The sequence below is a fragment of the Pararge aegeria genome, chromosome Z (assembly GCF_905163445.1).
Source record: "Pararge aegeria chromosome Z, ilParAegt1.1, whole genome shotgun sequence".
NCBI classification, from domain to species: domain Eukaryota; kingdom Metazoa; phylum Arthropoda; class Insecta; order Lepidoptera; family Nymphalidae; genus Pararge; species Pararge aegeria.
The window spans coordinates 17615180-17759358 of NC_053208.1; the positions used below are offsets into that span (position 1 = coordinate 17615180).

At 36.4% G+C, this 144179-nt stretch overlaps 2 protein-coding genes across 4 annotated transcripts; both read right to left on the reverse strand.

Moving 5' to 3' along the window:
• Positions 1–1667: 1667 nt before the first annotated feature.
• On the reverse strand, positions 1668–32797 carry LOC120636216 (protein scabrous). Its single transcript, XM_039907589.1, has 6 exons — positions 32572–32797; positions 16545–16710; positions 14735–14902; positions 3198–3650; positions 2892–3092; positions 1668–2627 (listed from the first exon to the last, which is right to left on the reverse strand). The coding sequence occupies exons 1-6, from the start codon at positions 32736–32738 to the stop codon at positions 1890–1892; spliced, it is 1893 nt and encodes a 630-aa protein (XP_039763523.1). The 5' UTR covers positions 32739–32797; the 3' UTR covers positions 1668–1889.
• A 28693-nt stretch (positions 32798–61490) lies between these two features.
• On the reverse strand, positions 61491–95479 carry LOC120636168 (intraflagellar transport protein 122 homolog). 3 transcript variants are annotated; one of them, XM_039907506.1, is made up of 24 exons: positions 95096–95479; positions 94243–94473; positions 92798–93008; positions 92114–92261; positions 91595–91749; positions 89339–89536; positions 88266–88403; positions 88008–88136; positions 86677–86841; positions 86009–86149; positions 85463–85560; positions 84012–84165; positions 82816–82974; positions 79539–79699; positions 78608–78736; positions 77885–78030; positions 77219–77369; positions 76366–76554; positions 75488–75596; positions 75225–75390; positions 72047–72225; positions 70607–70759; positions 69910–70090; positions 61491–62001 (listed from the first exon to the last, which is right to left on the reverse strand). In XM_039907506.1, the coding sequence occupies exons 1-24, from the start codon at positions 95155–95157 to the stop codon at positions 61991–61993; spliced, it is 3564 nt and encodes a 1187-aa protein (XP_039763440.1). In that variant the 5' UTR covers positions 95158–95479; the 3' UTR covers positions 61491–61990. The 3 variants fall into 3 exon arrangements, with proteins under 3 accessions (XP_039763440.1, XP_039763441.1, XP_039763439.1); XM_039907507.1 differs by having other exon boundaries at positions 69928–70090; positions 77207–77369; XM_039907505.1 differs by having other exon boundaries at positions 77207–77369.
• Between the last annotated feature and the right edge of the window lie 48700 nt (positions 95480–144179).

Sequence of the window (144179 nt, forward strand, 5' to 3'; positions counted from 1 at the left end):
CGCACATATCTTAGAATAGAAGTTAAATTGAAGACGGAATCCTACCCACTGGGCTATCGCCGCATTTGTATCTTCTATTCGTATGCTAAAGGTTAACCAAGAAAATTTTTATTAAATTTTTTGTTAAGTCCAAGCATTGATGTTCACATATTTATGTGTCAACACTTTATGTATTCAGTATTGTTAATCTTTAAGTTTGCTGCTGAAGATATCTGCCCTCTATCTCCATTCATATTCGTCAGATCTACGCGAAATTTGGGCAAAACTTAATTGGTTTTATAACTTATCCAGAACAAATATAATTATTTAAATCGGTTAAAATTTCACCTAACAAAGGTACTTAGCTGAATTTCGGTTATCAAAAGTATTCTATATCCTACCTCGTAGTAGTAACTGAATGATCGTGCGGTTTCATTTGAATTCATTCAGTAGTTTTTAGCGCGACGCGCAGCCATGATACAGACAGACAAAAAGAAAGACCAAAATGAAAAAAATTACAGTTTTGGCTCGAGTATCGATTTTTGGAGCCCAAAAATCTTTTTTCATTATCTATTATTTATTCACCCGTAAGTATGACTGTATAACATAGTAACCTTGGAATACTTACGACTCCCTATTTACAAATTTTCTCTTGGATTGCACTCCTTTATTCTTCTTCCTTTGTTGTACAAGGAGATGATCCTTTCCAAATTATATTTTACTTCAGACACTGAGTGAGACTCTAAGTAAGTAATATTAACTATATTATTATAATAATTTAAATGCGTTACACTCGAACCTTGCAATTTGACATCTATAAGCCCACTATTAGCACTTAAAACCTCAACGACATCAACTTGAAAAGCCAGGCGTTTTATAAAGCTCACCTTATCTACGAAGTCTTTATTGGAAATCAATTTACTTTTTCCGTTGGCATACAGTTGGTTTACGATCCAGATGTATTGCACTGCTAAAGAGAATATAATAAAAGACCGATTTTTATTTTGATACTTTTATTTGGTAATTCCATTACTAATATCTACCCTATGAGTACAATCGTCCAACGTGATCATCTACTTCTACGTAATAATTTATATATGTTTGAATAAGAAATTGAATCTAGTCCTTAATGTAGTAAATTGAATTCTCGAAAAAAAAGCTGGTTAATAAAAAAAATGGATTGCTAACCAAACGTTACTACTACAAATTATGTAAACATAAATACAGGATAACTTAATATGACATGTTTGGCAACTAAATATTATAAAACGTATAGAATAGTATCGCACTGTTTTCCTAAATAAATGAGAAAGTACCTTAGACAAGTGAAATTACTTATTATTATAATATCGAAACTTATATAAATAGTAGGCATAACATTAATAATTAAAAATTATCTCACTATGAAATTATATGTACATAATGTTCAAACGCTTTTAAAGAAAGCACAATATAATAATTATCAACTAAAGTAAAAAATAAATAAGAAACTTAATATCACTTCCTAATAATATTGGGAAATTATTATAACATACAGGTGGTGATTTCATTAAAAAACCGCAGACTTGAATAAATGCAATCTGCTCAACGTTCAACGTATAATAATCTAATAAATAAATGAAAACGAAGAGGCTAATAAATTCGTTACATAATAGTGTGGTTAATGGAAATTTTAACACAAGTTGTACCAAGCATAAAAAATAACTATGAAAACATTAGCAGACCGACAAGATGATAATATTTGAATTAAACAATCTACTTATCCATCTGAACCGTTAAATATAAGTACCTACGAATCAATTTCTACTAGGTTATCTTTGGTATGATTATTGATTAAGTTTATAAGCACAAAGTGCGATTATATTATATTTTAAAAGAGAGAATGAATAAACGTATTCCTCAGCGTGTGTTTAAACGCATCCAGGGCGGCGGTGCAAGCGCATGACGCTTGAAGCCACGGCAATCCATTCATTCCTGGCTGAATCGAACCAAGTCAGACCAAGGGTATACTTTCCATTAATGTTCACATGCTGGCAATGAGAGAACCACCAACCACCTTCGTAGTTTCCAGCGCAGTGGGTGTTCGAAATATCACGGTCATGATCGATAGCTGAAAATTGCATGTGGTTTTGGTATTCAAAAGCATCACTTGAATTTCCGTAATATCCGCTCACTTCTAAGACATATCCTGTATCGGCGCTGCCTACGAAGAAATGATCATACTCGGCGAACCAAACGCTTCCATAAATGTCAGTCATATCGATCCTCATAGATGAGCAGTTGTCAGCAGTCAGTTCATGCATTGTTTCCAAACCAAGCCAAAATTCTGAAGAAGCCTTGCCAAAACCGTGAACGTATTCGGAAAATTTCCTGTTAAATTCAACGGAACCATTGAAACGGCGTTGAAGAAGAGTGCTGCCATCAGAGCACCAAGTCTCCACTGGTGATTTTCCTGGGTGAATAAGAAAAGTTCCTGCTGCACCGGAGATGTTCGAGCAATCCTTGGGTAGCTTATTCACAAGATTTTCATATTCCCTTTCTACAGGCTGCAGTGTCTTAACTTCACCCATGAGCTCTGGCAATCTCATTTCGACAGTCCCCATTTCCACAGCGCCATTGTTTGCCAAGTTGGACATGTTAACCTCACTCTGTAACAATAAAAGTATTTAGTATTTTATTGAAGCTAAATTTCCCTACAAGTGTAATATAGACTTTTATTGTTCTCATACCAGTGTATAGGTATGATGTGTGCATTCAATTTAAATTTAGGAGGAAAAAAATTAAAGCTTTTTTTACATTTTATTTTGAGTTTTTTCTAAAAGATAACTCACCAATCCGCATATTTCTATTAGTTTGGTATGCTGTACGAAGTGCGTCATTTACTTAAATTAACTTTCAATGTCATAAGTTACCTTGAGTATGTGGTTGTTGAACCAAGAGTATTGTTTCTTAGACCTGGTTACAAGTTCGTTGACGGTTTCATTGAGCTCTTTAATTGCGAGGCGGTCCATTGCAGCGCGGTCGATAGTATTGCTTACGCTCACGGCAATAGCCTTGACCGATTGTCGCAAATTTTCTTGATCTTCCTTCAAGTAAGATGATTGAGCATTGAGCTGCAAAATATTAAATTCGTTAGTTGGTTTACAATTACATTTAAATTTATAACATACACCTAACCTATAATTGGCTAATTGGTGTTATAATATGTGATTATTTACCTGTGCAACACTGACATCTAATTTGGAGATTTCCTTTCTGAATTCGGGTATAGTTTTATCGGCCTTGTTTTCAATACTTTCAATATCTTCGCGCAGTTCTAGCACAGAGGAGTGTACCTTTTCGAAATCGGATAATTTTTGTGAAGTGTTATGGAGTTCATTCCGCAGAGCTTTAGTTTCCAATTCAATCATCTCTACTTTTGTCGAAATAAGGTTCCAGTTGGGTTCTTCAAGCCGGTCGAGTCGCCTTTGTGCGTCAAGTATTTGCGCCTGCAAATTTTGTTGATACTCGTCTAGTTGTTCTTGGGTGCGGGCCAGGCGGGAGATCTGAGTATACATCATTTTGTTATGACGTATCTTATGATAATGCTTCAACTTCAGACTTCCCTCTTGTATTTCATGTGTTTCAACATCGTTGTAACTGTTCATATTTTCCATTTTGCTGGTCTTCAACTGTAACAAAAGTATTACTATTAATCTATGTGAATAAAAAAGAGCTATCAAATGCAAGGAAACAGTTTTCACGTTCTACTCGTAGTATCTATAGTAATGATCGTAATCTTTAATAACCTTCCTTACTATTTTTACGTCAAGTTAATCCTCACGAGTTCTTATCGTTTTAAAATCAGTAGTAGCGGTACGGCTTTAGAAAATCAAATAGCAAGAACAAGCTAAAGTAACTGGCATAGCTTAAAAAGTCGCGTGTGGATGGGGCGGGGAGGTCAATATGCATTGGAACGGTTACCCTACAATAGACCACTGATATTATAGATACAGAAGCTATATGGCAAACGAACCGCAAGGCCCAGTGGGCAGAACTCAGCAGATGCTCTTTTACAATATGACAAAAAAATATTACACTTACTAAGCGAAACAAACTGCTTCTAAGAGATCTTATCTTCAACTTTCTCCAAATGCATAGTGAAATCAACCTATGTCACGTCTTTTAACAAAAACGTTACGAAATAGCTACCAATATAAGTGAAATAACTAGTATATCTATACTTTATAAAGTTTATTATTAAAAAAAGTCATAGATCGCACTGAGCCTCACGTCGCGTCGGGATCGTATCCGTTCGTATTGTTCCAAATTAATCAAAATAAAAGTGTTTTCTTTCAATTTTACTCAGTACCACGGAAGCAGGACCAGTTTGTACGCCGCACCGGTACACCGCAGCCAATATCTGCTACGCGGCAGATGCAAGCTATTTTTATTAAAATTATAAATGTATGAATGAAAACCATTAAGTACAACCATACAATTTGACATTAATTGCCACAGTGAAACTGCAACTAAATAAAATGATGTGTTTACTGCAAATAGATCTATAAGGGTGTATACTCGGGAATGGACAAATATTAAGCTACTTTAAAAGGGGGACCCCCTCTTTAAGTCCTTATGTGTACAAATAAATTAGCGTGAACCCATATTTTGAAGTGGGTTTTAAAGTTTAAAACGAATGGTCTATCAACCCAGTCAACGTTCTCACGAGAAACCCGTTCGTTGCGTACATGAAAATGTTCAAGTATAAGCAAACGTTTATGATCACGTTACGACTTGAAGTAAACGCGGGTGCAAACGTTCGGCTAGTTACGTTTGACGTCCTTTGATTTAAGACACGATACAATTATTATTTGAAGCTTAAATTTAAATTGAGTGCTTAATAAAATCGTTTCATCAAAATTGTTGCGAATAAGCTTGGTAAATAATTCAGTTAAATAATTAAAAAATACCTACATCAAATTGCTTTAATTATTCGTTGTGGAATGATGTAAGCTACTAAAGAGATTATTTATAAAAGCAGTTTACTATTTACTCGCAATGGAATGTGGCTTATTTGAGAAATTTTTAATAACAGCATTATGCAATTGCAACAAGCTCCCACAATTCATAAAGACATGGAATCTCATTTTTAGGGTTGAGTAACAAAAGGGCAAAACGGAGCTCCATTAATGTTATTTTTTTATAGTGGGTCAGTAATAGTCCATCCGCTTAGACATTGATAGTTATTGTTAGTTATATTAGTAGTTAGAGATCCTGAGTTTGATGCCCGGGTTGAGGCAAACATTGATAAGCACTAGGATGTTCAAATAAGGAATTGTCAGTACCAGTTTATAGTTATGAACTTTTGGGTTATCCACGAAGGTCTGTGCAACGGTGATGCCGTGGCGGCATGTGCCAATTATTTTAATTCGAGTGTGATTATTATCGTTAAAGCCCGATTAAAGATCAGTGATCTGTATGAGAGAATTGTGGTACAGAAGTCTGAAATAATAGAACATTCATAAAGGCAAAGGCTTCCTAAAATATACAAGAATAAAATATATCTTCATCTTTATGGACCCATTACCTATTAGGACTAGAAAATAAATTAACATACGTAAAGGGAAATAATATAACTTAGTACCTACGCATAATAAAATAAACAAAACTTTACATCATTGGTTTGTAGATGAAGTACAAAATTAGGATGTCATGTCATAAGTGAACTTTATACGAATATGATCGTCAGCACGTCTGCACGTCTACGTGAACTAAATTAAATCGCCATTATGTATTGTAGTAAGTACCTCGACAGTACCTTTTATTCCCCCGATTCCAATTACCTACTGCTTTGTACCTCTATTTGGTGACTAAATTGATTTAATAGCATCTGAGCCCCGATGCAAAGTAGAGTTCTTATTAATATACTATTATATACAACTGCCATATTAGTATCAATACATTCGTAGGACGTATCTATATAAGCACTTTAATTACACTACACTACAAGTGGCCCATAGGCCGTATAACTAAAAGTTATATAGCTGGTGATACACTGATAATAATAAACAAAAAGTCGATATAAACAATCGACTTACTAGAAACAGGCATAAATTAGTCATATCTGCATATCGTCTGAGAAAAGTACAGAAATCCTTTGTGGGGATAAGTATATGCTTTTATAACATGATACCGAAGTTAATGTTAGCTGTTAACTAAGTTTAAACAATACCAATCGTGGTTACTACAAATTTGATCAATTCCTTAACGACAAGGCTGCTTGGCAGCAGGCCACTCCGCTCTCATCTCTCACAAAACAGAAAAATTCTAAAGAATGTAAAACTATAAAATGATGTTGGAAAAGAGCAATCTGATGAGTTTTTTGCCGGCTTTTCTCAGTGGAATCGGCCTTCCGAACCGCTGGACTCACTACAAACAGACTGACTTGACGTTTCAAAAGTGCTTATAAACAAGGCCTACTTGAAATAAATGAAATTTGAATTTTTTTTTTATGTTTTCTCTCTACCTGATAGCATCAGCAGGCCGCTGTCCTAGTTGGCCAAGTGCGGATTGGTAGTTTACACCCGCCAGTAAGAACATTATAATCTCTTAGTAAATATTATTTAAATGCTTATATTAAAAACGCATATTACTATAAAATGTTAGAGATCCGTTGCCGGGGATCGAACTCGGTTCCCCCTAAAGGGAAGCAGAGTGCTTACCCACTGGCTATCACCGCATTTTTATTTACAACTTTTATTAAAAAGGGGCTAAGTATAAGTATATTAGAATGGAGGTACGTATAAGTTTATTTACAAACCACTTTTGTTCAATTAGATAAAGTATGCGTTATTTAAAATAGAGTTGTTTCAAGTCCGTTTATTGCTTGGTACTCGCATTTTTAAATTACTTTTACTCGGCAGAATAACTCGGTTTTCACTGTCGGCGAGTATGGAATTAATAACATCTAATGAAAAAGGGTATTGTGCAGGACACAAAGCGAATCGAGCATTCCTACTTCATTAAGGTACACAAATGCTTGTTTCATTTTATTCATATTACATTCCAGATATAATTAGTGAATATAATACTCGTATTATAATCACTTATTAATCAGTAAATTACTAAATTCCTATACAACAAGAGACTTAATTATTACTACTACAACTCAATTATTCTCAAGCAAAATCAATTAACTACAGCTGTTATAGACAGTATCACAAGTAATCTATTTAGTAAAGGCATGTTCATCATCATCGTATTAACTGATGGATAATTAATGTCAATAGCTATGTCTATCTATCAAGCTAGGCACAGCTTTGTCCGGCTACCAAGCTAGACAAAGCGATTTTAACACGCACCAATATGGTGTCCACGCAATAATGGCTTGCAATTTCAACAACTTGGGACCCCAATTCCGACATCGTTAATCGAGTAAGCGCTGTGGTCTTGAGAGAGGTGAGAGAGTGAAGTGAGAGGTCTCCGATCCAATCCTCGATCAGACAGTAATTTTCTTCCTTTACTTAAAAAATACCCGCAAATCTTGATTTTTCTTCCCTAAATCTGGACCGTATTCTTGATAATCATTTATTGAGCATCTTCAAAATATGATAAAGCTTTCTGAATCAGCGTTAGGTAACCGTCAGAACTACAAACTCGATTAAAACAAAATAACTGCTACTTTCGCTTCAAAGGTAGTCAGTACGAGCAAAGTACACAAAATTGAGACCAAGTTATTAATAATATAGAAGTAGTAAGCTGTTGGAAACAGTAAAATAATCTTGTTGACTATAATTTAAATCTCTTGATACACGTCAAAACGACTGGAGTATGCAAAATGTATGAACCAACTATAGGAAATTATACAACTAGACATTTCTGAGCCTCAGGTGAAAAGGGGACTTAGAGAAGTCATTCATTTAGATGAATAATTTAATGTAGGATGCGATAGTGATTTATAAGCCGTGGCAAAGTGCGCTTTTGGGGGTAGGTAAATTTAAACGGAAATTCAATACTATTCAGAACGAGTAGGGATTTAAGTTGCTAACTTCGCTCAGTGAAAAGGTCTAAATTTCCCACAATATGGAATATATATATTGCAACAATATTTCACTTGCAAGAGTTTGGAATAAGACTAAGCCGTGTACCTACTATAACTTTTCATTGAAAATGGACGATAGAAAGCAAGCAAGCAGGCGACTTAGTGAGTACCGCCGGTAATGAACATCTACAGCATAAAATAATTGCCAACGTTTGGCCGGCTTATAATTTACAATGTAACCAATTGCGTTCTTATATACAAGGTTTTATTTGCACCTTTAAGATTATTGAATACACCATTGTCCTTTTCAACAATACTCGTAATTGAATTTATACTTAGTTAGATTTCTAAAACATTTTTAATTTTTGCTTTTCTAATGACAGTTTGAAAATTATGAAATAATAAAATTAATTCAACAATTATAACTATACAGAAAAAGAATAAAAGTTACAACACCTATGATCTCAATATTTAAGTCCCAGAATATTCTATCATTACTAAATATGACATTAACTTATATCCCTGGGACAATTCTTGAATCAAAAAAGTTAATCACGTCAGTGCCGGGTATCAACTTTCATGCAAATTGTTTCGTACGGTGTGAGGTCCCAGGTTTTTGTCGGCTGAAAGCCTCTGTTGAACAATATAGTGCACCAAACGGGTTGTTGGAGGCTTCCCAAAAATTATTTCTCACGGTCGTTTCTTGTAAAATTTGGGTATGATTTGGTTATTTTAAGATTTTATTTGCTACTAGCGTACCCAGCCCGCTTCGCCGGGCTAGATTTTGCTTTATTTTATTTAAACAATAAATTTAAATCATTAAATTTTTAATTTAAGTCTCATAATATATTAAATCATTTATTTCTCTCCGTATTCATTCTCTTCTATTCTCTTCTCGAGCGGGTGAAGATCATTATCTACACCCATGTACACCCAACAATAGAATATCATCATAGTGAATAAAAGCTGTATTTGACAGTATGACAGGTCAAAAATAGGAATGCCCCGATCGTCACCAAACTTTACAGGATTACTCGCCAAGTCAATCCGGATATTCCCTTAAAGTTTCATTGAAATCGGTCCAGCCGTTTCGGAGCCTATACGGAACATACCCACACACTAGATAGGTTTGTTTAAGAGTGAACCTAAACTGAACAGTCATGGTGACAGTGTAAGACATATTTAGAAAACGTCTTCTTGGCACAAGGATCGTCAATACTTATATTCTGGTAATAACGCTTTTTATTAGCTAGACATATAATAAACAAAGTATAAACAGACTTTCGAATTTATATTGGCGCGATGGTGAATCTTTTAACTGGTAAAAAACATTTTAATCAGTGTGATGAACTGAATTTCATATTATTACGTCGGATATATTAACATGAGTTATTCAATATTAATTATGATAACTTTTATAAAACTGAATTTCAGTTGTTATTAACAAACCTCAAGAATGGAATACATGAAATATTAAATTACTGACATGAAACCGTGTATGGTAAAGGCTTTATAAAATAAAGTGAGGACTTTGACTTCATATATTATGTTTTAAACGAAAATATAAATACTTTGTTTTATTAAAAACTCTCGCATTAAATTTACTGCGAGAGTGTCAAACAAAACAATGATAATAAAATTCGAGATTACAAGTTACGTGACAGCTTTTTACCGCGAGATTAACATTACTTTTAATTTTCAGAACTTACCATATGTATATAGTAAAATACTACCACCGTGCTGGTGAAATCACATACATTACATAGGATTATTACCGAAAGGCATAATGCCTAAAACTTTACTTAGAAGAATACCAGTGTACGCTCCTGATTTTATACAAACAATTAATAACGTTTTGTACAACTGAAATGTAATAAGAAACTAATTAAATCAATTTCAAGGATACTTAGTTTGAAGCATCGTTAAGTTTCCGATGGTGGATCAAATAACAAATTTTGTTCCGATGCACTTTGTTCGACTGTTATTCCGAGAGAATATTTCTTCCGCATTTCTGAACCCCTAGTGTAACTTTTCAAGTTAATTAACTTTGGACTTGAAGAGGTAGAATAGAAGTGGTGAAATCCTGGCATCCAGTCCACCATATAAAATGACAGTTTTACCCAAACGAGGATGTAACGTTAGTTGTGAATTGTCATACTTTGGCATTTGGACCTTATAAAACTACTAAAGAATTTCCGATTTGGATGATACGTTAGATATCATGACTACTTTCATTAATGCAACTGATCTGTGGTAGGTTTACTCCTGTGGAGTTGTCAGTCTGTATTAAACGCAACAAGCCTATTAAAAACTCCGAGTCATTCATCGGGCGATTGATAGCGCTTCATTCGGAGTGTCCCTGCGTGAACAAATCAGAAATGAGAAGATCCGTTGAAGAACTAAAGTTACAGACAAAGCTTAGTGAGGTAGGAAGGACACATAAGCGTAGTACGTAGAACCACAGGACTTTGGGGTCTCAATGTGCCGGAGTGTCCGTACAGCCCAGCGTTGTTAAGCGATCCCAATCTACAAGTCATAATTTCCCGAATTGATCTCTAAACATTGGAGTCTATATCTTGTCACCTTTACTGACGTATTTATTTACATTGGGTAAAATAAAAATGCTCTGAATTCTCTGCAATGCTAAAAATACTCTGGAGTGATTATGTCACGTTAGGAATGTAATAGAGAAACAGGGCCTTTTGGTACAAAAATCACGTCACAAATTAAAATTCATACGCAGTTCCAGCTAGGATATCAATGGTGAAATGAAAAAATTGAGGTATTGACAAAACATCTCATGACAAAAAATTCGTACCAAATCAGCGCCGGAATGTACGCGTCCCGCCCCGTTTGTCGGCGGCTTGCTTCCCACAGCGCCATTGTATTGCGCTCAATGGAATTTCCGCGGTGCATCGCAGGTGGACGCTATTCAGATTTGGCGACAGTTTTTTGCCATGCCCAGAAAATATACAATTACATGTACCGTTTCGCGGTATTCGTTTTGTGGTGTTATACAATGTTTACGTTTAGTTAAAGGAGTTCTTAGGTACTTTCTACCCGTTGCCAAGCATTTATCATTTATTGACTTTTGTTATAGGTTGACTTCACGTATTTTAATCATTATTAATCTTAGGTATTTTCTTTCATGTAAGGCATGATATATATCTGCTTAGTTTTTATTTAAATAAAAATGTATGTTAATCTCAATTAATATATCTAACCGTAATGCTGGTTTTTTTCAATTTGCGAATTCAGTTATTTCGGGCAAACACTTCAACTTCAATTAATCAAATAATTGTTTTTTTGGTTGTGTGTCAGTTATCCTAGATAGTTTATACCTATCTTATGGCTGTAAGGTATTATTATTTATAACGAAGAAATAAATCATTAATTTATATATTCCTACGTAATAAATAGCAACAAGACCGACACGACGTGATGGTTAATTATTGCTATAATGGTATTCCCTCACAATCATATTGACCGGTAAAAAGTCGCAGGCGCAACGGTTAGCGACGGTTATAATCACTGAGCGTGAAGGAAGAAGGGCGGCGACTGTTATTAGAATTTGTATAATATGTTGAGCTTACAAGTTCCTGTTCCAGGTACCCCTGTCTATGTCTGTTACAACAAAACATATCAGCCTAAAAGGAGCGCCAGAAAAGTATATCTTTTCCCTACCTATAAACTTCGTATTAAGAAAGCGTAATTTCACAGAATATTTCTGTGATAAAATCAACCACTACAGGCCACGGTTCTCCCACAATGAGAAGGGCGTAGGCCATAGTCCACTAGGCTAGACAAGGGCGGCTTGGTGGACTCCACACGACTTTGTTATAGAGAACATTTAGGCATGCCGGTTTCTTCACGATGTTTTCCTTCACCGTTGAAGCAAGTGATATTTTAATTGCTAAAAATGCACATTACTTAAAAAACTTAGTGGTGCTGGCTGAGATTCAAACTCGGCCCTCCGAAAGAAAAGCCGAAGTCCTAACCTAAGTAGACTATCACCAGTGGCGTGCACAGGGTCTTCGGCCAGGGTATGCATAAAGCACATATATAGCATAAAATAGATATATTCCCCTCCAATACGAGCTATACAAAATAATTTGGGGATGCAGTGCTTTTGTGCATGTATGAAACGCACGCCACTGACTATCACTGCTTTTGTGGTATAATAATTCATCATAATAAGATAATGACAACTGTTTTGGCACTCCGCATCGCTGCTGAACATCAGATACTGAAATCTGTTTGTGTCACACTGATACTGTGTACACTTCATGTATCTTATGTTCACAATCACAAATTTATGGTACATAAATAATAAATAAATAAATAAATAAATACTGATATTCATAGAACTAATATATAGGTAGTTAGTAGGTACGTAATTAAATAATTTATTTCCATTTATATTATACGGAATAAAAACTAATTTACGTCACAATTTACATAATATGAGGCCTTGACACTACGCCATCGATGAATATCCATTAAATATTGAACGATGCGCGTTCCTGTTATGCGATCCGATCTATAGTAAAAATACAATATTCTACCCTAAACCCCTTTATACTGCGGAATATTTTTTATATGGCCGCATTTTAGTTAGGTCGTTTTATTGCATATCAAAGACTTACCAAGACAGTAACTTGGTAGTGCTGCTATGCTATATTATATTTTTATTGTTAAATCACAAATGAAATGTTATGTATCAAGCGATTTTTTGAAATATATATTTATATTTTTTTGTTTCTTATTTATCCATTGGTATAGGTAATATTTATAATGTTTAATTCTAAACAAAATAACGATTATTTAGAGAAAGAGCATCGTTTTTCTCGATGAGTTGATAAGGCAAAAGTATTCTTTTAAGTTTGTTGAGATGTTCGGCTAAGTGATTTTTTATTGGATGCAATAGTTTCTTCGTCAGTCAGCCGGCCTGGTAGAGCCTTAAATCTTATGGATTAAGGAACATAGATTGAAATACAAGAATAACTTAAAAGTAAGTTAGGACTAATAAATTGATTTAAATGTTAGAATAAATATACTATACTAGCTGTTGCCCGCGACTTCGTCTGCGTTTGATTTTGTTTTTTGATGTGGCATTAAATTTAGTTGTAGATCAAAGAAAAAAATTAAAGTATGTAGTATCGCTAAGCCTTAAATGAGGGGTTTCCTGCTGTCCGCTTAGGATTTCTGTCCACTATCTCCAACCACAGTTTGGGCAAAATTAAACACATATTATAACTCTATAGCACAAAAATAATTATTTAAATCGGTTATAATTTGTCGGAGTTATGGTGTAAAATCGCCAAATACTCCTCCTCTCTTCCAAAGGAACCGAGCTTAATGTCGGGATAAAAAGTTTCCTATATTACTTCTAACACTTCCAAGAATATGTGTACAAAGTTTCATGAGGCTCGGTTTAGTAGTTTTTGCGTGAAAGCGTAACAAACAAACTTACAGTGACATTTATAATATTAGTAGGGAAGTAGGGATTACATAATCAAATACTAATAATATTATGTAAAATCAATCGTTTACCCACGTCTATTCCTCGTTAGAACACTCTCGAGAACAATATGAGTCGCTAGTTAGCGTTTCGTATCTTAATCCTTGTTTCCTTACATAGCGAAGTTTTAGTTAGAAGCAAACCACTTGTTAGTGAAATAACTAAGTCTGTTGGGTCTGCCCGTCGCTTTCATTCACACACGGATTATTCCCAGTGCGGTCGGCGGCTTACTAATCCGACAGATTGGATTTTGCCTGTGAATGGCTAACAAAAAGACAAGCGCAGTGTCCTCTTTGATCTTTTCAGCGACCATGGGTGAGTGGCGACGCCCCGATATGAAACTATAGCGCGCCGAAAACCTTTGTCCGTTACAATGTAAACCGTCCGTTAACATTGAAAATTACGCTTGAAAATGATGCTAACGAGACGTTAGTGTTTGACGTGACTGTTTAAGTTGTCTGGCTACAACCCACATCGACTCCGACTGCTTGAGCTGCGGAAACCGTTACTTTTCCCGGAATAAAATGTATCCTAAGTCCATCTCGAGGATATAAGGTATCTCCATGCATATAAACCATAATGTATATAAACCAGATTTCATGAACGCGATCGTCTATACTATATCCAGCAGTCGGTTTTCTACAGTTACTTGAAAAATATCTTAGGCGATACAAAGTTGCTAAAGCAACCGATCGAAGTAATCGATCGCTCATGTGCGTATTTAGACACAAACGTAACTAGGCTCTTGACATCGCAGTATTTGCATACATGCAATGTGGTAAGACACAATGTAAAATTAATAATATATTCTTCCGGTAGTGTGGCCCCATAGTCCTTCGATGTATGCCACCTTTAGACATTAGCACATATCACAAAATATAATACACTAGCTGTTGCCCGCGACTTCGTCTGCGTTTGATTTTGTTTTTAAAGTATTCAGTATCGGTAAGCTTTAAATGAGTATAGTAGTATATATATATAACATGTGACTGTTAATTATAGACAAATAATTTGCAATAAAATAAAATTGTGACTATAATTAAAGATCTAAGCTATCCTATCTCTTAAGTTGGACCAGACCGCTCACGGTGAGCCAATTTAATTTTAAATCGGTTAAGTAGTTTAGGAGTCCATCGCGGACAAACATCGTGACAGGAGATTTATATATATTAAGATATGAATGCACTAAAATAATATGACTTTAAACTAACCTCCTTTGATAATTTTCCTAAATCGGTACGCATCTGTGCCGAAGCGCCCCTTAATTCTTGCTCCTCGTACTTAAGACGTCCAACCTCGCTGTCGAGCTTGTCCACTCTGGCTTCTTGGGTATGGGCCAGGTGTGCCAAGTCATGGGTTTCAGCCAAGGCCTGTTTCAGCTGCAACAAATATCTTAGTTAGAAACTTTGGTAGCTATGATCATTATTAACCCACTACAGGGTACGGGTATCCTCTCACAATCAGTAGTAATGAACTCAGATCCCCGAAATTCTTATCAAAAAAGTTGGGTGTAATTTTTAAAAATAACTTTTTCTCAAACTTTCTCTAAAACAACTGTTTGCTAAGGTGTCTAGCTGAATTGCCGCAATTGACAACCTTTGGGCTAGGTAGTCCCCGATACGAGGATCACAGCCCTTTACCGCTTTCTTAAGTTACTTTAAATACTACTTTTAATGAAAAATGGAAGATATAATTTACTTTGTTTTTAATTAATATGATTGTTATAAGTGCAACTTTTGTTCCACTCATACGACCCGAATGACTCAGTATTTCAAAGAAGGGTTCGCAGAGTTTAAAAAATGCAAAATTTTACGACAAGAGAATAAAATAATTCCTTAATTAAAAATATACGATTGAAAAGTTTTCAGTTAATTAAAGAACTGAATACAAAGCGCCGTAACAAATGAAACATAGTTGCTATGAAATGATTGCGAGTTATTGAGGCTTCAAATATGGAACGATGTTACATATTTTGATTGTTTCAAGTTTCGAGTCAAAACTTTCTTTTTCACTTTTCAAAGTCGTACTTTAAGGCTAGTACTATCTCGGATTGTGCCATGCCCTTGTAGAACAATCAATACTATTATTAAGACTCTTTTGACATCCAAATTGTTATATTGAAAAAATACAATGAAATTCGTTAAAGTTGCACTCGCGACGTTTTCAATTTTGTAGAGCAAATTAACTGTAAGTTATCCTTACTAGGTCCACCATATTATAATATATTCGCCTTCTGGCTCCACGCGAGGGCATATTTCCGAAAGAATTTCGTTCACTTCGTTGGAGTTCCCGCCTTTTAACCCCACTGGCACAATGGTGAGCGCTATAGCCTTTACAAATGAGAGCTCCAACTTATAAAACCGATGCCTTTCGAAGGCACGGTTGCAATACTCTAGTTTAAGATATTACTAAAATTAAAAAACCGGCTAAGTGCGAGCTGGGTAACATGGAGCACTATATTGTATTTACATTATTAAGATCGAGTAGAAAATACCATTGAAACGTTCCTTGTACTTCCTTTATTTTTTTAACTTAGCTAAGTACTACCTCTACCAGGGTTTCAAACCATACTAAGCCAGCGTAGTCACTGCGCTCGCGCCCTTAACCTAGATAATTAAAATATATAGGTTCTGGTCAGTTAGTCAAATAGGCGCAAAAAATAAAATTTATTATTTAAGTAACAAAACCATAATAAATAATAAAATTTAACAAAGGATTAAGAAAAACTAAGCCACCCCAACCATGGGATGGTTGAGCTTGAAGATCTCCACGCAATTTTTTCGAAGTGTGGCGACAAACCGTAACTCTGATGCACAAATACTATCAAAAAATTTTTTTTCTTGACTTATTTGAAGTACTGAAGGAGTAGCTCGCGGCGCACTTCTGTACCCACTGCGACGCCCAAGTTCGAAAGTCCTGACCTATACGGTTCATGAGATACATCGTGTTGAAATACATCCATTTCGTACATCCATTGACAACCTTCGGATGCATAGCCTAAAAATGAAGAAAGAAACGTACCTCATTCCGCATGGTGTGCAATTGCCGAGTAAGTTGGGAATTGTTGATGCTTCGACTCAGTTCGCGCACTTCGACGCGCACCTCCTTCATAGTGCTTTTAGCCCACTCCAGAGTAGCTTTCTCGTTGTGATCGTGGTTATCGGAGCAACTGGAACCAGCGTTTTTCCTGTAAAGACAATGGCTATTAGAACTTCTTCATAGATAGATACGCTAACTTAAACACAAAATCGATAAAAACACATATCTGTTCCGAGTTCTTAATTGTTTTGATATATTTTATTTCTCTCTTTAATTTTCACAATTTGGTACATTGTTCCTTTTTTATATTTTTGTTCATTGGGTTTGTTTCGTTTTGAGTGCCTTCTATCGGCTGCACTAAATAGAACCGATGCAGTTCATTGGTTACTTACTGCATCACCGCGCCTTAAGTAGTAAATTGGACCAATCACTGGATATGGTCGATATTCAGACGCTCCTGTGAAACATCTTTTTTGGTTGTATCCCTCGTGTTCTCAAATCTCACAGTCTTATGTTGATAAGTGACAAGACAATACACACAAACGTCCCGAAGTTATGGTACCAGAGAACCAAAGCTTTTATGTTTTACATATTGACCGGGAATCGTAATCCCCCAAGGGAGCTAGCTTTTATTTTGTGCCTGCTCGGGTTGTAGGCTTTTAGCTGCATCAAAATGCATATGAAGGATAGCTGAGCTATTTATAATAAAAATTAAGCTATAGTTGCTAGTACTTTGTCTTTGTACATACTACTTTATGGGGTTATACAAGGAGAAACAATTGAAAATTGTATAGTTTTAAGTGGTTCATTTGAATATCTAATTATTTATTTTTAAATTGAACGTTGCTCTATACCGTTTCCGTAGCTAATATGCTTCATCTAAAAAGTTTGTCTGGATTGATAAGGCCATTTATATTTATTTACCTCTTGTTTTGTTTAATTTGATATTTTCTCTGTAAGTGCAATAAAGACTTTCTCTCTATCTAATTTCCTGTGTTCGACGTAGCTACACAGGAAGTTCTGCCTTGCTAAGGCAACAAGTTGTTAAAACTCATACAACAAGGATTTCTTGAAAACAGCAAGAATAGCGGTATTATTACGTTCTCTGGCAAGCTTTTATTTACCTTCCTTTATCCGGTTCGGATTTTGTAATCTGTTTTTCAAACACTTTACTAGATACCTATTTTATCTCTGTACCAATGCAATAATATGATACCACGAATCACGGTGGTCCGATAATACACAATCGGGGGCCATAGAAACTCTATGCATATTTAAATTCAAATTTATTCTTCATATAGGCACTTATGGAGCGTTAATACATAGGTATATGTTTATATAATTGTGAGTGATGGTAATAACTACGTTTGACAGTTTAATCTTAAAGTTACGAAGGTTCTTAAGGGTCTCTCTCTGCGCTCTGGTATAAAAAGAACCCACAACAAACTTAGCCGGGTATTTTTTTGATATCACCGTCTCACAGTTGATTAATATTTTGCTCTGTAGTTGGAGCAAATCATTCTCAACATTTCTTATCGTTTAAGTAATCCTTAATATTAGAATTGGATTTTTCTATTTATACATTCGAAATTTTTTTATTAGTAGATGATGAATCTAGTTTACTTACATTGCATTTTACAGTCGAGGCGGTATTGGGCATATGAGTTCATTTATCATAACTGAGAAGGTAAAAATATTTGTTTATTTATGGAAATGCCTACTTTTTTTAGCCGCAGAAAACCTCTTTGTTCTTTATAAAAAATAATCTATAGTATCCGGCTAAAATAAAAGTGGTTCATCTTCATTACTTACTCATTAATTTCTACCATACTTGCAGTTAGGTACAAACTAACCATAATCGAGTCGTCGTAAATAAAGCACAAGTACGGCAAGTTTTAAATAAAACACGCGTGTCTAATATCTTGGATTATGAGCTTTATTTAGATGAAATAAGTTTGGGCGTTACGAACAAGTGTGATGGAAAACATAACAGACAATTTCCCTTGATCAAGCTCATAAACATCAAGCTGATACAAATCATACACTCAAAACAACTCTAACCCTAGGTTAATCCTAAAACAAATAATTTGCTATATTCTTTAGAAGCGTTTTTATAAACATTTCAGTAAAGCTTAACGTGTGTAACTTTTCTGTTTAACATAATTGGTGTAGCAAGGTATTTTTTGCGATGCTTTTAAGGTAATCCGCTTTAAAGTACCAAAGAAACATGCACAATGATTTAATACCTTTATCTTTATAAATTGGTTTTATTGATTTGTTTGTTTCTGATAGAATTATATTGTTAAAAAGAGATAAATACTTTGAACAAGTTTATTGTGTGTTTAATTCGAAATAGGTTTCGCTAAATGATAATGCAACTAGCTCACACAATCGTCCAAGGATTCTATAACTTTCGTAACAGTTGCTAATCCGCGAATTGTGGACAATCATAACCATGCGAAATGTGCGATGAGTATACAATTAGCTCAACGCTGTGAAATTATGCAGATTGTATAAAAATGACCCGTCAACGTCGAAGAAATTATTATACGATTACATAATACGATTTTCTATAACGTCCGTCTTTATATCAGTCAACGGACGCTAACCGCTGGGCATATGTCTTTTATAAGGATTTCTAAATTCTCATCCTCTTTAAGATACATTTGATGTAGTGTATCCCCCTAGTGGGGGGGGTCTACTAATGCTACGTTTTCTTTCGCGGGTTCGGATTGTAACGTCCGAGGTGCTGGAACGTGTAATTGTACGTCCATTGTAATTTCAGGCCGCAATTTTCAGATCGGAAGTAAGTATTTCGGAACATTAAAGCAATGAAAATTGTCAATTGCATTGCTCAACTCGGAAAAGCTGGAATGAATTATGATGGGTATGTAGGGTTTGACATAATTAATAGATAGAGTAATTTCGGTATATGTTTATTTCGTCGTTGGGACTAATGACTAATTAGTATAGTGGCAAGGTCAGGTGCTGCTGGTATATCAATCAAATATTTTGTATTAAAATAAAAGTTATATTAACAATAATTATCATTATCTGATATTAAGTTACGCTAAGTTAGGAGTATCGCTTTCTGTGTCCAAGGCCGTGGGTTCGATTTCCATAACTGAAAAAAATTTTTGTGTGATGAACTTGAATATTTTTCAGTGTCTGGGTGTATATCTCTATGTTGTAAGTATTTATGTATATTATTTATAAAAATATTCACCAGTCATCTTAGTACCCATAACACAAGCTACGCTTACTTTGGGGCTAGATGGCGATGTGTGTATTGTCGTAGTATATTTATTTATTTATCTCTACGTGATCAAATCAGTTATGTACATAGCTCAGCAGGTCGCGAATCTGAAGTGGCGCGTGGCTTGAAGAACCGATGGACGTTTGGGTCCCTAGGTGCTTGAATGGTGACCTCACTTGCCATCGCAATGTTGGTAAACCTCGACGACGTATATAGATGGTTGAAATCAGGCGTGTCCAGAGTTGGACCCAAGCGGCACACGACCATGGTATTTCGGACTCCCTACAAAAAACTATATACCGTAGAGGACGTCAATCGGTTGATATGATGATTATTGTGATTGTGAAGTTAATACCTTTTAGACAAGCCAGGTTATACGGTTAAGTGGATTTTGGAACTGTCTTCAAAATATCTGTGTCAGTGAACGTCCACCGGTTGATGATAAACTTCCGGAATTTAGATGTTGACCTAAATAGTGTTATTATAAAAAACACCTACCACACGAGTTAATCATGTTAAACCTTAGTCACTACCTCCCTGACTATAAATTGAATCACCGAGCGAAAACGATGCAATGCCACGCCAGAGCGCGCTGACCGTATCTCCCCTGCATCCCTACCACTTCCCCTAGGAAGTTCAGGGGAGATACGGTAATTACCCATTAAAGTGTATAATTAAGTGCCATACCCTCTTTTTAGACCATGTTTATGTATATGGAAAATCATTTGTAAACGACTCACTTTAGTGACTTTTGTAATTAGAAAACCATTCATGTGTACGCACAAAAGGGGACGAAGGAAGTTCATAAATGTCTTATATTGTCATAGGATGGGGGCAAAAAGAACAAGAATGTTTTAAACTTTAATTCAACTGTTGTTAGACAAAACCACGACCAAAAGCCGAGTCAAAAGGGGTCATAAGCTTTAGCCTATGTTCTGTCTTCAAATGCAGATGTATTGAGAGCTTAGACGGACCAAGATACTCCAATGCCATTGGTTGTTCTTTGACGTTTATTATCCTACGAAAATAATAACCGGGCCCGATTGTTTTACTTGCTTTCCGTGGTATATAGTTGACAGCACAAGTATCGTAACTTCAGGCGGGTACTTTATTATATTTAACAAAAAAATCTTTTCTAAAAGAATTCGATAGGTACATTAAATGGCCAAATAATGATGATATTATATAAAGTGACCTGGTAGGTGGGCAGTGAACCTAAAAACCAAATATTATCTATATATTTCTTTATATCTATAATAATTAACTCAAAAAAAATTAATAGTTCTGCAAATATTACGGAAATTTCTGCCTCATAGTAACAAAGTTTTCAAACTTTTGAGGCAGGTACGCGGATAATATATACCTACTCAGGGGAATATAAGTGCTATTAATTACAATGTTTTCATAGCATTCCTCGGATGGAAATGTTTAACATAACCGCGTTGCTTTCATTTCTACATTCGAAACATCAGGTTTAACATTCGATAAATATCATTCTCATCTTATTTTCATATCGCGCCAAAAGTATTATTAGGTATAGGACTTGCAGGGGTTTTTCTAATAAAAAATGGATTTCGGGGAGTCTTGAGACATTTATTATCTATTTTTAGTAGCCGTAGTATCGTTATTATCTATTTATATATTATTATTCATAATAGTATGTCTTTTATTAATATTTTATCGTATATAGTCAGTTCTTAATAACCACCCTTAATCTATTGTGATAAAAGTCAAAGATGTAGTTAGTATGTTATGTGCAGTGAGTGTGAGTACACACAATTCTTTTTTTTGAATTTTCATATCGTTTAAGAGGTAACAAAAGGTCTAAGAAATGTGTGGGTACGTTATTAGTAGACAAAGATTACAATTCCTTGGTAAGGAAGAAACAGTTCATATTGCAGTCTTTGTGATAACATTGCAAGTGCATCTCCTTTGATCCATCCACCCTATCAATTCTACAAACTTGGCTATACACCAAGTTAACAAGGTTTCGGTATCGATGATATTATTAGACTAGCAAGGGCTGCGAGCTACGTTGATCTGAATCGAAACTGAAACACAATTGTCTCAAATTTATTAGACAGAGAAGCGTGGATGGGTTCATTTAGTTGATAATATTATTTGAGTTAATGTTCGCGTCTATGCCCACTTAAATTAATGTCATTTCTTTAAGCGTAAGGTACTTCGCGAAAGTCAATAAATCGATCCTTATAATGATAAATAAGTATTTAGCTAACATTACTATTTGTGCGTTAGCCTTTTCAACCATATCTAAGTTTGTCGAAAGTTTGTGATAAGAGACCGTCGAATTAATCGCTTGCCATATGTTGTCATAAAAACGCACCACCTGTCCCTTCGGTTGGACGTTAGAATTTTTTAACTCCTTCGTGGTCCAGATACGTGCTTATGTAAGCTGAACTGTTACTTGACTAGTTTCAAAATTACAAACAATCCGTTTCTTAGACATTTTACATAAACTAAACAATACTAGAGGAAAATATGAAAAAATACGATATTGAAGCCACAAGTGTTGACGGACATGGGTATTAATTAAATATCACCTAGGATAACACCTATAGTAATTAGTAAGAGACACTTTGAATATAAAACGACAGCCCTGTTTTAAACAAAAAATGTTAATTGTAACAGAGGGTGCGGATAAAATTGCTGATTAAGCCATATCAGTTATTTGTCGGGAAAAACGCATATTTTGTAACCATAGTTATTATAAAGAAGCGGTGATAGCGCAGTGGGTAGGACTTCGACTTCACTTTCGAAGTTCGAGTTCGAATTCCAGCACGCAACCTTTTTTAAGTTATGTGCGTTTCAAACAATTAACATAACACTCGCTACCATTACCGACGACCAGAAAAATCCTTGTAATAACTGTTGCCCGCGACTTCGTACGCGTTTTTTTTGTTTTTAGACCATCCCGTAGGAACAGTTTATTTGAGAGATGTGTGGCATTCAATCTAGGTGTAGTTCTAAATAATTACAAAAGATATTTTTAAATTGTGTATTCTTGTGATAATTCTGGAGTGGTTTTTAAATTGTCTTTTTCATCTATGTGTATCTCTATAAAGAACTGTTTTGTTTAGGTGTATTAGTAAATTTTTTGAACTCGCGATAACTCCTAAATTAATATTTTTTCCGATTGGATCGAATTAAAAAGTATTTAACTACTACATAAATACCCTTTATGATAAAAGTATTTATTTGAACAAGAATTTTTACTGGGATTCTAATGTACTCGTAACTCACTTTCGTTTTCTACCGGTGTTTTAATAAAATTTTAGAACATAACTACTTGTATCATAACTATGATAGTTAGATATATAGCCCTGAGGACTTTTTTGTAGTTAATATAATTATGAGCAAATTTTATTTTTCTCGGCGCACACCAGCTAATGAATTTTATAGGCAAAATTTTGCTACTTTGGGTACGTTATTGCAATTTACTACAGGATGTCAATTTTTTTTTAAATATATTGTAGTGGACTTTTTAATGTTACATTGTGATAGCTTTCTTTTGCTTAAGAAATTGTTAAAATCTGTTCAGTACTTTCGAAGCCCAGAAAAATAAAAAGAATTCTATAGATTTCTATGCATTTCTTAATAAGTAATTTTTGCTTTGATGTCATTATTGGCCACCCCCACGTTTGTGAAGGTAGCTAGGTACTTCCGGATGTGGGCTGGCGGCACATTATTTCCGCTTGGAATATAAATAAACAGAAACTGCCAGATGTTCACCCCCATCATAATGTTTAAAAAAGTACCCCTATGTAAATAGATTTTCGGAGTTCCTTAAACGAAAAATAAAATAGTGGAACTGCCCAGCCCGGTTTTACGAATATTGTAGAAATAGGGTGTCGTAAAATAAAAATTTACCGCGTTAGAGTGCAGGTCTTTTAGAAAACGACGATTTATCGATTATCTTTATATACCAGTACAAGTGTTCTTATCTTGATAAATATTGCCCATTAAAATTATCATATCAGCGATGTATGGCCAAAATTAAATACCAAACTAGGGATAATATGCCAAGCTGATTCGGGGAGTTTAACTGTTACTTGGAGTTATTCGCGGAACGTTTTTAAAACGCGCTGTTGACGTGCGTTTTTTGAACGTGGTCGACGCGACAGCGCTTTTTATCTCGATGCACACGCGCGTTTTCATCGCCTCTGTATCACATCCTACACACGCGCGCCTGTATTGATTCAAACGCGTGTTTGAATATGTACTGGTGGTAAAGTTATCATAATGAAAATATTTAATTTTTATTTTTATTGAATAAAATTTAAATAATTAACAATCAGTTTTCAGAAAAACACCATTGTTAAATAAATAATAATAATAATAATCCACCTCATTATTGTCTAGGTAGGAAACCTACTGGAGACAATCACACTATTCCAATGCGGGCAAAACTTTTAGGTTGTGATAGTATTTTTTTTTATTACCTACCTATGTTAGACTATATATAGTCCGAAACCGAAATTTACGAAATTTGGCAAGACAAAGAATGCTGTTTATTGTATTATTTTTAATAAACCGGACAAATCAGTAACAGCTAGTTTAAAATAATTAACTGTATGCAACTAAAACAGTGAAGCATCTTTGTTAAATGGACGGGAATTAAATATCAATAAATCATTATAGTCTTATAAAGCAAGTTTTCATTATGACAGCTTCAAAAGAAAATTTATAAGAATAGAAAAAGTTCTACCGTGGACCTAACATTACTTCTACTTACAAATTACTAGAAAATCCAATTTCATATTGCTGAAGGCGAGGTTAAAAAAGTATTATATTACTAACAACTTTCATGTAACAATCTGTAGGTTTATTGCTTGTTAAAGATTGGTTGTTGCATCGTTAGCTTTATTGCAAGTAGGTACTCTATTTACCATTTATGATTTACGCTGAATCTGAAACGTTGTTTAATTATTTTAGTAAGCAAAAGTAATTAATAAGCATTCATCTTCTTAGCATTACAAATAATTAATATATGAGCTATACTATAAACTCTTCATATGAATAATTTTATTGCAGCTATTGTTCCTAATTAATATTTTTTTTTGTTGTTGTTCTGTTTTAGATCGCCTCAGGGTAAAAAGGAATTCTTAAGTTAACTAGTGTAAAACGTGAAAAACTGTTTATAAACATAATGACTAATTACATGATATATTATACCGTTACCCGTATAATGTACTAAAGTATGTAATATCTAATTTTAGTATCGGTGAGGATATTCTTTAGTGTTATTTATCTTATTTAACTTACAAAAAAATGATAATATTTTCCTATTCTTCTTTATCCAATTAGGCCTTGACTTGGGTTCTTCTTACTTAAAGACAGACTTTTTGTTTAGGCTTTGACCTAATTTTAAGATCCATCACCATTTCCTTCTTGGGAATATTTTTGTTGCTTTCAAAAACTTTTCCAAATGATTTAACAGATAAATATTTTTTTCTGTAAAAGCAATATCTGTGGACCATGTCTAAATTGGCCCGAGAGATGCGGGCCCGAAAACACCCGTGTTATTTTGTACTCATAACTGAATAAAAAGGTGTAAGTTAGTAATTTTTTGTTCGCAAAACGCAGAGTCTAGTGGAGAGTGGAGCACTTATTTCTTTTGACATTCAAATTAAAAAAATATTTTGAAACAATGAACTCAAATGTCAGAAGATTGTATAAAGAAGAAGAAGAAAAGAGCTTTTGTTACGTTTTGCATCACAATTGAAATGTTATAAAGCATCAAGAACTTGTTCGGTAAAAGCAATATACAGGCAAATCTATAACAATATTTTCTTATTTAATATAGGTACCAACGAGTACCAATACTGTAGGCAGGTGTTAAGGTGTGTCAGATAAAAATAAGTAACGAATATGCCTATTCTATACCTACGTATTAAAGCTCTAGACGCAAAGTAAGTGCTAAAGCTTAAGGTACGTGTTTGGGTAGGTATTTATTTATGCAAAATTTTTCGTAATCCTTAACTTAAGTAGGAAGATTATGGTATTGTTATTTAACTATAATTCTGGTATAATTTTGGGTATAAAGCCATGATACCGGAAAGGTAATTTGAAAAATAAATGATTGACAAATATTCAAATTTATTTTTCTTAATATTTTTCATGGTACCATTGGTATTTTTGGTTTTTTAATAAATTATAGCACTTTAATAAATTATAGCAATTTGAGCACTTTCTCTTTCAGCATCAATCGAATAAGTATGTTCCTAACTGTTTGCAGTTCGATGTTCTAAACCATTAGGTACTACGATTGCGTTTTTTGTCCAAACTGTACGGATTCGGCAGAAAACCCATTTCATGATAAGTGAAAAACCTACGCTTTTAAACACAGTAATATAAATATGCAAATAAAACTCTCTTCAAAGTGCCGTCCTGTGTCCGTCAACCCGGGGCGTAGATGTTAAGCCACATGTGCATGTGATTATACCGGCAACCACGCCCTTCAGGCCGGAATACAGCATGGCTCTTTGGCGGCAATAACAACATGGCGGTAGTACTTCCCCGCACGAGCTTTGTCACAAACAGAAGATGAAGAAAAAGTCTTTATTGCACATACAAATATAAAACCAGGTTACCAAAAAAACTGCTTCTACTGCTACAAAAATATCGAGAACAGAGTAACATCATAACTTCTTAATAGATAGTATGTGAAGTTTATTTACTCAAGTGTATGCCCATGATTGCATTTTTGTCGTCACAAGCCATGCTGTATATCTACGTTAATCCTCAAAGGTAGCCCCTTAATAAGACATAAAACGCTGGTGCCGGTTTATCTCCTAGTAGAAAAATAAACCTGACAAAAATCGATCAACAAAACACAAGACAACAGCTGGCATCAATGCATTCCAAGCATGCAACCTATTTTGTATTCATTTCATTTTTGCAATTTAGCAAAACTCGCTAAACCAGCCGCGCAGGGCCTTGATCTTATGCGGGGGATTAAAAGTGGACGATGCGCTTGTATCTCAGTCGAACATTAATGTATGCACGCGCACTGATCATTACTTGCACATCGTCTTAAGCCAGTTCTTAAGTCGCCGCATTCACCGGAGCAGGTGTTTAAAAATGCCGACGCCACATGGTTTATGATCAAGTTTCGACCAATTTAACCGCTATATGTCTCTGGTTTTACTATCGGCTATACTTATTCATTTTGATATTTTAATTTGATAATCGCGTATCGCTTAGCTGGATACAAATATTGACAAGTTGCAGGGTTTTTTAGTAGACAAGAGTACATAATTTGATTTGTACCGTTAACGCTTTATCATGCGTTCTTACTGCAAACTTAGAATAAAACCTCTTAAAAAATTAATATTCAAGAAAGAAATACCATTCCCGCCTATCTTTTAGTTTTTATTATAATTAAGACTTAAAATTAATGAACTGAACAAAGAGTCTTATTTTAAGTGCACAGAAGTTGGTACTATTTAATATAAGTATTACAGACTTCTTCAATTAAATATTTGCGAGGTAGGTATTTAAACTAGATTTCCTCGTATTACAAAGGAAAGACCGAGAATAAAATGTTAATTACTACGTTCAGCATCCTTCGGATCTGGTTACCAATTTACTCACTGATTTGGGACAATGCAATTTCATATTTTACTACAAAAAATAATTGTTTTGCGGCATGCCAGATTGTTCGAATAAAATAAGAGTAGAGACTTTTTAGAAAATAAGTAGGTGTTCGCAGATATATAATATGCATTCGCAGTGATATTATATGTAGTGTAAAAGCAAAGATTAATTACGTATTTAATTACTTTTGTATTTCACTAGCACGTATGAACTGCAAACTCAACTGGTGGTAAGCGAAGATGCAGTCTTTGCAGGGAGGATGGTAATCAGCCACGGCCGAAAATTCCCACCAGACCGGACCAGGTTAGGGAAAAGGAAAGAGATCTTGAAAGGTCATAAATTGTCCCCGCCGGGGTTTGAACCTTCGACTTCTATTTATAAGACCACAACACTCACCATTGCGCCAGAAAGGTCTTCAATTTAGTCAATCAAAATAATATCAGATTCTTTAAAAAGATATATTAAGAAATAAATTTAATAACGATGAAACAAATTGTAACCGATGAAAAAGATACCAGATAATCTTAACTCCCTCGTTAAAATTTGGAAGATCGGGATTATGAACGAATAATGAATATGATGTACCTATCTGAACTGGGTGTTAGCTAGGTACCTACATAAAGCGATTATTTTAATGCTGGTTAAACATTGTCTTCCGTAACGATTATAATATACCTAAGTATACCATAAACCAATATGTATAATGTCATTTATATTGATAGGTATACTGTTAATAATTGTATTATATTATTTAGATAACGTTTTCAATAAAATTCTTCTATAACTGAGTCGATCAGATGACCTGGTTAGCTGTAAGAGACCCTCGTTGTTGATCTTCGAAAACCACTTATCCTTCAACTTTTGCATTATGACACGTTTGCGTGGTTTTTATAAGGCTTTTTTCTAGCAAATTCAAGTGTTGAAAGAACTGCAGATTAGTATTTATTTAAAACGCACAAAAGCAAGAAAGCAGAATGAAGCAGAAGCTATTTTCTTGGTTCTGTTCCCCAAAATTGTAAATTGAAATCCTTCTAATTCGATATGTCCTTTGTTGGTATTTTTTATCTGTCTAATTTTTAGTCGAGATATTCTTTTCTCAAAATCATCATGCCATGTCAAAAATCACATAGTAGGTACATAGTACGGTGTTTATAAGTAACAAAATCAAGACATCAAATTAACCCAAATTCGATGGGGTTTAATTTTTTGGTAACAATGGTCACCTCCCAGCTTCGTAATAATAAGATCAGCTCCATCACCTCCATTTTCTGGTGGGTACGATTATTATATGTGAACTTTTAACTCAATCTGTAACTAGGTCATGAGTCAATCAATCAATCAAAAATACTTTATTGCCCACAAGAAATAAATAAAAGAGAACAAAGGTACAAGTCATTTAAGGACTGTCAGACATGAGGACATTTTTTAAATTCTACTACAAGTTATCCCGTGACTGCAATCCCACAGTGGGACTTTTTTTTTTTTTCAAAAAACTAAATACTTTAGGAGATCTGTCCCTCTAAACTGACCAACGATTACCTCCACATTAAGAGGACTCAAAAAAAAAGATGAAAGAATGAAAGAGTAATCTAGACGTATAATTTATAAAAAATTTCACGCCAACAATAGTTGTATCGGTTTTATGAGAAAACCAGGGAAATACCAAACGTCGAGATCTTTTATTTGTAAAATCGGTCTGAGCTATAGCTGTCATATTCGCAGTCGGGGGTAGACAGGCTCAGCACGGCTACATTTTTTCAGCAAGCGAACTTCGAAATTCACTGGCAATAGCGGACGGACGGCCCGACCGCCCCTCTTCATTCGCCAACTCGTACGATGCCGCCACGATATCGTTATAGTATCGCAGCGAGCTCATTGCGACCTTGTTCGTGAATTGCCTCGCTGCAGACATGATTGGTAAGAAGCCGAATAAACCGATACCAGCCCTTTACAGAGCGGGTATCCTATCAGATTGGGAAGGCTTAAGGTCGTAGTCCACCGCGCTGGCCAAGTGCGGATAAGTAGACTTCACAAGTTCACGCCTTTGAAAACGTTGAGGAGAACTCTAAAGCGTGCAGGATTCCTCACAATGTTTTTACTTCGCCGTTAAATCAAGTGATAGATATTTCTAATTGCTTTAATTAAAAACCTACATAAATCCTTAAAGTGATATGTGAATGCCGGGTATGAATGATAATTTCAGTTCATTATCCAAATTCAAATTCCATCGCGTGAAAGCTTGCTGAACTGAACATTCTGAATGTGATAATTCTTGCTTGCAACACGGCCGCCATCCAGGGTTGATTTGTCTGTCTGTCTGTTTGTCTGTCTGTCTGTTTGTATGTATGTCTGTCTGTCTGTCTGTCTTTCTGTCTGTCTGTCTGTCTGTCTGTCTCTGATCGGGACAACGATCGAATGCATGCGTACCATCCTGGAATAGCGCATAGGCTTCTTTTTATCCCGGAAATGAAAACAGCTCCTACAGTATAGCATCGCTATTTTTTCTACATTTGTCTCTCAAAATGCGCGCAATGGAGATTGAAGATTGACGTGGTTTTTTTAGATAGGCATAGTTGAATACTTATAAGCTTTTGAGTTTTTTGGTTGAACGCGCTAATCTCAGAAAATGCTGTTTCGATTTCGATATTTTTTTTGGACTGGTAGTATCAATTAAGGCTAACATCACGCTACGACCAATGGTCATTATTGATCATTAATGAGAAATGTTGCAAAAACTGTAAAAAAACTATCCTTTTTGAGAGATTCCGATGCGTGGGATGCGTGAACGGTAAATGTTACGCCAAACGACGGAAATATGTAGTAAGTATATCGGATCTGTTTCTTTAAAGTTCTATAAAACAGTCCGCGACATGTTGTCTTGAAGACTATTTTTTGAATTTGACTCGCTCGCTTTGGTCCGCTAGTTTAAAATAAATTTCTATTAGATGACAATTTTTTTTTATATATATATAGATAAGTGCTTGACTGCAATCACACCTGATGGTAAGTGATGATGCAGCCTAAGATGAAGCGCGCTTGCCTAGAAGATGCCTATTCACTCTTTAGTTGAAGGTACCCAGATTATAGGTATCGGGAAAGACGGAAGATGGGAGGGCAAAATCCCACTTTCAGGCCTTAGTGTACTACAGCGCAAGACCACTCTGCTCAGCTTGATGATATGACAAAGGATATGATGGCTCAAAGACTTTACGATAACCGAAAAAGACGCGCTGCTAAGCGATTTAGCGTCTTATGTCGCTTAGAAACTGGGTATGGGTTTAATTTAACTAGCATACGCCGAACATGCTAGTTTGTTACCATCTTAGACTGCAGGGTGGATTAGAGCAAAAGACTTATTTATCGTGTAAAAGTATCATCTATGCGAAGTAGACATTCGACTAGTTTTCGATCAAATATTACAGGAACGAGGTAGCAAACCGCTTCATACGCATTAATCACTGTATTGTTGCAAATAAGCCCCGTAGCAGACCCATCCGATGTATAGCGATGGGAGAATAATTACGGTGGGTGGGTGATCTAAAACTAAAAATTCGTGAGCACATTCTCTGAAATATCTTCTCCGAATAATCGACATACAGGCGACCTTTACCATGTTCCAAACTTTGACGTGAAGTCTTAACATCGAAGTTCGAGTTCACATTAACTTCCAACCACGAGAGCAACCGCTCTCGCTACGACAACTAACAAACTTAAGTAGGTTTAAAGTTAAACCGGTGTTCACATACAAATCGGCAAATTGTATACATTTTGAAAACAGTATTCAATTGCCAGCCTGAAGCGTATTATGGTTTAATCTGTAAACAGCTGATTGAAATTGGCTTTGGGTTCATGGGTTTCAGAGAAACATGTGCAGGAAAGAGATTTTGAGTACTGGTACGATGCCGCGTGAAAAACGGCAAGAAGTATGTGTTTAATTTATCTGCCTTACCCACAAACAGCCTGCTACCATCATACACTGCATCATTTCTTACTAATAGGTGAGTTTGCATTCGAGAGGTAACTTGTAGAGAACAAAAAATTAAATGGAATTTATTGCGCAAATCTATCTTAATTTTCGACCATCCTGACAATAATTGTTCAATTTGTTCAATTATCCCGCGAAACAGACAATGTAGTTTTTCAACACCGAGCTTTTCTAACAAGGAATTCGCAGTGCCAGACTCACCAGCATGAAACTAGAAAATTTACATAGGCTCCCCCCATACTTGAAGAGTACTTTAAGCGTCAGACCCGGTAATTATTATTAAAAATTAATTAATAAGGATAATAATTGTGTAAGTCCGCCAACCCTAATTAAAGTAGCGTGGTGGGTCTGAGCTTGAGCTCGAAACTCATCTATATCCTTTAAGTGAGGCTTTTTTCACAATTAACTTAATTTAAAAGCCACCAGTTTAACGACAGTAGGTACAATCAGCAAAGCTTTTGTTTTGAAAGTAGGAAAATACTACCTTAACTAAGTATATGTCTGTGAAATTTGAATTTTAGTTCCAACCGTTTTGAATCTTTGAATGAGCCGTCGCAAAGTTTAAGATAATGATAGAACTTCACCAGCTGAAGTAAGTGTCTTCCAAATGAATGCGAATAGTAAAATTAATTGATCCTTCATAAACTAAAATTGCGCACTATAATTTTGTAGAAAAAATAACGTCCGTATTTCTTACAACCATAAAGAACTGATATAAACTTTCTAAAATTACTGACAACTTCTAAATTATATCTTATATATCAAATTAAAATCACCACTTTGATGATCTTCAGCAACAATTAAATTTTTCATTATCGCTAAAAATATCAGGTCAACTAAAAGTCGTTACAATTTATTGCAATGCAAATTTTAATCAAAGGCGCGCTAAAATAAAGTTTCAATGTTTCCGAAACCATCCATGTCTTTTTTTGTTTGCATCAGGTTTCATAGAAAAATTTAACTATAAAAACAACCTATTTTGTTATCCAGGTTAATCCGACATTTACATAAATAAAAAAAACTTTTCTTAATATGTGACCTATTATTTGATTCGCTGCAGCGTGTCAAAAAGGTCGCAAAAAGTACGCGAAGCATTTATTAAAAAAATATTTAAGTCGTTGAACCATTTTTTTTTAAATCTACAAACTTACTTGAGCTCTTCTATTTCTTTCTTCAATCGCGATGTATCTGCCAAATGCATTTTTTTCAGGGAGTCGACTTCTTCGGCCAAAGTTTTCAACTCATGCCTAATCGACGTTTCTCGCGCATTAGCAGTCCATATAAAAATAAAAAGAGCACAAATTCGCACGCACTTCATTTTCGCGGCAGTAAGAACTCCTACTTGTTAGCAATAATGAGAGTTCGCGAGAGCGTCTGTATCGCTCGACGGTCCGGACAGGAATGAGCTACGGACTGGCCAAACGCTTATTATACAGAATGCAGGCTGCGTTAAAAGCGCAGATGCGTTCAACAGTTGCTCCGAAGCCTCAGCCCCGAAGCCCCCGGTGAACGCTTGTGCACTAGTCCGATCCGCTCCGATAGGTACACACTGAAATAGCCGTAGTTCTAGACAACCGTGTTCTTTCGAATTCGGGTAAGACGAAGTGACATCCGGATGCAGTCCAATTTTCCTCCATCAGTCGATATATTTTCAAATTCAGCTCACGTTTGTACACAAATGCTCTAATCTAGTTCAATCTACTCCGTTCCGGAAAAGGAATAAATCCTGAAATTTTCCATCCAATTAAAAATCATTTTCGCACGTCGGTGTATCATTTGCCAGCACAATTTTAAATTCAGGATATTGTGTTTCTCGCCCTGGCGTTTCTCGCCCAAGAGATTCTAATTTGGAACTTCGTGTAAATAAGCTCGGTCTTTCTTATTGCCTCTTTACTGGGACTAATTATTTACCGTAAACTGAACAAAATCGTATAAAATATAAAGTTTGATATAGCATATATAGACAGCGTAATTATTTAGATCCCAAATCTAAAACAGTAAGCTGATTTTATTTTAATCACCGAGAATTCTTATGATAACTTTGTATATCTATAATATCAGACAGCTGATTTCATGACTAACCGAATATTTTAATGAAAACTTTGTACAGTTATACTTTAAGACATATTGATCCCAGAATAAAGTTGTGATTTTGTTACACAACTTTAGCATTAAGCGATGCTATGTCTGTGCCTGCTGTCCCAACATCACCTCTCGCTTTATCAAATCCATCAATACTTACACCCTTTCAAACTAGCTGTTTATTAATGTGACAATAATAGATGCAGTATTTGAACACAGTTAATAAACAAACAGATACATTTTCGCAACCATCATATTAGTATGGGAAAATATAAGCAGGGCTGTGTATCCGTTTCCTCCATGCGAGTCAGGGAATTGTCCCGAACTCGCTAAGTCACTATTGATTGACTTATTGTTTTAATAAAAATAATGTGTATGTAATCGCGATAAGATAATTCATTTTATTACGTGTGACGATTCTGGACGGTTTTACCTATTATTTCAAAGCATGTTTAGTTTTTTAAACATTACAAACATTCTTGTTTTTCCTTAGACCAATTAAGATAGAGCTTCATTCGATTTAGCAATTCAGTGGTTATTTATAATTTATTCTATTACAGTAACGCTCAATTTAAGACGGAAAAGGATGATACAGTTTAAGATGGAAGCGCGTTAACCATTGAACGCCATTTCTATTGTACACACCAATATGTATATTGAGCTGGATAAGAAAAGTTAACTAAACTCGGAATGTAGATAACATAAACCGCAGCAAGCAAAGCAATCAGTCTCAGCCATTGTCACTAGCATCTTATATTAAAAATAAAAAAAAAAACCCCGACTCTTAATATAGTGTACATAATCCTACTAGTCAAGCCGTTTGCTTTGATACCCATCTTGAGGAAGATGCGAAAATATATAAGTTTTTCGCCACGTTGGATTTGAAATTTTACATGTGTTTAGTATTTTACTAGTCCAGCCCTTTCATTAAATACTAATATTTTGTGAGTTGAGAAAAAATATGTAGACCACCATTTTGTGGCAGCAGCCACTTAGGATCGATTTTCATCAAACATAACTAAGAACAATCCCGACTAATCCACCTTTCAACAAAAAACAGACGCATAAATACACACACACTCACACACACACACACAGTGACACACATACAGACACGTATATTAATAACACCCCGCCGTTTATGTGTCGGGGGTTAAAAAATGGATGGCTTAGGAAACGTAGTTCGTATCCTAAGCCCTGTACTCTAAGCTATACCAATATTATAAACTTTTTTATGCCTGCTAATTAGCCCGCATTATTGCGGTTTCCTAAAATCCCACTGGATCCATTTGTTTTTTCGGACTAAAAACTTTTATTAAGTTTTGAATCCCACGGGAACGGTTTTAGGTTACTTTTCCTTAATGCTGTGGTTACAAACAAACTGATCCACTTTCGCATTCATAATATTAGTGTTGTTAAAGTAACTTATTTGTTATTACGTTAGGCTCAACCACTACATCGATCGTGATGGAATTATCACCATATATCTAGTTTTATAAATTTAAAATGCATATAATAATAATTGATAATAATAATTGTAATATGGACCTTTGAAAAAGTAGATCGAAACTGCAACGTTTCCTACTAGATGACGCTACAGTAGCTATAAGACTGATGTGAAAGGCATATACTAATTTCGTCATCGACGGTAGGAGAGTCGTAGCTTAACTGGAGAAAGCGCTCAGGCCGCGATTGCCAGAGAGTCGCAGGTTCAAATTGTGAAGGTCCCGAAAATATTTATATGCATTTTAAATTTATAAAATTGATAATTCCACCAAGTGTAGGTAAAAACACTAATAAAAATTATATCTAGTTATCTAGTAACCTGAAGATGGACACAGAATAGGTACTTTATTACTGTAAAAGCAACCGGGAATCGTTTCTGCGAGTTTAAAAGCAGCCTTTGTTATCTATGCACGGTGAACTTTTACATAGAAAAAGCCTGCCTCCTTGAGACGCGGACCTTGAATACCATTTATTCCGGAAAAATACAGTTCCTATAGGGATTTAAAAAAAAATCGTAAAGTCGCAAGCAACAGCTAGTCCAATAAAAATGTGACTTAAGCTGAGCAGTAGAACTTATCTGAACGCATATTTATCTTTGCATAATTAATTTTTTTTTTTTTTTTTTTTTTATTCTTATTGATTAAAGGGCTTTTATTTTACAAAAATATGTCAGCCCTATCCTAGCTTGATCATTACGGGCACATTCGATCAACAAATGGTGTACATCTTCCACTACCCCACATACATCACAATTTGGAGAATCCGATTTCCGCATTAAAAATGAAAATTTATTGGATGGAACGTGCCCAGAACGCAACCTATGCGCTATCTTGATCATAGACCTATTTAACTTACCAACTTCGAACCAAGGCTTTCGAGGAGGCTGACTCTGTATGGTTCGATACCGAATTCCCTTTTCTTTAGAACGTCTATCAAAATATTCTTTCCACATATCATAAATTTTACTTTTATATTTCACGGTTACCTCTGCGTAGTTTGGCATTACAAAAACCTCACTTCCCTCCAAACATGCAGTTTTTGCTAACAGGTCAGCCTTCTCGTTTCCTCTTAAACCTATATGCGATGGTATCCATTGCAGTCTCAGTTCGACAAAACTTTCCAAAACGTTATCAATCCTTGCCAAAATGGCATACGCTACCGGAACACCTCTGAGCCCAGAGGCGCACCGAGCTAAATGCTGCAAGGCACTTTTACTGTCAGTAAATATCACAACCTTTTTGTATCTCGATGCTTGCATAATTAATAATACGCTGAGTAGGTTTAACTGCATATGTCTGAGGTTTCAAAGGACTCAAAAAGGAGAAGGTACATTGCGTAAAATTATGCGCGCTGCTTTAAACTAAAATAAACAACAGTCTTTGAAGTCAGATATTTATTTTTACTTAAAGTATAAACATACTATTCTGGATTTTTCACTATCAAGAATTACTAGAGTTTATTCCCTAGTCGAGTTAAAATTTGTTAGTTTTTGAATTTACCGTGTCCCGTGTCGGTATGCTTCAAAGAGCAGGTTTAGTCTTTGTACCCGGTTATAATCACAAACACGTGACAATAATAATAAATAAAGCCACCCAATGCGCATAAAATAACGTAATGGGCCAATAAACTCTTAATCTGTGTCTCCTACGATAGGATCCTTTTCCCAGATGTAGGACATTGACTCCGTTATTATCAGTATTTTCGAAAAATGTCGAAAAATATATTCCACCATTGCGACTTTATTTGTACTAGTGACAAACTTACTTTTGTAGCTGCTTTTTGCCGACCTCTTGGTCCGGGGAATTACCGCTATGCTTATATCTGCCGCCAAGAACCATTGCATTGTTCCGGTCTGAGGGTCGTTGCTGCCGGCGTAATTCCAGGTACATGAGGCTTAACTTCGTAGAATGTCCTTGCATGCCGTGCGTACAGCTCTGTTTATAGGCAACGGTTTTCTACTCACCTATTAAGTGGCCAACCGGCTTAGTCCGCTAAGTTTTGTTTAAAGAAAGATTTAGACTTCCAATCCCTGTTTTACCACTTTAGTGATATCATTAGCTCATCTTGAATAAGCAAAAAAAAAACGGTGACAGCCTCGTGGCTAGGTGGGGTAGGACTTTGGCTTAAACTTCGAGGGGCAGAGTTCGAATCCCAGCACGTACCTCTAGCTTTTCTGAATAATGTGCGCTTGAAGCCATTAAAATATCACTTGCTTTATCGGTGAAGGAAAACCATCGAGAGAAAACCTACATGCCTGAGAGCTCTCCATGTTGTTTTCAAAGCCTTTGTAGTCCACCAACGCACTGGGCAAAACCTTCTCATTGTTGGAGGAGACCAGTGCCAGTAAAGTGTTAATATGATTAAGAGCAGATTTAACAGTTAAAATGGAATTAAGAATCTTCTTTTTATACTGTAACAAGTTTGCATAAGTTCATTAGCTAACTGTTGTTTTGGTATGTTGGAGCTGAGAGCCTGTAAATGTACTGAATTTATGCTTATTATGTGCACGGTTCGGAGCTCGGAACTGAAACAATATACGATCGTTATTTACCACTGTTAAGTATGGACACAAAAATAAACTATAAGCTATAATTATTGCATTAATACTGTCGTATGTCTTCCCATTAGTAGACCGAAGGTTATCTGTCCATTCATTTTTACTAGGTAGGCCAAACCTACCATAGTAATACCATAGTAATGGTAATGCGGTGTAGATAGTGCTTCTAGATACTGCCTTATCTTTCCCCGGGCTTTTGATTGGGAAAATTTCAGTATTTGTTTTCTTCTATTTTGATGTTTTTTTTACATCTTCAATAATATTGAATATACAGACAAAATTAAATCACTTTGTTGTCACAATCACGCAAAGTTGAAATAATACGTAGGTCATTCTAAATTATTGCGAAAGCGTATTTTTTAACCGATTACGATTTATTATTCATTGTTCTAAGGTTACGAGCTTGCATAACTTAATAAGCTAACTGATATGTGAGTAATTATAGCTTACGGTCCAGCTTCACCAGAGCTGCATTTATGCTGATGACGCGCGCTGTTAAGAGCTTGGAAACGAGTCAGTATACAATCTTTATTTAAGCTCCTTAAAAATGGAGTCAAAATTTTACTTTTCACTATTATGTAATATATTATACTTAGCGTCATACACATATCAATTCATCTATCATTTAACCGAAGGTTGTCTGTCCCTTTATTCTTACTACGCGTGCTATATTAATCTGGTGTAGATAGAGTTGCCAGATACTACCTTATCTCTTCCTGGACATTTTATTGGTTCGATTCCAGTACTTATTTTATTTTTTTATTTTTAATTATTTTTAACCGTTTTCGCTTAGTAATCAAAAATACTGAGATAAAAACGTTTTAAATAGTGAATCTTGTTTTTTAAATGCTTGCATAAATTAATTAACTAACTGCCATGTGAGTAACGTTAGAGCTTACAGGCAAACTTCAGCAGAGTTGCAAGTGTACTGAATTTATGCTGATTATGTGCAATGTTCAGAGCTCTGAACTGGAACGATATAAGATCTTCATATAAGGTCATCTTTCATATTGAATTTTTCACTATAAATAATTAAATTATCTCTTTGCGATATGGTATCATCGTCATCATCATCAACATCATCATATAAACCCATTAGCGGCCCACTATAAGGCACGGCTCTTCTGATACAATGAGAAGGGTTTGGACCTAAGTTAACCACGCTGACCAGTGCGAATTGGTGGACTCCACTCGCCTTTGAGCACATTATGGAGAACTCTCAGAAAAACAGGTTTCCTCACGATGTTTCCTTCACGGTTAAAGCAAGAGATTATTGAATTGCTTATAACTCCCATAACTTAGAAAAGTTACAGGTGTGCTGGGATTCGAACTCGGCCCCCCGAAAGTATAGTCGAATTCCTAACCGCTAGGTCGCTTCACCACTTATGGGAGCATACCTATATCTTTTCATCTATCCTTAGATCGAAAATTGTCTGCCCCTGCGTTTAATAAGCATGCTATGCCAATGTTCTTAGTTACGAAAAAGTTGCCAGATATTGGCTCATCAATTATATGTTGGTTACGTTCTTCTTGTTTTGGTCTGTTAAAAAAAACAATTCCTAGACGTTAGGCCTAGCCAAACGTCTAGGAATTGTCTGAAATGACAAATTGCAGTAGTGTTTATTTGTATTTTTTTAACAGACCAAAACAAGAAGAACGTAACCAACATAAAAATTATATGTTGTATATTTTTAAGTTTGTTACTGCAGAACTTGATCATTTACTAACTGATTTAAAAAAAATACTTTATAATCAAACTTCGAAAAAGGAATTTATAAGTTGGAACAACAAATTATTAAAGTTTAATTTCTTTCGTACGTATAGAGGCGTACTCCTACTTACTATATTATCATTGGAATTACACGGCATGCAATATGATACAGCGTTCAAGAGAAGCCTTTAAAGACGGAGGCATGTTAACAGCAATTGTTATTTGCATTTTTTCTACTTTGCAAAAAAACAGAGTGCTGGTGCACACCATATTGTTGTAACCAACTTTTAAAAGGTTTAAGGTTCTCATGCGTTTTGTTATACGTGCGTGTAAGCATACCGTTTCTCTGCCGTTTTTTGACCGATTGCGTGATCTTTGTTGACACTCCCGATTTAGTGACATAAGGATATCGTTAGCGTTTGTTGAGGTATTTTTAAGATACATACCTATTTAAATAATTTTTGCAAAAGTCGGAAAACATGCCAAACTTAGCAATTTCATAAAAATTGTTTCAGATGATGAAGATACGTGGCATTGAGGATATGTTTTTATTAAGAAATCCGTAGTGTCTTCATTATGACTATTACGACTTCCTTGGGAAAATATTGTAGTGATTTCCCATTGCCTTCTTCACCAACCGTTAGGGAGAGTGGCGACGGATTGTAAAGCGAGTCGCAACATCCAAAGGACGACCACGGCCAGTCTGTCAAGACTGTAACAACTAAGAAGAAGTATCTCCACAAAGTGATCGCGGTGGGCCTCATTAGAAAGCTATCCTAGGCTGAAATTTGTGCTAGGAATACCGATGACGCGATTTATTAAGGAATTAAGAGATTCGTAGATTCGTACCCTGTTATTGACATCTCAGTTTTGAAGCTAAAGTGTCGTGCTAATCGTGCATTGGAATGGGCACATCGCTGAGCAGACCAATGTGCCCAAGGAGCAACTGCTTCTTACCGGAAAACGCAGCGTTGGTACACCCTTTACCAATTAGAGATACAGGGAGTCGCTGGTCACCCGAGAAACAGGACCGTGGCCTATGATTTCTACAAAAGAACTAAAGTCATCAGTTGACAACTGCAAAGTTTTCGTGTATCCTTATCCAGCAGACACGCATGTTTTCGATGCCAAAGCAAGAAGCTAATAGTTGAAGGTGTCTTTTAAGGTATTCATCTTAATATTTCATGACCCACAGTAAACATTCTGCCAAGAATTTTATTGCCGTTATGGAATTTTAACATGCTGGAAACAAAACATATCGTTCGCTTGCAATCTGGCTTGCGAAGGCGCTTGAGATATGTAGAGCGGCGACAGGTACCCACTTTTAAGAAACAATATCTACTTAAGATATTTTGGGGAAATCTATACTCAAAAGAGGGTAAGGTAATATAATACATCATCATGTTTTATTTCATTATCTCCAAACATTAATTTTATCGAGGCATCGATGTTAGTTGTCGAGACATTTATAAAATAATCTTTGTTTGAGTAATTTTAATGGAGAAATATACCCATAAAACGCTTATACAAATACGCATACATGTACATATAGAATATAATATTCGATTTATTAATACATACGTATTAATTAAACGAATATTATATTCTATATGTAGTATTTCCGAAAATCGATAGGCATCCTTTATGCTGTGCTAGTTTTATAAGTATTTATTAATATTTAATCAATTTTATTAACCTTAACATAAAATATGTTGCGTTAGTTTTTTTTTACTAAAGTTTTGAACCTCAAAAACCTTCCTTTATTATATTACGTCAGTGGTTAGAAAGCTTTAATGTATTATATTCGAAAGAAGCTCCACATCTTGTCGTCAGCTTACTTTGTAAAATTGGTTTCACGAAAAGGACGTTTTCTAATGTATAGTTTATGTACTTCAAAGGTCCATTCTAAATTTTTGTGAGAGACTTTAAAATTGAAAGAGAAATTTCGAATATTATAAAACCTTCATCTAAATGTACAAACGGTTCACCAATTGTCGCATTTGATATTTATCTTTGTTTCGAAATAGTCACGGCTTATTAAGATTATAAAATGAGTAACAAGAATAACAAAATCATAAAAAATGGATTTATGATGACATGCTATTTATTACTTTCCTATGGGCAAAAGCCTTTGCTCTCATTGGAGAGCGAGATATGAGCTCACCGATCATCCGCGATGAAAGATAAAAGTATGGCACGTGGATAAATAAAACTGGCACATGATCATCCAGACCCCCCATGTCGTCCCATAATAACTAAAAAATTTTCGAACGCCAGAAGCAACGAGTTCACACGACCAGATTTCCTTAAATGGCATAAAAATAGGCTCTAGATAATTACTAGATCCTATTATCATCATCATCTCCTTCACCTCATCATTCAATACATCATAGCATATTCAACTTCATCTCCCTACTCCAGGCATTCATATCTCCGCTAAACGGCATAGTGGATTAACTATGTATCACTCTTTCCTCTAAGTACAGGAAGAAGTCTTTATGGTACCATTATCTCTTATTGAAATAATGGTAGTTGCGAGCCCCAACACACGCAGCGCTACGGTGGACTCCTACCCGAGCTCGGACAAGAAACAACTCGATTGTGAGTTTGGGTATCAGACCTCTAGGCAGGGCGAGGCTCACTACGGGGATTAGTATGCCACAGGCCTAAAACCCAGCCTAACATAAAACAACAGATCAGAATCATATTATGTTTACCACGTTAAAGAATCATATATGCCACCCATAGCCTGTAACCGCAAAGGTACATACATCATGGCGATACGAGTTTTTAACAAGCTGCCAGATAATATAAAATATCTCCCTATCTTCAAATTCAAAACAGTTTTAAAAATTGGTTGATTGCTAAAGCTAACTCTTTAAATGAATTTTTTGATGACAGTTGATGTGGTCACCGCGATGAGATTCAAAAGGAAGAAAAATAAAATAATAATCTGTTTAGTTTTAATTTATTTGCCTCTAATGATTTTTTCTTTTTTTTGATTGTTTCACTTTTGTTCAATTATTGATCGATAATTGTACGCCCGGCTGTGGGCATATTGTAAAGTATTCTGTTGAAAAGTATTCAAAACAGTACGTTATGGAATCAAATTAGGTTCACCACGTTTAGCATCAATGTGTTTCAGTGCTCTTACTTAACAATTAGAGTATTAGTATCGCTCCGTTGTATTATTTCAAATAACACTCCGTTCACAACACTACGTAAAGAGAAAAACGATTTATTCTTAAATCGTAATTTCCATATTCCACTTCTTTCAAAGTTCAAATTATCAGTTGTACTTATTTAGCTCTCTAATGTTTGCCTCCACAATGCCTTTACACATCATCTGCACTACATTTCATATGGACACAATACTAGCACTCCGGCTTCGAAGTGCTGAGCGTCCGATCGTATAGTAGTCGCAGGGCGAAACGGCAAGGCCTACAGCATATATGAAAAATTAAACTTTTAAAATGTATTTATTTTATAATGTCATGTTTTAAAACATAATTATTGAGCCAGGTTTGATCAGATTTAGTTCAGAAATAAAATTATGAGGTCCGATTTTCTCTCGATATTATTTAGCGTTACTTATCGTGAAGGAAGGTCAAACAAACACACTTAGCATTTATAAAATAACTCTGGGTCGTCAGGCCAACCACCAACCAGACAGTCTGACCCACCCATTTAGATGTGCATTCAATCTTACTTAGCTCCGATTTCTCCCAAACTTCCCTACACTGCAATTCACTGACCTTTAACGTTAATGTATGTGATGAAAGTCTCAGATAGCATTGACATTCGTAAAAGCAAACTTCAGAACATCAGAAGGACACTCTCGTAATGACTTTAACTTTCTTCTTCGTCTTCTTTTGATTGATGGCTTTTCGTAGTGGCAAAACAGCACAATGTACTTTGCCAGTGTCAAGTAGCTTGGAAAAGGCACGAATTAGAGTGATCAGTAATGAAAATAAATGTCTATTTCATAACTTCAGTATCATGCTTGTTACAGAATATATAGATGGCAGCATTTCTTTTGCCTACTTTCGAGATGCTAGAGTATCTCAAGTTCAATTTTTCAGTGAGTAACCTTGACTTTCACTCGTAATCGCATGTAAAACTCTATAACGTCAAAAAAATATTAAGATGACATCAGCGCATTTTTAAGAGACATTTTCTTTCATGTCCCATATTTTCGAGTTGCTAGAGTTGCTCAAGTTTAGTTTGAAATTCAAAATTAAAAAAAAAAATTCAATATTCAAAATTCATTTATTTCAAGCCCAGTTTAGTTATCAGTTTTGCAGCCTTGGGTTTCACTCGTAATCGCATGTCTAACTCTATACCGTCAATGAAAAGTGGGTCTAATGTCACTTGTGCCAGAGTAATAAATCCCGATCTGATTTTTAATTTACGTTCTGCCAAACGCCCTAGCTGCAGAATTGTAAGCCAATTTGAGCTTTACAGCAATTTAAATAAGATTAATTTTACTCCAATTTCCAAGCAATTCGATACTCGAAAACGAGTGCACGATTGCGAGCTATCAAATCTTATTTTATATATATATTACTATAAAATTTGATAGCTTTAGGTTCGTAAACTTACTTTTTTTTATTGGTAGATAATATATATTATAGCGGTGAAAGCTCAGTGGTTAAGATATCGGCTTCAACCTGCATGCCTAAGAGTTCTTTATAATGTACCTGTACCTAACTGGGCCAGCGTGGTGGACTACTACCACTACTACTACCCTTCTCACTGTGGGGGAAGTCCCGTCCCCTGTAATGGGTTGATATGATAGTGATGATAATGAATATGGGTACATTATTACATAACTGGTCTAGTGGTTAGAATGTTATTGATAACCGAAAAAAAAACTAAAAATAATAAACAAGGTACAAGAAACCGTTACTATCCTTTACTATTTTTTCGGCAAAATTTTTTTTGATGTCATCGTATACCGTTTAAACGGAATACCATTTTTCTATCTCGTAAATCGTGACTGACTCAAGCTGTAGTAAAATACCGCGCCCAGTTCCATTTTGTCCATTTTCGCTAACATGGCAAAGCAAACAGCAATCAAACAACTTCATTTTTTTTAATATAACATTTTTTTTCCTATGTTACCTAACAGACGATCCAGCTTTGCCAGTCAGTATTTACTTTATTGACATTCAAAGAGCTTGTGCCAAATTTTCGCTTTATTGTGTGATGCCGCTCGTATGTCGGCCTTTGTAATTAACTGGACCAAAAACTTGCTTGTCTCAAGAGTAAAATTTTTCGAAACCAGTGTGCAATGTCGTACGAACATTACGTACTTCATTATTATCAACTTATTACCAGCCCACTGCAGAACACGGGTCTCCTCTCACAAGGAGAGTTATTTAAGCCGTCATCCAAGGTGAGTGGCATGACTTCTCACTTCTTTGGAAAAAAGATTTGGAAAACTTTATGCTAACCTCAAGCTTGCAGGTTTTATCACGCTCGCTTATTTTACCGTGAATGCAAGTGATATGTTATTAAAAGCAAATAATTCCGAAAAGTTAAGATCCGGGATTGACCTTTGGTTTCATGTCTGGGGCGGTCTCCACCACAAAGTCCTAACCACTAAACATTAGTTTATCGCCGTTCCCTCGATTTGACTATTTACTTACTTCTTCTTCGTGGTTTTCTTAATTACTGAACGTCATGTCCAGCATCAAGTTCCCGCGTAGCGTTCTTTATTACAGCCTTCCATCCTGTTCTATCCTCGGCCTTTATGATAGCTACTGTAATAGGGAGGCCTGTGAGAGACTACCTGGTCAGACCAGCGACAAGGTGATACCTCTTACCTGCCAATATTAGCTTATGCAGGTTACGGGCAAGCGTCGGGCCATGTAACCAAAGTAGCTAAGAATATTCTTGTAGCACAATGTGGTGAGCCTGGTGTTGATACGTAGCTGCTCCAGGATTTTTATATATATTTGTGCTCTTAGCAGTCCATGGTATACGTAGCATCCTTCTCCAACACCACATTTTAAAGGCATCTATTTTTTTCCTTTCAGCCTCTCGAACCGTCCTTGCCTCAGAATCGTAGAGACCTTACTTTTCCTATTTTAAACCAATTAGGTGCCGGAAAAACTTTAACCCTTAGAGCAGTGCCTTAAAGGTTAAAAAACCCTCTTTAGTAAGTACATCTCTAAGGTGATCTAAAAATATTTACTTAAAATTCCTAATTACTACGTTCAAGCGTTTGGACTGCAGGTGGTCTGTCCGTCATTTCAGACAAAGCCTTTATATATAGTAATAGATAAGATTAAATATGGATTTCGGTAAAGCGCTGCAGTAACTAACCGAGTATTTTTAACGTGTTTTTTAGGCAGCCCGTCCGTTAAAACGTTAAAAATGACGGCACCTGTTCAAAATATTATTTCACAGATTTTTTTAACGTCGCGTGAACAAAGGGGTGTGAGCGTTCAGACAGCAGACTGAGAGAAATTCAATTTCAATGTAGTTACGTACATTTCACAGCCTAGACGTGCGCTGGAAAAACTTTTACATGTATTATAAAAACCATGGTAGTTAAAACTGAATTATATTGGCGTTGTGTTCACTCTGGACGTAATAATCTCTCCTGATATAAATATAGTGTTCACACGCATCTTTGCAACTCATGATTCCTTGACAGTTGCGATTGCAAAATTGTACTTGATTTCTGGAGTGCATGTCACTTGAACCTATTAGGTATGCTTTGTTGGCCAAGCGAAGCGAGGTCTCCAGGTTTCCTAAGAGGAATTCGCAGTTTGTCCGTCCATCAGTGCCCAATTACTTCAGAATCCCACACAACCTCGCGTAAAAAAGCGTGCGGTTTTTGGTTTTTACTGACGCTTAAAAATATTTAATAGGTACTAGCTGATGCCCGTGGTCAACGTCCGCTTTTATTACGGTTTAAACAGATCCCGTGGGAACCGTTCGTTTTCCAGGGATAAAACGTAGCTAATGTTACTTTCTGTGCGTTCAAATAACTCTATGACTAAAGTTAAGCTGATAGGTTGCATAACTAACAACAAACAAACACACTTTCGCATTTTTAATATTAGGAAGAATGGTAAGGGTAATTTATAATATAATGTAAGTACTTAATTTATATCACTTGATATTGGTTTTCTCCTAAGTTAATCATTAACAGATTGGATTTTTTATTACAACAGTTCAGTTGAAAGACTAGTGGTTAGAACTTCGGTTTCCTTTCGAGGGGATTGATTCCGATTTGCGACACGCACCTTTGACTTTTTGGAGTTATGTGCGTTTATGTAATTTCTTTAACGGTGTAGGAAGTCATTGTGCGGGAACTGGCATGCCTGAAAGTTGCACCAAAAGCATGTTTAATCTACTAACTAGCGTAGTGGACTGAAGGCTAACGGCTTTCTCATTATGACAGAAGACCCATGCCCCGTAGTGGGCCGGGAATGAATTTAAAATGATGAGACTCCTTAATCGTGAGGGAAAACTTATATCTACTATCTAGTATATTAATCAAAGGGATTATAATAACTTCAAACACACGTGTAGTAATATAGAGATCCGTCACTTACGGTTTAAAATATTATTTAACGGTATCTGATGTTTCAAATGGCAAAAGGAAATCGGTAGTGACTCCTAACAGAAAGACAAAATGCCTTAGAGATCTTAGCTTGACCGGAGTATCAGACTCAACGCCTCGTGATCCTTAGCTAAGCATGGTTAACCATTACACGAAGCAGTAAATATATTATTTTTTTCTGATTTATAAACGCAGTACTAGTGTAAGTGTACATAATATAACTATATAAGAACATCACAAATCCAAGCCCGAAGCAGATGTTGCGTACGCCAGGTGAATCCGGCGTACGTATATCAGATCGCTAACTATCTCTAATGATTGTATAGGTACGATGTGAAGTACTTACACATATGGACTGATTTCTTAACCCCAGCACGCCGAAGGGTAAGGTATTTTACGAAATGGTATATAAAAGAGTTTTTATAAAATAACTGTTTCTGTTTATATTTACGCGTGGAAACTTTAGTACATATTATTAAAAAAGCACCTACATCCATTTACTGAACATGGATCATCAAAAATCTAACAAGGATTTGTCATTATTCTTTTTTTTCCTACCCTTATTTAAATTAAAACAAAAACGCTATGAAATTAGTATATTAAATTTGAGCGCTCTGGTGAGAAAAATAAACTAAGCGTTTACAAATTATCGCGATTAGTTTTCTATAATTAATAATTCTAACCAATTTTCAACTACATAACTTCATAAATATATATAACTAAGGACATTCATTAAAACTTTCATCCTCTATTTTATACCTTTACAATATTATTATTTCAATTTTAACAATTGAAATATAAATAGGATATCAACAAAACACATACAATACTAATTATAATAGCGTAGCGTTTGTAGGTACTTCGCGGAGGGTCTTACTGATTAAAATAAATAGATAATTAAGTGTGCTCAAACATTACAATAACTTAGCACTTATTCGCGTATATATGCCAAAGCCAAAGCTACCCTGGCGCTTTCCTTCTTTTGAGCATTTACTTCAAGCAAACAACATCATTATTATTTATTTACATCATTTACCATCAGGTGTGATTGCAGTCAAGCACTTGTCTATTTATTTAAAAAAAAAAAAAAAAAAAAACAACATTTGGTTTACGTACCTACCTAGTCATAGAACAACCAGTAAAAGTTTATACCACAGCATTGTGTTATGAACTTACATAACTTACAATACATAAAAGTGTACAGCGCCGTTTTTACCTGGAAACCCAGTCCATAATACATAATTTAATGTATTCCACGTACATACCTACCTACTTATCGTTACTGAAAAAAAAAGTCCGCGATGCTATTTATGTCCACTTAGGTATTAATAAAGTCACAATAACCGCTTTTTATTCCAATCATTGCATTAAAACACGGGTACGATCGATGATGATGGCACTCATATCATGATATTAATCCACATCCAACTAAACAGTTTCAAGATTCAAGATTGATTGTATACATGACGAGTTCTTCTTTACATTTTATCCGATCGAACGAATCCGTCTTGTTGGTCTTCCTTTTATATAACAGCTCCTCATTCATGCCGTCCATTCTCTTTACCTCCACCATTCCATCACTATAACCAAACGAATGCTGAGTGGCTTATGAAATTTGCTCGTGCATTAGATGCAAATAACCAACCCTAAAATCAATATTTCAAAAATACTTACAAATGGATTACTTCATTAAAGTTTTTGTTGGAAGACATGATAGTCTTGAAAACATCTAACAAACTTTTCTCCCAAAACAAATATGAAGTTGTTTTTTATTTGACGGCCGAGTGGCGCAGTGGGCAGCGACCCTGCTTTCTGAGTCCAAGGCCGTGGCTGGAAAATGTTTGGAAATGTCTGGAGAGTGTCTGTGTGTTTATCTGTATATAATAAGTATATGTATATTATTCATAAACATATTTAACGGTCATCTTAGTACCCATAACACAAGCTACGCTTACTTTGGGGCTAGATGGCGATGTGTGCATTGTCGTAGTATATTTATTTATTTATACCACTAAAAGTTATCCCTTGTCTACAATCACACCTCATGGTAAGTCTAAGATGGTAACGGGCTAACCTGTTAGAGCTATGGCTGTAATCAACGCGATATAGTACCGGAACGCTAAATCGCTTAGCGGCACGTCTTTAACAGTAGGGTAACCCCCGGCTAAATACTCCACCAGACCAGACAATACCAATAAAATGTAAAAAATATTAATTTCCGAATTGCCCCTGTCGGGGATCGATAAATTCACAGCGCTCACCTCAGCGCCAGGGAGGCCTTCGAAAGTTGGCTCTAAAAATACGGATTTTCTTAATTTTCTCACCTGAAATACAAATCTTAAATCAATTATTTATTTGTGTTGTATCCTAGAGCTGGCAAAATAATTAGTTAGGCCATTTAAAGGGGCAATACTGTTAATGTGTAAAATAGGCACTGTTCCTCGCTGCGGTGCAGTGGTTCCAAAGACGTTTTAGATTTTTTTTTGTTTTATTTTGGTAGGTACTTAGGTTATTTTAGGTTACTTTTATTTATAAAAATAATAAATAATAAAAAAGACAAATACTCTATTATTAATTCAATAAAGGCTATTTATTAATTTATGCGCTTTGCAGTCCTTGCGATGATAACAATATTCGATATATTAATTTGATTTGATTTAGCGCTATACTCGTTAATCGTGTTCAAATAGCGTTCGTAACAAGTGCACAGAATTTACGAACCTATTGCTTTAGCATTAAAAGCCACAGGTATGAGCGGAGTAAGAACGATTATGGCACGGATTACTCTAGAAGATGTGGCGTAAAACACCTTTGAGAAATCATTTTTAATTTTGATAGTGGTGCAGCTGCCCGTAAATTCAAAGACTAGTGCGTGCCGCGTGCCCCGATACATTTAGGCCAAAACACATTGTTATTAGGGACAGCTGCAAAGCACACTCCTATTAAAAAGCGGGCAAAGCGCGAAATAGTCTCTTACAGCAATCATTCCGTACCTTGGAAGGAGTCGACCATTTAAGTTATGTTTATTGGGTTAGATATGTGAAAGCACACACAAGTTGGTGACGTCAAAACAGATCATCGATTCTGAGCAAGAGGAAATGTGTAAAAGTGGTGAATGGAGACTTAGCTGCTAAAAGTCAATGGAAGAAGACATGTTGTGCCGATACCGCACATAGTATGAGACGACAGGATGAGAAAAATTACTACCTAAAAAATAAATAAAAAGTCCAAAAATCAATAAAAATCCCTTATATTTGGAACTGCTTTACTGCGTTTGCTAGATTTCTACACAATTTTGCTACTAAGAACAATGGTTTTTGATTTTTAAAGGATTAAATAATATATTGACCTTTAAATTAACATCGCAACATTTTATAATAATTCCTGTAATCATATTTGTATTTAGGTTTTGAATACCAATAGGTGAGTGAGTCTTGCGGAATATGAAGTGCGGAACCCTAAAACTGAGCACAAATGCTTCTACCTGAGGGAGGTAGGTACTACAGTTTTTTGGTTTCCTTGGGGCACGGTCGGGTCGCTCAAAGATGACAATCTATACTTACCAAGTTCGTTTGTAGGTTATATTATAAAATTAATTGAATGAAATGCCGAAGTTATTTTAGGTCCATGGTCATGGTCTGATCCTAAGAACAATGTTATATATTGGCCTTAGGTCTGATCGGAGAACGTGAAATCAAAGTTGAGGTAAGAATTTATAGTAAGTATTTGCAGGGCGAAGTGTCAAATTTACGATCAAAATTAACGCCCAGGTGCCTCGTCCAAACATAGCCTACCTACAGATGTAAATAAAATAAAAGATAGAAATTATTTTCTTTCCAACCGTCAAGCGTCACTTTACGTGTTCCCTAACGCACCGCCAAATCGGTGTCGTAATATACATTATATAATAGGTACTTATATTATACTTTTTACAGTTATAATTTTTGAGAAACAACAGTCCTGCTTCTGTGACTTGATACCTACATAGACTTTTCCTAACGCAAAAACTCAATACAAAAAAGAAAAAATTGTCATCTAAGAGTTTGTGAAACGTTTCTTTCACTAGGCTTCCGATTTAGTCCGATTTAGATTTTTTATTTAGTTAGATTTAGATTTCCGAATCCATATAAATTTAATATTTTGGAAATTGTTTCATAGAATTCTCATAATTCAGTGGAGTGTACCTAACTAGACGGTTTGAACAACGAAAAGCATAAGTCTGACCCCGCTTAGATACGGCTCTGGCTGATATAAACACCATTCCTGTAGGAAATAATTGATGTAAAGTAGTCCTGGGTTCGAATCCCCGGTTGGTTGGTAGGGGTAAAGTGAAGTATTCGTAGGGCACCTAGTTTTATCAATCCGAAAAAAAATATATATCAACTAAAATTTTGATGACCAAAAAGAGCTGACTATTTTTCACCGGCTTCTTTTCAGCATCTGCCTTATGAACCATATTTAATTATTTGATAAAGAAAAATAGTAAGACAGGCTCCGCGCGGTCCCCAAAAAAAAATCTTTTGATTAAAAATTCAAAATTCGTTTATTTCAATATAAGCACTTTTGAAACGCTGTATGTTTGTAGTGACTCTACCTTCTGATTATTAAACTAAACCGTCGCTTTAATGTTTTCGACAAAAATTAATTAACAACAATGTATTTTTCAAATATCATGGAAGGAAGGCTTGATTTCATGTAATTACAGTGCAACAGGTTTTGCACCCATTAGCCTCAGCTGTGTGGACATCGCTTAATGCTTATCGCAATGTAGAAATTCCTTATACAATAAGGATGCAATTAAATTGATGGTCGGTAATATCCTGCTGGCGTATGTGTAGCCGCTTGACTCCTATAATATACAATTTCAAACCGAAAATGGCTTCTTAACACGCGGGTTGCCAGCAGTTGATTTGGAGTCGAAGCGACGTGTTCCCGCCGCGCCGTAGCTGTAGGCGCGGGCGCATATGCCAGCCACCATCTGTCCTATCTCGTGCACTTTACAAAGTAGCGCACGCGTCATGATTATCCTTCACAGGATGTTTGACTGTTTACCTTCTAGTTTTACGCGTAATTGTGACCAGCAGGCCGATTCTGTATCTCAGTTGACAATGAATTTAACTAGCTACTGTGCAAAGTTACCATCAAATAACAGCATCAATTATCTTTCCGACATTATAATAATTATTTACCTACCTACTGATTCGCGATATAATGCAAAATTGTTTGTTGTTTACATTTGGATGTTATTGCTTAACACACTATATTGCGTATCAAAAGTGCAAAACTGCCGGAATTTGCACCACTCCCGTAGGTAATAGCTGTAATTCGATAAATATACATTTAGGTATATTCACAATTTAGGTTGCTAAATCGGTTGGCGGTATAAAGATACGGTACAACTTTGACGCCATAAGACCCTTGTAAGTTACTTGAACACTCTAAAAGGTTTAAAGGTTTTGATCAAACGTTTGAGGAACTAAACGTGTTAGGTACTACCGAATTAAGTTGAGAGTTTTCTACAGCCAATCCGCTTACACCAACTTAGGTTTTCAGAAAAGTTCTGAAGAAAATCACTTAAAAATAGCGTTTTAAGTATTACATTTAGTATATTCTGAGACACGAATTAACTAAATACACACAAGATAAAATAAGTATAAGATTTACTTATTACTATACTAACATACTAATCTCTTTCCTAAGCTGGTGCTAAAGAATGGCCTTATAACTACTATGAGTATTAAATTTTAAGTTGCGCTTATACCGTAGAGATCAAAATTACTTTATTATTAATAACCTAGTCTGTAATGAATAAAAAATATAATTATGTACCCAGGTAAGTTAGGTATAAGCACGGATGGAATTCGGGGCCCATGTTGCTGGAATTGTGACCTCGCACCGGTAAGCGTTGGTAGACCCCCTACGGGGTGAACAGATGACATCAAACGAGTCGCAGGGAGCCGCTGGACGCAAGCGGCATATGTCCACAGTATTTGTAAAAGTTTACCACAGCGCGCTTTTGTCAGAGGTCTAATTTTTTTCTAACCTAACCTACCTAAAATCGGCTATAGTTTTTCGTATATTTTGTGCTAATATGCAAACAATCTTTTTGTTATTTTCAGTACACTTTACATTAATAGGGAATAAATCTATTAATATTATTTGTTTTTTTTTCTAAACCTGCTTTACACTAAAAAGTAATATAAATTGTTTACGTAAAAAGGCAAGTTAGTAACACTGGTGTACGTAAACGTGATTGAAGCTATAACTATACATGATATACTTTTTGATAAGACGATTTCTATATCAACTTACGGCGGCTAGTTTATCGATCGACAACAACCTGTATATCGATATCGGCCGAGATCGCGGCGACACCTGCGCATCGCTCGCACCTGTCCCGCCTCTGATTCGCCAAAAACGAACAGTCCGACTCATCACCTGCCGCATCGATAATCTTGCTCGTCGAATATCGACTATCGATATTCCATAATATAGCTACCTATCCCAACTATCGATTGACCTCGAAATCTTATATATCTCGTGTCACGGTGTTTGTTCTGGTTAAACTCTTCCGAGATACTTTACGACCTATTCTTATACCTACCAGAAATATTTTTTTTATTTTTATTAAATAGACCTTTTTTGTATTTCCTTTTTGATATGGCATCGAAAACACCTGTAAGCCGACATTAGATCCGAGAGGTGGTGTCTACCAGGTACACTAATCTTTACGTTAAAAAACATCGGTTTAAGTACCTTTCCCTTCATATTACGGAATAAGAGAACCTAGGTAATATGTTACTTGTTCCTATATACCTAGTACGGATAACTATATCTCTAGAACTAAGTCGAAGGCAGGACTATAATTTACGGGTAAATTTGGTAGGTTAAAATATTATTTATTTTTTTATTGGTTCGTGATTGTACAATTTTTAAGGAACCGAATTTATTTTATAGCATTCAATTAATCAAATATGAAAGTAGAAGTAAAGTTGTATCCGCAATTGAAAATGAAATTTGAAAAAAAAATTACAATTTATTTTAAACTACCCCCCATCCCGGTTAAGCACGGGTGCAATTTTGATACTTAATAAACTGCACAATGTCTTTAAATACAACGTTTAAACCTTTTTTTGAAAGGCACGCGCCGCCGACCCTCCGCTGTTACCGCCTCAATGTCCCTGCATTTGAAATCAAATGTAATATCTTCGAAAATATTCACTTAAATTACATGCTATAAAGAGTCACATTAATCTATAAAAAAATTACATTGTACATTAAATTACATAATTGCTGAGATTGCTTCAAATAGTTTTGTAAAAATGCCATTATTTTTCGTAAAAAGTCATTTACTTTTTACGAAAAATGGTCAATGTGAGCCCTTAGAGTTTTAGTTTTAGGTTGCCAATACTTTAGTACGTTATTTTGATCCATCTCGTAGGGTTCAGCGTTTGGAACGTAAGGGCATAAAAATGTGTTTCTTTACGATATCACATTAGAAACCTCTAAAATTATTCTATGGTCATGTTATCATATTTTTAAATACTATATTATGCATGTATTATACATATAAACCTTATTGTTGAACCATTCTATCTATTATAAAAATCGCATCAAAATCTATTCTAAATAGTATAATATCTTAGCATACTTTTAAAGAGACGGACCAGAAGCCGGAAGCGACTTGATTTTATTCTAAGTATGTGGTGAGGTGATGTAGGTGACCTACTAGTGATAGTACTAGTGATAGTGATACGAAAGGTTCTAGGTACTTACCATCTATCTTCGCAGTCTAAATAAATATTATTAATAACTCTTGGTTGACGACCTCCCTGGCGGCTGGCACAGTGGTGAGTTCTGTGATTTTAAGTGGGAGGTCTCTGATTCGATAACCGTTGGGGAAAAATTGGGCATTAAATGTATGCCCAATTTTTCTGGGAATTTTCTCCTGCCTGGGCGGGTGACCGTGGCCATACCACCTTATCAAAGATGTGCCTTTAATAAAACTGCCATACCTCTTACAGGTTAAGCTGCTACAATTTTTAAGTGCATCAACACTTTCCACCAGGTGAGATTGCAATCAATCAAGGGCTAGCATGTAGTGTAATACTAATAAAATACTAGTTATTATACATGCCCACCGGTCCACAAATGCGCACTGGGCCGGCGTGGTGGACTACGGTCTATACCCTTCACATTGTGGGAGGAGACCTGTAGTGGCCCGGTTATTGGTTTATATGATAATGATGGTGATACCTACATACTTATTTATTGATTTCTGTCAGCGATTAGTAAATTAGTACCCAAACATAATATACAACGTGTAACCGAATTAGAAAATACCGTTGATGGGTGCATAGGTATATTTCATAAGGAATCACGCTGTAAAAATATTAAATCAGAGGAAGCATTTTCATTAATCTGTGCAACCTGGTTGTCATAACCCTATTGAAGATATAAGATTGATACGCGCATAGTACCTAGGCTAATAAAGTGACTTGATTAATTTGATTTCAATCTTGCATGTGCAGTTTCTGATTTATTTCGTTAAAAACCATGGCAGTGGTTTACTTAAAAAACTATTAGCGTTTCAGTTTGACGGATAAGTCTCAGAGACAGTAAATAATATATGTACCTCTAAGGTCAGTGAAGTAATATTTCGGTTTTATTTACACGTTATCTACCCGTACCTAATCACTCTTTTAAGAATTAATTATAAATTCTATGCATAAGTTAATCTACATACTAAAAGAAAGAAAGGAAAATGTAAAGCCACACGGATAAAGGTGATTTGAATAATATTATTGTTATTTTAACAAGCCAAGTAAAACAATATATCCGTCGCAACTAAACCGAACTCACAATACAATTTGTGTGCGGGCAGGAAAATTTGATGACACAAACTACATTTTGCGCATAGTTCTATTGCGTTCCTACAATGTCAAAGAGTGATCCTATCTTACTTAGGTATCTACATTGTAACTGCGATGCCCTGGGAAATAGCGAATGTCCTGAATAGCTAATGCCACAAAGCGCGAGTTCGAAATTACTTGTGTGTCCTAATATTGACACGAGCTATACCTAAAACCTGTAGTCAAGCGTGGTGGGTATGAAACCCTTTGCCCTAAGAGAGAGAAAGAGAGAGAGAGATAAGGCCTATGCCAAGTGGGGTTAGAAGACTGATGATTATAAAGATGTTCATTAATGCTTAGAAGTATCTGGAAATTCTTTAGCACTAGGTAGGTTAGATTTTTGAGTAATAACTGATCAATGACAATTTATATACCTACGCTTTATACTTCATCTCAGAAAGGCTTGAAAAATTAAATTTGAATTGATTTACAGCAATAATTGACGGGCCAAGAATATGGCCCATTTGATGGTAAATGGAAACTAATCGCTTATAAACACGGTAACACTTCGAAGAGAATGCTAAGGGCACGTTTTGTAACGTGCAATGCAACCCTGTGTCCATCAGCTGAGGCGTAAATATACTACGACAATACTTACATCGCCATCTAGCGCCAAAGTAAGCATAGCTTGTGCAGTGTGCTATGGGTACTACGATGACTGATGAATATTTTCATGAATGATATACATACCTACTTATAATATTCAGATAAATACCAAGTCACTGAAAAACATTCGTGTTCATAACACAAACAATTTTCTAGTTGTGGGAATCGTGCCAACCACTGCCCACTGAGCCCATCGGTCATCAAACACTTCTCCGGACAAGCTCAGTTATAAAAAGCTGTAGGTACTGCTACAAATGCATTGCATTCGCATCCATTAATATGTGTAAAGAGTTATGTGCATTTCAAGAAATTAAATATTACTTTCTTTAACGTTGGCGGAAGACATCGTGAGGTAACCACCGAGTTCCCCGTAATGTCGTCAAAGGCGTGTGAATCTAGCAATCCGCACTTGGCCAGCTTGGTGTACTATGGCCCAAACTTCTTATTCGAACAGATCTGTGCTCTACTGGTACTACTGGTTCCCGGTAATGGGTTGATGAATGACGATGATGATGAGGTACAAAGTAATACATCCGGCAATTATTTGGATAGTAACTGATAGTGTTACGGGTGCTCCGGGTACTGGCCTCTGGCCTTTCCTACTTGCCCGGGACACTTTATTTGCGCAGTATTTTTCTTTTAGTCATAATTATTATAGTGGCAAGAGCCAAATGTGGAATTAGGCACCAGCTTCCATCTACGGTGTTTTCATTATGTTCCTAAGGGATATTTTAAGAGTGGATCAACTTAGTTTTTCCTAATAGGTACTTAGATAAATAAATAAATTTATTACGACGATACACACAACGCCATCTAGCTACAAAGTAAGCGTAGCTTGTGTCATGGGGACTAAGATATATGATGAATATTCATACATTATTATAATATACAGATAAACATCTACAGTAACTATCTACATAGCATTTACTTTGAACATCTAAATAGTTCTATCATCTAAACAGTTCATAGGCCGCACCGGTGGTTATCACTGCATCAGGCTCCCTGTTTGCGATATTTAAAAAAAGGGGTCTGTGGCCTGCCATCTTGGATACTATACATTGGGATACTATATACTTAGGTCAAATATTACGGTTAATTTTTTCATTGCCTGTGCCTTCGGGTCATGGATACCTGTGTGCAAATATGTGGAAGATATCAGTTAAACGGCCCAGGTGGATTACATTACGTTATCAGTAGCCTATGACAGTCCACCACTGGGTTATAAGCGTTTCCCAACGGGACGGTTTGGCCATTATCCCCACGCAGGGCAGACAGGTTGGTGATCGCTGCCCGCTCTCCATCATGTTCCCTTACCCGTCTTGTACGACACCCTCGGGTAGAAGTGGGATGGTGACAAAGTGCTATTTGATCTGCTGTCACCACACAACATAATTATTCCGCAAAATGGTATGATTTGATATATATTTTTTCGAGCCATTTTTTGTAAAATAATATGTAAAAAAGCTTTCGTTTTAGCGAATAAACTGTAACTGATAGCGTGAGTCAGGAAAATCTATTTTTATAAAAAAAAAAATCGAGTCCTACCCAAGCAAACATGTAGGAACATTTTTTGAATAGTTATCTACCCTCTACCTATTTTGAGTCAAAGTCTGTATTTAATGCAACAGGTACCTACTAGAAGTTCCCTCAAGCGGCTAACATGTAACCCTATCGAAGTCTAGGGGTGGATTTTGGTAGGGTTGCACCTCAGTGTAACGTAGTTCAGTCATCAGTCAAAAGAGGGCATCATATTGAAAACGGTTTCAGAAAAAGTTGCGCCTAATAAACACTTATGTAAAGGGGAAATTACGTTTAATATTGTTATGGGTGTATCCCGGAATACACTAGAGAAATACATCACCAAAATGTTCCATGTCTGAATTATATATGAACAACATTAGACGTTTGTGAGGACGTATAGATGTACCGATGTATGAATGTATCGAATGTTTGTTACTCTTACGTGCAACAACAGCAACTGAACGGATTTGACTGAGATTTGGAATTGAGGAATGTGTACATCCATGGGTACCTCTGCGCCACAGGGAGGCGCAAAGTTTATGTCGGAATCTTACTGACTAAAACCCTATGTTGTTCCTACTCACCGCCTGACGACGGAACCACAGGAACGCTTTCGCACACATCCGCGACTCCGCCAGCGGTAATCCGCCGAAGCGAACCCACCTATGGCACTACGTGCTCGTGTTTACGTAAGAGGCGTGCCGGAACAATTGCACGCCAACCAACGCGAGGACCCTAGTGTAGAAAATCGACAACCTGGTTTTCATTACCCACAGGTCCTTAAAAGCACTGGGAGAAACAGGATGAACGCGCTGGAAGAACACCCTGAACCTACGTCTTACTTTATTAAGGGCTTTTTAATTTCGATTTTCTCCTTTTTCCCCGAAATCCCCTTTTTTCCTTTATCTAGATTATTTTTATGTTTTATCTGTAACTATTCTTTCAAGGGTTTCTGTACCAGTTATTGTTGCGTTTTGATGTCTTAGTATAAATAATAGGTATTTAGTAAATCAGTCGACCAGAAACTTCCATTGCCATTTGAACATCAGAAATGAAAACATCAGTTATGGAGGCAAATGTACCGGAAGTTGGGAACTTGCATGCTACGTAACTTTTCCGCACTTGTTTTTTAAAAACTTACTTCATGAAAACCGAAGCTGCAGTCATATTGTACCTACTATCATATTGTGACTCATTCGGCCATTTTGATCCATCTGCGATTAGGTGCACACGCTGTAAAATTGAAAATATTTAAAAAAAAAAACCAAGTATTGATTAATATTATGAACGTCACTGCTAAGGAGCTTTATCTAATCTATATGTAATGGCTTTTCAAATTAAGTTATTATCCGCATTAACTGCGTTCAAAAAAATTCGACTCCTTAACAGTTCTGAAAAGTTAACTTTTCCTTGGGAGCACCCAGATTTTTAATGGAATTAATTAAGTATGTAACTGCATATGGTGATAAACAAAAAAACCCCCGGCTAAGTTTATTGTGGGCTTCTTCTTAGACCAGGACGGAACCCTCGTAGCTTTAGTTTTAAGTTTACGAATGTGGTTATCGCCATCATCTTACTACCGTGTAATTCTTAGGAACGCATCAAAAGTGCTACCTACGGGCCTACTTGAATAAAGATATTTTTGACTTTGACTTTTTAATTTGATGCTTTCCTTCACTTTCCTTGTGCTGTTTTGGCACTACGAAAAGCCATAAATCAAAAGAAGAAGAAGAAAGATATTTTTGACTTTGACGTAAATAGAGAACCGAAACTCGACTCGAAATGTCAGTTTTGTGTGGAGAGTCGACGGAAAATCGTTTACATAACTAGTATTAAATGTAATAATTTTCAGAAAATATAACAAATGCAGCGGTCACATTATGAACCCATCTACTAGTAAGTATTTTTATCTGTATTTTGTTTGATTTAATTTAGCCAGAAAGCGAGCCCAAGAACTCCCATATTTAATCAAATTTGCAAATGCGTCCTTAAAATTCAGAAAAGACTTTACTTTATTACTACATAGATTATTTATTAATGGCTTCAATATTTTCAACCTCATTTAGCATCATTTAGCGGTACCGTAAAAACTTCATTGTAATACGGGAATCATTTTCAAAACATGATACCTACCTCTGACTTAAGCCTTTCAAAACTTTGATCTGTAGCCTAAAATGCACGAAGAAAGTGCCTAGAGTGTTGTGGATTTTCGCCTGGGTGTATATTGTGCTTTCAAGGAAGATTATGCTAAGTAGAATTAGTTTGGACGGCTGCTGTCTATCATTCAAAGTCAAAGTCAAAACTTCTCTATGCAAATAAACCAAGAGAATACCCACCGCTTAATCCGTAGGTACTACGAATTGTATATGTGAAGATGAGGTTAAATATATGTTCGTTTATTTAAAACTATACCTACGAGGATTTCGAAAACACCCTCGTCTAACAACAAGCCCTAGTTATCATCTCACAATATCACTTTGACAATTCAGATTTATTTAGTTTTTTAGAGCTAGCAGTGCTTATTCTATTAGGCCTACTTTAATTATCCCAATATTAACTGCCTCGTTCATTGATTTAATGTTTCTATCGGCCGTTGGTCTAGTGGTTAGCATATTTAACTTCGGATCACAAGCTAAGAGATTCAAATCCCGGAATTGGGCTAAGAATTATATAAGTTATTGTGTAGGTATTTTCTATTAAAAGAATTTAGATACCAGCCTCGAGTTAGGGAATTGGCGGTTTCAACCCCCATGCCTCGGACAGCACGTATAGTCGTAACCGGTTATTATCACTTACATGTGGTAAGCCCACCAATCCGCATTGGAGCAACATGGTGGATCTATGCTTTAAAACCGTCTCACCTTTAAGAGGCGTTAGGAAATTGGAGGTATCAACCCCTGTGCCTCGGACAGCACGTATAATCGTCAGTCCCGGTTATTTTAACTTACATGTGTTAAGCCCACCAACCCGCATTGGAGCAGCATGGTGGGTCTATGCTCTAAAACCGTCTCACCTATTGGAAGCTACGCCTTTGCCCAGCAGTAAGACGTTTATTAGGCTGATGAGGCCTAACAAGCACTTTTGAAAGTTCAAGCCCTTCTCTTAGTAATGATTCTACCACCGCTTCTAAGGCAGATTCTACAGAGTAGAAGCCGGCATACTTCAGCATTTTTACAATTTCATCTATTGTCTTGCTAGAGATGAAAACGGAGCGTTGTGCTTCTTAGGAACCTTGTTAACCTTGTTGCTTAGACCCTCCACTCTGCTCCAATAGTAGCGTGGAGGGCCCGAAACCCCTTTTTCCTATGAGAGAAATGACCTGAGCCTAGTAAGATGTTTCTGGGCTGATGGTTACGATGATGACTACGAGTTAACACAGTGAAGGCGGACGCACGGTATACCTGGAATCAGATCTTGTTTGTTAATACGGATGTATCAAATTCATAATTAAAATACATTCACCTCATTAAGTAAGTTGTCAGCGGATTTACCACACCAACTCGAAGCCAATAATTGCGCAGGTGTAAATTCGGAGTGGGGGGGATGAAATGAATACACAAATATACGAGTTTCCGTGTCACTTTTATTTTAAATTTAATTATAGGACGGTGGTTTTATCACAAAATGTAACTAACATCGGTTATACAAAATATACATCTACACAAAAATCTATGTTGAAAAACAATAAAAACGAAGATGAAAGATGAACCTGTTAAAAATAACTGCATCTTATTAAACATATAAAATCAATCGAATGATAGCAAAACAAATCTAAACACACTTTATATTTGTATCTATCTGTTTGCACAACCGACCGATTTTAATGAGAATTTCACAGACAGGTTGAGAAGAGGTGATCTGTATTCTACGCTACGTCAACAATGATCGAGAAAAATAATGAACCTGATCGACATTTGTTACGTAGGAGGAGACTTCGAACCCAATGTTCTAGGTAGGGCCTAGAACATATGCAGCTGCCTAAAATCTAAGCAATTCATGTCTCGGACAGCGAGAGTCCTATGCAGAGTCTGAATAGGACTTTTTTATTCCCATTTCCTAAGGAATGAATTATTGTAGACCGCATCGTTGGTATTAATTACAATATACCTAAAACAAGAGATGAAATCAACAAATTATTGTTATTTTAAAAAGGTGATTAAAAAACAGTTAATAAAGTAACTTATACTCTAACAAGCTGATTTTTTAACCGCCAAATTTAAAGTAGTATTAATTTCGTTCACTATCAATCAATTACCTAAAGGTTTTTTGGCGATTGAAATATCGGCCTTTTAAATACTTAAAAAACACTAGAATAATTATTGACATTTTAAAATTGACAACACAAGTTGGAATTAATCCGTATCGTGTAACATTTTTGACAGGTTACCAACCGGTTACCAAAACGAAGCGACTTAACAGCGGCGTTTGTAGCAACCATAATAAAAGTTAGCAATTCCATTATTTTATACAGGTACTCATTTTATTAATAGGTACTTTCGTGTAAGTAAACAATACATATTGTTTGAAAGTTATAAGAAACAGGTAACAGGTATATAGACAATCTGGTTTTCGGCCTTACCGCCCGGGCGATAGCTGCCTCTAGTGCCGTCTTAATGTCATCCGCAACATATCTTGCAGAATTAGTCAGCATCATTAAAACTAGTGTTTTAATGGTGCTAAATAATATACACATTATTTAATGCTATGAAACATTACACACGGTGTACCATCTACATAATATACGTAATCTACTTAAATAATTAGTACGTTATTATTAGTTAAATTTAAATCTGTGCAAAAGTTGTCACACAAAGAATTTTCTTAATTTTATTCAAAAATATGACAGACTGACTGAAAATGCCGTATTCTTAATACTTTATTTAATTAAGACAGTTAATTACATAAATAGGAATGGACGGATTATTATTAACTAAGTTGTAATAATCTTTATTTGATACGGGATTTCTATAAGGCGACAAATACCTAGATATAGACGAGTAGGTACCTAATTATAAACTAAATTATGACAATATGTAATTAATAAATCTAATTAAGGACGGACACTTATGTTTTAAAGCTCCTTACAGTATAATTGACCTTTGATCTAAGATGGGAAGTCTTTTTTGTCTTAAAAGTAATTCAAATTATTTTCTAACGATAACTAAAGTAACGGCACGCATAGGTAGCCGGAATGAAATTAGACTGTTTCTTTTTTTTATTACTGACTAACTATATGCTCTCACTAATTTCATATTAATTTCAGCCCAGCCATCATAATTCACAACCCACCGCTACTTTAGTACCTACTGCCGTATTGCCGACCTTTTTTTTCGGAAACCGATAACTGAAAGACAAAAAACGTGTAAGATACTTAGGTAGAGCTCCTTTTGCAGAGGAAGAACAAATACGAAATACAGTTTAGCAAAAGGTCAAAAAGTCTGTTGGCGTATCTTATGTATTATACTCTCACCCATGCCACACCTGAATATCCTGAATATGATGATGAATTAAATCTGAATATGATGTCGCGTGGGGTAAAGCATGTTGGCGTGTTATGTGGATAACGATAATTATTCTATAATCACGAGGTAATCTCCCAACCAAATATTATTTGCTACAACTTAATATATATTAACTTAAAAAAAATTAAATTATCTATTACAGTTGTAAGGCATAATTACGTTGTATGTCCAAAAGTGACACGTTAAAACACGGCTAATTGCCCACCCCGCGCTCAGTCTTGCACATTCAGCGTAAATATACGTGCGTATTTTTTTACGTTAAAAAACACGTATCGTCACACACAGGTATATGTTACCTGTGTTTGATGTACATAATTTTACTTGGGCCGTTGAAAAAATGGGTTCCTTACAGTAATTAAATAGACGATGTTACTTTGAAGAGGCAATCATCATTATTATCAACGCAGGCCGACTTTAGGGGTCGGCTCCCCGCGGTTCGGTCGGTCGAGCACTTTAACCAAATGACTATATTTCTGATCTTCATTCCAAGATACGGAACCCTCGGTGGTTGAACCGGATTCGCACATGCCCAATCTCACTTTATTAAAATCGTATTGATACTTAAACAACCTTCGAAAAACCATACTTTTTGTTCTTAAGTAGGAGTTGAGGTATAGGTACAAACACAATGCACTTTGGTGTAATTTATTTAAATTACCTTAATAAATGTTGCCGGATTGTATATTTTGTGGGTAAGAGACATCGCAGCTGTCGCTGTATTGGCCAACCAAAAGCATACGGGACCATCTGTCGAAAATTCGACATCTTGTGAACATGCTTGTTATAAAAACCCTACGTTTTGGTGAGTCCGTAGTTGCAAAACGTCACTTAGCCCTTACGCAAATGATTTAATCTTACAACGTCGTTGATTTAATAACATAACGAAGTTTTTATACCACACAAAAAACATGTTATACATATACAAATAGATAATATATATAATTATTCCTGCATGTCTGAGAGTTCTCCATAATGTCTCAAGGGCGTGTTAAGTCCACCACTTCTCACTAAGCCAGCGTGTTGGACTACCGTTACGAAGAGACCCGTAACCCGTAGTGGGCCGCTAATGGGATATGAATAATAGTTATCAGCCAGAACTGTTTAAAACAATATCGTTCAACCCATTTCGTAATTCGGGTGATTAGAAGAAAATTTGTTTTACGCAAAGTAAAATGTGAGATACACATCGTGATTTTAATTACGAAGTGTACTGACACTGCATTTAACAACAAATGGATTTAATATCCTATGGCCGATAGGATATTATATATCCCGGTAAAATAAAAGCCTCTAGTTGTATTTTTAAAAATTCGAACGCGTCGGGGGTTAACTGCTAGTTAAATATTTAAAAAAAAAATTGTTTGTTGAATGCAATTTTTTTTATTCCATTACAACTCAGTGTTGATAATGAGGTCACCTGATGATAATGAAGTCTATGATGATAGCGGGCTAACCTATTAGGAGTATGGCAGTTATATTAAACCTATATCTCTAAAAGTTTCTACGCGGCATCGTATCACCACCGGAACGCAAAATTGCTTGGCGACACGGCTTCGTCGGTAGGCTGGTAACTAGCTACGGCCGAAGCCTCCCGCGAGACTATAAATTCGGAAATTGGCCCCACCTTGTAAGACCACACCGCCCAACACACAGTCAAAGTTGCATTGAAAAACGGTGTTAACCAACTTAATGGCCCTTGCACACCTTACGGGATTAATTATAAACATACCCCTAACAGTTTAGCCACCAGAGATTGCAGTCAAAGGCTAACTTGTAGTGGAATAAAAAGAACTCTCCCGTTTTTAAAATTAGTATAACCAATATCAAATAGCAAGACCGCAATGAATATTCAATATGAAGCAATATATTATATTGCAAAGCCCGAGTTGCCTGTTAAACAGTTCATAATGTACAGGAATAATAATTGACTACGAAAAAGGCTCACAAAATGCAGGACTCGTTTTATTCACCTTGAATTTGAAATTGATGTACAATATAACAAAAATAATTAATTTGTATGACGTGTCCAATTACATTAACATACAGAACTTGTCCCTGACCTAGTTTTTAATAATACTAGTGTCTGCCCGCGGCTTTCTAGCTATCATCGGCTGATTATCATATTTTTTTTATAATTCCCGTGAGTTTAAGAAATTTCATGGAGCTTCGTTGTTACAGTTACAAATTGTTAGTGGTTACAGGTATACAAAAAATAATCTCTGAAAATGTTTCATAAATGTAAATTGACATACACCCTGTTGGAAATATACATGCTTCATGGGATTTTCCTAAAAACAAAACACTAAAAAATGCTTGGCTAAAATGGCTTTTCTCAAATTTATTTCAAATAAAATAGATATTTTATTAATGATTATTTATAATAAGACTACAAATCTATAACTAACTATCTATATTTGGAAAAAACGTCTCTTTGCTAAAGTTTTTTTTTATATGATGTAGATATTTTATTGCTTTTTAAAACTATAAAACTACAGTTTTTAATCGACGTAACTTAATAAATATATAACGTTAATTAAACCTTCCAATCCTCTTAATATTTCGAAGGGGTTAGTTGAAAGAAATCGAATCGTATCGTATTAAAGGGGTTGAACATTTTTATGGAGCCTGGCTTACGTCACGCTATGAGATTTATGTAAATTTTTACTAACGATGAGCAAGGGGCAACCTTAATAAGAAACGCCTTTTTTCTATAGATTCGAATTAGGCGATCACTAGGTTTAATGAAAACTGGCATTAGTTTTGTTCTCTAACATTCTTTAAATGGTCCCCCTTTTACTAAGCCTCCGCTGTCCGTCTGTCCGTCTATCTGAAAGCGGGCTGCATTTCATGAACTATAGAGAATTGAATTTTCCACAGTATTTCTGTCACCCCTATAACAACAAATAATAATTCGGGTTGAAAACTATCAGAGTCCCATGTTTTTGAAGTTAGGTCGTTAAAATCTGCATATAAAATATCTCTGAAAACTTTTCCTATAGTGAACTTTTGTTTCGAATAGGGAATAAAATTTTGTATGGCAAAATTTTATGCACCTATTCCAAATTGTACGCGGACGTAGTAGTGTGATACTATAACTTGAGGATTACTATGATGTTTTAATATCCCCAACAAGTTAGTGATTACAATAATCACTTTACTCTTTAAATACTAATTAGTTAGAGTAGGAAGACTCCTAAAATTATTTCATACAACTGAAAAATATTTCATGCAACTGGTTACGAGATAGAAACTGTAGGCGTACTCAACGATCTCAAAATACTATTTAGGGTTCGTTAGGCACACTACATAATTAATTGTTATCTTTATATATATATTTCTTGTGTGCGTGTGTATGTCACTGAACTCCTCCTAAACGGCCAGACCGATTTGAATGAATTTTTCGGTATGCGTTTGGGTGGCACCCTGGATGGTTTAGATTTACAAATCAGCCCGACAGATGGCGCTGGGGTCCGCTAGTATTATTATAAAATTATAGACATGGTGATACTTAATATGACTATTCATTATGTCATAGTGTGAATGATAATGATAAAGACAATTTCAACCATATTTTTATTTACTGTTTTTTTTTGTATAGAGATACATAGGAACATGATATGGAGCCATGATTGCTGACTAAGCATAACGCGAGTAAAATTATCTGTCTGTTACAGATTTTTAAAAATAATCTTGCAGATAAATCTGTCTGTCAATATATTAAAATAAACTTTCTCCTGTTAAATTTGTGTTTCGCCGGTTGCGCTCGGCTCAGATCGGCGGCAGTAAAGGCTCGATATTTTGTACTATTTGTTTATTGTGATTTCTCGTCTTAGCACATAAAAATATTCGATATAAATAACAAATAGTGCGCATCTTAAGGCATTCTCCATAAAACGTAGTAAGTTTGCCGGAACACTTTATAAATACTTCCAACATTATTCCTATAACTTTATATTAATAGCTATATATATGTTTTTTAACGGAAAATATGTGTTATCAATGATACAATCAGTTTAGACTAACCAAGCCCTAAACTAAACACGAAATCCCTGACCGCAGAGAATATTAATTAACACTTGGACGCGGTAATACAGCAGGTGTTACACTCCGGAAATTAATATTTAACAGTGTGGTGATCCCATTAATTCCACATCGCCTACTCAGCCGTGGAAACACATTATGTCAATAATCACATTGCTAAACTATTATTGCCCTGTTGCGCTTCAAGGTCTGTTGAACACTATGGAAATTATATTGAAGCGGAGTAAATGGTCAATTAGCTTCTACCAGTGTTTCACAAGTACTTTTGGCTTATTCGTGAGCTTTTATATAATCTGCTTTTTACCTTTACAATAACTGTTTAGGTGGAAAAATTGAAATTATTTGCACACTTTTGCTATTTTAAATTTCGATGATGCCCCTGCAATAATATACTTTAAATGCATACTTCACTACCGCTACAGAATAACGCTTTTACTTTGCAAATGTTATCCAAATTAGATAAAATTAAAAGTCTTGGACCAATGTCTGGGGAGTATATAGTAGAATATATGCATATATCTATTGAAACGCAGGGCACGAGTCTCGACCAGTTATGTAAAGATCAGTAGTTACTGAGCCCCTACTTTTTGTGGAGAAAATCTCATTGATACAATTAATTGAGAGTCATTAATTGTATTTATCAGATTTATTATGGTTGGATGAAGTCTGGGTACAAAATCTACTAGAGTATAGGTATATTTTATATCTACCGCGTATGAGCCAACCTTAAAATCGCGGACTGTTTCTTAGATATTTTAAAGAAGAACAATTCCGCCATACTTACTACATAATTCCGTTCCGTTTTGGCGTAACGTTTACCGTTCACCCATCGCACGCATCGGAATCTCTCAAAAAGGATATTTTTGCAGTTTTTGCAACATTTCTCATTCATGATCGCAGTGCAGTCGTTGCTATTAGTCATAGCGCGATGTTCTATACCTTTAAGACACATCCTGACTTTCGAAAGTAGCCCTTTATTTTTACTACTTACCTGTAGTTTTTGACACTGTCGGGGGTATCTATCCTGCATCTTCTGAAACGATTCTCCGATTCGTAATCGCATGCCATTTTGGCTATCTTACCAGGTTACAAATGAGTGAATGAAATGATTATGATTGAATAAATTATGTTAATCTATATTGACTAAATTTCTCTATATAGGAGATCGTTGATGAAATGTGATTTATGAAATTTAAGCTTAATAAGCTATACTATGCGAAAAGCAGAAGAATTGGTATGGGTGAATGTATATTTTCTTCAATCTTTATTTACCACACCAATTAGATCTTCGTCAAAGTTACGCACGTTTCGCTCGGACATCGGGGCGTTCTTAGGAGATATTAACTTTATAATAAATAATTATAAATTACACCGTACATATTCTAATGCTTTTCCCGGTGTATAGCAAATTAAGCTTAATTTTCATAATATATTACGGAATTCCGCAAAGTAACGCCTGCTTCTATCCAGTATGTAATGTTATTAATTGGTACAAAAATACTATACGGTCCTTCAGGAGTTCGAAGCCGATATAAGCCAACATAGATTATTTCTGAATACTTGTAGATGGGCATGTTAAACATATTATAAAAAAACGTCTAGTAGAAATAATATCATTCAAAAGATTACGACATTCAATACCTATATTGTATCATCTCCTTAACCATTCGTCCAAATTATACCTATGCAGTAAAAGAGAAAAGTCTTTTGTTTTGAATACTTGAGACGATAAGTTTACTTATTTGGATAAGAATTCATAATTTTATATGACCTAACGTTTTTAATTATTTTTTATTATAAAAAACTACTTTGTGTTACTTAAATATAATAGTTGTAGTAGCTGTCGCAGACTTTATTCTAGGCACCAACAAGCTCTACAACTTTTCTATAAAACTCAAGTATATTTATCTCTCATCGTTAAGGCAGCGTTCGTAGGAAACGTTTTCGTTCGTCCGTTTTTTCTCAGACTTAATTTGCAAATCAACGTTTTGTAAAACGTAATATATAGCCTATGGCACTCACAAATATTGTGGCATTACATCGGTGAAAGTATTTTCAAAATCAGTTCAGATTACCTCCGACAGTGTCACTAACTCACAAACTTTACCTCTTCTTAATTAGTATAGAAGTATAGATGGTTAAGGTTATATTCACAGAGTAAAAAAGGTCATACAAAAGTCGTTTAGACAAAGCCTTTTCTGTCTAGACAGTATGAAGGTCATAGTAGAAAGGGTCCTACTCTATAGACCGTAGCGACGCGAGATTAGGATTACTGCATCTCTTCTTTACACGATGCGTATGTCAAAATCTCACCCTGGATACACCTATGACGCGAACTTTATCGTAAATCAAGGAAACCGTTTCTCTAATTTAGTTCAAGTAGCGAGGGTAAAACATTATTTGGCGATCTCAGTAGATCGACAGAGAACATTGTTTTTGAAAATTTACGTACTAGATAAAGGCCATGTACTTTGTGTTTCGCTTGGACTCCGAGGTGTAGATGACCCGGATCCGTTGACGATGGAATTCTCTCTGCTACCGTCATCCTTTTTCAAATCTTCGGGCTGATGTCTACAAAATGGGCACTGGCGCTTTGTAATTAAATGTATCTCATAGTCTTCTAGGTAGAACAGCTGAAACAATTAACGTAATATAAAACTCTGCCCTGATTCAATTAGTTACATGGCAGTTAAGAATTTGCACACGAAATGCATGCAAAAATGTAAAGTTTCTATCTTAAACTAAGGTAAACTTTCATACCTATTCATACAACTGCGCTGTAAATATTTACTATACAATTATGCCATTTGACTGTGATGTAATTAAAATGCAAAAGATAATTTATTTTTAATAGGTTTTTTTCAAATTAAGACGTATCCGGACCCAAAATTTCTTCTTATATATTATAACCCAGAATGTAACTTAAATAACTTTTTCAGTTATTTAAGAATCGCGAATGCGTACGGGATACAATTAAGTTTATGTCAAAAATTGACATAGAGATGGCTATGCAAAAATCACATCTTACTGTTGCTCTGCTGCAGCCAAAAAGAAGAACCGAAACAAACACGCTTTCACATTTTTTTATATCAATCAATAGGTAGATAATTGTGTATTAATAAGGATTGTAGTAAGTAAAATAAACTTACGTTCTGACAGACAGGACAGGTTGTAATGGGCAATTCAGGCATCATGTTTCGGTAGAATAATGGCGGGAACGGTGTCCTTCGAACCGTCACTACAGATGCGGGACTCAACCTCAGCAGTGCCAAGCGGCTGCATTCTACAACACCTTCGTCCTCCTAACAAAATAAAAATTATTTATTAAATAATTTCATCTTTTTTTTATTATTCCCCTGCACTAGCCCTTGACTAAAATATCAACTGGTAAGTGATGATGAGACTAAGATTGTAGCGGGCAAACCTGTTAGGGGTAGCTAGGGTTAGTAATATTAAACTCTTACTCTAAATCGGTTTCTACGCTTTAGCGGTCTTGGATTAGTTAATCAGAAGGTTGTGCTGAAATATTTTGTCCGTGGAGAGTGTTGAAAGCGTTGAGAGCGTTGAGCGCGTTGAGCGCGTTTGAGAGCGTCGCGTACTCACGCGACGCTCTCAAAAGCGGCGTGCGTGCAAGATGCTTTCAACGCACACAACATCTCACCATAACCTTATTTCATTACTTATTCAAGCTAAAGCGCTACCTCGTACCGGAACGCTTATTTGCTTGGCGGTACGTCTTTGTCGGATGGTAACTGGCAAATTCAGAAATTAGAAGTTCCCAAATTGTCTTTAGTCTTAAAACCATAGCGCTCACCGATGTTCTACGGAGGATGTCAAAATCTGTCTGTAGTCGTCTACCACCGGCAAGACTAGTATGACCTATTTCGTAGTTTCTTATTGGAGTTGTGGCACGTTAAATTTCTGAGTTAAGCTATTTTTTACAATTAATTACATTTAAGTGAAAAAATGCACTACTTCAAATAGACTTATTTTTTACCGTTGCACATAATATTTTAATGCAAATATAAAGAGTTATTATTATTATTTGACTTCATTCATTGATCGAATTGCAGACATAGCGATAATTTATTATTACATAAGGGTTAGTTACAGCGGTGATAGCGCTGTGGGTAGGAGTTCGACTTCACTTTCGGGGGGTCGAGTTCGTATCCCAGCACGCACCTGAACTTTTCTGTTATGTTCGTTTTAAGTAATTAAAAATATCACTTGGTTCAACGATAAAGGAAAACATCGTAACAATGGTCTCAAATGAATGTAAGAGTCCACCAATCCGCACTGGGCTAGCGTGGTGGACTACGGCCTTAACCCATTCTCATCGTGGGAGGAGACCCGTGTTCTGTAGTGGGCCGGTAATGGGTTGATATGATGATGATGGGTTAGTTATATTTTTGTATATGTTAGTAAGTCTTCATCATCAATACTGGCCAACAACGGAGCACTGATCTCCTCCCACAATCTAAAGGGTGTAGGCCCTAGTCCACCACGCTGACCCAGTGCGTAGTCCACCTCGCTATGTAAGTATTGTATTGTAATAATTTATGTAGATAAATAAATAATTTATTTCTTACCTCATCGAATTTATCCAGAAAAGGGTCGGTGTAATCAACGTCTTCACCTATCCGAAAAATGTCAGCACCGTCAGTTTTTCCCCTCTCAACCTCCGGTATCGGCATGCGCTCGATTAAGTCGACGGCTTCTTCATGTGTGATTCCCTCCGCAGGCTCGAAACGTACCAGTGGTAGGAGCTCTACAACAGATTTTAGTCGTATCAATCTATGTCCTTGGACTAATCAATGTCCTCGGACTAAAAAAAATTATAAATACCCTTTATGACCTTGAGGGGTTCCTACCATAGCTTTAAGCAGTAATATATAAATATGACAGTTTATTCGACATACCTAAGATTTATCTATTATCAAGATTATAATTTTGAAAAATCAAACGTCAAAAATATACCGCTGAAAGCGTTGGTAGTTAGCACCCAGTTATTTCAATTTAGCATTAGTTTAATAAAAGGAACTACTTCTGCTGCTGTAAATAATGTCTTGCATTATAAGACAAGGAAGACAAATTGACTTTAGTTTGAACTTTAGGTTGCTAGTTCCTGCACTCAGTTGAATTAAAAAGATAACAACTAAATTGATGAGACAAAATTTTATTCACCGCAATCACACCACTCCGTTTAGTTTAGTATTAGCATAAAAGAGTATTAGATAAAGAGAGAGTATAGTGGCATTATACTGAAAAAATTATTCTTAATGTGTGTAATTGTTATTAATGCTGTTATAACGCGTAAGATACGCATTGTAACAGCATTAATCTTAAGACTGTATAAAACAAAGTGGCCCCCGTCTTTCGTACGCTTAGATCTTTTAAACTACGGAACGGATTTTCGTGTTAGGTTAGGTTATTGCAGACGCGGGCTAATCCTTACGAGATAGATATATCAATGTAGGCATAACAAAATCGTAGTATAAATCACTCCAAATTGCACATTAGTATACACATTGCACACGTGTGATTCAGACGTGTGCAATACGTGGTAATGCGTGCCCGCGGCAGCCCTCAGTACTCGTTTTCTCAATCAGTACCGAAGTCAAAAGCTAAATAAATACATACTAGTGTATGAGAATGTATTGCCACCATTTATTGCCGCATCAATTCGTTACTTACAAATTTCTCTCACCAAAGGTTGTCTGAGAGAGAAAGTTTTAGCGCTAAGGTTGCGAAGCATTCAAGCCGACCTAGTTTTAGTAGGGGAGCCCAAGCGGGGATTTCGGGATTTACTAAAGCGCGGCAGATTAATATACAGGGGAATACCTTGTACCCGGTTAAGTACCTCCACAAAACATGAGGCCCATATATAAGGCCGCCCGTGAAGGATACAGGATCAGATTAGTAAAAAAAAATTGACCATCAGAAATTCTCGAGCGCGTCAGATTAAGGTAGGGTGAGTTAATTACATCCTAATAAGTGTATATTCCACTAATCTGACAATTTGAGAGTGACGTAAAAAAAGGGGAGGGCAACAAAGTTGTAAAAAAAAAAACGTCATCTCGACATTCTCGAGCGTAGCTAAATTTTTTTTTATTTTGAAGGAAATAATTCAAGAATGATGAAAAATACATAATCTGACGATTTCCGCAAGCCGAAATAACAAAAATTCGTCGATAAAGTTAAATGCGTGCAGCTGCGTGATGCCTACATTTCCTTCTCCGCGTTTCTATTCCTCTCTCACTCTTTCTCTATCTATTACTCTCTCACTCCGTCCCCACTCTGGTTTCTGTTGCCATGACGCCATCACAGCTGATCATAAAGACTCGTTCGTGGCATACTGTTTACAACGTGTTTCCAAAGTTTTGGCTTTTTTTGCTATTTTAATATTATTTGTGTGAGTTAAAGTTTATAAATATTTAATATGAGTGATATTAATTTGAAATGTGTATTTTGTGGTGAAAGTACCTTACAAAAAACAATTAAATTTACGGTAGAAACATAAAAAAAATGTGTAAATATTTTGGAATATCGTCGGAGCAAGCCGGTTATCCGAAAATCTCGAGGAACATATGATAACCTCGAATTGTCGATTGAATCATCAACTTAACTTCAAAAACTATAACTATAAGGCGGATTCCTTTGAGCTTAAAAAACCACGTCGATCGCCACCAAGCTGGTCAAAATCGGTTGATTCGTTCGAGAGATATCGTGAACGAAAGAAACCCGAAAAAGTGTTTTTTCGGGATTACTCCGAAATTTGTGGTTCGAACAATTAAAATTGCAAAATTACTTACGAGGATGATAAAACTGCGTCGAATGGTGCCAACCGCGTGAAAATTGGTTGATCCAAAAGTTATTGCGGTTTGGAAATTCCAAAAATAGTGTTCTATGAAACTTATCAGACTTTCGAGCTGGGAGAGCTCAAATGCATAGAAATATTATTTCTTTGAACTCAGCGAACTCAAAATATCACATAAATTGTATTTTGAGCTCAAAAATGTCATAAGTACAATTTCAAGCGCCCAGGAATGGAATTAGCGGGAAGTTGCAGGGATGGCCTTTAAAGTGAACCGTTTTTTTAATTTTTTTTTGTCAGATCAGGCGAATCCCTCTAGATAATCGTCAGATTATGAGACAGTACGTTTAGAACATAAAGATGAACCATATATATCTTAATCTGACGCGCTTGAGTATTTCAAAATGGCGATTTTTTTTTGCACATTGTGAAAATGGCCGCAAGTTTGCGTCCCATCGAAATCGTCAGATTAGTGAATGAGAGCTTTTTTTGGTGTACTTAACACTCCCTTAGAAAATCTGACGCGCTCGATTAAATTTTTTTTTTTCATTTTCAACCCTTAAATACAACCACCCGCATCATGCAAACGATCAGATTAACATACGTACATTATTAAAAATACGTAGGGCATTGTTGCTATCAATATCTGATGCGCTCGAGGATGTCTATGCAACAGTTTTTTTTTACATATTTAAAAATCTATAGCCGCTTCCCCCACCGATGTAAAGGTATATATCATATAACATTTTTTTCTTCTTATCATCTAAGCTTTGCATCCCAATAGGTCTCTACGACGCTCGAGTAAATCCCCATTTAGCCTCGTGGGCTCCCCTACTATTTAGAAGTGTCTGCGTTGTTTCTATTCCTTTTTGAATTAAGAATTCAAAATAACGAACCGTTCAGTATCAACAGTTTGACGGTTCTCTATAGTAAATTAACAACTTTTCACTGACCATGTGTGGCCAAGGAGTGTGTTAGATCGTGTCTGCAACGCGGACATTGAATGGCAAGAGGTGGCAGGTGACGACGACATCTCCAGCACAGTGGCGCCACCTCGTCTTCACCGCCACTGCTTCCATTGTTCCCGACGCTCTTCAGCATCAACAGTTCGACACCTTCCTGTTAAGTCAATATTTTTTACACTCCACCAATATAAAACGCAATTCATAGATAAATTCAAACATTTTGTACTTTAAAAAAAATAGAAAATTATCACCTGAAATTTTTGCGGAACTTGAAGTGCTAATAATTTGTCCAACATCTGTCTTCCCAATATATTTGCGTTGATAACTTTTGCTTGCTTCGCTAGACAAAGATAGAGACAACTGATCGTAGTTAAGAAAACGCACTTTTTATTAAAAAAATATGAAATATTTGTACCAAATTAATCCACGCGTCTGGTGATCAAGAGCCGGCGTTTATTAAACCTCTTTAGTATTTTGGATTTAATCAACAAGCCCATAAGTGTACATTTGGACGGCAAATATATTCATTAAATATATATTTATGGTTATATATTTCAGGGGTTCCCAAAGTGGGTGCAGCGGCAGTTTTAGGGCGCCGCGCCATAGGAAGAACAGAGGTGCCCCGCGAGTTGATCCTTCTGTACTTAAAAAAAATCAAGAAAAATAATTGTTAGTTTTTGTGTAGAGCTGTCACGAGCTTGTGCCACACCTGGAAAAGTTGTGTAAAGATCATCAAGCTCGGCCATCCTATTGTTGGGGTAGTTCTATTTTTTAAATTTATAATTTATTGTGGTTTTATTAGTTTTATAATGACGATGTTTTATTTTTTGCGCCTATCTGCCTAACTAACAAGTACCTATCTATTTTAATAAGGTTGCGACCTAATTCTTATTTGTGAATGTTTTAATTTAATAAGTAAATGGTTTAAGTATACACAATTAAAAATAAATACTTTGTATAAGAAACCAAATAAATATATTGTATAAAATAATTCACTTTTGAATTTATTGCATTCTACCTACCAAACCTATGCGACGTACGTGCAGTTCCTATGTTTTAGTGGGCTCTAGTCGGTAGGTGGCCTACTTTATACCGTGTTTAGTCGGTTAGAAATTTAATAAAAGGATACAACATAGATACACCAGGTGGCGGCTCTCCATCCAACAGCGCTAGCACATATCGAGCCGCGTTCAACAAGGCATCTGGTTGCGCCAAGGAGAAAGGTTCGTACACACATCGGTGGACGACATCGTACGCGTGGTAAATGCGTGCGAGACGTTCGTTATGCGCGTACTGTTGCAGCAATGTAGCGCGGTCACTGCGATTTACAAGTTTTGGTTAGAATAATATTACAATCATCATTATTATCATCATGTCAACCATTGGATATCCACTGCCGGACATAGATAGGTCTTTGAAGAGAGTTCCCAAAACCACGGTCTTGTCCCTGCAACTCGTTTGATGTCATCTGTCAACTTCTTCGGGAGTTTATCAACGTTACGTTTACCGGTGCGAGGTCGTAATTCCAGCACCCGTGAACCTTGACGTTCATCCATCGTCCTCAACCTCAACTCCAACATCATTCTAACGTCCGTCCATCGGTTCTTTGTTGTGTCAATTAGACGGGCGCCCGTCTAGTTTTATTTTGGCCGATAAAAATTGCAAAAAAATAAAAGTGCGAATGGAAAAGTGCACGAAATTTCCGTTTGCTAGGTCCTTAACTCGATTTCGGTCATGTCAGTATTTTTTATTATTCCTCTACGAGCTAGCCCTTGAACGCATCCTGTTCTGGTGGTGCGTGATGATGAAGTCCAAGATGGTAGCGATAATCTGGTAGGTGTATGGTAGTTATATTAAGCAGTTACCCCTAAACAGTTTCTTCGCGGCATCGTACCGGAACGCCAACTCGCTTGGCGGCACTTCTTTGTAGGTAGGGTGGTAACTAGCCACGGCCAAAGCATCCCACCTACTTGATTACATACTTGTTGTCTGTCCCAGCGGAGTCCAGACACTGTGCGGCGAGCAGATAGTGCAAATACCCGGCATCGCTAAAACGTTCCTCAGCGACCGCGTTTGTCACAAGAACGCTGAATACTCGCATCGCTGTCGCGGTTTCACCCGCCATGTGATACGCTGTCGATAACAAATCAATCATATGCACATAGTAAGGAAAGTCTTTCAGGGGTCTGATGAAGAAGGACAGAGCAATTGTGTGAGAATATCTATATAATGTGATATTAGGTTATAATAAATGTTCCACCGGTTTTGTTCGCGTTAACAACAACGATTACTCTATATGAGTATAGGCATATAATGGACGTACTAAGCAGATGATGAGATTGAGGTCATCCTTCAAAGAGCGACCAAGTTCGATCCCCGGCCCGCACCTCTAAATTTTCGGAGTTATGTGCATTTTAAACAATTAACTATCACTTGGTGAAGAAAAACATCGTGACGAAACTTGCATACCTGAGATTTTTTTTATAACGTTCTCAAACGCGTGTGCAGTAGTAATCCGCACAAGGACAGCGTGGTTGTCTACGTCCTAAACCTTTCTCATTCTAGGAGGAGACCCGTACTCTTTAATAGGCCGGCAATGGATTGATCAGTGACTGTAATAAAGTGAAGAAAAAAAAAAAGTCTAATACCTCTCTGTGCTTCAACGAATTTATCCTCCTGCGCCATCCGATGTGCGTACGGTAAGTACACGTCACGTTTACAGTCTGCGTGCTCGCGGGCTAAGGCAAACGCGCGGGACCATTCGCCAGCTGCCACAGCCAATTGTGCCACCCTCCTGAACATTATCATCATCATTATAATCCTCAGCCTATTAATGTTTTATAAAAGAGAAGTACTGAGAGTCTATACCATCAGATTCTCCAACATTCGACGAACTTTAACGATTAATACCACATGTTAGTGATAACTGCCAGGACTTACGCCTTAAGGTGAGAACCTTAAGGCGTAAGTCCTGGCAGTCCTTTGAGAGACTCAAAGGACGAAATGTGTTCTCACTCTGTCCTAAGAATCTCCTGACAATTATTGGTCCGATCATCGAATTGAATATAGGATTTAATCGTTAAAGTTACCTAAATTGACCGTACTGAGATTATCTATGAACGGCGACTATCATAAGACAAATTTCAAGAACAATTTCTAGCTTAGGCCATTAACATTACAGAGCAACAACGAGTCATTCCCAATGAGAAAACAATATTTTATTTAAATTCAAACTGCGCATTACTAGGTAGTTTATCAACTGTTTATTATTTTTGTTTTTGACCGACTCACAGTCGTCAGGAAAACCTTCTTTCAGCGACCAGATTATAAGGCAACATAAATTTGACTTGCTTGTTGTTGACTTTACTTACTTGTAATCTCCCAATCGTTGGTAGACATCGCCCGCAGTTGGATATTCGCCTACGGCCACTAGCGCTTCTGCCAAGTGACGCAGAGATTCACTCGAACCTTTATCCATCTTTCGAGCCAATTCTATCAGCCTAAAAAAACAAAAATTTACTTTTAAGGAAATACACGAACCTTTAAAGTAAGTTTTAGTAATCTTTATTTTTATATTGTTTCAAACAAAGTCACTACCACTGTGTGTACGTATAGATAATATACTACATCTATAACTTATCCTTAACTACGGCATTTAATGCAATGATTGAACTAGGTTAATTAATATTATATATGCTATTCCTTCATATTACAGTACAGAGAAGTCATTGCCATTACATTGCAAATTTCTATGTTGCAATGAAATATTATAACAAACATTATAATGCGCTTACATAGCAAACGCTAAAACTTACAGGAGATAGACAATTTAAATACTACGGGATTATATATCTTTAAAAAATCGGCATAAAAGTTCGCGATAGTTTACGTTTATTTCTTATGGCGTTTATTAATTATAAAATTAGGAAAAATATAGACTATAAAAGAACTATTTTAAACCATGTAATGTAACAAGTCTCATTTTTTATCCAATTAAATACATTACACACGTTGTGCAGTTAATGTAGATAAAAATTGTCCCCTACAGCATATAATCAAAGTGATCATATTAGAGGATATAAGAGTTTTAAAAATCCAGGGCCAGCTGGCGGGCGCGACGTTCAAACTCCCACTGAATTACATGTATGTATGTATGTCTATACATTACAAACGTGCGAAGCAGGGCTTGGTCACTAGTTGGTTATATAATACATACTGGCAGTGTTAAGCGCATTCAAACAGAACAACAAGCTCTTCTGATTAATTATTAGTACAGATAAAATCAAGTTAACCCAGACATACACATCCCTTCGGCCGTATTCCGCGAGAAGTCGCGCCGCTCGTTTCACGTCACCGACGGCTAAATACATCTCGGCAGCGGCTCGCGGCTCGTTAACACGCCTAGCCCAGTCCGCCCTTTGCCGCGCAAGCCTGGTCACCCCTTCGCCATCACCCACATATTCCTGAAATAAAGATGAAACAGATTTTTTGAGCATATTTTAAGTTGTGTATTCTTATAAAAAATAAACGGTATTAGTTTTTAAAAATACATTTTTTAACCTTGTAATAACTTCTACATTAAATTTCCAATTGGAATGTATTACCAAGTATTCAACTGTTTTGAGTACTAAAATTTATTTAATATGTAATAACACTGTATTTTAATAAGAATTAATACTGCGATATTTCGTATACAGGATGTTTGGTGCATCGTGTGCCAAATCGAATCTGATGATTGGAGGGGTCTTTGGCTATCTCTTCAGCCCTCGTAAAAAAATCTTGCTCAAACGGTTTTTTTTATACTGATTTTAAATTGTTTTTTTAAAAATTGTAAAAATTCTACATTTAAATTTTAATAAAAAATAAAGTTGTTAAGTATTAATTAATTTTCTTTTTAATCTTTAATTTGTAACGTTTTACGCTTCTTTTGAAACTAGAATTACACGCCAGCAACATCTAGTTTTTGTTTTACAGCCCCGCAAAGTTTTTTTTACGTAAAAAAATAAGCTTGAACGTCAACTTTCGGTTTTAATAAAAAAAAAACTAAAAGTGATCATGTTCTTCCAATTTTTTTAAAACATCTCTGGACTGTCCCCTTTCTAATGGTGTGCAATATGCCATGAAAAGTAATTAGTAACATCACTAATTTTCAAATTTTCTAAACTTGGTCGCAATTTTCTAATATTCAACAGGTGAAAGAAAAACAAGGGTTTGCGTAAATAACACTCACAATTCACAAGGCAGATGACATTTTCTGTCTCTTTCATAAAGTTATACGCCCGTTGTTCGTTTAAACAGGCAAAAATAGTTTTTTCACTCTAGTGAAGCGAAATCTATCTTCTATTCCTTTCTTGCATAGTGCAAACCTGTTTGAACCAATCGCGAACGGGCCCCGCGTCGCGTCGACACGGCGGCCATCTTATTTTTTAGTCGAGACATCACTGCCTCTGCTGCCTAACGTGTGTGCTAGCTTACTGTACTCCACGATTCTTTTATTTAGTTTTCGTTAAGTTTTGTTGTTTTTTGTTACGTTTTATTTACTTTTGGTGTTATTGTTAAACTTTGTTGACTTTTTTGTTGTTGCAATGACGACATACTCTAACGAGGAATATGCGGACATCATAATGGTTTATGGTGCAGCCCGTGGTGTCGCTCGTGCAGCGCAACGACTTTACCAGGAACGCTTTCCTGGTCGACGATTACCTGGCCGCAGAGTCTTCCAAGACACATACCGACGTTTACGCGAGACTGGGAGTGTCAATTTTCATGAACCAAGGGGACATGTTGTGCGACATAATGTTGAAGTGGACGAGAGAATACTGGCACTTTTTGAGGAAGACGACACAAGAAGCATTAGATATGTGGCGGCACAACTTGATATTTCAATATGGAAAGTGTGGAAAGTCCTTCGACAAAACGAAAAATATCCATTCCACGAGACTCCGGTTCAAGGTACGTAATTTAAAACCTTTGTTTGACGTTGCCTTTGTTTAGCAGGTATCCATAATCTTCTAGTGCAATTAATTACTGCTCAAGGGGAATTAAAAAGATTTTTGGTTGTTGCAGGTCTTGAGGGTGGCGACTTTGACAGACGAATGCACTTTTGTCGGTTTTTGTTACACACAGATGTGGATAATCCTGATTTTTTAAAAAGAATACTGTGGACTGACGAATCCAAATTTACCAGAGAAGGGATTCTTAACTTGCACAATTTACACCATTGGGCACCGAAACGGCAAAACCCACATGCCAAAAGACAGCAATCTTTTCAAAGACGGTTTAGTGTGAACGTTTGGGCAGGAGTGATTGGGAATCAGGTAATTGGACCGCACTACCTGCCTGATAACTTAAATGGCGATAATTATTTAGAGTTCCTGCAAAATGATCTGCCGGAATTATTGGCCGAGGTGCCCGTGTTTAATGAAGATGTGCCCATAGTATTTCAAAATGACGGCTGTCCCGCGCATTGGCGTTTAACTGTGAGGGAATACCTCGATAATGTGTTCCCCAATTCGTGGATTGGGCGCGATGGGCCTATTGCATGGCCTCCACGTTCCCCAGACTTAACTCCGTTAGATTTTTATGTCTGGGGACGTGCCAAAGAGCTAGTATACGCCACAGAAGTCCCAACGAGGGAGGTACTAATACAACGCATAGAAGCGGCCTTCGGTACAATTAAGAACGAAATACGGCTTCGGACTACAACTGTAACAATACGTCAAAGATGTCGGGCCTGCATTCGAAACAGGGGTGAACAATTTGAGCAGAATTTGTAAAAATTATGAAATAAATGTTTCAAATGCAATGTATTATTTTTATTTCAAGTAAAACCTACGAAATTTAAAAATTTTACCTGCTTGTGAGTTTTATTTACGCAAAAACTTGTTTTTCTTTCATCTGTTGAATATTAGAAAATTGTGACTAAGTTTAGAAAATTTGAAAATTAGTGATGTTACTAATTACTTTTCATGGCATATTGCACACCATTAGAAAGGGGACAGTCCAGAGATGTTTTAAAAAAATTGGAAGAACATGATCACTTTTAGTTTTTTTTTTATTAAAACCGAAAGTTGACGTTCAAGCTTATTTTTTTACGTAAAAAAAACTTTGCGGGGCTGTAAAACAAAAACTAGATGTTGCTGGCGTGTAATTCTAGTTTCAAAAGAAGCGTAAAACGTTACAAATTAAAGATTAAAAAGAAAATTAATTAATACTTAACAACTTTATTTTTTATTAAAATTTAAATGTAGAATTTTTACAATTTTTAAAAAAACAATTTAAAATCAGTATAAAAAAAACCGTTTGAGCAAGATTTTTTTACGAGGGCTGAAGAGATAGCCAAAGACCCCTCCAATCATCAGATTCGATTTGGCACACGATGCACCAAACATCCGGTATATATTATTAGCATAGATTTACACTAATTTTTTCTTTCGCCTTGTCTACGTTTGTAGGAAAAACGACAATAGAAAAAATATTTTATTACATTGAAAGTTTTAACGCATTATCTAGTTAAATAAAGTTTATTAAAATATCATAAAAAATATTTCAAATTACAAGCAAATGTTTTAATATATACCTGAGCCTTGATGAACATGCGCAGGTCAAGAAACAGCGCAAGGGCACGGTCGTCGCGTGCCGCGTTGTGGAACGAGTGCGCCGCGTCCGTGTGCCTCCCGCAATAGGCCAGCACGTCACCCACAATCACCGCTCGTTTCTCGCCGCTTTCGAATCGCTCCTGTAAACGACCCGAGAATTAATGAGCAAACTTATGGAAAATTTCGATACATGTCATGTCTACCACTTCCATCTTCCATCTTAATGGAAAGGGCGACTTATTGGCATTTTGCATCAGCAAAAAGAGCTCTAGTTTTTCTAAAACTGAGAACGGCAAACTTAGGAAGCAACGAATAAGATACGTAGAAGCACCTCTTGTAGAGGTAGGACGAGTATCCAACTCAGTTTAAGCGAGATAGTTACTTTAAATATTCATTGTTCATTTTGCATTAAGAGAGTCTCTGGAATTCGCTTGATGTGTACACGTAGGCGTGTGTAGTACGGAGACCTTGGGACCCCAAATTTATCGGCTCTCCGAGCGACGCGCCACATCCTATGGTACTTTAGCTCCGCAACTCGAAACCTCAAACGCAACGCTTCAATTTTGTACATAAATTTCTTTGTCACGTGTATACAATTCAAGTGTTTAAAAGTCGTATGCATTCGCATTCCTAGGTGAGATAGTTTGACAGGCAAGCTTGGTAATTAGGTAACTGAAGATCACCTCGCCATGAAAGCAAGTATGTTTACTTGCTTTCATGGAGTTATTCGGCAAGATCGTCCAGATTATGGCTTCACAGTTTTAACAGTGACTAACCAGAGGTTAAATGGGAAAATGAAGTAAGTTGAATAAGACAATAATTAAATATCAGGGAGTCCAAGTAATTCGGGCCTGTGAAAACCGTGAAATTCTTTTAGGACATGCTTTCAGAACTGCTGACGATAAAAGCTTGGACGGCTGCCACGCTTTATCCATTGTAAATGTAAATTCTATAATCAACACAACAAACTTTTTAGTTTCTTAGAAAGTCGGCAATCGCGTTGCGTTGGCGCGGTAAGGTCGGCTTATTTGCGAGTAATTTAAATGTCAACATTTAAACTCCTCGCGAATTGCACGGAAAATAAAATTATCATTTGCCACTGACGTATGCGTGAACACGAAGGTCAAGTGGCTTGTATACAAATAAAAACATTACGTTTAAAATACAACGTTATTACCTGAAGTTGATCAATAAGAGTGAGGAATACAATATTTTCGCTGCGTTGAAAAGCCTTCCTCGCCACTTCAAAGGACAATTCTTCTAATGCTGCAGTACCGAGTCGCTCCCAATCCAAAGCTGTGACGCCCAGACAGGCTACCGCATACGCCTCGCTGTATGGTAAATCGTAAATGGCATATACATAATAAATAAAACAATAAATATGCATACGAAAATTGATCTTCGAGCTATACGACTCATTGACCACTTAATATGCCAAAATATAAATTTTCGTTCAACGACAGAAGGTAGCAAGAATCGCTTGTGTAACTTATCAAGTACATAGACTTAAATAAACCCATAAAACAAGCTACGCTTACTTTAGGGCTAGATGGTGATGGGTATATATTGTCGTAAAAAAAGAACCTTTGTAGCAAGGATAATCTGTACAATTTTGCTGTTTAGTGCTTTGCCATAAAAAAATTACAGATTCAAGCTTTTTGATTTCTTTGATTTTGATTTTGAATGAAGGTTGGGGACAAGCCTAAAACGTATGTACATTGACTAAATGAACATAAGGATATAGCTCATTTTTAGAACTTTTAAGAATATTTTTACTCTTTTTATTCCATAATGTCTGAACAAAGTAAATTGACTTTAAAAAGCAACATTTTACTGTATAATATTTCCTGGAATCTTGGCATGTAGTTACACAATATTATTTTTGTTTCCCTACTGGGTGCAAGTGAGGCAGGGAAAGAAAATTAAGATTATGACAGTCATTGCGCAGACGACGATTGGCAATCGACAACTCACTAGCACACATGAAATTGATAAATACTCGTATTAATAAAATATTTTAGATAGAGATTTTTGGTATTTTTTTTCGTTAGTGTACGGTTTAGAAATAGAATGTCTCGATTTGCCCAACCTCCTTTCTTATGCTATTGGGCGAGCTATAGATAGCTCAACTTCTCGCATAAAAAAACCTTGTATTATTTTCTGGGCATGGCAACGGTTTCAAATAACCTTCCGAGATCTATGTCTTCATCCTTACGCCCTGGGTATAGGTAGAACTAGAGTAGACTATATATTTTCTAGGCAAGCACGTCATGGCACCTTAGGCATGTTGTCTCATACTTCCAATCAAGTGACAAGAATCCTTACAAATATTATATATGCGAATAAATGTGAATGTAGGGGGGTTTTTCACGCAAAATCTACTTAACCAATTGTCATGAAACTTTGTACACATATTCTTGGAGGTTTTAGAAGTAACATACTATACCTTTGATTCAAAATAAAACCAATATTTAGTTGAAATAATAAAAAACTATTTGTCAACAAATATAAACGTGTTGCTACTTCAGTGCCATCTATCCGTTCAGTACTGAAGTTAATCATTTATCATAAACAATCGTGGACGAAGTCACGGGCTACAGCTAGTAGATTATAAACTAAAGCACTTACTTGAACATTTTTTGCTCGACATATTGATGAACGGCATGCGACATTGGCACATTTATTGTTTGCATTGAATTTGATTGCAGGCAAAACACTCTGCCACCCTAAAATTAAACAAAATTGAAGTGAAGAAGTAATCATTATTGATCGCTATATTAAACGACACTATATCAAAAACTGGCCAAAAGTTGGGTTGGGTTTTGTTAGGATTTCCGAATTCAAAGGTTTTGTGCAGTTACAACCAATCACCAACCAGTCTGCTCTGAGTGGCCCTTTTGGTCAAATCCTCCCAATGGCCTTTTGTCCAGCAGAGGACTGTTATGGGCTATTTATGATGATGATGATGATAATGTAAAGGAGAGTCTCAAAAGCTCTTCATTACTAATTTGATTGCGTAGAGATTCCAAGAGCATATCCCCATCCATATTCCGCTGAGTGAAACTCAGATATATTAGACTCGTTCTTTGGGCTTGTGGGTTCTGTTTCCTCATTTTTGTATTGTGTAATCATCAAATCATAATACCTGCCTATTTAAGTGCAATAAGTACATACCTGGAAACCAACAACTGATCCAGTGAGAGGTTGTGTCGCGGGTGGAAAGTGACCTGCTTTGATAGACAACACTCCTCCACCCGATAGACAAAGCATATCGTCGCACCAAGAATTCCAAGATACTGACGACACGTTCTCTTCCTAGGAAAAAATATGAATATCAAAACTTGGTTTACAATGAGAGTTGCCGCATTGAATCCAAAGAAGAGACCCTAACTTTTTTTCGTTTCAATTGCAGGACCAAGCAGATGGCCAAAATGGAATCTTAGGTTGATGAACGCAAAGCGACACTTTGTAGTTCGCGTCATTGCATGCCCTGCAAGGTTTTGCTTCGTTTATACGGGCGCCACCTGCTTGGTACGTCAATTATAACGTTAACTCTTCGGAGTTATTTATGTTTCAAGCAATAAATTAACATTGTTTTAACGGTGAAGGAAAACATCGTCAGGTAACCTGCATAAATGTTCTCAAAGGCGTGTGAACCAATCCGCAATTCGCCACAACGGTGAGTGAAGTTGATTGGTTGGTTGAAAATGATGACCTTGATGTTGCAATTATAATAATTTCTCAAACAGAGAGCTTTGGTAACTTTATTAGTTGTGTTCTAGTTTTACAACACTAAATGACTTTTGCATAAATATAATATGCAATATGTTAGTTATACCCACCGAATAAAGAAGTTCTCCATTTGGCAAACTGTAGATGCGGCAGACGGACGACTCGTCGACGACTGCGATGCGACCGCGTGACGCGTTCACGTCGAGGCATCGAATACTGCCAGGACTTTGCATTATGACCTTCGCTACACCTGTGCTTGGTTCCACCTGCCAGATCTAAAACAAAAACATAAATTAAAAAAAAACTAAATATTAGTAAGTTATAGACGAAAAGTCGTTATAAACAATCGACTTACTAGAAACGGACATAAATAAAGTGATATGTGCATATCGTCTGAGAAAAGTACAGATATGCTATGCTATGTTAAATAAGATCAACCTTTACCTAAGTTTCAATCGTAGTTACTACACGAGCCGGTTTTAGAGTCTAGTGACTCTAGAACCGGCCAACTTGAAATAAATAAATTTAGTTTTTTTTATAATTATTGTCCATATTTCATACATTATATATAAACACTCAATAAATATTGTAAAAGGATATTACTCTTCACCATAAAGTCAATATACTCATATTTAAATATTTATGGTATGTTCAAGACCATACATATTTCTTCGGCGGGACCGAGTACGATCCTCGGCTCGCATCCCAAACTATAGGAAATATGAGCGTTTTTGAATTAAAGCAATTAAAATATCACATGCTTAAACGGTGGAAAACATCGTTTAAACCCTTCTCATTCTGAGAGCTTTACCAGCTTTACCCCATTACCGGCCCACTTCAAAGCATGAATGAGCTTCAAAACAAGAAGTGGGCCGTCATATGATGAAAATATATATATTAATTTATATGCTTCTATATTCACTATTAATTTAATTTAATTTTGTTTATATATTTGTATTATGTAATTATTCGTATGTATCTCTTTAATAACAATATTAACCGCCATTCTGTTTTATTTTTATTTTCCTAATCCTAAGGTCGCCTGGTAGAGATCGCTGCTAAGCGATAATGTCGCCGGTTGTGTCCAACTTGTTGTTTTTCTGTTTTTTGCCTTAATTCTTTGTTGTGAACACATAAACAAATAAAGTAAATAAACTTCTCTTTTACCATGTATGATTGTAGTGATACAATACATGAAATGGCAAGCTTACGACCTACGATTTAAAGCCGATTTCCGGCGGATCGTACCCGAACCTTCTTTCATATTTTCTTTTCTTTTTATTTTCATGTCTAAGTTTGCAGTCATTTAGTTTGATACCAATTAATGTTCTTGGACGAATTACTATACAAATAGATTATTACACAAGCTACGCTTACTTTGGGGCTAGATGGCGATGTGTGTATTGTCGTAGTATATTTATTATTATTTATTATTACTTACTTGTCCGTTCATCAGTCCTAGAAGTAAAACCTCCCGCGAGTGTAGTGTGGTAACTTTGACGTAACGTATGGGTGTTGGAACTGTCCAGGACTTTGGGATCTTTGCGCCAATAATTGCAAGGTCTGTGTCCTGAAATATAAATTGATAATTTCATAAAAAAATTATCACTGTTCGAGCACTTTTATAGATTAATTAATAATCAACCTCATTTGTTTTACAAATACAATTTACATACAATTACATTTCACTTCTTCTTACCTGACACAGCAGCAACGCTTCACTTGTGGCTACTAAAAGTGAACACTCATTTGGCTGTACAATCTTCTCCTTCACTCTGTAAACCATGCCATGTTGATCAGCCTGCTCATATACCACCACACGTTCTGGTAGCTGGACCTGGCAAATTAGATTTAAATAAATAATAATAAATAAATATACTAAGACAACACATACATAGCCGTGTAACCCTAAAGTAAGCATAGCATGTGTTATTGGAACTAGGACGACTGATGAAATTTTTTATTTAATATATGTACATAATTACTTATAAAATGCAGATAAACACCCAGACACTGAAAAATATTAATGTTTATCACAAAAACATTTTCCAGTTGTGGGAATCGAACCCACGTCCTTGGACACAGAAAACCGGGTCGTAAAAGGAAAAGAAATAAAATAAAGATGAAAAAAACGAAACTCCCTATTTCCAATATAGTTTAAATTGAACTGAACAAACTGCACTGGGCCAGTAATGTAGACTACGGCCTTAACCGATTCTCATTTTGGGAGGCCGGACCGGCCGGTAATGTGATGATATGACGATGATGATGATTTTACTAGTCAAGCCTTTCATTTAATACCAATATTGAAGGAGTTGTGAAAAACCAATATAATTCGCCATTTTGTGGCGGCGGCATTCTCGGACCGATTTTCATCAAACAGAAACTAAGAACACTACCGATTAATACAATACACCTTTCAAACAAAAAAACAAAATCAAAATAGTTTCAACCGCTCGGGAAATATGATGGTGAACTCCACACACTTTTGAGAACATCGTGGAGAACTCTCAGACATGCAGGTTTTTTCACGATGTTTTCGTGCGCTGACGTAACACGGTATGAAGTCATTTGTAAAACTAACTCATCAACTAAATGCGCTAGATTCCTTTGTTGTATACGAAAAGTAGAAGCGGTGATAGCCCAGGAGGTAGGACTTCGACTTCACCTCCGGGGTGCCGAGTTAGAATCCCAACACGCACCTCGAACTTTTCTAAGCTACGTGCGTTTTAAGCAATTAAAATAATACCTTTTCTAACGAATATAACTTACTGCTAGGCGATGCTTAAAGATGGCTATCTTCTGCACTCTGTCGTGACATTTAATTTTAGCTTTCTTCCCGGTGACCAAATGATGAATGATGACGTCAGTCATATTCTCCCTGTACGCGTAACGCTCCCGGTACAAACCGTGAACTGTGCTAAACACTATCTGAAAGCACCATAGAGTCCCGTCTTGGCACGCTACAGCCTGAAACAAAAAAGTGTGTGCGTGTAATCTTTACGTGCGATAGAAGTAAAACTTTTATTATTATTTATTGATGAAAGAGTAAAATGTTCCTGGGACCTCGCCATTTCATTTTATATTCTATCATCATTAATATCACTTTAACATTTTATAAATATTTTCATTCGTGAAATAGCATAATTGAGAATAGCAAATTGAAGGTTAGATCAGCACATGTCAATATAACCTTGTCATTGAATATTATAGAATGTCGCAATTGTCAGAAAATGTATTAATATTTTATTTATTAAAAAAAGTAATAAATAAACAAGTATTAATTTAAATTGGTTTTATTTTAAACTGTTGAATTTTTATTCACTTAGCTATTTACTGATATTTGATTATATTTGCCACTAACTGGCGTATAAGTCAAGAAGCGTTGAGTATATGATATCTACTCACGACCAATCCAAATTATTATTTTTAAATAGCGGACACTACACAGACGTAAGCGTTACTTCCGTCAGAAAAAAATCTGAGTTACTCCCTAGTAGCGCCTAAAGAAGTTTTACTTCAATAATAGTAACCCTAGTTTACAACAAGCCTAGGTTGCAACAAGCAGTTCTGTTTCGCGTGTCTTTTTCCCACTTTCCTACTATTTATGTATAGTATACATTGGCGGACTAAGCAGATGAACCACCTGGTGGTAAACCATCGGAAGTGGAAAATAATCGCCTTTAAACTGAGAAACACTTCGCAGGGCGTGCAAAGAACACGACCTGCAACTTGCCAGCCTGTGTCCATCAACCTGTCAAGCCTCATATGCCTGTATTAACACCGGCAACCACGCCCTTCAGACACGAACACAGATTGCAACAATGCTGATCAACGGCAGAAATAAGCATTATAAATTCGAAGCAGAATGAACGAGAAAAAACTAACAAGCTCACTTTCGCATAAAGCAAGTTTTTCGGGATAAATGTAGCATAGCGTAACATAGCATACGATAATGAGAAACAAAACCAACAATTCATTGCCATATTACTGAGGATACACCTAGAAACACACTTTTGTATTAAAAATATTAGTAGAGAAAAATGTTTGCTGAGAGTATTCTTGGTCAGTCATTCACAACAAAGTTTTTCTACTAGTATATGCAACCAAGGAATGGGATACTACATCTTTTGTATAATAGCTTTGTAGACCACATAGGTTTACATATGGCCTTACGTCCGAGGTTGATAAATTATTTTAATAAAAATATCTTGAGATAGCAGATTAAACTTAGTAGTGCTATCCTTATCTACAGTTAAGAGAAGTAGTAAAACAACTAATAAGCATGGAACATAAATGAGATCGACGGATTGTTTCAAGCTATTTGTCAGAGGGTACAGCTGGGAGATGAGTTGGCTTACAACAAAACTTTTTTTTCAAAATTACGGTTTCCTAAATATCCAAAACCATAAAAAGTTGGTAATATTGCAATTAGCTTATGACCAGCGCACACCGGGAAAGTATAAAAAACGTTTGAACCGTATTAAAAAAACGTTTAGTTACATACTAGAGAATTATAGTTGCTAATGCATCGCAAGGAGGTAAAATTAAATTAAATCACCACACACACACAACTGACCACAAAAATTATTATTCAAATAAAGAAACAGAAATGAATAAAGTTAATCAAAATACAATGTAAACAAAAATACAATTACTGCTAGTAAAATTTCATGACGTATTATTTTTTTTTGTTTACTTTGGTTAAAAGAAAGAAGAAGAGAAACTTCAACTAAATAATGCTAAGCTGATTATAAATGCCACAGAACACCAAAATAACAATTTCGCAATAACAAACTTAGTAAAACTGTTAAATAACTTTAGAATAAACAAAAATACACACAATTTGTCGAAATACAAACGCTATGTTGCGTAGTTTCGTGTTTGTATTCTCAGTGTCAAATTAAAGATAATTTTCTAAAGCAAAGCAAATAGTGATATACATAGAGATGATAAAGAAAAGTATTATTGTATGAAAGAAGATAAATAGTTTAATACACATATGTAATTCATAAAATATGATTTTACCATAGTATTTAGAGTATTTGATGGTGCAATAGACCAGACCCACTCCAGTGGTGTAGTGAAAATAGAAACACCTTCAGAAGTCAGTACAGTCCAGCCACCCACTCCACCGACTAAAACAAGCGCTCCAAGTATAGAGATTGATACAGCGGACAAACCTGGAAATGCAAAGTTTGAAGACGTAAATATTCTGAAGAACAAGAGCAGCCGCCTTTACTCTTTCCCTATTTCTCTACTAATGTTATAAATGCAAATATTGTCTGTGAAAGAAGTCCATCAAAACAATTTCTAAATTTTGAATATGAGGATGCCAAACCAAATAACAAGTTAAATAAACAAAAAAAACCATAAAAACATTTCTCCTAATAAAGCTTGTAAAATCAATCAACAGTAGTAATTTTAACAAAGTTCTTTTACTAAGCTTGTAACAGTTTACTTGTACTTATTTTAGTATAAATTGAAATCTTTGTTACACTCTCTAATTAGATACAAACTTATAGACTGTTATATGATTGTGCTTACCTATGTATCTTTCTTTTAAAACTTGTTGACCCAGAACATTATAAAAAGAGAGTGTATCATTCCAATCTGTCACTAGAAGTGTCGACTTTGAGAATGTGACGGCCCACACAGCAGCATCCCTAATTATTCTATGAATTTCATCACCTAACTGAAAGAATATATAATTATATTATATGTAATTTATATCAATTTAGTAGGTACATAATTACAATACATAATTATGTCAACAATCTGGCCATTGCAATTTTATCTGGCCAATCTGGCCTCTGTAAAAAGTTCAAATCTCTACTAACCAACCTTTAAATTTCACAACAATGCTTTCTTAGTATATATATTGGCCAAATTAAAACAGCTGTCACATATATAGAACTAATTTGCCTTTAAAAATCATTGTATGCTGTGGTTAAACTTAGTATGTATATTATTTTACTAAATTTAGCTAATCTTACCTAGAAAGTTTTGCTTGTATGTAAACATAGTTAACATATAATCTCTGATAGGTAACTGCCATTCAGAGATTATATATTAATAACTCTGTGTCTATACAATGCTGAGTTAAAACATCAAGTACCAACTATTAACTGAATGTGGGTTGATTATATTACAATTGCCATTGACATTACTGTCATCTGACCATCTGTAGTGGGAACTCACAAACCTTTAATAAAATTTACTTTGCCTTACCTTACTCCGAATAGAAACCGCTCCATTTGCCAGGCCAATAGCTAAATGCTGCCCTACATGATCCCATGCACAGCACGTAATGCGGCCTGATACTCTATACTTCTGCACTGCCTTTACATCAGCTGACCAAAAAGCAAAGTCCGAAAGAGCACACGATGCCAAGTGATATGACACAGGATTGTAAGCCAAACACTGAATTGCTTCACTGTGACTGTAAAAAAGGACAGCATAATTATAAGACATAAGTATAAATTTAATAAATCTAGTTTTGAACAACGAAGCGGTTGAGGGTTGCCTGGCTGATAATCTTTTAATTGTTCCTACTGTTTATGAGAGTTGGTTACGGAAGTTCTAGCTCTCAGCCAGTGGTTTGCATACATGATTTGCACAAAGGAAGCAGATGATAGAACCAAAAAAAAAAACTCCAGTTCGAGTTTAAAAAAACTAAAGGATAGTCATTGAATCAGTTACACAAAGCCTACCCTTAAGTTTTTATACCTTTTAATGGGAATTTCTCAGTTTTATATCTTATTCATTTAGACGGCCGATTGGCGCATTGGGCTTCTGCTTTCAGAGTCCAAGGCCACGATTCCCACAAATGGGCAATGTTTGTGTTATGAACATGAATGTTTTTCAGTGTCTGGATGTTTATCTATATATTATAAGTATCTAGTTTATTATTTATAAAATTATTCATCAGTTATCTTAGTACCCATAACACAAGCTATGCTTATTTTGGGATTATTGTATTGAGTACTGTATTGTTGTAGTATATTTATTATAAAAAAAAATCTACCAGCTAAGTGTGTAAGGTGCACGTACACACAACTGCTCCTACATCAGAAATCAACTCAGTTGAAGTGCAGGAGTCCTGTCATCCCTAAAGCACCAGCTACGTTCTAAAGAATAAAATCTTTATCTTTATAAAGAATTATTCTTATCTGTCTGTATATTGTTATCAAAGTTTGTGAAGAACAGTTTTAAGTGCCTAAGTTATTACCAAATTACCTAATTTAATGACTTGTTAATGGTATGATTAAACCATATTTATAAATGTGGTTCAACATCAGAATATTTATCCAGTGTTTTGACACACTTCAACTGACAGCAACTTGCTAATGTCCAAATGTGATATGAAACTGTCTAACTACTTCAAAGCCACCATGTTTATAAATAAGGTAATAGTACTAAGTTCATCATATTATTAAGGATGTGAGCTGCACAAGTGTTTTGTTTCATGTGACATTTCAATGAATCTTTATATTTTTTTTCTTGTGTGCGTATGTTTGTCACTGAACTCCTAGACGACTGGACAGATTCGAATGAATTGTTTGGTATATGTTTGGGTGGCACCCTGGATGGTTTAGATTCACAAATTAACCCGACAGATAGCGCTGGGGTCCACTAGTCTAAATATATATTACAAGTGTGTAGTTTGTACTTACGAATATTTAAGAATACCCTCCATCTTAGAGGTCCATATAATAACATTTTTGTCAGCACTTCCACTGGCAAACTTCTTCCCATCTTTACAATATGCAACTGCATAAACTGGTCCTTTATGAGCTTGGAGGAGTTGAAGAAGAGCACCATCTCTTGGGTCATATACCATAACCTTCTCCCCAGCACCAACTATTAGTTGGGTACCATCTGGACTGAAGCATATTGTGTGCACACTGAAAAATATTACATTTATATAATTATATTACCCTGAGGTCATTGTATTGCAGATTTCTCAATTTCCAAATAATTTCTTAGCCCTGCTTTGTGGACAGTGTACTGTAAAATTGATGAATTTCTTAATTGCAAAGTTGGTTGGAAGCAGTTAACTTCAATTTTAGTTTTCAGAATAAATATGAATGATGGAAAAGAACAAATACTAAATTTCTTGACAGCTTAATCTGGGCAGAATCTACCTTCCAATCAAGTTTATTAATGATTACATTAGTTTACAATGACATGCTAAGAAAAAGGATATTGATTGCAAAGCCTGAAACTTCATTCATATTTGTTTGGAGATTAAAAAAATCTAATGGGATCCTTATGTATTCTCAGGCTAAAAAGTACACTGCATGCAGTGCCCGGATGTAATTTCTTTAGATCTGAATTTTTTGAAACATTAATGTTTAAAAAACTAAATTTAACGCGGATGTGTAGGCTTTCCGCGATTGTATGGATACCTGAGCTTCCCAAATTTAAGCTTTTCCTTTAATGTATACCTACCTATAAAAGGAAAAACTTTTTGCTTTCACTAGTTGTAGTTTGAGGCGAACCCCTAGTTAATATTAAATACCTTACCTGGAGAATTCAATTTTATCGGCTTCATGAATTTTATTTACCCATTTAGGAACCGTCCTCATTATGAATGATTCGCTGGTTATTTATTACTTAAAAGCCCTTAAACTAATTACTATCTGTTATTCAGAACCTCAAACAAGATGAATACAAAATTATTCAGATAATATGGTTGGCAACGGCTACGAAGAAAGTGTAAACAAAAGCGCTAAGGGCATTTTAGTAAGGAAGTCCAACATATCTGGACGAAGACTGTTTACAGTTGAAACCAAATGAGACATTTTGTCCACTTAACCCTTTATCAGATCAATTTTTAGTCAAAGTAAGCAAGTTTTTAACATTTACATTTCTTATGTAGAACCATCTCTAATTCTCAAGTTTCAAGCAAATTAGAGTTTCAACTTTCAATTTTGATTAGTATAGTAATAATTACCACAGATAAATAATTTACACCAATGAGTATAAAAATCCACATCAAAGAGGACACAAACCATTAGCCTAGTACTTTTAATAATAGATATTTGGGTCGAAAAGAGCGATCCAGATATCATTTTTGACTGAATTATCACTTAACTGACTGACGTGACTTGCAGACAAAGGCTGAGGCACACACCTTAATATCATTGTCAATATTTATTATTCTGCATAATATTGATAATAATATTGCCTGTGTGTGGTACGTATTAAAACAAAAATATCTATATATAACATACTGAAACACTTCTGCCACTTCGTCTTAGCTGCCCACTTTCAATATTATTGTCTATAACGACTTTATATCGATGCTATTTACATTGTAAATAATATAAATATTGACAGTGGGCAGCTAAGACCAAGACTTGGTATTGATTGTAAACTGGATTTATATTTGAGAATAAATATTATCATTATAATTATAAATGAAAATTAAATAAAACTATAATTTATGGGTACATTAAGTAGCTCCAAAAAGTGGTGCCATCTTGATTTCATGCGGTGAATCTCAATGTAAGACATGCTGAGTTGCATCAGACATGACGTTCCAAAAATACACAGTAGGCGGCTCAAAGTTGTCAGTAACACTATCTAGATGGCAATAGTAGCATCAAAAGTATTCAATCCTAACCCACACACACCATTAGACACACAGTACCCGCAAAATTATTAAATAGTAGTAGTAACATATTATGTAATCAATGAATAACACTAGTAAAAAAAATTAAAGTACTCTGTGACTATTTATTATTCATTGTTCTTAGATTTATATAGCATTAGTAGCATCAAAACCAATCGAAACAAATCCTACGTCAACTTTTTTTTTAATAGGTGAATAGGTACTAGGTACTTTAAATAACTAACGCTAAAGCAGCCGCTCCTTCCGTCGATTGGCAGGTCAGGTCAAAGGAATGTTATAATCATTGTAAAAAGCGTAGCAAAACATTATGCCTATGAGGAATCCCTGTATAGTTATTCTTTCTCAATAATTGTTAGCAAACGCAAATGAATTCAACACTTTAATGCAATAACTACCTACCTAGTCGATTGTTAAACGAGACGGAAAACACCCTCAACATAGGTACGCCTCTTCTAAGTTCTTGCGTAAAAATATAATAAATAGTGTGAAAGTGTTACCGAAATGAACATAATTTGGTTCATATCAATCGTGACGAAAAATAATGAGATGAAAAGACAATAAAAATATTACTGAAGAAGATTACAGGCTCAAGATCATTGATCAGCATCCCTATTCGTTGTTAGTTTTAGGTACTCGTACTTATCTTAATTTAACGGGTACCTAGTATTTATTTTATCTTTAGCGGGAAACGTGACACTATTTTTAGGATCTGGATTCCTGTTGTAGCTGAAAAAAGTCCAAGAAGCTTTGTCTATTTCGCATTACAAATTATACTATTTTGCGTAAGTAACATCCTAGAATTGCGAAAATTTTCTTTACTCACTTTCACTGCATTCGAGTTTACAACTAACAATATGATGTCGACACTTAGTGATTTTCGTGACAGAGTTTGTCTGGGTCAGTACCTACTATCGCCATGTTCATTTCAGCTGCCAAGCATCAATGTTGTAATCTCTGGTTGAAGAGCTGTGAAATTCCGGTCTGAAAGACGTAGTTGCCGGTGTAATGATAGGCACAGAACGGCATTTTGTTGCAAGTGTCCTTGCATACCCTCTGTTTACATGCCGTGGTTTTCCACTTAACGTCAGGTGGATAAAATACTTGGTCCGTCAATTATTACTATTAAAACTTCCAAAGTCGTTCACTCATCCACTTACTATCAACTAATGCTTTGCTGCCAGGCCACACATGTTGGAATTATCAGTCATACTTTGTACTCGGGATCGAAAGTATTAGGTAAGGTAAACTGCAAGAGGTCGGTAGTAAGTCGGTAGCTTTGTAGTAGGTAGTCGATATGATTGTTTGTTGACACAGATTATAGCAGATCCTAACATCTATTTTACAGATCCGGTCAGGCGATATCTTTTCCCGGATCAAATGGATCATTTATCATCAAATGAGCAAAACGATGAGATATTTTAGGGGTAAAAAGTTCGGACTTTATCCCTGTAGTTTCAATCTTTTGTGTTCAAACTCAAGATACAAAATCGAATGTCAAATATCTAAATTTAGTATAGAAAAAAAAAACAACTGATGAGCCTTTATTAATGACTTGTGATATTTGAAACGCTAATGTCCGCCCATGACTCGCCTATTACCCATAAATTACACTACGTTTACAACTAACCGAGGAATCGTAGGAATGAGCTATGCCTGTAAAAATAAAGTTTAAATTCCTGTATTTTGTGTATGTTTTAATGTATTGTTTTAAGGATGACATTAGTTTTCTTCAAAGCTTAGGTGGTTCCGCTGATGATTTTTTCTCATCGAGCGGCAGACAGCTTGTCGCCGTCGCCGGATGTTGTAGAGGCAGGTAGCCAGATAGGTATATCGTCGTTTGGTTATATAACAAAGTAAATGTTTGAATTGGCAATCCTCCTTCCTCTTAGAACCTATTTTATAAGACTTCATTTTAATCGATTTATTTATTTTGATTGGAGACTGGTGGTTTTATCTTAGAATAGAGAAAACTTTGTTATTTTATGTAATTATTTTATTCTATATTATCCTTATGCATTTGGGCACATTTTTTTGTAGGTATTTGACGTTTGACAAAATCCATCCTCAGCCTATTGACGTCCTTTTCTGCAGAGGCCTTCTCTTTCATGTGAAGAAAGCATTTCAGAGCATAGACCTACCACCCTGCTGCAAGGCGGGTTGATGGGCTTAATCAACTTTCCCGGTTACTAACTTGTGTTATTTGCACAAGTTAGGTAGTAACAAGGACTCAAGGCTTAACGTGCTCACTGAGGCACGGGGGTCATCAATTCCAACGTCCTTCATCCGGGCTGGTACTTACAAATCTCTTACAAAATCACGAAGTTCGTTACAAGTTTTTGCCCGAACCAGGATTCGAACCTATGACCTCGATCTCCATAGTTTTTTTTAAAATTTGAAACCGTCGATTTTAATGGTTGGTATCTATGCCTATGTTACATGTCCTTATCAATGTCCTTATTAGGCTGAAGTTTTTATTAATGTATTATCAAAACTTCACCCTATTAAGATCCCTATTTCATCAATCCATTTGGCTCTAAAATAATACATTGACCTGTCTGTCTGTATGTACAAAAACCACGTGGATTTTGGGGCATCTCCATTTTGAGTTCTTGTGACCAGTCAAAAATGTGGACTTCGGTCACGCTAAGCAGGAATCGCGAGTGTGGTAAGAATTTAAACGTCGTCCATTGATGTGGAAAGCTAACTCGAGTGTCCGTGAATGGCAGCCTTTAATGTCCCGGTAGGAACCGAACTCTTTTATCTCTAAAGAGATAGGTCAAACTAATATCTCCAACTTCCAAGTTTGAATCTTGCGAGTGGCCAATCATAATATCGGTTTGATCAAGAGGCTTGTTGGTAGCAAGTAAGTCGCAAGAAGAAAGAAAGCCATCGTTGAAGCAGTTTGGACGCTTTGGTGTGAGCTGTGGCCAAGAAGCCGACGGTTTACCGTTGTGAAATATGCCGAAGGGTTCGCCAAATATGCCCATCGCGTCTCTCGGTGTGAACACAGCCGAACGCTCTATGTGTAACCGTGAACACAATTAATCCACTCTGAAATTATCCGGTGCAACCCCTTAGGCTTTAATTAAAATGTAAATGGCGGATCGCTCTTTAGAGGCGGGTATATCTGTAGATTCACGAAGGCCGCCGGCCGCCGCCGGTTGAGGGCTTGAGGCCGCCGTTTGTACTTAAAGCGGGTATCACATGATTCATGAACATGGATGGGCATTGAATTTTAGAAGCTCAGGAAGAGCGCTCGCTGAATTTATGAATTTAAATTGTCTTATTAAAATTTTACTTTCAAATTGTGGTTTGCCTACCTAAAGCAAAAACGTAGTCATTTTCCTGAACTAGCGTAATGGTTCGCCATTTGTGTGTTTCAAAACTCAGGCAGAAAAGCTTGGGTCAAAAACGAGGTTTATTATTTGGTGTGCTATATCTTTAAATTTCCTGGAAATTTTACCAGCAGCTTGTACCCACAAGTAAAAGTCTGATGAGACTGTCACTTGACACGTGAGGTTAAGAAAAAATCATTGTCCAATGAATTGTCGACTACTGGATCTTCGGTAGGTAGGTACTGCTTTTAGCTTGATGTAAGAAAGAATTGATTTACCGTTTATTATTAAAAACGGACAACTCAAAAAACTTAGATGTGCCAGCCGGGGATCGACCTCAGCGGGTAACCCGAAAGGGAGTCCGAAACTCTAACCGCTAGGCCCAACCAGTGAAGGAAAATATCGTGAGGAAACCTGCATGCCTGAGAGTTCTCCATAACGTTCTCAAAGTGTGAAGTGTACCAATCCGCGCTGAGTCAGCGTGGTAGCCTAAACCTTCCTCATTCTGAGACCCGTGCTCTGTGGTGGACCGGCAAGAGGTGGATCCTGATGAATTGATTATTTGCCAGGACTCAATCTTTTCGATATGATATCTATCTACGTGTCGATAATATTATGTTTCATTACAGCATAGTGAACAGCAAAGCTCGCTTCAACGCACAAAGGAAGTGGAAACCCAAATCAATACCATCCTGCCAGAAAGGGACGGATACATGCAAAAGGGGCGGCACAAACCTCATTTAGCAGCCCGCCCCTCTCAATTCCTCCTCACAACCCCTAGCGTCTAACCACGGATTTCAACAATTCAATTTAACACGATAAGTACGCACCCACCTAACATCATATTGTCTACGTATACCTACTGATGTTATGGCTATGGCTCAAATAAAATACGTTGCATCTAAAATATTAACCGTTGGTAAAGCAACTAAACAGCACAGCTGTTCCACTAATTGGTAACAATGTCTGTTTTTTCAGATATTTTACAATTTTTATCTTCGAATATCTTTGCCTACATTTGTTAAAAAAAATTACGACTGCTGAAAACGTTTAAAATTTTCCTATTTGAATATCGCGCCATACATAGTTTTTTTTTTCAGAAACGTATAGTGTGGGTCACTCGCTTAGACGTATTGGTGCAACTTTATCTGCTGATTTAAAAAAAAAAACTGTGCTAAAGTAACATTTTTGGACACATCACAGGCGTAGCGGTGAGCGCTTTGGTTTTAAGTTGGAGGTCCCGGTTTATTCCTGGTATGGGCAATTTTGCGATTCAGCGTTCCGGTACGCGTAGAAACCGATTACGAGTAAGTATGGGCTAAATATAGCTGCCATACTCCCTAACAGATCAGCTTGCTTCGATCTTAGATCATCACATACCATTAGACGAGATTGCAGTCAAGAACTAACTTGTAAGTGAAGTAAGGAAGTGTAATTTTTTTTTTTTATTACCGTGCAGGAATGATCTTTTTGATAACGATCACTATTAGTCCTGCGAAACTGTGTGCAGTGGCGCTTTTATTACGTTTTATTACGAAGATACGAGAAGGCTATCTCTATTCGACGGCCGATTGGCGCAGTTGGCAGCGACCCTGCTTTCTGAGCCCAAGGCCGTGGTTTCGATTCCCACTACTGGAAAATGTATGTGTGATGAGCATGAATGTTTTTCAGTGTCTGGGTGTTTATATGTATATTCTAAGTATTTATGTTATTCATAAAACAAATATTCATCAGTCATCTTAGTACCCATAACACAAGTTACGCTTACTGTGGGGCTACATGGCGATGTGTGTATTGACGTAGTATATTTATTTATTGTCTATAAAATTGAAAAAACCAAAAAGTATTTCCACTCTTTGTACAGTTTTACCCATTGAAATAGGTATATCTAGTTATTGCTAATTTTATGTAAGAAGGTATGGATGAAAGTTTATTGCGCATAAAATTTATTAACTCTAAAATCAGGCGAGAATAATTGATTGGTTTTTTGTGTTATTAGGTAAAAAGTACCTACCTAATTTAAGCTAATATAAAATTTATTATTTTACAATTATTATCTCTCTATGACCACTTATTTCAATTTAAATAATAGAAAATAACTACTGATCCGAACTAAGATCTCCCGTTACTAAAGATAAGAGCTAAGTTAAATAAGCCTTAATGTCATTAAAAATATTTCTATGGATCTACATATTTTGCTGTAAGTAAAAATATCAAGTTTATTTTTATTCTTGCTAGTTAGGGCCCAACAATTTAACTAACCAAAATGAGATTCAGATGATTCAGATTCTCAGGAGGAACAGTTTCTGCAAACTAAAGATACAAATGTTTTGCTAAGATATCTTTACTGATATTTGGAGGTTGTAAATTGGGATTAAAAATACATCATTGACTTTTATTATGTAATTGTAACCTAAAAATCTATTTATACAAAATATTTAAAACACGCAATTCTTCATTTCTTCGCTGTCCTTAAATACCTAAACTGTTTCATTTCTGAGGATGGTGTAGTGTATTTATTAAACTATTTTTGTTAATAATAGAAAAAAAAATGGTACCCCATTGGGCCTACAGTCGTAGAGGCTTTATTTTATAGATAAGCATGACAAGGTATATACAAGTGATCCGTTGGTATCACTTCCGGTACCTACGTAATGCAAAGAATTCGATTAACGCGAGACATACGAGTACGCGTACACAGGGTAGCGCCCTTTCCTATACCTACTATCTATGTACTACAAATACAAAACTTTGATAGAATAATAACGAACCTACGTATTTTAGAAGATCTATATGACACTGATTATAAAATGAAATTAAATTGGTTAATTGGATTTAAAATCATGAAAGTTTCTTTACCAAGATGCAAATTAAAACACTAGGTAGGTTACATAGTATTAAAATACCATTATTATATAATGCAAAACACAGCAAAAATATAATATCATTTAAAAATTTGCAACTCTCTCTCTCTCTCTCTCTATCTCTCCCTGTTCTCTTGCTGTAACTCCTCTCTACAAAGGTTGCCTGTAAGAGATTGCTTACAGCCGTTGCATGTCTATATTGTTTCCTGTATACTCCTTACTGTTTCTTTTTCTATATTATATGTTATTTGTGCAATAAAGTGTTTCTCCTTTTTCTATCTCCCTTTATTTTATTTCTGTCCGCTCACAGACAGATGAACGGACGGACAGTGGATTCTTAATAATACGGTCCTGTTTGCATGCCAGGTAAATAAAAATTGCATCGTGCAGATTTGTGTATCTGGTATTCATAACAATCTTTTAAGTTTAGCAAGAATCCATAATTGCATAGGAGAGGAGCCTACTTGCTTTTATAAAATAAAGAAGATGTATTGTAGATGTGTATTAACTTGTACATTTACATCATAAAACCGAATTCGGATACGTAAGAACTATGTAAGACTGAAACATAAAAAACATAAACTTCTCTATCTGAACAAGGAATTGGTGATGGATGCGACCAGAACCGTGGAAAGGATATATCATTTACGAAAGCCCTACCGGAAATCTATTGCATGGGCCGTTGGGAGTTCCATGCATATTATAAAATCTAAATTTGCCAAAATGACTCGGCGATATGCACTATCACTTGAAAATTTGGATAAATATGACCACATTAAGGTACCGTTAGACTTTTGGCGAGTGTGCTGTGAACGTAATAGGTCCGTCGTAGGACACCCAGAAATTTTAATGGGTCCCACTCCGGTTCCCCCAACGGAGCGAAATGCGTCAGGCATTTTCTCTGTATAAACAAAATAGTAAAGTCCTAGTTTATAGTATAAACCAGCTTTTGCCCGCAACTTCGTCCGTGTTTGTTTAGGTTTTTAAAGAGTCGCGTATGAACACCCTATACACCAGGGTTTTAAATTATGCAATGTCCAATCCAGGATGCAAGCTATATATATATGCAAAATTTTCTGAAGATGGGTTTTGCTGTTAAGCCCTTTAAAAATAAATCGTTTTTTAACTATCCTGAAACTAGGTGCCCCTGCTAGTATCCTATGTTTTTATCTTGTCTTTGTACCAAATTCCATCAAAGTCAGCGAAGGTTGAGCCAAACATAGATGATGTAAATGCGATAATGTGTTTTTTTGCTTCTCTGTGTTGTCTTGTCCTTCCTGCAAGCAAAAATCAACATGATTTTTGGCATAGAGTTATTTTTTCCCAGAAAAATAAACAGTTCCCACGGGATTTGAAAAAAAAACGCGTAAGAAGAACGCGGGCAACAGCTAGTTGTCTTATTATGCCTACAATTTTCAGGTCATATTTGTATGCGGGAACACAAGAAATTGAATAAAATGACTTTTAATTGGATAAATAGACAACGCGCAATTTAGGCTTATCGGACACCATCTTTACTATGCAACAATTTAAAAACACAAATTATAAATCTGAATTCCTCGCATTATATAGCATATAACACATCTCTCAAAAATGCAGCGTTTGGCTATGGACATTTACGGGATGCATGAACTATTGACGACATCGAAAAAAGACATGGACGTTTTACCAATAGAAGAAGGTGGATTTGGACGTAGGTAAAAGATTACGGAAGATTGAAACAAAATCACAAATGATTAAGTTTCCTACCTCTTTGGTAGGAAACTTAATCATTTGTGATTTTGTTTCAATCTTAAAAGCATATAAAATGCCAAGAAGCAAACCACATGTAATTTATGACGATGGATTTGATTCAGATATAAATTGATTCATGTATATATATACTTATATAGTACTAGCTGACCCAGCGCCATCTGTCGGGCTGATTTGTGAATCTAAACCATCCAGGGTGCCACCCAAACGCATACCGAAAAATTCATTCAAATCGGTCCAGCCGTCTAGGAGTTTAGTGAGTTTAATGTACACACGCACACAAGAAATATATCCCTATATAAAGATTAGCAACCTATTTACTATTTTTTTTTTTAAATGGAGTTCTGTATTCTGGTGCGTTTTTGCCATCCTCGAATATTCTCGTCGTCATGTTTCTATCGAAGAATGCTCATCACCAGGATCATCATACCTAATCTGTTATTTAAGACGAATGTGCAGTGAGTACCTATCCTCATAAGTAGATAAGGCTTAAGGGTGCGAAGAACCTATAAAATATGTAATATTTTGTTTGTCAATAAATAAATAATCATCATTATCTATCCATTACCGGCCCTCTACAGGGCACGTTTTCTTCTCAGAATGAGATTTTTAGTCGAGACCATGTGCGGATGGATCGATTTCACAGCAGAGTGCTCAGGATTACTTGAAAATATCATAAATGTTTAATGATGATATCTATGTAAAGGAAAATAATGAAAAGCCTTTTTATAATAATAATTCATCGTGGTGTCCTCAACAATTGTGTCCATCAACATAGCTTGGTTGTGGCTCCACACCATCGCTTCAAAAGTAGTGTGGAGTGTAAACGGATAATATGGCTAGCGTAGTTAAATATAGTATTAAAAGTTCGTTTGTCTGACTGGCACTCAAGTTGACCACTGTTGTTTCTAAATATAACGTGGTGGCTACGGGAGAAATCGCAACGCGTGAATGTTTTTCACGATGTGAATATATGTATCTATGGCCTATGGGTATCAATGAGGCGCCTCGCACCATACAGTTGCCGCTACCCGTGGAAGCCTATTGTAGGTGCTGCGGAAGATGGAACCACTATCAACTACGTAGGGATGTAGATCCTTACAGCGCCTCGCGATGGTGAAAAAGTGAGGGGGGAACTAGACCAAACAGTTCTTGAGCACACTGCAAAATATATCTTATAGAATACCGAAAGGCAGGTAACCTTTCGCCGATGCTCCAAACTCTGAAGTTTTATATTGGCTAGGTCACCGATGAGTCCTCTAGGACGGCGATCCACTGAATCCAAGGCATTAAGCTGATACTTGGCAGAGCCATCCCATAAATGAGAGCAGTACTCCATGCACGATCGAACCGAAAGTACGTTAAGGCTTTCAATCAATAGGAATGACAATATTTCCACTTAAAGGATACTTTAGTAAGATGGTATATATGCTATTTTTCCACCTTTATCATTGAGTACGACAACATCATAGACCATTTGAGTCAAATAGTTTGACCTACTGGTTTAGTTTTCTCCGCACGCAGGCAGAAATACCTATAAACCTAAATAACCCTATTTTGGCGCTAATTAATGATCGCAAATTCTACTGTTACCCATTAGCCATTTGGAACTCATTCAGCTCCCTCCTCTATAAGCAGCTGATGCTTATTTGAATGCATCCTAAAGGTACTATACAGACACGTTCACAAAATATGATGATGTGGGCAAGAGTTTACGAAGCATTGCGGCAATAATATATTCATACTGTATATTATATTATTTAACTTTAATATATTATTAGGAAAATTAGGAAATTCATAAAACATTATGAATTATGATTACATCCAGTTTGAACGCACTCTTAAATGTATCGAGGTGCTTGGACGTCAATGTCAACTAGTGAAAAAAAATTGTAATCGTTTTCACCTGCATACTGGGAAGTCAAGGTCGGAACGCGTTAATTTGTGTATATTTGTTCATTTTACCAAACTGATAGAACTTGATAAATTGACTATGTAGCGCGGCTTTGTAAACTCATATAGTAAGTTTTACATACTTCGTTATGATATTGTATAAATTAACTAAACCGCGCGGCTAATTTGAACGCACCCTAAATTGAACTGGGGTGCTTAGACTACAATACCAGAGGAAACAAAAGCACTCAAACTTTATGCCATTTCGCCTGCATACAGGCCCACTAACTAAAAACGGAACGCGGGGATACATTGGTTTACTTTTGGTTAAGAATTTGTTATTGTAAGCCATATGGGCGCAGGGCGGCGCGGCGCGGCGTTTTTTTCTGTTACGACGAATTTACAGCCATCGTTAAACAATAGGACACATGCTTAGGTGGCGGTCCATCTGTGACGTACACAACCTTCGCCATTGTCAGGTCACGTTAGGCTTCGGACGTTTTCTACTTACTTATCGCAGATGCATAATCATTTATGCTGAAGGCACGTTACGAGTCGGTTCACTTGCAAGTCGCAACCCGTCCAGCCAATTGAGACAATGTTATGCTCAGTTGCGACGAGGATTACGTAACAAAAAAAGGCGATTTATTAGTTAATTATAAACTAAAGTATAAAAATCTAGTTTTAACTACAAATAGGAATTCAATCATCAACAAATGGGATTATGTACGTTGTGTTGCTAACAGGGATGTGTACGTACAACAGACCAGAAGTGTGAAATGCGGAAACCGGCCCAGTAGAAGAAGGATAACAGAGAGATGACTTAAGGTGGTCAAATAATCTGCAGAATATGGGGTGAACAGAAACTTTCAAAACTTCGGTAATAGTAGATAATAACCCTATGAATAATATATTTAAATAACTATAAACGCCAAAGTGTGTGTTTCTGTCTGTTTGAAGCCTTATAAACTTTTGAACTGATCTTAAGTACGTTTGAAATTTTCCGGTCTTTCTGGAGAAGGGCATATACAACACAGGGAATCTTCATAAGACCACGAGAAATGAGGAATTCTGCGCCGATGAAGTCGTAGTCATCCGCTTAAATCAGCCTAAGGTGCAAATCAGATGTAATATTATGTGTTAAGGTATAAAAATTAAATTTTGACCACGATTCAATAAAGAATCCTGTACATCTGTAACTGACTTAGTATACGTTTTGGCTAGATGTAAGTATACTAAGGATATTCGTAAATGAATAAATAAATAAATAGTCGGTCTAATCATATCAAAGAGCTATTGAGCGAGTGCTAAAAACCAAGTCCTTAAAATATGTATCTACATACATACTACATAATACTATAATCGTGCTCGTAGAGTTAAGAGATCATTATTATCACTAACATATGATAATAATTGTCCATATCCCGCCAACCCATAGTATTGGGTTTAAGCTCTAAATCAAGGTATTCTTTCTTATCGCAGGAATGTCTACGATAAGAAAGAATAGCCCAGCAGTGGGACATCAATATAGGTTGTGAATAATCAAGAAATACAAGATAAAACGGAAGCAATTTGAGTAGGTACTTATCCCTATCTGTTATTTACAAAATTAATCTCCTTTGTAAGCAAAGTATAATCCTCACCGTAACTTGTAGGAGTTTGGAAATTGAATATCGCATTATCAATATTCCGGGGGAGAAAGCCCGCGGTCATCTCATCCGCCTCAAGGAATCCACTTAGCGATGAATCGATACCTAATTATGATCGACACTCCTTCTACCCGATTAAATTCTCTTCAAACTTTTCTTATGCTGATCGCCCATAAATTAAAGTCTACGCTAATGTTTGATGTGGTCTGAATCTATTGATATTTTGGAATTTCCACATACATGCGACAAATTTACTGGTCTACCGAATTGGAACAATTATACCGAGTTTTTAATGATTTTCCGGCAAATCATTTCATGTCAGTTCATTCGAGAGCACTAGATACTAACGAATCTGTAAAATTTACGCAAGATGGAAATCCGTATTAAATACCTACATAATTATAACTTTTTAGTAACTAGCAGTGCCGTCAATTGAGTGAATATACGCCATCATCAGTCCGATTCTAGAGGTCATGATTTACAATGATTCTGAAATAATGAATGTTTGTTTGACGTCAAGTACGACATACCTATCTCCACGGAACTGTCAAGTTATACCTATGTCAGATATAAGAATCACCTACAATTTAAACAAGCAACTCAAACATGTGGCATGCACGCTTTTTGTTTCAAAGCCACTGATATTGTAAAATAGCTGTTGTCTGCGACTTCATCCGAGTTTTATCAGGATTTTTAAAAATCCTTAAAGAACGGTTAGTTTAAATGGCATAAAACGTATCTTATATCCGAGACCGGTTTAGCTGTGAAGCTATGCAATGTGTGCATATATATATATTATTTTATATCTGCTATTAAATTTTAAAAATTAGTTGCTTACCACTCGCTCCGATTTTGCACAGGTAACAAAGGGTACTTCTCCAAGGAACATCATCATCACGTTCTACTGCTGCGCAAAAGACTCTTCTTTCATATAAGAGTTGTGAAAGCTGAGAGAGAAGATATAGGGTTACTTTTAAAAACTTTCAACGGTAAATTTCAGCGTTGACATGCCATGTACCTACTCGTACCCCTATTCATACCGTAGGTTGTATTCCGATTTTAACGTGGGTTGCTCTGCGTGACGCAGCTACAAACAACACAACGAAACTTCAACTGTATGCTGTTGATAATAGATTTCAAAATAACAACAGTAGGTTAACTATGGGTACTCCATTACGAATGTCATGGATTAAATCGACAGTAAATGTTGAGTATTTACTTAACATTTACTCTTTAATTGTGCCTGCGTGAAGCGAACGCGAGCACCAATGCTTTACGTGACAAAGCACGTTTGACAGTAGGATGGCACAGTTATTTTATTAAATTACCTTGAACCTGCTCCAGCAAAGACAGGCCATTGACAATAGGCATGCATGCTAGCGGTTCGTTTATTACATAATCTGATAAGTTTCTTATACAGACTCATTCGCTATTCCTCGCGATATAGCCTGACTCACAAAGTTGCGTCGCCCACCAGCTCTATTATTACGTTAACTCCAGCTCCACCAGCTCTATTAAATGTTAATATGTCTAAACATAAATAAAGTCTTTTGGCCTAATATTAGTACAGATAGATAAAATCTTCAGTCATAGCCCAGGTAATTCGAGAACATGCAACAGCGGCAATTGCTGAGTTTCCAGACTTCTTCTTCTCGGTGGAGTATGGGTTGGTAGAGTCACTACAAACGGATAAAAGCTTGACATTTAAAATACTGTATGTAGGTATTTTAAATGTCAGGATCGTTTATTTTTTCTAAATGAGGATACAAGGAGTTTTGTGAAAGTCCTAGGGATCTTCCCCTACCATAACCTGATGGTATTAAAATCTGTTGCATCATTTCTGTCTATGTAGTATGAATACATCACTGTATGAATACATACAGTCTCTACATTGCAATTATGATTGTAAATACAAATCGCTCTGCGTAAGTACGTATATATGTACACAATATCTTTTACTTACAACTTCATAACACTTAGTCTCGATTATGTAGTTACAAGATTTAATTAGTTAGTAGAAGAGCTTTTTGTGGAACACTTTTTGCGGTCTGAATGAGCTGGTTGACGGTGTAATTACAGGCTCATGATGCTTAACACCTAATGCCTCAGGTTGAAGGACCCAGGGCAACACTTTGTAGGTCCTGATCCATGCCCTCCGAATTGTTGTCCTATTTATACGTCGATGGTTTTCCAATTACCATCCGGTGGTCATGGTCATCTGCTTGGTCAGTCAATAATTATAAAAAAAAATGATCGCAATATAATAATGAAACCTTTCTTTCTATCGCAGGTTACTCGCAAATTTTGTTTTATAATTAATTACCTTTCACAAAAGTCTGCGAATTATGGTGACGCCCATAAAACTTATTTGTTAGTTCTTTACAGATTAGCCCTTAACTGCAATCTCACCGGGTACTAAATGCTGGTACGTATATTGGTACATGTATTGGCAGTTATTTATATTCGTATAACATACACGGAGTGCGGGCAGCAGCGTCCTCTGTGTTACTACTAGCATCACCAACCCGTCAGAAACTGCCCAGGACTAAAGGACAGGAGTCCGGCAGTGGTCTGTAATAGGCTGTTGATGATGATGAACATACACGGCATCAACGTGTCTTCTTGCCGGAACGCTAACTCGCTTGGCGGCATGTGTCCTTAGGGACCACCCTAAAGACACCTGCCGCCAAGCGGCAAAGTTACCAAACTAGCTATAACCAAAGCTTGCAGGCCAAACAAACACTTAAAAGTAGGTACCAGAGGAACCGCAAATGGATTAGTGGTTTTAAAGAAAATGCGTTTTAAATCCACCCTTGCAATAGCCCCCCAACAAAGCTTATAGTGAGAACACCGCAGGACTTTCACTATTTACATGAGTACACCAACTAACTATTTCCAGCCGTCCGATTCGAGTGTTAGGCAGTCGTTTTTTTAATTACTGTATCTTTTTTTATAGGTTATCCCGCGATAAAAAGTTAATATTCTATATGACTGTCTTCAGGATTTAACTGTGAACACGAGCACAGTTTACAAAGGTTGTTTTACACGGCTAGCATGGGCAGGAGACCATCATCTCCCCGGAGTAAGGATAAAAATGTACCTTCTTTCACCACTTTATCCAAATAATATACTTATAATATGTGTATTAATAAACGGGGGTAAACTTCTCCTTTTCTATGTTCCAGTGATTTAGCAGGTGGACACGTTAATTATATCCCTTGTCAGGGGTTATAATCGGGGGATATAATTTTTATCTCCCACCCATGCAGGAAACAGCCCGCGTTTTTTTCGGGAAAAAAAATATCCTATCCATTACATTGGACAATGTCCAAGATGCAGGCTATAGTGCTACAATTCATCAATATTTTTGCAGTAGTTGAGTCACTCATAGGCAACAAACAAACAAACAAGTAACCAAACAGTCACACTTTCACAATTTACAATATTAGTGTATAGAATTTGTTTAATCTCCAACGTTAATCCCTCTTGCTACGAGTGTGATAATGATATCAAACACAGAGAATTATAATTCTGTATTTACAGTGGCTTAAAAATAAACGATTAAGATTTTTAACTGGTATATTTACTTAAGATGTTATTTTATTATTTTCGTGATATTATTTGGATTAAATATTGGGCTTTATTGACATTGGAAACCGACCCAAGACCTATGTCAACAGTTTCATGTCTAATAAAAAGTGATCGATGGGTGTGAAACAAAGGTTATAAAACCAATTTAATTCAAGCAAGACATCAGAAAGTTAGAATTCTGAAAGAGAATGTACAAAGTAAGAGAATAGCTATCACATTTTAATTTAGGTAATTAGAATAAACAAAATATAAATATAATACGACAATACACAGTACCGTGCATATAGCCAGTAGCCTGCATAAAGGGTATGCACATGGTATGCATGATGCATCCCATACCATGTGCATACCCTATATGCACGTACTACTTAGTGATAAAAAAACTGTTTCTTATCACTAGTACTGGCAATTCCAATACTAGTAATAAAAAACTTAAGGAAAGGCATAGCCTACTCTTAAGTTTATATAACTCGTACTGGAGATTTTCTTCATTTTATCTGCATACCCTGTGCATACCCTATATGCACGCTACTGTGTATTGTCGTATTATATTTATATATTTTTTTATTTTCACATCGCCATCTAGCCCCAAAGTAAGCATAGCCTGTGTTATGACTTATGGGTACTAGGATTACTATTGATTGATGAAGGTTTTGTGAATAATATACATAAAAACTTATAAAATACAGGCTAACAACATTTCTTAGTTGTGGGAATCGAACCCACAGCCTTGGACTCAGAAAGCAGGGCCGCTGCCCACTGCGCCAAATGGCCGTCCAATTGTTACAAACCTGGAATAAGGTTGAGAAATTCTTTGGACAGTTATATATCTACACCGAAGCCTGTTGAAAATTTAATTGAAGGTTCCAGAGCCTAATTGACCTAACGCAATACCGTAAAGAGCCCGGAGATCAGCCTCAAAAAAATAAATTCCTGAATGTGCGATACAAACCGACACATCAAGTTCTTCAGCGTATGATCAATACCGTTATATCTAAAATTTGTTCTGGAGATTTTCAGTATATTATTATAAAAAATAAAATAAGTGGAAACTTGGACAGTTTTGAGCCCACTAGAGAGATGCCGAATCGACTACAACGGTTGTAGTGTACTATGTATATGGAAAGAGGTCACAATATCAGTTCGTATACAGGACTCAGATCACGAGGGCCATGCGGTTGCATGATTTTTAAGGTAAAAGACTCTGAAAGACCTCAATATAATGAGTAATGAGTTCTCAACAGGTGGGCCATAGAATGAAGATGATTTGAAAGACGAAGATCATAAGTAATGCCTGTATTTTGCTTTGTTTGTTATGGAGTATAAAGATTGAAAATATTATAAATTGCACTGTACAGATTTTCTTACTTTACGCTGAGTATAGCAAATGTAGCTTAATTTTCAATTTATATCATGAAATTCCGCAAAGTATCCAGCTTCTATCCAAATTATGGATTAATTATAAGTAAAAGATACAAGCAGGGTTAAATGATTGTGTTCGAAGTTTAATTTAGCCGAAATGTATTATGACGGTGTGTTGTACATCTAGTACAATATGGCTCAAGACAAGGGATCGTTCAATAATGGATTGCGACAAACGCATGCGCGGGCTCTAGGCACCGCATCGTTGTGCCGCACCTTGCTCTGTATCCCATCAGGGTTGCCACATACCTCGTGTTTTACAGGATACCATGGTGTTCATGTTAGCATTATCAGTGGCGTTGTAAACAGGCTTCTATCATCGTACCAATGGTCAATCTACAGAGAGATTTTCCATCTACGCGGGAGATATTATAGAGCACAAACAATGTGTGCTCAGACGCAGGTGCACTCTCTATTCCCCAAGTCTTATAGTCATATGTGACAGCAGATCCAACACGACCAGAAAGAGATAAGGCGCGGGATCGACAGCTAAACGTGATCTCCGAGGCACGGCGACGTAACACCGCCAAGTTCCACTGGTACACTCCAGCTGGTACTAAGAATTTCTTTATAGAAACATTCAATACAATTTAATTCTTTGGTTAACCTGGGAATAGAATCGATCAGGACCTCGTGATCACCAAATTTTGATAAGTGGTTTATACAATAACCCTTATTTTGCTGCTCTTGCCCATTTGGGTTACCATAATATGCCTTATTTACCAAGGTTCCACGTAGGATAACATCATCAGCGTGCGTGAACCAGCAGGCAGAGGTATTCTGTCGACTATAGCTGGCATAACACTTATGCAATTACGTTAGAAGCTAAGGAAAGTTGCTAATACAAATTACATAACCGCTTAAACACTGTTATGTGATTTCTTTATAATGACTGCACAGACTGTCATTGAAAGGCCGTGATATTAAAAAATGACAAATGTTGCGCGTGTCTCACGTATAAGATATATTTTTTTTGCCAGTAAAAATAAATCAGTATTTTTGTCACGTCTTACTGTAGTTGGAACCTTAGTCCAGTGGTTGCTAGTACATCCTACTAATGTTATAAACGCGAAAGCTTGTAAAGATGGATGGATGTATATTTGTTACTTTTTCACGCAAAACCAATTACACTGAAATTTGGAATGGAGATAGATTTATACCCTGGATTACATACATACACTTAGACTTCATACACACTTTTTATAAATATATGGTTCCCACGGGATTCATTAAAAACCAAAAAAACGTGGATGAAGCGGCGGGCAACAGCTAGTACATGCATAATAGCTCGGCGTACCTACTTTGACTTGGCTTTGCAGTTTGCAAGTTTTTAAATCAGCGATTGTACCGTTGTGATTTAGCTTTACGCGACAAAATGCCTAATTAAACATTGTAATCGAGTGGAGTTGTTACACTTTTTCTATTTACTTATCTATACTTACATAGGTTGTTTTATTACTCGTTTGAAACATATGTAATATAACGCTACGCTACTGCTACTGCTCTTCTGATATCTGCTGTGAGCAACATTACAGGTTATGCCTAAATCAAGGTTTGCCCATAATCACTACGACGTCTTAAACGTCCGCAGTGGCGAGCACTTCATACATGCACAGAAGCACTGCCTTCCCTAAAATTGATATATAACTCGTATAGGAGGAGGATTTTTGCCGTTTTATGCAATTTTCCTGCTGTATGCATACCCTGGTAAGAAACCCAGAAGAACGTCCTTTTGCCCATAATCTGGGCAGACGGGTTCTGCCCAGCGTGTTGTTTATGGGCAAACCCTCCAATCGGGAAAGGCCTTTTCACCAGCAGCCGACGGTTAAAAGCTATTGAAGAAGATTGAACATTGGAAAGAGAGCACCTACAACCTTTTCATCATCTGCTTGATTTATGCTTAAAAGTAAATAAAATCGAGTGTAACTCAAAAATATTTAGAAACAATCTGAATTCGTTTCGATTCGATACTACTTAATTTCTTATATTCTCTTTAACTTCTACCGTCAACATCCATGGATACCACTCCCCGTAATGCTATACGATTAGCATAATAAAGAGTACTTTAATGATCACTCGTCCAAAACATTAAAAGGCGTTTCCATATGTTAATTTCTCCTAAATTAAGTAATGGCTGGTGGCAACCCTACCCACGCCTGTTTTCAACTTGTATATCTAATACATAAACGTATTCTATGTAATACTCGGTTGCTGGGAACCTAGTCCGAGTAGAATTTCTGATTTCCCTTAGAATAACGAATTTTTCCCGCGGTATTCTATGCTCATGAAAGCAAGCTAAAAGCAAAGTATGCCATAATATTCCCCCGATATCGAATCAGTGGTTCATTATAAGGTTATATATATAAATAAAGAAATGAAATACTTTCGGAAAATAATTAATTAATGATGTAGCCTTCAAGTGTAGGCAAAAATACATCGTATTATAACCACTAAATAGAAGTAAAGTATCCACACTTATTTCATTTCTATTAATCGTTATGGCAAAATAGGAGTTAACGCTACAGCAACTACGTTAGCTACCTGCTATTCGATTAATATCATCACATTAGCACATCCCGGGGGGTCTGCCCACAAAAATGCTGCCGCACTTCACGTCATTCATTCAATTCGTAAATCGCTACTTTTCCATCCCTCAAACACAATTTATGACTTAATGCAACGTAATAAGACTTAGTATCGAATATAGATGAGTGTTAGTCTAGTGGATCCAAAGCAAATATAGTTTTTATTTTATTGAGCACAACAATGGAGGCTTTTATTGGCCGTTTTGTAAATCAGAAACTGTCACGAAATGTGAACTCATCGCTCTATCGGCTGTGTAAACACTGGAAGTAATATCGACTGGAGATTCAAAAATTTATATTTAGATAAGTATGAAAAAACTATCGACAACTGCAGAAAGGAAAATTTTGATTTGTGTCCTCAGATGTTTCATGCTTAATTCTTCCGCAAAGCAGTATTGTTGCAATACATGGTTGCCGGTGGTATTACCGGCACACGTCAAAGTCAAAGTCAAATATTTCTTTTCTATTCAATAAGGCACAGGAGATGACACTTTTGAAGCTTGAATTACATGTGATGTGTACAAAATGTGTACATTTTTGGCACTACGAAAAGCCATAAATCAAAAGAAGAAGAAGAAGAAAATGTGTACATAGTAGTGAGTAGTGATGGCGATAACTACATTCGTTAACATAAAACTAAAGCTATGACGGTTCCAAACGCGCCCTGGTCTAAGAGGAAGCCCTCAACAAACTTAGCCGGGTGTTCTTGTTATCACCATCTCACATTGTCATTTGAAAATATTTAAGAAACAACCTGGTTAGAGCAATATTTCACACTCGTGCTTTCTTACCGTTTACGTAATCCTTTACTATAATAGGACTTTTCTATTTTATTTTTTTTAGAGACATCCCCAAGATATCAACCGTTAAATTATTGTAAAATTGTATACTTCCTTTCAATGAATTGCTTATTTAGTATTGCACTTGTCTATTAGTCTAGTGTATTTCACATGAAACACCGACACTTCTGGTTGGTGGACACAGAGTGGAACTTTGTAGAACGTATTCCCAGCATTGTAGTGTTGCTCTGGTTATATGCGATGGATTTCAATTAACCGACCCTTTGGTCAATCAGATATGACAAAAAATAAATTATACCCGATCTTATTGTAGATTCTTATTACTAACACTCGGAAGTATCTGTCTACCTACCTCATGTAAAATGCCGACTCTCATCAGCTCATGCGTCATCTTATATATATATTTCTTGTGTGCGTGTGTATGTCACTGAACTCCTCCTAGACGGCTGGACCGATTTGAATGAATTTTTTTGTATACGTTTGGGTGACACCCTGGATGGTTTAGATTCACAAATATCCCGACAGATGGCGCTGGGTCCGCTAGTAATATTATATAAAAGTTATTTTTGATTCCACTACAAGTAAGCACTTGACTGCAACCTAGTGGTAAATGATTATGCATTCTAAAATGGTAACGTGCTAACTACTAACATGGTATGCAGTTATTTTAAACCCATTAATATACTTATTAATATATATATATATTAATATTGACGGCCGATTGGCGCAGTTTGCAGCGACCCTGCTTTCTGAATCCAAGGCCGTGGGTTCGATTCCCACAACTGGAAAATGTTTGTGTGATGAGCATGAATGTTTTTCAGTGTCTGGGTGTTTATATATATATTTTAAAGTATTTATGTATATTATTCATAAAAATATTCATCAGTCATCTTAGTACCCATAACACAAGCTACGCTTACTTTGGGGCTAGGTGGCGATATGTGTATTGTCGTAGTATATTTATTTATTTAAGAAAAAAAAAAAAAAAAAAAAAAAAAATACCTAATGGGTCCGCGGCATCATAGAAAATTTAAAAACGCTTGGCGAAGCCCCTCTTGGTAATTTGGTAACTAGCCACGGCCGAAACCTCCAGACATTACCAGAAAATTCCAAAATAATAAGTTTCTAAACTTAGATACCCCTGACCTCTTCACTCCTGCGGTAGAAGAGTTTTACAAATTAAAAAAAAAATAACAACCTACAATTTTTTAAAAGTTGAATTATGAGTTAATAATGCATAAAAGGAAGTACTGAAAGAGGAAGTCATATCGGATAAGCGAGGACAAATATCTTTTCCCATCGCCGGAACACTAAAGTCATTTGAACAAATAAATCTTAATCCGCATTGTGAGGTGCGTCGCAATAACACTGACTCGTAAATTCGTAACTACCACAATGGGAATTAGAAGTATGGCCCATTGTCGCAAATTGGGCAGTCCCTCGCCCGTGAAATAACCGTGGAACTATTGACAGCGGGCGTTAATAAAAACATGACGACATGTCAAAACTGACCAGATTTAGTAGGCGACAAGTGACGAGCATTGTCCGAGCTCCATTGAAATCGGTGTGGGCCTCCTCGACGCCTACGTGGACGCTTCGAGATGACGGGAATGCGGTGACAGTGTTTGCGCATCGGATCGCTCCAAGATTTAATCGGCGACTTGAAAAATTAAGCACGCTCCCCATTCATAAATTGTATTGAAGTTTGAAAGTCATTGGTAATGTGGACATTTCCAATCGTTGTGTAATGTTAATATGTGGCAGTCCTTTTTGCTTAATTCATAGATATAATATTTTTTCCAGGGATCCTTTAAATGTAGGTAAGTATTATTTTAAAAGCAAACTCGTTTTTTATTAATAGCTATATATAATCAGCTCTTGATTTTAATTACACAATCATTATTTGACGGCCAATTGGCTTAGTGGGCAGCGACCCTTTTTTCTGAGGCCAAGGCTGTGGGTTCGATTCCCACAACTGGAAAATGTTTGTGTTTTTTTGAGTGTTTGGGTGATTATCTTTATATTATAAGTATTTATCTTAATTATTCATAATAATATTAATCTGATATCTTAGTAGCCACAATACAACCTACGCTTACTTGGGGGCTAGATGGCGATGTGTTGTTGTAGAAAGATGTGTTATTGTCGTGGAAAATGTATTTATGAATTTATTTTGTTTTTAATATGTATTTTTTTTAACAGCGCTTTTTGGTAATCACACTATAATACCATTTATTGAGAAGATGGCTGTTCACTTTTGATTGGGAGGAACATTATATAGTTCGTGAGAAATATGGAAGCCGGGAATGACATTCCAGGTCTTTGCTGTGCGTTTTACAAACCTGTAACGTAGATACAAAATATACAATACAACAAGGTAGTAATGTAGGTAACTATGACATGTCGATAAGCTTTCAATTACCTAACGGTGCAGAACATTTCGTAGCGTCTCGGTTTGATGGTAGAAAGGTGGGGTGGAACTAGAACGAATACCGATAAATACTTAGGTTAGGTATCCTAAAGTGATGTTCCTAACTTTAGGTTTTAGCATTGGCTTTCTCATTGTTGTACGCCTTAACATTAACAGCACTTTTAAAACCTATCAGTCTGTTTGTAGTGACTCTACCAACGGCGGAGAAGGCAGATTAAGCGAGAAGAAGCAGGAAAGAAACTCAACAGTTGGTGTTCTCAAAATCCATCCTCAAGATATTAGAATTGAAGCATCATTTTTTTGGACTTGTGAGAGTTGAAAGCCAAGTAATCTTATGTTTAGCAACCTTCTAATAAGTTATCTAATGTGTTTTTAAAACATTGTTTAATCTTATGCTCTGGTTTAGTGTCTAAACTCTAAAGCTACTTTAGGATCCTGCAAGGTTATAGAGCATTTACTCAACCCCACTTTGTCTTACTTTGTGGATCAATTGTAAGTTATATTAATCTTAAATTTCTGTACTTACCTAACATAGGGACAAATTAAACATACTTAAGTAAGTACGTAAGGTTTGTATCTAAGATTCTGATTCTGTTATTTCAGGATTCACGTGTTTCCAATCAATAAAATTATAATTAAACGAAAGGGTTTTCTCTGCCTCAGGCGGGCATTATTATTTTAATAAACGACTCGTTTTAAGATCGACGCTTAGGAGTTAAGACTTTAGAGTGATCCATATTGAGGGACGGTGAGCGGCGCCGGCGCACGTGGCTTTGTTGTTGAAGTGTCGCCGCGGCTAATTAGAGATTTATGGTAAAGAGTCTCTTAGAATAAATAACCTTAGTGGTTTTGAAGTGGTAATAATCATAATCATAATAAACTTACTGGTAATTATTTTAACACGTAATATATATTATAAATATATATTAAATTATTCGTATCTATATAGGTATGAAGGTAAACCTATTTTATCATCATAATCACATCGACCTATTACCGGTCCACCACAGGGCACGGGTCTCCTCCCACACTGCCTACCTACTATATATACCAAAAGAACTATAGCCTAAAGGTGCTATATTATGTTATAGTCATCATTATATTAATTTACAATCTAAAACTTCCTTAAAGCTATAAAAAAAAGTCTAGAAGGACAAAATAAAATTGATGTATATTTTTTACATATTCTGTTTATTTAGGTTGTAATAGTCTAACGACGTTCTTAGCCTGGCTAAGGAATTAATTTGGTAATTCAAACTTCGAAGGGCCCATCGTCTTGGACAATATGCCTTGCTGCAATAGAACCGAAGATGATTTAGATGAATTGAATAACTAATAAGTATAGCTTATCTTTTAATTTAGTAGCTACTTGGAATTTTAGATGTAACGTTGTTTTTTTTTTAACTTCAAATGATATATTTTTGGTGATAGGGAATTTCCAAGTAATTTTTGCTTATTAAATTCTTTATGTATGTATGGCTTGTACCTAATGTACTTTTTTAGCATTATATATTAAAAGGTAGGTGTGTCAATATGATTTGAAACGGTCCTTTGTCTGCATTACTACTAACGCAAATAAGGCCGTATCTATTTGTTTCGGATTTTAACAATCCCGTGGTGGGAAACATTAGCTTTCCCGTATTAAAAGTATCAAATATACGTCTACAGGATGCAATCTAATTCAATGGAAAATTGCGAAAAGATCGGCTTTATTTATTTTATTTTTTATTTATACTTTTTATTTGTACACCACATAAAGTTCAGAAAAACAAACATAAGAACAGGCACTTCAAGTACGTAGTACATATCGGAAGGCGGCTTTATCGCTAAGAAGCGTTCTCTGCAAGTCAACCTTAGGATTAGGAAAACTAAAAGAAAACGAAAAGGGGGGGTACACTGTTAAAAACATACATAGGAATAACTACATACTAATACATAAACCAGACTGCGCAGGTGACAAAGCATAATTTTTAGTCCCGTTGCTATGATCTTCTGTTGCTTTCCCGGGACAAAGAGGGAATGAAGTTCACCAGTATGAAAGCCATCTCTACCAATATCGTTAAGATCTGTTCAGCGCATCAGTATCAAACAAACAGACACTTTCTCATTTATAGTATTCGTGGATGGATTGCTTAATGAGAATCACTCAACCAGTTAGCATCAAACTAAAAGATCGATATTATGAATCTGAAAAATAGACGCTATGAAACGTCATCGTTTTAATTATAATCATGAGATCAGTTGACGCTAAATCACATACAGTTTATAAATCTTGATGTTTGTAGGGTCGAGTATCGTTTAAAATAAATAAAATAAAATATTATTTATTTCTGAAAGTACTTAAACAAATAAACGTGTCGAAAGCCGAGAGTGACTCGACACGGCGCTGTTTGTCTTGTATATTATCCACGGACATGCAGTCTAGGAAATCCTTCTTGAGTTTCTTGCTGAGAGCTAAGGGTTTTAAACATTTGTTTTTATCCATTTAAGCATGTCCATAACCTGTATGTACCTACCTTATGTCTCTTTTAAATTATATAAACAATGTTAAGTTAAAGCTGAATCATAATGTGCTGTCTTATTTAAATAACAAGCTGTGCCCTGCGGTTTCACTCGCGTCAACTACGGATCGCTTGGTGCTACCAAGCGCAGATTTTTTTATACGGATTGACAGTTTAAAACATACAAACAAACTGATAAGTTTTAGCGTAGATAGTAAAGATAGCGATGATATGGTATGCGGGCATTAAATACTTATCGGAGTTTTAATCACATATGCATTGACAAGCATCAAATGTTAGTTAAGCTCGCTAGGCAAGCAAAGTTGTCTGAAGTCAGTTAATGGATTGGTGAGCAATTATCGGGTTTTTATTCACCTAGTTAAATAATGTTTGCATGTACCTACCCATTACTCTTTAAGCGAGGATCGCTGAGGGGTTTAGTACTGTATCTGCAAAAATATACGACGAAGAGATTTTTAGAAACGTCGTTTAGGTATAGCAATAATCCGAAATATATTAATATCGCCAAAGTTTTTGTAGCTACCGTATAAACTATTGAACTGATCTTAAAGAAATTTGTCGGTAGCTTTCTTTCTGAAGTCTTCTCCAGAAAGAAAGCTAAAGGAAAAGTTCCAATGGCATCTTCTCGAGCTAACGGAAAATCAGGAAATCTACGCTGACGAAGTCGCTGGGATCATCTTAAGTCACCCTGAAATGCACACTACTAATGTCCTTTTACTAGTTTTTTGACAGTATTTTTTCAAACTCCGCTTTTATAAATCAGATGTAACGTAAACTTCATAGTTTATATTTATGTCTGATTGAGACCTGACAACGTATAAAACATAAAACTGATTCTGCTGGAGATAGTAGCCGGGATTTCCTCTCATTTGAGGGCAAATCAAAACATCATCGCGGACGAAGTCGCGGGCGACATCTAGTATTTTTTTAACATATTCCATAAATAACAAATTTGCTCTGATACAAATATCTTAGGGTCATGGACATACAAAGCTAGACAAATCACAACAGTTTTGCATTTCATCCTTTAGTTAGTTTACATTAATTGACCAAGGTTACATAAGCACAAATGTTTCACGCCAAGAGGTTGCAGGCATAACCCATGAGGCTAAACACTGATAAACGTTTCCATGTGCTCGCCAGATTGCACTCCGCTGTGGCTAGTGGTTAAACTGGACTAATACAATACCAATATTAATCTTTTGGCAGCTTAAAAGTTTTATTCTTCCACTTTACAGATTATATTATCATGGCTTAAAGTAGTAGTTAAATAATGTTAGTTTGGTGTGGCAAACTCTTAACGTACCCATAGTAAGGTTTATAGTTCCTAGAGAAGAGTCAATATCTGGGTGCATGGTAGTCCCCCGCCAAGACGAGCCCAGCGAACCGCAATCGCCCTACCTACCTTTTGTCGAAGCGCTTCGTCGTTTTTTCGAACCTTTATATCATGGGTTCGAATTATACCAGATAAACGAAATTCTCTGTCATCATTAACATCATCATATCAACCCATTACCGGCCCTCAGGCCACGGGTCTTCTCCTACAATAAGAAGGAGTTTAAGGTTGTAGTCTACCACGTTGGCCCAGTGCGGATTGGTGAACTTCACATGCCTTTGAGAATACTATGGAGAACTCTCAGGCATGTACCGTTCAAGCAAGTGATATTTTTATTGCTTAAAACGCAAATACACTTAAAAAGTTCGAGGTGCGTGCTGAGGTTTGAACTCGGCCCCAAAAAGTGAAGTCGAAGTTTTTTAAAATATGCCTGTTTAATATTTTGTCAATTACTTACTGACTAATTAAACATATAAATAGCTCTCATAATTTAGATTTTATTGACATAAAAAATTATGATTTCTGACTCACTGATAAACATCAACATTCTTAGGGTATTTCCTACTAATCTAAAAAGCTGAAATTTGATATCTAAGCTAGTATTCGTTGGTACGAAACAGTAAAAAAAATGACAAAACTTTCAATTCATTACAACTTTGCCATCAAATCAGACGCATTGTGGATGATCATATAAATAGGGTCGTAACCAGTCATCAACTTTATGTAACTATATATTTTGAGGAGTGGTAAAATTGCGTAAAATTATCTTCGAAAAAAAGAATTGTGATTAGATGTTATAATATGATGCCGTGTGGTGTCCGCAGATCAGAATACAGTTATTGTCTCGATGAGACAACGAAGGTAATGTAACAGGAACGGGCTACGCCTACTGCGCCAAAATTCTGCCCAGCAACCAGATTATGGGCGACTGAAACCCTTCCCTTCCGAGATCCAGACCAAAGACCTTTACACCAGAGTGAACTGTTAATTAACTGTATTGATAATTGTGAGCACATACTCGTAATAAATTAATAACTTGTGTTATGGGCACTAAGATGTCTGATGATTATTTTAATGAAAATATACATAAATACTTTTAATACAGATAAGTACCGAGACACTGAAAAACATTAATTTTCATCACACAAATATGTCCCAGTTGTGGGAATCGAACCCACAGCCTTGGATTTAGAAAGCAGGTTTGCTGCCGACTGCATCAATCCACCGTCATGCCTGTAAAATTAGTTTTTAACTCAAGAATTTTAAAATCAATAAGATAAACTGTTATTTTCAACAAAAGGCAATTAAAGTTCTAAAATCAACCTTAAAATAAAGACGCAATTACAATATGCGCTCAAAGAGATAGATAAGCTCTTTCATACAACGATTCCTATATTAGGGGCGATGTGTTTATCCAGGGGATATGTGTGTGTGTATTTAATGTTAAAATAAGTCTACCGACCGAAATTAGGCGTGGAGGCTAAATCCAAATTGCAGCTGTTTGAAAGCCGACGGCGGCGTATCGATTAAATGTATCGAGAGATTCTGTAAATATCTAATTTATTTAATGTTCGAACTCTCACTGGCTATCATTGTAATTTATTCTTACAAAACACGTTTGATTTTCCTGGAGTAAAATAAAAGTTGCGATTTTGAAGATAAATGAGAGCAGAAACTACCAACATTTAGACAATTCCGTCATCCCCTCATCAGTAGCGCAATTGAGAATTGCCTTAACCGTACATAGGGCAACTAAATAATTGTTTGCATTTTAATCCGTTATAGCATAACTGCAAATAACGAGACTATTTATATTGGTTGAACCTAGAGATAGTTTTATTTGTTCATTCAATCATGTTCAAGCAAAGGATTTAAATGTATCCTGATTTTTTTTAGCATGTCGGTACTAAGAAGCCAACCAGTTTATTTTATCGATAGTTATAGCAAAGAATAGTGTAGTCATAAGGAGTTTATGAAGCCGTCTTGACAGAGGAATCGCACCAGCCTCAGTAGGTTAAGTACCTATTGTTGCGACGCTGTTATCTAGTCTAGAGGATGCCTGAATTTCTTCTTAATCATCATCATCATCATATCAACCCATTATCGGCCCACTACAGGGCACGGGTCTCCTTCCATAATGAGAAGGGGTTCAGATCGTAGTCCACCACGCTGGGCCATAATGGATGACTTTTGAGAAAATTATAGAGAACTTTCAGGTTTCCTCACGATGTTTTCCTTCACCGTTGAATTAAGAGATATTTTTATTGCTTCAAACGCACATTTTTTGGAAATATTAGAGGTGCATTGAACTGGGATTCGAACTCGGCCCACCAAAAGTAAAGTCGAAGTCCTACCCACTAGGCTAACATCACTTCCGCTTCTTCCATTTTCTTCGTTATACTGTTGTCATAAAATAGACTCGTCAACAATATTTTATAACCTAAGGATATTATCAAAGTCTCAAATAGTGGTAACACAGAGGTTGCCATTGTAGTGTCGTGGTTCTGACTACTTAACACCCTTGCTTCGCAGTTATTTATTCACTGTGACTGTCAGTAAAGCTTCGCAAGGCCACAAACATCACATGCGTATTTCATTTATCGATCTCTAAATTTCTTGTGCTTTCTTCTACAAGAGAACACAAGAAATCTACCTAAGTAAACTATATAAAAGTTTCTAAAATCATCCACATTCTCATTTACAAAATCAAATCACCTACTTTATGTTTTGTAAGCTAAGAGGGGTAACAAACACTAAAGCCGAACTTAACCCTTCCGTAAGCGGGTAGAAACTGCAATATAACAGCACTTAGGTGTTAAAAGTGTCGCTATAAATTAAACGCTGTGATGTCATTGAGTCCGTGAATGACTATAGAGGTTCACGAGTTACCTTTTTCTTTAGAATTGGTCAATTAATCGCGACGCCTTTGAAGTTATTATTATAAGTCCACGCTGCGGCTTGAAAAGAGAGACGTCAACGCAAATGATTCGCACTTCCTTTTAAAGTTGATCGCACATTGCTACTAGAACCTCATACACCAAACGCAAAGCATCCCGAAATAAATACTTACCTACCGTTAAAATATATTACTTTAGTCGCAATTTGAATTGTTTTTAAGGATTGAAATATACCTACCTGATGTATAGTCATTCTGTAGCCAAAAATCTATACAAAATGTATGTACCATGGATATATGAGAATGTCATCCATTAATTCTACGGCCATGAAATAGAGCACTTTACTAACTTTATTTCACAAATTTTACACTTCCAGTGCTGCCCAGTGAAATTTGTGAGGGTTTTAGTTTAAAGCAAGTTAAAGTAAGTTTCACTTTATCTAGCTATTACAGTGTTTGAATGCTTAAAAATGAATCTACGATAACAAGCGTACGTATCTTACATGCTCTCTATCATAGTAAGCTTTTATATAAAGTTTCTGTAAAGCGACTTCAATGGTCTACAAAGTGTAGACCATTGAAGTCGTTTAATGCATCATTTGACTATACATTTTCTAAAGAAAATTGTCAAAATCGATGGTTTGTATTAAAAGTTACAAGTTACTTAGGATTTGAATGTCGTAGCTTATAATCAGTGCCCTAAAAATGCATGCAATGCATTGAACGTATGAGAGGTGATACACAAATTGAGTACAGCCAAAGCGGTCAACTGACCATTTGTACTAGTGAAATTGAAAGCATTTCAATAAAGAAAGTACGGCATGTCACTTACTTGCATCAATGTGCGTCTAACTTAAGAACTAGACGTTCAAGATGATTGTTACCTCAGTGTGATTAAAATCTAACAACTACGACGAGACCTATTTGAAGGCATCCCTTGGGTAATAAATAAAATAAAGCACGCCAAAAGACGTCGAAAAAAAACGCAAGGTTACTAAATTGAGCATTTACGTCATCTTTTTTCACGTAGGTTGATTACATGGCGATGATATATTATTAAATGTTATTTGTAAAAATGGCATAATATGGTAAGTACATAGATACTTATAATATACAGATGGGAATCGAACCCACAGCTTTGAACTCAGAAAGCAGGGTTGCTGCCCACTGCGCCAATCGCCCGCCAGAATGAGAAAGTACAAAACCGTCAAGACCAAACAAAATAAAAAAAATAAAAAACATTTACATCTATTATAGTAAGTATACTTACAATAGAATGCGCCAGAGTTTTCTTCGTTTATTTCCACAAATGTTCGTGGTTATCCCAATATTTCAAAATTAGGTCTATTAGATCAGGTGCGATCAATTCAAACTCAGACGAGGTGCGATAACCGTTTGATCATATCAGAAGATGACAGACAGATCGCTTAGGTCGCAGAATTTCGGTCCCATCTGTGCCTATATTAAAAGCCGTGCGGATATCCGTTAAATTTGGGTATTTGTCTGCGATATTCTTCAGACTTCGTCATCATCTACATTTAGATACAGAAAGTTAGCCACCAACATAGATAAATGTGCAGTCATTCTCTTTTATTATTAAGTGAGTACTGATGTGCTGCTAAAGTTGAACATTTTAGGGTAAGTGATAGAATCATCATGTCAACCAATCGACATCCACTGCTGGACATACGAGTAGGTCTTTTGTAGGGAGTTCCACAATACACGGTCCTGGGCGGCTTGCCTCCAGCGGCTCCCAGCGACTCGCCTGATGTCATCTGTCCACCTCGTTGGGCGCCGACCTACGCTGCGTTTACTGTGATAGAATAGTGGATTTAATTTTATTTGGTATTAGTGAATGATTATATGGTTATGTAACAAGAAATAATATGCGAACTTTTATCTTTACATAATATAAAACAAAGTCGCTCCCGCTGTTTGTACGCTTAGATGTTTTAAACTACGCAAAGGATTTTAATGCCATTATCAGTAATAGATAGAGCGGCTTAAGAGAATAGTTTACGTGTAGTAAACACAAAGCGAAGAAAATCAAAGATTTATATTGTGATGTCAAAACAAACATATTTTTGTACAAACATATTTAAGTACTGCATTTGTTTCTATCTTGCACCCATGCGAAGCTGGGGCGGGTCGCTAGTAAACTTGATTTTGAAATTCTTATTTTTACGAAGCCTAATACCTACTTTAACTTTAAGTTAACCTCTTTATTTATTAGTTATCTTGTGTTTGTTTTAGTAGTTAGTAGATATAGTACTTACTGCATATATACTTAAAGGTATCCCGAGTGCTACCAATAACCTATTGGTTAGGATTTCGGCCTGCGTTTTTTTTTTACCTCTTTAACTTCTTAAAATATTACTAGCTTTAACGGTGAAAGAAAACCCATCCGGACTTGGTCAGCATGGTTGACAATCTATAGAGTATTCACCCTTCTGATTCTGAGAGGAGATACGTGCCATGACTGGTAATATGTTAATAATGGTAATCGGCCAGAGAGCGATGAAAATGCAAGTGCATCCCGTATTCTCGGCTATAGGTCCGTCGAGGAAGACACGGATTTTTTATTCCAAGTCCCACTATTCCATTTCCTCCATCAGGCATTATCATTCTATAAAAAAAACTTAGTTTTGAAGTAAGAAAACGTTTAAAAAATTGATAAACAGAACAGCGCAGTAAATATCCACTATAATAAGACGCAGTATGTATTTATATTTACTAGTTTATAGACGCAAAGCACAAAGATATTATAATTTCAATGGATGAAAACTCTAGTTTTCAAACAAAACAGATTCACGGCTCATCCCCATCTCATTTATTGATAGCAGACTCAATTGAACATCATTACAAAGAGCGCAGTGTAAAATATGCTGATCCGCAGACAGTTGCGAATTAAAACCGCACCGAAAATAAAATTGAAAGGGGTTGCGGGCCGTGGCGAGGCGCGATAACGCGGCGCCGGCGATGCGTGAGCGCTGATCCCCAGTTGCATACGCTGTGAACAAACCGTGAACAGCGGACAATGAGAACAAAGTGAACAAACCTGCGCTAAGCCCCGCATTGTGTGTGCGGGCGCCCGCGACAAATCAGCCGCGACCTACCGCCGCCGAATCCTAGCCGACGCTACCAACGCGTAAGCAGAGTCCCGCGACCGTTCCGAAGCTTGTTTTCAGGGAATTTTCCAGATTTTATATATTTCTAGCGTTTCAAAGTTCTGTATAGTGGATGCTTCGGTATTGAAGCAAAACTGAGGTGGTGCTTATTTTGCAATATTTGTTTGTTAATATAATCATTACAAAAACAAGGAATATTCAAAAAAAGAAAATTTAAATAACATCAATATATGTTTTCAATGAGATTCGGCATAATTAGTATAGGTAGTAGTAGTAATAAATAGGTAGGTGTAGCAAAAAGTAAGCGCTTACAAAAGGTTAAAATTCTTTTGCAGTTGTAGTTGTAGTTGAGAACTAAGTTGTAGTAAAATTAAAGTAGGTAACTAGAGAAAAGAAAAATGTAAATGCTAGAAGTTTTAAAATGTTTACTTTTTTCTACAGCTACATTTTACTATTACTATATTACTAATAAAACTATGTGTTTTTGTTGATTTGACCAGCTCTAACCAGAGTAGGTATTTCTATTAACCCTAGGTATAGAGCTGATAGTCGCAAAAAGCTGTACTGTAAGCACAGTGAGTGCACTTACGAAAATTTGCACGTTATTATTTCAAATAATATTGAGGAAACGATGGCAAGGTGTGCAAGTGGTAGACAGGTAATTTTTGCACAGGATGAGCTTTATGTAGTTTCTGAAAGATATTTTCAATTGTTCTTACGATAATATTGTGATTCACAGTTTACCCTTATACCTTCTTATCTAATCAAAGTATGCAAATTAACGTAGGTACAATTCTGACGGATTCACACTTAGAAGCACGAAAATAGGCACCCTGAGTTGACTGTTTTAATTTCTTGCCGTCAAGCTATCGATACTTATGACATCAAATATGTGTATTTACTGTATTGTTATATCTTAAACAATAAACATAGGGCTATTCCTACGTAAAAAAAAAGGATTTCTCTTTAACGAAGATTATTGTTTATTTTTCAAATGACATGAATGGTGTCCCCAGGGATTCATTAAGAAATGTAGTTTGGAAAAAATCTACAATTTATATTTACCGACCACATTAATAGGGCTAGTATTTTCCATATCCGTCTTTAAGTTTAATGGCATAAGATCTCTTATTGTAAATTTAGAGTATACTTTAAAAAAAAAGCGGGTCGAGCGGACGGGATGAATGGTGTCAAAATGACATGTCAGTTCTGATTTTTTGCAATTTTTTAAACATCTCCGCCTTGTTGACGTGGACAATATGGAGCTACATCCGAGTTGCACACTCGCTCGTCGGTACACGTAATTTGATAGGTTTTTTTCATTATTTTGTAGGTCAAACACCGAGGTAATGACCTAATTATATATATGCATGTAAAGATTCTTTGAGGTATGCCTTTAGTCACAGAATTTCCGCTAAAGCTTTTTTTACCTACTCATTTCAGCAGAATATGTGTACTGATGTACACATATTGGATGTGCGTCAACTGCTAGAAGTAAGTAGCTTTCTTTTAAAGATATTTTTACTCCATGGTTTTGCGCTGCTTTGTCCGGTAGTTCCCTGTGACACTTGAATTTCGTCATCATCATCATCATCACATCAACCGATAGACGTCCACTGCTGGACATAGGTCTTTTGTAGGGAGTTCCAAGTTCCACGATTCTGAGCCGCTTGGATCCAACGGCTACCTGCGACGCGCTTAATGTCGTCTGTCCACCTCGTTGGGGGTCGACCAACGCTGCGCTTACCAGTACGGGGCTGCCATTCCAGCACCTTGGGACCCCAACGTCCATCCTTTCTCCGAACTATGTGCCCGGCCCATTGCCACTTAAGCTTCGCGACTCGTTGAGCTATGTCGGTAACTTTGGTTCTTCTACGAATCTCCACATTTCTGATTCGATCGCGTAGAGATACTCCGAGCATAGCTCTCTCCATCGCCCGCTGAGTGACTCTAAGCCTTCTTATGAGGCCCATAGTTAACGACCATGTTTCAGAGCCATAGGTCATCACTGGCAACACGCACTGTTCGAAGACTTTCGTCTTCAGGCACTGAGGGATTTCTGACGAAAAGATGGCACGGAGTTTCCCGAACGCTGCCCATCCGAGTTGGATTCGGCGGTTCACCTCCTTCTCGAAATTGGACCTACCTAACTGGATCGTGTGTCCTAGGTATACGTATTCGTCAACAATTTCGAGTGCAGTGTTCTCAACGATTACTGGTTGAAGCGGAACATGAGCATTAGACATAATCTTCGTCTTGCTCATGTTCATTCGTAGGCCAACCTGTTGAGAAGCTCTGCTGAGGCCATCGAGCATCGTATTTAGGTCTCCCAGAGTCTCTGCCATTATGACTACATCGTCGGCAAACCGAAGTTGAGTGATGTACTCGCCGTTAATGTTGATGCCAAGTCCGTTCCATTCCAGAAGCTTAAAGACGTCCTCCAACGCAGCGGTAAATAGTTTCGGGGAGATAACATCTCCCTGTCGCACGCCTCGCTGCAATTGGATTGGTCTCGTAGTCTGATCCTGTATACGAACTGACATAGTGGCGTTTTTGTACAAACACTGCAACACTTGGATATACCGGTAGTCAATTCGGCATCTCTGCAGTGACCTAAACACAGCCCAAGTTTCCACCGAATCAAAGGCTTTTTCATAGTCCACAAACGCTAAGCAAAGTGGCCGGTTATACTCTTCAGTCTTCTGTATAACCTGCCGCAGCGTATGAATGTGGTCTATGGTACTAAAGCCCTTACGGAAACCGGCTTGTTCGGGAGGCTGGAAGTCATCAAACCTACGAGCGAGACGATTCGTAATGACTCTCGAAAACAGCTTGTAGATATGACTCAGCAGCGAGATGGGTCTGTAATTCTTCAACAAGGTATTATCACCTTTTTTGAAGAACAGAACCACCACACTCCTGTGCCATGCCTCTGGCGTTGTGCCTTGGTGAATAACGGAATCAAACAATCGCTGAAGGACTCTCAGTATCGGTTTTCCACCTGCCTTCAGGAGTTCTGCCGTTATTCCGTCATCACCCGGCGCCTTGCCATTTTTAAGCTGCTTGAGAGCCACACTAATCTCGTATAGGCTGACGTCTGGGATATCTTCGGTATAGTGTCGAGTTAATTTGGCTCTAGGATCCTTAGCCAAATCTTCAACAGGCGTCTGTACTGTGGTGTACAACTGTCCATAAAAGTTCTCAACCTCACCCAAGATCTCAGGTTTGGAAGAGACAAGACTACCATTATTGGTCTTCAGTCGCATCAACTGGCTCTGACCGATAGACAGATCTCTAGCGAACACTTTAGAGCCTCTGTTTTGCTCGATGGCATTTTTAATACGCTCTGTATTGAAGTGCCGCATATCACGAGTCTGTGATTTAGAGATCTGCCTATTAATCCGCCGGTAAGCGGACGCGTCTGCTATAGACTGTAGTCTCATCTCTTGCCTCTCCGTCATAAGCTTGAGTGTATTGGTTGAGAACCTATTGGCCTTGTTTCTACGGTGGGCCTTGTAGAATTTGGACCCGACTGTTTGGACAGTTTCCACCAGCCTGTTGTTCAAATCGTCCACAGTGTCGCAATCTGCTAGAATGCCGCTTGCGGAATCTCTGCCGGAGATTCTTAACACCCCTTGCCCCGCCGTTACCATAACCGCTGCCAGAGCCAGGAATAGCGGGGCCGCCGGGAACTAGGGGCTGTGGTTTTTTTCTCCTTCCCATTAAAGATATGCCCGATAATGACCACGCTGGGCAGGCGGGTTGGTCATCGCAGGGCTAGACTGATCGCCCCGGCGTCGCTGCTGCCCGACACCGGTCTGTGCCATTTGTTCAGCCTAGCCAATTCGAAGTGGTTATACCGCCACTTGTCGGTCGCCAGAGCCTCGTCGGTTAAACGGCAGGGTGCACCACGTGCAGGTGAGGTTGGCAATTTGGGAGGCTGACTGGTACTAGCCACACCCACTTACACCCCGGCCACACCCACTTACACCCCGAATTTCGTATGATCCCCTAATAGGGGTCCATCAAAACCTCGTCTTCTGAAGCGCGGTCACCATTCCAGCACTTCGGCACCGCAATTCCCATCGTGTTAAATTTTACGAAGATGATCATCGAAAATCCCGAAACGTAACACGGAGGATTCATTTTAATTTTTTTTTTTTTTTATTGAATGTAACTTACTAAAAACAGCAGCTTACCTTTTAATTTGACGACGCAGTAAATCATTTGAGATAGAACCGTCACTTTGCTACCTGAAATAGTAAGACCACCAACAAAAAGATCAAAATAGCTTCATTGTTGAAAAATTGAATTAAAGTAACACCGTAAAAAACACGGCGAAATACTTTTTGCTACGGTTTTAGAGTTGCGCGTGTACCTACAGCTACTAACTCAGCCTTTAGCCTTCTATCTACCTATTGCTGCATAGACAGATATTAGACCACAATACAGTTCCAATGTTGGTTTAGTAATAAATACAGTACTGTTAGTCTATTAGTAGATTGGAGTTTTAGTGGCGATTTGTACCTACCTTTTTTGATTACAAAAACAGAAACACGAGTTACTCTATAGTTATTAATAACTTACAGATTATTTAAGACAGAAAAGGGCAAATGTAATATGTGTAAACACCAACCTCTCGGTGTAACTGGCACCAATCCGATATCTATGGCCTGTAGATAGACTTTTGCAAAAGCCATTTTGTCAGACTTTGACATGAACTCAGCGGACATAACGTTGATCACCAAACCTACGGGACTCTCACCCGTCGTGTTTGCGTCGCACATGATCGATATTATTATATTGGCATCTATGTTTTAAGACGCACAAAAGAAGCTCAAAGTCGTATCAACAATTGTGCGCGGGTAATTGTTATATTGTTAGTTTTTGTGGATTATATTGAGCCGGGCATTGTGCCGGGGGGGCATCGCGAAGCGCGAGGTGGATTATTCGCCACATTAGACTTTGGTGGTGCTCATTCTCGCGGGAGATCGATCCCAACCTGACAATTGTTGCGCATTTTCATGCCATTATTTCAATTGGAGTTTTTTTAATCGTTTTGCTGCGAGCTCTATTGAAGCTATAAGATTAAATAAAAAACAAAATGTTTTTGGCTATTTTATTTAAGTTAGATACTTTTGTCTGTAAGCGGTGATAGCCTAGTGGTGGTAGTAGTTCGGCTGTACTTTCGGTACTTTTTAAGATATGTGCGTTCTAAACAATTAAATATCACTTGTTTAACGGTGAAAGAAAACATCGTGAGGAAACCAGCAGGTCTGAATGTTATCTAAGGCATGTGAAGTCCACCAATCAAGACTTGGTCTGTACGGTGGATCAATCACCCTGGGGTATTAGTACACACGCTGTTGCCCGTACTCCGTTATAGCTCCTTAGTCACTTATTACGACATCCGCGGGAAGATCGAAAACCTTTTTGACGACCTCTCTGGCGCAACGGTGAGCGCTGTGAATTTAAGAAGAAGATCCCGGGTTCGATTCCCGACAGGGGCAATTTGGAAATTTATAATGTCTGAATTTTCTCTGGTGGGAGGTTTTGGCTGTGGCTAGTTACCACCCTACCGACCAAGACGTGCCGCTAAGCGATTTAGTGTTCCGGTACGTAGAAACCGATTAGGGCTATGACTAACGTACTTCCTAACAGGTTAGCCCGCTACCATCTTCGACTGCATCATAACTCAGGTACTACCTGGTGCGATTGCAATCAAGTGCTAACTTGCAGTAGAATAAAAAGAGGACAGGTGGTAACAACTGTATTATTTTCTGCTGTCACCATAAAAAACTGTCACCGTAAAATATTACTGATTAATAATTTTTTTTTAATCATATTGGGAATTGAATAAATGGGAACGGCAAAATGGATACTTTTCGAAAACGCTAAGCGCATCACCAAGAAGTTTTCGAGAATTGCGTTTCGAAATAGAGAGGCAGCGGCAAAAAGACAAAATGGCCGTTGTGTTAATTTCCTCAATTAGTCTCCAGGGTTTTAGTAATTGCTTTCGTTGAAAAAATTTAACACTCAATTTATAATCTGTGGCAATGTGTACACAAAGTGTAACGCGGTGGTAAATTGATCGGTCGTTAAGCGGTAACTCGGCGCGCCGCCAGAGAGCGTTTGTTATGAATAACGCGCCACCGCGCCACAGTTTTCACAATTTATTATCAACCCCACATCTTTCAACCTCCTTCAAACTAAGCTACAGAATGATTTATCAGCGTCGCCTCATCGAGTCATCTCATATCTTAACAACCAGGCAGGCGTCTACCACATTCAGAAGTGTTTAAGCCGCAGACCACAAATCTGGCCCACACGCCTTTAAGAACATTATAACATTACATGGAGAATGTTCAGGCATGCAGGTTTCCTCGCGATGTTTTCCTTGAGTATTGCCTCATCATCATAATCACATTAACCCATTACCAGTCCACTACAGAGCACGGGTCTCATCCAACAATGAGAAGGGATAAGGCCGTAGTCCACAACGATGGCCCAGTGCGGATTGGTAGACTCCACACACCTTTAAGAACATTATGTAGAACTCTCAGGCATGCATGTTTTCCTTCACCGTTGAAGCAAGTGATATTGTAATTACCTAAAACGCACATAACTTAGAATAGTTACAGGGATGCGAATTCACCTTCCCAAAAGTGAAGCCGAAGGCCTAATCACCAGGCTATCACCGATTACATTTATCAGCATATGTTCCTATGCATTGGTAAGGTATTGTGGGTACAAACTACAATGCCACATTGCGTTGACGTGGTTATTTAAGGTCGTAGTGCGAATGAAACTATTCTCCAAAAAAGTTCAAATTTATATAGTTATGATATATAGTTTATGATATATCATATGTAGGTACTTGATGACACGGCGAAAAATTAGGATTTCTTCGATTTTTCGACTTTCTTTTCGTTCCGTTCCCGGTTTTTTCCTATTGTAAATTTTTAGAACCACTACATTATCGAGGCAAACGAAACGAAAGACCAACTAACGGGACTTCATTATGTCTATATAGGAGAAGTGAAGCCGCAGGTGTCGTACGAGGTGAATAAGGGAATGAATAGGAGAATTGGCTGCAGCGACCTCATTGTTACAACTACCATCTACTGCGATCACGAACCCGTCTGCCCAACGTGTTGATTATTGGCAAACCCTCCCTTTGGGTAAGGTTGGACATAAGGCCAACAGTGGACAGTAGAAGTGTGTGTTGCACTGCTTACATAGGAAGGTACGTATAAAATAGCCTAACAGAACAGGGATCATCAAAAAGAACCACAGTTAAAGAAGTATAGCTGAAGAAAAGATAGGTTATATTTAGTGCACGCAAAAACAGAATAGTAAGAACCACACAAACAAACAACCTAATAATCCTAGCTCATTAAACATCGTATCTGTTTCATTGTTGGTGGAGGCACGAAGCAATCAAATGTCATTGGGAACACAAAGAAAGAAACAGAGAGGTGTAGGTATCTTCACTTTGGCCAACGACATAATTTGGTGTACACGATTTACGACTTCCAGATTGCGTAAAAACACGTCTATAACAAACTAAACAAACACAGGCGCGCGCGCAGCCGTCTATAAAGCGCAAGTTATCTACATTTAATTACATTTGGTATTTTTGTAAGTATGGCCGGGACCGCCAGCGACGTGAACTATGGTGGCCAACGTCCGCTAATATTGCGGTTTCAGCTTGACAAGGTAACATTAAAGATTAAACCATCCTGGAAACTATTATCGCTAAAAGTGACCACCGCACATAGTACTTTCGATTTCAGGATCAAAAGTATAAAAATTAGGTTTTTTCACGAAGTACTTTTATATACCATACTTTTACAATCTATTCTTAATACTAATGGGTTATTTATCTATCTGTACATATAGTAAAATGGTAGACAGGCGGTGTCTGTACATTAAAGATTTTTTTGGGTTACATTAATTGTATGGCGTTATTATTCCTTATTCCAATAAATATATTTATAATAAAAAGTTTTTATAGCAAAAACTAAGAAGTTATCGCATGTTAAAAAAATTAGGTCCGAGACTTCACTGAAAAAATTCAGTGCATTAAATTCTCCTTCAAAACTCCAAAGTGGCTCGTATCTATTTTCTGACCCCAGTTATCATAGCTTACCCAGAAAATTCCGAGACACGTGCCCTGTAGTGGGCTGATAATGGGTTGATGATGATGGTGACGATGATGATAACTGTCAGACATCTCTTGGAATATAAACGAGGACGAAGTCGCGAGAAACAGCTTGTATTAAAAAGCAATACAACAAATGTTTACTAACATAGTTATTAGATGTAAATAACAAATCTTCTCTAATTCTATGTTTATAACAATGACTTTAATTAACTATTTATATTAAAAATAGGTATTACGATTATGCTTTCAAGAAATTAACTACACAAAGTTCTCTCCCTAAAAAAAAGGGTCGTAGCAGTGTAGTATTTTAATGAAGTGGCGTAGGTAAGACGCATATAGTAAGTACGTACATTTTGACATAGAAAAGTAGAAAAGACCATAGAAAAGTTTCGTAAGATTGTTTGGATCATTTTCAGTAAATAGTTTAATAGCAGCTTGAAGAATCTAAGCTAAGCTTTGGTTCCTCTTTTCCTATGAAAGAGGAATCCTTTGCCCAGCTAAGACGATGGGCTGGATGATTTTACTATTAATACGAATATAAATTGTTAATTTTCTAATATTGTATAATTTATAAGTCTAGAAATATATCTTATTGTTACTATATTTTGAATATTTGTAAATACACAGTTGCAGGCAGTAATGTTTCAATTAAAAAAATTGGATTATAAAATATGGCAATGTTTGTAGAAACATATAAATACGAGCTTAAAATGTCTAACCAAACGAGATAATTGTCGAAGCTGTCAGAAGGGGAATGTTATGTATTTATTGCTGTCTGCTAAGTATATAAGGGAGTGTGGGGAAACATAGAGTTATAAACCGTTTTCAACGAACGCCCAGGGCGGCATTGGTCCAAAAGAGGGTTGGCGGGAATAGGCTAATATTTGCCCTAAGGGCTGAGAAGCAGCCGACTAATTGTTCTTTAAATACCTCGGGCCCACCCTTCAGCAAACATTTCTAAAACCAATTTACCGAAGTCGCTGCTTTTCTAATTTTTTTCCTTCAAATTTCGTCGGTGTACTACATATTAGTATCGCTAGGGATGGTTTACAAAGCAAATGTTTTCGGTATTCAGCAAACATCAAATCCTGTGTGTAGAGCTATGTAGACAATATGGCCTGTTTTTTATTTATTAGATTACCTACTTAATTAATGTATAATAAATATCTATAATGAAATAAATAAAGCAAAGGTTTTTTTTACTTTCGACTCATAACTCAGAGGTCCTTTGAATGATTTGTTTGGTGTTTTTTTTTCCTTTTATCCACCCACCAGCAATTACGTCATGCATCCTGCGCTCACAGGGGGTTATCTTGCGAGCGTACGTACCGAGGAATATCGACCAGTACGTACAAGTTATTCACGTACCTACCTATAAGGATATAATGGGATATAAGGATAAGAAGCCGCTTGTTTTATGAATTTTCAACCTATCTACGAACATGTTCACAACACAAGCTTTATAAAGGCCTTGCTTTATTGTCGTGTGAATTGCTCGTTCAAAACCAACTATTTATGAATAAAAAGTATTTTTTTCAGTGATGAAAAAGCAATATAATATTTATATATGGTATGATTTCAAAGGCACCGGCAAATATAAAAAAGATAAAATTCATTTTTTTGTCATTTATTCGATCATAGAAAATAAAAGAATTAAATAAATTAAATAAAAGAAGACAAACGACCAGATAAAATTGGTCTCGAGCTCAGCATGTTCGAAGGTAGGTCACGAGTTCCAGTCGGGCAAAAAATGTATAGAATGTGGGTTTTTCTGTCAAAAGGAATTAAGCATTTTCTCAACAGTACCTCTCAGTACATCGTTGAGCTGTTAATGCCGGTCTTCTTCTGCTTCTGTTCTTGGACTTACTTACTTAACTTACTGTTTTCGCTCTTAGCTAGCCAGAATCGGCTGGCTGTAAGTGTCGTTACAGCCAGCCGATGTCGCTCCAATAACTTTATCTACTCCCGATTATTACTTAACGTATGATAATAATTCCTAATGTTCTATGGCCACATCCCTCCGAAGAAAGATACGAAAGATAAATTGAATATCTAGTAGTTCAAGGTACGCGTCCACGTGATCGCTTCCCTATAAGATGGGCGTATTTATTCAGATCTGCCACTTGTTTCTCAGTAACTGTGTGATCTCGCATTGCCACCAATAGAAGTGACTGGAGGAAGATCGAACGAGCCATTCTTAGTGTTCCGTAACCTCCACCACTCTGTGAAGAGTCAAGAGCTAGAAGTAAGAATAATAATAGCTGAAGATGCCAACCCGCATTGGATCAGCACAGCGTGGTGAAGCTTTGTGTTGAATAGAAGCTGGCGTTACTTTGTGGAAATCCGAAAGAGATGTTTACTTTACAATGAATAATTGTTAAGTGTCAATTATTATTAGAGTACCAATTATTCATTGTAAAGTCAACATCTCCTGAGGATGCTTTCGGAGCGAAACGTGCGTAGAGGGTAGATTTCCGAAGATCTGTTTGCTGTGGAGTATAAGGATTGAAGAAATTATAAATTACACCATACAGATTCTCTTGCTTTTCGCGGATTATAGCAAATTAAGCTTAATTTTCATAATAAATAAATAAAATAAATAAATAAATATACTACGACAATACACACATCGCCATCTAGCCCCAAAGTAAGCGTAACTTGTGTTATGGGTACTAAGATAGCTGATGAATATTTTTTTATGAATATAATACACATAAATATACAGATATAATATACAGATAAACACCCAGACACTAAAAAACATTCATGTTCATCACACAAACATTTTCCAGTTTTGGGAATCGAACCCACGACCTTGGACTCAGAAATCAGGGTTGCTGCCCACTGCGCCACTCGGCCGTCAACTTATTTATAATATTTTGAAGCATGGGTTTTTCCCTTTACTTTACTTTACTATGAAAGCTAGATTCAGAGTTCGTCCCGTCTCGTAAATGCCGGGATCGTGTCATCTAGACAGCGTCGCGACAGTATATCAATGCCATCTAGGTACTTAGTTACTCAGTAAGGTACTGAGGCCAGTAAGGGTTCATTTCTCGGCTCACACCAATTGTTCTACCAAAACGGCTTCGTAGTGAAAAGCCTTACTAGGTATGTGTTATTTAGTTGAAGATGCAGATGACGATGATTTCAAAATCTATGTTTAATTTTTTTGACTGCTTTCACCTTATGGCCCTTTATTTTCAATATTACCCGAGAAAGACACGAGCTTTCGCTTGTAAATGTAAGACGTAGCTCTATTTTTAAATTAACATGAAAAATGGAATGTGAAACCATTAGCTCGGAGCTGATCGACGTTTGTTTCACTGTCAGCGTTTCTATTTTTGCCGCGTCTATTTGTCACGCTTGTCTAATTTGTGTACATGTTGAAGTAAAGATTTATTGTTACATATAGTATAACATTTTATAGTTTCGTGTAGTTTTGTCACCTTTCAACCCGATAGTATTTTTGGTCGCGGTAAAGAAAAGGTTAACCAATATTTATTAATTGTACTTTTAATAATATAAATTAGAATGCTTATTCTTTAACTTTTCATTCAGGAACGACTTTACCATTGAAAATCTATTCATAGGAACTTCGCCGACATGGAATGCTATATACATTACCCCACGTTCGTCTAAATAGGGCAAAAAAATATTTTATGATGATAAACAAAAAATTCCAGTTAGTAATTTAAAAATGTAGGAAGGTATAAGTTGTTTTTCCGAATTTAGTTCAATGAAAACATTTTACCACTTATCTACCCATTTTAATTTGACGTTTCCTAGATTTTAATAAAATGAAAAGTACTGCCTTTTTATTCGGTGATGTCATCACTGACTTTATAGCACAAATACCATCCATGCTAATCATATTGTGTCCGTATGTTTGTTTGCTTTCTATGTTTTTCCCAACCGTTGCACATACTCGTATCATCGCGAAATGTTAAACATTTGTTATGACACTATATTTATAATATATGACGAAATTTTGCATAGCTAATTATTGTATAGTTATAGATTGCATCCCTGCATAGTCTTATCTTATCTTATTAACTATTGCTATTTTAGATCCAAAATGTATTATATGCTTGTCCATGAAATTTTGTCACAAATTTACAAAATATTCGTACGGAATTTTTAAAGAACTGAAACAAATGCACGAAGTTAGGGGCAACAGCTCCGTCATAATTCTATACCCAAACGGTCATAATCAAACACGAGGAAACTTCCCTCCATTACACAATCCTGAATCAGTAAACCGCGGAGTGGTTCGACGAGGAGCGAGAAATTAAAATAACTAGCGGCATGGCTGGGTCCATATGGCCCGTGTCTTGGCCTACCCTTTCTGGGGCCACTATTTTTGTAATGACAGTTCGCAGGCGGCCGTAGTCGAACGTGACTGTTCTCGGGAATCACCTAATTGTGCCGCTTGGCTCGGATTCGATGAATGAATCGTTATTAAAATCAATTTATTGCGCAAGACTAACGTTCTACCCAGATTTATTGGCAGGGAAGTATAAATCTATTCACACAATACATCGTCGAGTCAATTTCCTTTTGCCGATGCGGTGTGAAATTTTTTGAAACTAGCTCACTCACTCAGGCTTCGCACGTGTCCCGTTCACATATCCATTAATGTTTGGGTTTATTGTTTGTTTTACGCGGTAATGGAGAAAAGTACCTACTGATAATCCTCATCGCCATCCATAAAAGGTACATTCTACCAATAAGTCCGTTATACACACGCTTAAAAATATTTATTAATGATAGAATACAGAAAGTCTTCAATGGAGAACAGTAAAAGTATTCGTTTCAACCATTTAGTATACAAATTAGAAACTTGGTTAACCTACCAACCTTATATAAAACGATAAAGAAAAATCAAATCAATCTTTATCGTTTCGGTCCATTTCCCTCCATTTGACCATCTTACTTAGACATTTACAACAATGCAACACAAATTCTCATGTCAATTGTAAAAGAAAAAGGCACAATGCTTCATAAAAAATGCTTCTTGGGATTTTTACATGGGAAGGAGTATGTTAGGAAACACATTCAAATGGCTTAATTATAGTAATTCCTAGTTTGAAATTTTAATTCAATGAAGTATTAATCCTATTTATTATTTATTTCTTTTCGTAAACAGAATTTCCTAATTATTACGGTTTATTCATTATAATATATTAACAATTTAAAATAAACTAGACAAGACTTCGTCAGCGTCTGTTTGAACCATTTAATCTCAAGGCGATTGATTTTTTTGGGCTTAAAAATATTGGAGATTTACACATTATAGATTTATATAACAGACAACAATTTAAATTTCTTTTTATATTATAAATGGTAACTTTCTAAAATTTAAAATTCTAAATTTATTTATTTCCAGTAGACCGAATGCTTAAGCACTTTTGAAACGACAAGTCTGTCTTTTGTAGTGACTCTACCACCGGTTCGGAAAGCAGATTCTACCGAGAAGAAGCCGGCAAGAAACTCAGCAGTTGCTCTGTTCCAACTTCAACAATTTATATTTTACATTTTAACATTCATTTTTCTATCTTGTGAGAGTGAGGCCGGATGCTTCCAAGCAACCTTGTTATTAAGAAATTTTTCAATAGTATAGTAGTAATAAACTTATGCATTGGTAGGTCCAAAATTACCTTAGGAATCATTTTACGAGTAAGTATACGCTTTAAGTATACTCAATCCAACAAATGACTTCTGTACCTTTTGCAAATAATAAAAAAATAATAGCAAATAAATAAGTAATACAAAATATTACATTCCCTACGTTGTTCAAATCGTTTCATAGTACATTAAAATTCAGAAACCAACAAAAAATAATTCTTGTAAAAAGAAAAAACAAAGCTTAAAAAAATATATTAAGTGCCTGGTTTACATTTCTATCCCATTCCTAGTATAAAATATTATAAAACCAATGTCGTGAAGATCTCACGGTTGCGTTAACGTTACTAAGTCAAGGATTAATAGAATAGTTTATTTTAAAACGGCTTTATTTATTTACTTAACAAGTGCTTAGTAGTAAAACGTAAACTAAAACTAAACGAAAACGTGTGCGGCGATACCCGACGCGAGAATCAGACCCGGCGATTGACGCGACGGTGGTCGGCTGTTGTATAAGTTATAACTTATATCTGATGTCTAATACCTAGGTAGGTATATCCACGAATAAAGTAAACATTTTTTTATGATAGATAATAGTCGACGGGCCCAGCAGATGTCTAACCAGACGATAAGTGTAAAACCATCGATTATAAGCAGAGCAACACTTCGCAGGGCATGCAGGGGACACGTCCCGCAACGAGCCGCCCGTGTCCATCAACCTGAGTTGTGCCCTGTGTCCTACAAGGCTCATTTGCCTGTAATTACTGCCTGTAATTACACCGGTAACCACGCCCTGCAGACCGGAACCCAGCATTGCAATAATGCTGCTTAGCAGAAGATGTGAACATATACATTGTAATATTAATATTATATGACCTTTGCTATAAAATTGTAAGTAAAGTCAAGCTTACGCACATTGAATTAGTTTAGAAGCGTAGGTATAGAAGCAACTCGTACCAATACTTTTTTTTTTCACTTGGGGAAATCCTCATGAATACCACCGCACTACGGGGAAGCAAGGTGGTGTGTGGGACTCGTACCGACTAAAACTCCATGGTGATCCAACCAGTCGTCTCATGGCTGGGCAACGGGAACGCTTACGCACACATCCGCGACCCGGCTAGCGGCGGTTGCCGTTCAGACCCTCCTCTGAGAAACAATAAAATGCGCCTACAATCGCCGAAGGCGCACCCGGTACACAGAGGGCGCCTCCCAACCCGAGGACCTATCTCCTACGGGTGAAGGATTCGACGAATCTATCGCCCGGAGGTCCCCATCAACGGAGCAGGCGGCGCTCGTGAGCAAGACGCCTGCGCCCGATCCTCCTTTAACATATCGATTGAGATTCCTCGTCGTTCTCTCTCAACCGCTCCGGCCACCTTCATCTGTGGCATTACTGGCTCGCTGAAGGAGTCCATCGCCTCCGAAGACCTGTCACTGCCTGCCATAATCTTGACCACGGCTAACTTGTACCTATGCCTGAGTCTATACGCTCTAAACCTCGAAGAGAAGAACCTGTGCCCAGCAGTTTGCCGAGGATAGAATTACAAAGGAAAATTGTTTTTATAATATTTTATAAGATTGCTGTATTGCTCTTGATATTTTCCTCAATTGGAAATATATGCCCTTTTATAAGAAAAATTGCCCTGTCAACTCAGAAGCTTAAAAAGCGAAAAACGTTATTATAAAAAAATTATAAACACTTTTATATTACTACAACACAAAAAAAGAATCCTAAACGCCAATCGGAATGCCATTTGTTTTACATCTTATAGCAATCATCGGCCAAAAGGAAGGCATCCACAGTACGGTGGCCGGTACCGTGCCAAATTAGACTCGATAAAGTAAATATTTATCTAAGTTTCAATATAAACGTAGGAGGTGAGATAACCGTCAAATCAAATTGCTTTTTCGAATCGGCTGCGGGTGGTAGCGTAGTTTCTCGGATTTCCACCAATAAGCTTTTAAAGTTTTAATCTA

What these genes read in the sequence shown, in the direction of transcription:
- LOC120636216 (XM_039907589.1), bottom strand. Translation starts at nt 32,738, where the DNA reads ATGAAGTGCGTGCGAATTTGTGCTCTTTTTATTTTTATATGGACTGCT. An exon ending in TAGATGTCAGTGTTGCACAG is followed by an intron (nt 3,093 to 3,197) that starts GTAAATAATCAC and finishes AATATTTTGCAG; the next exon opens with CTCAATGCTCAATCATCTTA. An exon ending in TCAACAACCACATACTCAAG is followed by an intron (nt 2,628 to 2,891) that starts GTAACTTATGAC and finishes TTATTGTTACAG; the next exon opens with AGTGAGGTTAACATGTCCAA.
- LOC120636168 (XM_039907505.1), bottom strand. Translation starts at nt 95,157, where the DNA reads ATGAGGACGGTTCCTAAATGGGTAAATAAAATTCATGAAGCCGATAAA. An exon ending in GAATACGGCCGAAGGGATGT is followed by an intron (nt 78,737 to 79,538) that starts GTATGTCTGGGT and finishes TTGTTTTTTTAG; the next exon opens with GCTGATAGAATTGGCTCGAA. An exon ending in GACAACAAGTATGTAATCAA is followed by an intron (nt 76,555 to 77,206) that starts GTAGGTGGGATG and finishes TGTAAATCGCAG; the next exon opens with TGACCGCGCTACATTGCTGC.